Raw genomic sequence first — 121896 nt, forward strand, 5'->3', positions numbered from 1 at the left:
TCTACAGAATGAAAATTGACATTAAATAGGCACTTCTTTAATGGACAAAGTAGAAACATGCCTAATACTTGGATTTGCAGAAGTGACCACTTATTTTGCCTGAGTACTAAGTTCAAATGACAGTGTGCTGAAACTTACAGATTTTTTATTTGCTGTTAACTTTTGCAATGATAGAACAGAAGTGGGACAAAGTGGCTGGACAGCTGTATGAAACCTCCATTCTGAATTCAAATCTGAATTGAACCTCAACCAATACACGCAGATCTTGAGCACCCCTACATGCCTCCCTTAAAAATCTTCTCTGCTCTGAATACTGGATGAATGTCTCATTGTACATCCTGGCTGAACTGGGCTGAGACTTTCAGACCCACTTGGGAACTGGCAGAAGTAGAACTGGGCTCCCAAGGTTTAAAAGAAATATCAATCCTAATGAAGCAGCACAAAAAGCAAATATGTACCTCTGAAAGTACTCATGTCAGCACAGTTAAATATTGGAGGCTTGAGGAAACACCTTTTATACAGTTGCTGGTAGAAGAAATGCAGACAAGCCCTATATGGGCCCTGTATAACATTGTATTTATTTTTTACACTACCAGTTTTCATATCCTTGACCTGTGTAACTGTAGAGTAAGAAGAAAATAAAGAAGCAAACCACACAGAAATATGTGCCCCATGTTCCTCACTCAGGGATTAAACAGAACAAAGAATGTTTCATTTCAATTTTCAAGCAGGCTCTCCATGTTTCTGAAGAGTGCTGATGCCCTGTGATATCTGAGCAAGACAGCATTAGGACTGTACACACTGCATTCCTCCTTGCTTTATTAATAAAACAATAATGAACTCAGTGGTGCAGAAGCAACAGAACATGCTGCTATGAAGGAGACCTCAAAGCCCACTCAGCTGCTTCACTGGTGTATATTAAAATTAATGAGTTTCTGCTGCAGAAGGAAAGAGGTGTCCTTACGGGGGAATGAGATCTATGATCTTTATATTGTAGCACAACCACTGAGAAGCACAGAAATCTGCACAGCTCAGTCTCAAATAACAAATACCTTTTTACAGAGGAAGGTAAGGACAGGCTGAATAAACTTGCTATACATATTGAAAGAGGGGATAGGAGAGTTTTTCATTTGCATCTTAAGCACCTTCCCACTAGTAAAAACTGGATCCAGGCTCTCTCCCTCCCCCCACCCCCATTTTTATAGCTAAGTGAGAAAAATATTGGTGATATTGAATTCCAGCCAGCAGCTGAGGCTGCTAACTCAGCCATTATAACCACAGTATTTAATAGCTGTCAGTTCAAGAGCCCTGATATTTATACATGGGAACATATACCTGGAGGTCTATGTTCCAGCATACCTCATTATTATTTTTATTTATGGCATCCTTCACAGTGGTTTTGAGCTTTTAATGCTTTCCAGTTAACAAAGCAAAATTTTGAAGCAACTACTAGGTTGTTAAATAATACCATTTTTAAAATGTTGTTTCATTAAGACAGCTCAGTTTTATTCCGAATTATTCAGGGCTTCATTTGACTGCAAAGGGGAGTTAATAGCACACTGCTACAATAGCATCTCTGTGAAACTTACTTCCTGCTTAAGAGCTCCAATGAGAAACAGAAGTTGCTAGCATGTTTCATATCTGAAGCATGTCAAATATTTTGTGAGCTCAGTTCAAGCCACTTGCTTGGACTGCAGTTGTAATAGGAGAGTACTTTAACCAGAGATTATCTTAATTCTATAGAATAACTACCTAAAATCTTAAAGAGGATCATATTCTTATCACTTCCTTTTCTTAGGTATTTCTAGAGATACATTGACCTCAGATATATTAATGAGTGCTAGCTTCAAACACCGTTTAAAACAACAACTTCTGAAACACGATAAAATTTAGAAAACCAGGATCAACTGAAAACTTCTCTGAACTGTCCTGTAGGCATCAGGTACTCCCATTAAATGAGGATATTTGATCTCAGTCTATTCAGATTTGAATTTTAATGCACTTTCTATTCCAGAGTTCATTGCAATCTACAGAGAACTGCTACAGAGCAGGAAAAAAAAGAGGGAGGGAGAAGGTGGGAAGGTGGGAGGAGAATACAGACAACACACAGGATAGACAGGCCCAAACAAAACCACCAACCAACAAACAAAGAAACAGAAAACACCCACATCAAAATCAGACTTGAGGAAGCTTCAACAATTCAATTTCCTAACGTGTGGCTATGATTTCTATCTAAAATCTTTACTACATCACTTGTGTAGAGCTTAGTGTTTTCCACAGCATAACCTATATCTCAGTCTGCAAACTGCTTCTGTTCTAATTTAGTCAGCCCATCAACAGTATCATATAAAGGGCAGCATTTTGTTTGTCTCATTAAAATCCAGAAATTTGCTACACTGCCCTGCCACTAAGTCCCTGTCACTCCAGAAGCATTCCATTAGGGCTGCATTAGTTCATTACTGAAATATACATTTATTTTAGTCTCACTAGAATCAAGCTGCATCAAAAACATTCTACATGAAGAAACATGATATCTGAAGTTCAGCCTCTATCACTTCTTTTTTGGAGAAGGTTTTGGAAAGGCAAGAAAGAATATGGAAGGGAAAATCTGTCCCAGAAGACTCCAGAACCAGTTATTTATATGACATAAATGGAGGATGATCTATTTTGTCACTTGCAAATCTCCCTTTGTGTCTCTTTCCTCTCCCCTCCTGTTGTAGATGGGGCAAACCTGAAGTTGAGCTCCAGAAAGTACCTGGGGAATGCTCTGATTCTGGGGATAACTTGAACCCAACCACAGGTGATTCCAGCTTGTCCAGTTGAAGCAAAGCAGGACCTCAGCACTGAACAATCTGACATGCATACAGTAAAATCTCACGCTGGGCTCTGGCAAAGAATTGATTTCCTTCCTTCTTCCATCCTAACATAAGGAAGTGCAATTGGGTGTGTGGCCCCACAAAAGAGTGTTAAGAGACATTTCCACAAGTGCTTCCAATGCCAGAGTGTCAGAGACCACCTTTGCTGAAAGGAGCCATAAGCAGCCAGAGGCCATGTACACATCAGCAAGGACTGGGGTTCACTGGAAAGAGAGCTGGGCAATGACAGTTGGTGCTGATGACCTGACATGCTACCATGAATATTTCATTAGGGTTTATCTCAAAAGAGAACAAATCTGCTCTCACAAGGGATTGAATGAAGCCAGTGAGCACTGAAAATGCTCTTGGAAAACATTGTCCTTTCAGTTTAATCTGAAAGAGATCCAATGAAACACCCCAAGACTGCTCCATGGTATGAATCAAAGCACATTTGCCAGGGACAGCAGATTAGCTTCAGAAGCACATTCCTGATCTGAACTAAACTAAATCTAGATGCACTATAAATTCTTCTGCATGAGATCCTAACAGCACAATATACAGAGGGGAAAAAATTATTTTGTACTATGCTCAGACATGCATCCCTGAAAGTGGAATCAGGGTGCATCTTCCAACGTAAAGTGATGCTATGTAAAAGCCAAACAGATAGGCAGGTAATTTTTAAAAATAAAAGATAATGGAAGGAAGCAATTTAAGGTAATTTTACTCCCTTTAAGAGTAAAAATTGCTTTTACATTTGAATCAAATGAGAGCATCTATGCAGCATAAGCCACAGAGCTAAGCACCCAGCAGTCTCCTCTAGTGTCTTGGATGCTTCTCCAGTGGCATTTAGATGACAGAAGAAAAATCAGGATTTTTTACAGGCTTAAGACCTTTGGCACTCTCAGCTTTTTTTTTTCCTTTTTAATCTAATCACACAAAATTATTAAAGGTATTTTGACATGCCTCAATAGAAATAAAATTCTTTTTTTCCAGACAGAAATTAAATATAGTAACAAAACTCCAAAACAATCTATTCTCAGCACCCTGTGAGGGGCTAGAAGACAATAGCAAATGTGTATATTTATCTGGAAATGTTTACAGCACACTTGAAAATTTCTTTCTTAATTAAGGAATTTCAAAGTTACTAATGTCAATGGTGATCTGGTGCCAAATGAAACAATTTTTATCCCCTGCGGTTGCTCAGTTCTTAGGTAATATTTGCAAATCTGTAGAGACTTCAAGCCAAGCTGTGAACTTGAGTTTCAGTATCTCAGTCTTTTTACCCAATTTTAACGAAGTCTAAATACATACAGCTCTTGACTGATTTAGGTGGCACTACAAGAGAACTACATAGAAAAGCTGAGACTTCACACACTATTCTGCTGCCTCTCAGACCTGGCCTGTAAAACAAAAAATAATGAAACATAAATCATTAGCTGCCCTGAATGGTTCAGTTGTTTTCTGTTCTGGTTAAAATGAACAACAGTGAAAGTTATGATACCATAACAGAGGAGGAAAAGGTGCTCTTTTGCTTTGAAGTGGTTTTGGGTTAAAATTCAATAGTAGCAAGAGTCAAAAGAAAGAAAACAAGAAAGTATCATGTCATCTATAATGCTGTATGGCAGTTCTGGGAACAAAAATCACATCTTCAGACAAACAAAATTCCTGTAGTCCAGCAAATAATATTAATTTCAAGCTATAGACACTACTATATCAAGACAAAGGTCTGAGTGTAACATAAAAACAAAGTGGTCAGTGGTCCTTAATGTGAATGTGTGCATAGATTTGATTGTACAGCACTGACTGCATGATCCTGCCTTATTCACCCAATAGATGCAGTTAATACTTTAATAAATAAGATTTAAAAAATTATCTAACAGCGGTAAATTTTCTTACCAAAGTCTGGCAGGTCCATCTCCGCTTCAGTCTTTTCTCAGTATTTGTGTAAGTTCATTACCTTCTCATCCTGGTTTTAACACTATCATTCAGGCATTTTTTTAATTCAAAATTGAGCAAACCACTCAGAGTAGACCAGAATTAAACTTTTGTAACACTTGAACATGGCACAGTAAATCTTTATTAAAAATGCATATAGACGGGATGCATAAAAATTATATCATTATATCATTATTTAACTTTTCACCCCTTTTAAAATATGCTGATGGGCTTGTAGCAAATAAAAAAAAAAATCCATTTGTGTATTTTTAGAGATCATTTAAAAACAATTCCAGAGAGAAACACTCACAAATGAGATGCAGCGGCCGCCAGAGGGAGAGCTGGACGCGCCAGAGCTCGGGGAGCTCGGCAGCGGCTGCGGCATCACTGCCCGCACCGCTCACACACATACAGACACACAGACACACATACAGACACACTGCATCACTGCTCGCACCGCGCACACACGTACAGACACACAGACAGACACACTGCATCACTGCTCGCACCGCGCACACACACATACAGACACACAGACAGACACACTGCATCACTGCCCGCACCGCGCACACACACATACAGAGACACATACAGACACACAGACAGACACACTGCATCACTGCCCGCACCGCGCACACACACATACAGACACACAGACACACAGACAGACACACTGCATCACTGCTCGCACCGCGCACACACATACAGACACACAGACAGACACACCGCATCACTGCCCGCACCGCGCACACACGTACACACACAGACAGACATACAGACACACTGCATCACTGCCCGCACCGCGCACACACACATACAGACACACAGACACACAGACACACGTACAGACACACTGCATCCCTGCCCGCACCGTGCACACACATACAGACACACGTACAGACACACAGACAGACACACTGCATCCCTGCCCGCACCGCGCACACGCACGTACAGACACACAGACAGACACACTGCATCACTGCTCGCACCGCGCACACACATACAGACACACAGACAGACACACCGCATCACTGCCCGCACCGCGCACACACGTACACACACAGACAGACATACAGACACACTGCATCACTGCCCGCACCGCGCACACATATACAGACACACAGACAGACACACTGCATCCCTGCCCGCACCGCGCGCACGCACGTACAGACACACAGACAGACACACTGCATCCCTGCCCGCACCGCGCGCACGCACGTACAGACACACAGACACACACACATACAAACACACAGACACCCACACACACACACAGACACACACACAGACACACACACAGACATACAGACACACACACTGCTGACAGCCGGCGAGACCCCTGCGCACAGATCTCCTTCTAAAGGAAATGTCTCTACAATCACAGCATTTGGGTTCCTATGTAATCTAAAGATGCAAATTGCGACTAAAGGAGTTGATACTCAGTGCCATTAAAGATTAGTCTCTTAACCTCCTTTAAAATTATTTCCTTACTAGTATTTAAAGTATTTTTCTTATCTTTTCATGGAGAAAAAATAACTAGGGCAACACAGAGAGGAGAATAAAAGGATCTGTAGGAGTTCCCCCTGGCCAAGTGAAGAAAGAACACCTACAAAACCATATTTTCCACTCATTTTTTGTTTACCTACTCAAAGGATGGGAAGAAGTCGAGAAGGAAAGCTAGGAGGTGGTACCATGACAGAGTTCACCAGCCTTCAGTCTCTTGCTGGTAGAAGGCCAAACTGTGTGACTGGTGAGTCTCAGCAGTCAGTAGATCTGCCTATCAGCAAGGAGCAGACCCCACTTCGAGCTGGTAACCTCAGCCAGCAGGAGAACCTCTGGGAACTGGGGCACTCTGCTGCAGAACACAGCTGGGATCAGCCAAGTCGCACGGACTTGGTCACAGATTGCCACACAGCTGGTGTTCTGTGCTAACCAAAGCCTGTGCCAACCTACTTTTACTCATATTACAAAACATCCAACAATATCCCAGCTGGCCTTTGAATATTTCCGCAAAGCAAAGAGATCCCACACTGCCAAAATGGAAAGAATTAAAAAGACCACGCCTTTCTGTTACAGTTCAGAGATTTACCAGTCCCTGAAACCTCCACTGCAAAGAGGTATGGCCCCTCACATTTCTAACCTGATCACTATCTCCCTGCTTCCTTAGCTCTTTGGTCCTGACATCTGTTTAGGGAAGCAGCTTTTCCAGATTATTAAATTTGCCTTATATACAGCTTGAACAGTTCAAAATGAATATTCCTTTGGCTAAGTCTCCTGAAGATTTGATAGAGACATTCACTGGTATGGAAGTGTATGTTGAATCCTGCAAAGTCTGAGATATGGCTCAGAGGGCATCCTGCCAAAAATTCTTCCCACACAACTAAATGGATAAATCGAGGTGGTGTGAAAATTGACACAGGAAAATCCAACAGGTGCCATGAAATTATTGCTTTCAAAGCAATTTTGCATGAAACAAAGCATGTATTGATTACATATCCAATATAGCATTCTCATTGAATCTCTAAGAAAATTCCCTGATCACAGAAGCTCCATTTTAGAATGCATTTGCTGTGTTTTTTCCTGAGTACTGTCAAGAAACAATTTCATTTCAAACAGTTCATCATATGAAAGTTTATAATTTTTTTAAAAAAACAACCTTTAGCATCTGCCCAGCATTTTTATCTGTTCAGAAATTACAGTAAATCACAGCCTTTACCTCACCCGCTAATTTAGCTAGGATATGTCCAGAACAAAGGGCCACAATAAATGCCAAAGTGAGGGCTACACCCACTTATAAATCACACAGCCCCAAGTCTCTAAGTTGGCAGGTTAAAAATTTACTAGATTTTAACTGACACACAAGACAAGTAGGTCCCTTCAATGACAACAGATTTATCAGAGGAAAAGTCTTTAGCAAGTACTCCTTAGCCCACCATGGACTTTTTTAAAATATCTGTTTCCATCTGTTTATCTTAGTCCCCAGACTTCATCTGGAGAGATATGTGCATGAAGAAAGTACAATAACATAACATCAAAAGGATTTATAATCTCAGACTTTGCTGCTTCCAGTCCTCTACCTTGTTGTCAATTGCAAAGTGGTGGTGATAAATGTGACATCAAAATGCAGTCTCACACTTTGGTTTCTGAACATCAACAACAAAAAAGGTAAGGTCTCTATTTCTTGGAATCTATTTTCTTAAGAAAAGTGTCTATGGAAATCTGTTTTACATAGTATTTTCATCCTGCTCTTCATTCTGCTTTCCTTACTTACTAAAGAAAGTTCTAGTTTATACATCTACAGTTATGGTGTGGATCTGGAGTGTGAGTTGTTGTGCTTTCAGATGTAGGAGGAAAGGACAGAGAACTATTTGTATGAATGCACTATAACTTCAATGCATTTGTGCCAGCTCACAATGGAGAGTACCTATTTCAAAGGCAGAGCTACACAAATCTTAAAATATATGTGTGCCTGTGACTGCAGCTATTCTTGAGAGACACGGGGAAAATGGTGAGGGAGGATAGAAAGAGAAGATGGAGAAGAAAGATGGTGTTATTGAAATGTAGGTGGATTTAATCTAACTGTTCTAAACCTGCTTCTGTGACATGAAATAGTATTAGAGAGTGACTTTGAATACAGAAGAATACAGTGGTCACTGTGCTGATTTGGCCATCTGCATAGCAATAATTCCAATTTACATAAATACACAGATTCTGTGGTTTGGCCTTAATTTAAACCAGACATTTTTACTGTCAAAACTAGAATAATTTATTTAAATACGCGAGTCTGGTTAGCCAGCTCTCATTGTTTAAGCATTCTGTATGATCAGGAAAGACATCAAAAAGCACTCTGAGGAGAGCCATCACCAAGTAAAAAATATATTTATGTATAACAAATGTATCAACAAATACTACTTCTGCTTTGCTGTGTGCATATTCTTCAGACCTCAGAGCTATATCCAGCAATGGACTGCATCAAACACCCCCCACAATGAGTTTCCTGCTGGCTCATGTGATGATTCCATTATCAGAAGTCACATCTCATGAAGATTTTGTCTGACCTAACTTCTCAGTCCCTAACCTCCGTAAATTACAATTCCTGCTCAGCTTTTCTCACTCTCAAAATTGGTTATTTCACCTTTCAAATACTCTAGCAAGTTAACCTTCTCTTTAAGTTGCTGAAAAAAGGTAATTTTAATCTTCTCCTTCTTGCCTCTCTAAATGATATCCTCAGATTGAAACAAAAGGACAATCTCAATTTTCTCTGTTGTATTTTGCCCCTCCCCTCCCTAGCCCCCAACCTATCTATAGATGCCTGCACAGACAGTTTTTCTTTTGCATGGAGACATTTCCCCTGACCTTTACCTTTCTGTCACACCCTGCTTTAATAGTGACGTGCAGAATATTCACTTTAGATTTAAGTCTCAGAGAAGAAAACTGACCACAGTGATTTTTGCCTGCTTGTGGTAAATTATAGCCTTGGATATTCATTGTTTTGGATCTGTTTTGGTAAAGATATTTGTCTGTTTTAGGAAAAAAAGCAGATGAATTAGGAACTGGTTGAGAAATTACGAAGTTTCTCCCATACTTTCACTATAGCAGCTGATGTTCAGTATTTCATTTAAATTATGTGTAAAGTTACAAATCAAATTAAAGTGAATCTACATTCCCAGGTAATCTGCAAATTACTGTGCAGATTACCTGGGAATGTAGAATTTCAGTTCCACTGTCAATCAACTCACCATGCATATCACAAAAGAAATATTGATGCTTATGCCAGGCACCCAAACATACTATGTGAAAGGACTCAAAGATGAGAAAGGACAATCAAAGCTTATCAACGTGGAATGAATTCTAGGGCACTTTCCTGAACTCTGAAATCTACCCCATTTTTATGGTAAAGCTTGCACATGGAATTGGTGGAATGACATTTTCCACAAACTCCTAAAAAATATTGGTATGAAATTAGTTTAATCTCAGGATACCTATCTCAACAAAGAACTCCTCCACTAAGTTCCTGGGAGAGGTATTAAGCAGATGCAGGGTAATGTAGTGAAGACTTTAATTGACTATGGTTTAAAAATGTCACTTATCTTAAAATTACAATACATCCAACCTCAGGCACAGAGAATGCTGAAATCAAATTCTGGCAGCTTTAGTCCATATGATTTCCATAGCCCTTTTTTCATGAGGAAAGGACATATGAAGTTGTCTCAGTATTTGTGTGCTTCTGTTGGCTAAATATCATGGTAAATTCCTCTCAGAAATCCATGACCTAGACAAACACAAATGCTCTCCAGATTTTCAGCAGTACTATAGTGCCATTCTTTTTCTAGCTTGCATCAGAAAAATGTTTTTTAAAAAATTGCTGGTGGGACTGTGTCAGAAGTGACAGAACTTGGCTCTGCAGAGCAAAAGGTAGAGGGCCAACAGCAGCCCTGTGATTGCCAGGCACTGTCTGTGTCACCTTCAGCCTGGGACTTGTACAAATCAGTCCCAACCAGCTCTGCAACTGATAGCAAGGTTTGTGTGCACACAGAGCAACAGGAGCCTGGATGAGCTCACTAGTTTGAGCACTTGGAGGCAGGAAAGAAAAGGCATAATAGTCTTGCCATGAAAGTCTGAAGGTAAAAGGGATCAGGGGAGGGGAGGAAGGCTGGGTGTTGAGGGGAAGTCTGCACTGACTCAGAGTGGCAGCAGTAACAGCTTGTTCCACTGTGGTCTGCCAGTGCACACAATTTCCAGCAGAGCTACAGAGCTGGACTCAGCAGTGGTAATCATAGCTCAGCACCTTTCCAGCTGCTTCCAGGTGGTAATTTTTGTAACAAAACAGAGTAACTTCATGAAAGAAGCATTTGGATCAGAGTAAACTGGTACTCACTGAACATGAGCAAGACTTAGGAGAGATGCTTCTGTTAGTTTAAAGACACTTCACATTTTGAAATTCCAGTGGGATTTCACAATCTGCAATGGAAATACAGTGTCAGATTCTCCAGTATTATGCATTTCCATATATGCCAAAGGACAATGTAACTCTTAGCCAACACTACAAAGGAGTGGCTACAGGGTTTTTCCTACATGTTTTCTACATGTAGCACCAAACTTTCCCTTATTATAATTTTAGAAAGTATTCCTCTGCTTATGCTAAAGCCAACACACTTCTCCTATTCCTTTTACTTCCTGCACACCTTGAAGTACCTCTGTCCATACTGATTACTAAGGAGGTTCCAAGAGCCAGGTTTCCTGGAGGCTGATGGCAGGCAGTGAGGATGAAAGGAAGCTGCCAGTGAGCAGCACTTAGCTATTAGCCATTAGCTAGGGAGACTCCCACTCCAGCTGCTGCCTGAGAGAGATTTCAATGGAAAGATTACCCACATTTGATAAGGAATATTCCCAGTTTGGGAAGGACTCTTGCTTAGTAGGTGATAATAATATTAGTCTAATATTTAAAGTGTGCCAAGTAGTGCAAACAAATTAAAATATTTCATTATGGATTCACTGAAGTATAAATTAACTCAGTGGTGCTAGACTGATAGCTTAATTCTCAAATTCATATGTAATTTTTTACTTCGGATGAGCCAGGCATTGATTGAAATAGCCAGCACAGACCTGTGAACAAATAAAATTAGGAAAGAGGAGGTGAATTTTTGCCAGGTTTACTTTATAACACTGTGTTTACTTTCAGTCTACAATATAGTCTCTGAAATGAGCATACCAAAATAATTTTCAGGCAATTAACACATATAAGAAAGACTTTGGAGAGATCATTGACACAGCAAACACTTCACAGGCCTGCCAATGAATTCTCTAATCAAAACAAACAGATAGAAGATACTGGAACTTCTTTCTCAAAATGTCTGCTGGGGTCCAGACATCCAGTGATGGGTGACTTGTCACACACTATTCCTACAAAGCAGCCATTTCTAGCAATCACATAGTCTATATAAATATGCAAATAAACTTATAAGAAACAGGACTTTTTGCTGGTATTTTTACTTGTGCTTTTCTGGCAAATGCCACATAAAAGCTACAGAAAAGCATGGCACTCTCTGTAATATATATACATAAATGGAATTATCATTCAGTGAATAATCCATTTCCATTTCATAATCTGATTTTAAGGCAGGAAGATCACAATATCTTAATACTTAACAATGAAATCTGGTCTGTCTAAATCTTGTTACAGAAAGGTGGAGTATTTTTTACATGTTCATTTACTTATAGCTTCATTTGTGCAATTCTCTTTTTAAATGTGCAAAACTGCCTTGACTATGCAGTTATTCCATAGAGCCAGTGAATCTGAGAAATAACTCAAGATAGCAGCATCTCTACCCTCAACAAAATTCTGTGCAACTCTGGCTGCAAATTGCAGAAAAGGAACAAACACTAGTTGTGCTTTTTTGGGAGGCCTGAAAATGTTGCCTTGAGAACAAAAAAGGCCAGATTTGTAGGATCCTGAATCCCTGTCAGAAAAATTACACAAGACTTCTATTAAGTAAGTTACAGACATCTCTGTCACTGTGGTTGCAGCCATAATTCCTGACCCACTTCCAGTTACAGAACAGGATCAACCAACTAAAAGTACATCAGGACAAAGGCTCAGAGATCCTTGCACTTTAACAGCTGTACATGGAGGTGGACAAGTGTCCCTTGAGCCCAGTTCTAAAGTTTCTGCTGATGACTATAATGGAATTTGGGTGTGAATCCATTCACCTTCAATTCCACTATCTAGAATGTGATAAGACCAAGCCAACAATTCAAGCTGCAGTTGTGCTTGTACTTAAATGGCCACATTTTCTTTTTTAAAAGGCCATCCTGTAGGAATAAAAAGCTCAAAAGCAAAATAAAATCAAAACCTTTTGCATTTCATAATGAAATGTTTAAAGCACTCATCTTCCTTCACATTACCAAACATTTTTCCAGCTCACAGATATTTCAAAGATGTATTTGAGGTCTAGGAACAAATGTTTCTATATTTATGGTAAGACCTTTGTATGTAAAGATTATAGATGTTTTCCATTTTCAAATAGATGACTTTATAACTTGCTTCACTCAGAAGAAAGTTTCCATTAGTCTGGAAACAGCCAATGTTTCCACACAGGCAGTGCTAGCTGAGGAAACAGCAAACTGAAAAATACAGCAGATGTTACATGAGAGAGAATAAAGTAGGAAAATCAACAAACATTTGTCTCCAAGCCTGGGCTTGTCCATCAGTTAGTTTCACTGTGATGGCCTCCCAGAAGCAAGTACTTGAAGGCAAGTATTTGTCTGCTGCAGAAACTGGAATGCCAAGTATTTGCAACTTGCTCTAGGTTGCAAGAGACATGAGTCAGGGCTGTTGAAATCATTAAAACGTGATGCTTAAGTTGGGGTATTGGAGAAAACTACCATGGGGATTATCAGGTAGAGAAAAAACAATTGCCCAAGAAAAAAGCCATCACAAGGCAGCTAGTGGAAAAAAATCTGAGCATGGGTATTGCTCTTCCTAGTGGGATCACACAAATGTTTATGCAAACAACTTCCACTACTTTTTGTATCAGCTTAAGATATAGATAAAACAAGTCCCTACATTAAGAGTTAGGGGAAAGAAGAACAAATATTTTTCCCTGCTAGTAACCTTGACTGCAACCTAGGTGAAAGATTGCAAGGAGACAAAGCCTACCATGACTTTTTACACGTAGCAGAGAGGATGAGGTAAAGACACAGGAATCAAAAAGTAAAAGGAACCCTATGAAGTCTTCTGGGCATCAAGAGACTTTTAAATGCAATGGTACAAAACAAAACATTGTCACAGAAATGCCTTTTACCCTAGCTGATCCATCTCCTCATCTTCCCACACATAGGCAAGATTCGTAATTGTTTCATGAGATTTTTTTTCATGTTTCACTGAAAACTGAGAAAAGACAAAACCACATCTTTGCAAATGCAGCTTTTGAACTGGCAGCAGCATGACTCATCATGAAAAATGAAAAGCCTTGCTAAACACTGCAGCCGTTAGAGAAAGGTTCTGAAAAGGGGATTCTCCAGTGAGACTCAGCACAGTCTTCATACTTAGAAGCTTGGGACTCAGTACAGGTATAACTGCTCTGAACTTCAAAGGTACCCAAAGAATTAATTTGGCTGGCCCTGTTTGTTTTGGTGATGGCTGACTAGCCAAAAACAAAACCCAAAAGCTTCAGAAGATGCCAGGGTAATCTTATTTCCTTTCTCCCTCATGCAGCAAGGATAGAGCTCCCAGCTGACTACATAATACCCAGGATGATGTGTGTCTTGACTGTCATTTGTCAATGCTGCTGCTGCTGCTAGAAATCAAAGATTTATGTTCTCAAAAGAGCTTTTTGGCAGAAACTCCCAATTGCACTGCAGGGTAATTCAATATACTGAAGCACATCAATGCAATTTGCTTTGTGTATTTGCCCCTTGCCCAAATAGTCCTCTGTAGACTTAATACTTAGCTGTCAGGCAACAAGCATGAACTTGAATCTGTGCAGACAGATTTTGTAATTATATGTTTTGAACAGCAAATGCTTCATTTCTAGGTGCTCTGTACCTCCTCAGCTCTGCATTGAAGAGATTACCATGCCCTGGGATTGCTCAATTGAGTCCAAAAAGAGTCAGCAAATTCCTTACAATATGATGAGACTTTTTTCTGCTTAATCCTCATATTTCAAGGCATGGTTTTGCATAGTAAAACATAACTAAACTTTATCAACGTGTTACTCTATTTAAGAATTAGAATTCAGAGATGCTTAAACTAGTAATGGATGACTGCTGTTTTGTTATTTACATTGAGATCCATGCAAAACTGAGCATGAATGGAGAGAGTCCATTCCCTAAGTGGTATTTTTGCTTGAAGTTCAAGAACATTTTTTTCAAAAGAAACACTTTCTTTTCAAGATGTTCACAAAGCACATAGAAATGGCCTTCTTGAAGTAAGAATTGCATAAAGAGATTAATTCCTATCTACTCAGATCTTTCCAAGGGCTTCCAAGGTTCAATCCAGGTTATTACTCCCAGCATAACTCTAGAACAATTCTCAAAATAAAAGACAATGACAATGTTCCTTACAAAGCCAATGCTAGGGGAGTAAAGATTGTATTTGTATGTGTCTCTACAAAGATACTCACAAGGAACACTGTTTTGGAAAACTACCCCCAGGAGTCTATGAATGAGCCAAAAACTACCTTAAGCATGCCACTGAAAATTACTTTAAGCTTTCCAGGCAATTTTGAGTACTGCAAGAGTAATGCTCCTTTGGTTAATTACCTCAGTGCAGATGAGGTGCTAAACTCTTTGGCTGGCCCCTCCAACAGCCCAGGCTTGCAATGTCCCAGCAGATGCTATAAAGAAATTACATTGCACAGCCAGAACCTTCTTTAATAAATTTGATCTCTACAAATAATTAAACTACTCCCCCCTGGCCCAAACCCCAGGAGCAAGCTTTATGCTGTACCTCAGAGGACTAAAGCTCTTTGGAACATCATGCTGCTTGACAGTCCCCAAAGCTGCTCACAAACAGACCTGATTCTGTGCATTGTTGACAGAAAATTGAAGGTTTCACATGAGTTTAAGGGGACTTCGACTAGATGGAAACTGGTGAATAGACACCGAGGATCAGGCTCTATAAACTGAGGTTTCCTAAGTTTCAGGTTCCATATATTTAAGTCCTAGACACATTCAGTTGTTAATAACAATTTCTCCATGCTGCAGGCTGGAAGGATCACAATCAGCTCCTATGAAGTGTGTGCCAGTAGCCACACGGGTCACAGAGTAATGGTGTAAAGCACCTGCAGACACTTCCTTGCAACATGAGTTCAATCCAGTATAGAAAGCAAAGGGGGCTGCTGGTACCCTCAGAACCATCAGGACTTCAAGAGAGGAAAAACTCTCTCTTACATTAGATGCCATCTCAAGCAGTGTCTTCCTGCTCTCAATGAGTTTCATGTGGTCTGATGATTGTGTCACTATGTTGTTTCCACACAGCTTCTGTGTCATCCCATATTTACCTGTCAGAACACAACACAACCCTTTTTCATAGGCAGTGAAGATGCCAGGGTCTGACAGAACATGTTGAGGATCTCCCCACCCACCACAGACAGCCAAGCTCTACAAGCCCCAGCAGGTTCATCCCAGGAGGAGCACCAGTTTCTATATTTCCTTTTCTCAAAGTGCTTCCTTTGCTGCAGCTGAACAAGTAATATTGGATGTGCTGTTGGTTAACCTGTCCACGCTCTTAGTTCTCCTGCAAACAGTGGTGGATAGAAGTTTACTACTGTTTTTACTGATGCCACTCCAACTCCTGCTCTATGTCCCTCCTGTAACTCAATTTCTTTGTCAGAATGAGGTATCAGCTGAGCAAGCCCTGCCTCATTCCCAGTGTGGGAGCTGAACTGCTGATCAAAGAGTTTCAAGCTTTGTTATTATATACCTGATGAAGGCCAGACAAAAGGCCAAACTACAGATCCTGAAACTGCTTCTTCAGCAACTTACTTTGTCATGTATCAGTCAACTTTTTCCTAGTGTTCATCACAATCTCTCAACCTCATAATATCTTCCCTGGTTTTTGTGTTGTTGAGGTTCCAATTACAATTAGGTATCTTCCAGAAGTTCAAGTGTGATCTATTTGAATGTGTCCAGAGGTGTAAAGGTGTGATGTCATGTCAATGACTAACTTATAGAGTCATTGACATGAAATAGTATCTATAAGTTAGTCATTGACATGAAATAGTACCACAAATAAAATGAAACCAAATCAAAAGCAAGTAGCAGGCTTCCTGTATGCTTTGCTAATTTTTTCTTTTTCTGGTCTAAAATAGGCTGAAGTTAATTCTCCCCTCATCTTGCTCAATGTTAGTCCCACTACCTATGACCACTCACTAGAAGTATCAGCTTACACTCATATTTTGTGTTTGGGACCATGACACACTCTTCTCTACCTTCACATTAAATTTTGTAACCTCTCAGGCAGTGAAATGTTCTGCATCTATCACAAACTGGAAGGTATTGTTAGGAAAAAACACCAGGAACACCCTAAACTAGGCCATTGCCATGAATAAATAGAGACAGCTGAGTTAGAAAAGGGGTTATCTAGTTAGAGCTAAAGTCAAGGGAGTAGAAAGCTAAGTAATTCCAGCTACTTGAAGGTGAGCTTTGGTCACAGTAAACACTGAATCGTGTTATGCTATCTAAAGTACATTAAATGTTTTCTAACAGGACACTTTGCCTGGTATTGATAAGGTCTCTATCAGAAAAGGTAGCACATACAAGGCATCCCAGACTCAAAGCCAAGCCTTTTAGGAAGACCCCTTTCACTTTCTTAGTTTATAAACTCACCACTGGCATCACTGCCCAAATGTTTGCAAAACCCCCAGTATGACTGACTGGGAGTAAAAGACTGCACAGACTGCACTCTGTCAGTGGCCAAATCTCTGAGTGAAGGAGCAGTTAATTCATAGAGATAGACACATAAGAGGAACATTTATGGATTTTACATTCCTAGATACACATTTTAGTAATATACAGGCCTCATCACCAAACCCAGTGCTGTCATCTGTTAGTGCATGACATCAGTCGGGCTGCTCATTTAGAAAGGGCAGCAGATGAGATCACAGAGTCATTAAGGTTGGAAAATACCTCCAAGATCAGCTGAACTACAGCCCTCTGTGAAGACAGTCAGCCTGCTACACTCAGTGTCAGCATGCAATGAACTGACAAGTCAGCCAAGCCATACACAGAGACCTTTTTTGAGAGGGACTAAATCACATGACAGGACCTCCCGCTGGCAAATGGACAGGGCCAGGCTGCTTTTAGCAAGGGCAGCTACTCCTGAAAAAGAATGGTGATGGCATAAAATGATTAGCATAGGAGACTGTTCAAGGGCAAAGAACATTTGCTAATGATGACCACAGTGCATTAGCCTGCTGCTGGGTCCATGCCATCCAAAATAATTTGTTAAAAGGTAAAGTTCTGGAGACCAATAAGGCACAGAAGCCTATTGCAACTGAAACAAATTAGAACAGAGACATCCTTTGAAACAGGCAGCTTATACTTCATGGTGAGCATTCACTTATGAGTTCCAGGGTTTTCAACAAAAAATCAAGCAGATTATTCCATTCTCTTCAGTGCTGGGCAGGCCTAAATTTTGGTAGCACAGTTTTGGCAGTATTCCAGTGTTACTATGTCCGGTTGCAAGTGTTATTTTGCATGGAAATCTACAAATCAAAAGGCTGCTTAAAGTGATTTTTCTTCCAACATTTATTTTACCAAATGTCCAACCATCATTGTAGGTACACTCCAAATTCAAACATCATCTAAATGGCTGTGCAAGGAAGAGTCCATATTTAACAATGGCACTCTTCTCCGTGAGCTAGGAAAGTACCATCCTGCCCATCTGACAGATGGAAGCAGGAAATACACAGAGAAACAGGGCTGATTTTCCTGACTTACACAGATACATTCACAATTCTCCTTGGCTCATGAAAAGACAGCATCTTTTTACCCACATTTCTTGATTCATGACACCAAAAAGAATGGAAAATTCAGTTCCTATTTGAAAATCACTGGTTCTGGGTTATAAAAGGTTACTGATTAAAATGTACAAAGTTCCAAAAGGAAGGCTGCAAGCAAGTGGATCCAGCAGCAACTGCCACATGTCTTGTAAATACATTCTGTAACTGGCACAGTAGGACTAGAGATGATATTATAATACTGACAGCCAAAATAACCATCTACTCAGGACAAATAGCAAATTCTGAACTGTTAAAATTTTTAGCATTTCTAAAGGAAATGTGAAAATCAGAAGGAAATTGAAAAAAGATCAATAAGAAATCTTTTTAAGTTGCCCTTGATTAAGCTATTTTTGTATCATCTAACCAGTCACTTTCCTGAGTATTCTAAGAATGTTCTTAGGTTTTGTGATAAGTTTCATCACTTTGCTTTTGTCACTGCCCTGGAATTATTGTCCCTCTTAAAAATCTCTTCCCCCGTGCAGTAATTTCACCTTTCAACATCCAGTGACTGAATTTTGTAATCATTTTGCCTTTTACTGTCAAATTTCCGTCAGTAAGAAATGGTATTTTTCTGAAGAGCCAATTAACTTTCTATTTAATGAGTTATACATATTAAACATACTTTAACATAGAATATACTTTCTATTAAATTCTTTTATTATTCTTCTCATAACATTCCAGTCAGATTTCAGCATCCCTCTTGAAATATTTTCAGCAAAATTGGACAATCTATTCCCCACAACTGTTGCACTCATCCCTAATTCAGAGGAACTCTCAAAATCTTTAGAACATTAGCCATTCTAGCTACAGGTTTGCTATCAGAGTTAATATTCATCTCATGATTCAGTATGACTCCCAAACTCTCCTCAGTATCTTGAGGTGTCAGGGCATGCCTTAATCTGAGGAATTTCATCCTTCCTAAACACACAGCCCTGCTTTTGATAACATTCTTACATGTGTGAGCCTTAACAAAAGGAAATAAGATTCACTTTCTTACAGCTACAAAACACATATAGAGCAGTCTGTTATTTCTGTATTGCAGAGGACCAGCAAAGGTCCATTTTCCAAGTTCAGACATTATTGTCAGTGAAAAAATATGAAACACTGCTAAGGAAGAGCCTTCATGATGGCAGAATTGCAAAGGAAAACAGAAATCTTCAGCTAGTCCTACAAAAGGCTTTGTTATTGATATGAGCCTTGTGACCAGGCTTTGAAACAAAAAAGCCCAAAAGCCTTTTTTAGCAAATCTAGCTCTTGTCATTAAACAGATTGGAGGCAGAAGCCATCAGAGACTCTCTGTAAAAGTTCTGAAGTGCTGAAACTAACTCAGGCATACTACTAATTTAGCCTATCATTCCAGAATGCCTGACAGATCTGAAACTTTATTAATTCTCCCAAATACACATGAAAAGAGAGAGCACCTTATCCATAAATTATTGTAAACCTTTTTATCGCCCAGGAGGATCAAATTATTTTGAATGATTAAGTGACAGAATAATTAAATATTCAAAGTTGTACAAACCAAAGCATTAAACTAATCCCTATCCCACCCTTGTTTCTGAAATGGAGAGTATCTAGATAATAAACAGAAAATTAGAGAGAGTAGGCATTGTTCTCAGTAGGTAGGAGTGTTCCAGCAAATCAGGCAAAAGTCTGTGGGCTAACAAATCAAATATTCAGGAAAATAAGGAAATTAAAGTCAAAACTAGATTTAGAATATACAACTAAAATGATAATGTAGCAAAATTGATTGTAGGATCTAACTATTTTAGGATTCATTGACTGATGCAAATAGCATTAAAAAGGGCGGGGGAGGGGGGAATGGAACAGAAAAAGAATTCCAAGATGTTGTTTTAGCACAGGAAGGTTTGTGTTAGCTTCTAGCCTTTTATATAAAACGTTTTTGACAAGCTCTACTACAGGTAGCTTTTACCTCCAAGAATTAGAAAATCACAGGTGAAAAAGTACATTCAAGAATAAGTTGGAGAATTTAAAGTAATTTTCTGCAAGAGAAACAAGAAGAATCAAGAGTCTGGATGTTTTTCTGATTGAAATCTCTATGTAACCAGGACAGAATCCCACTTGCTTGAGTCATGCTCATGATCCTTCAAAGTCTGACCTATACACCACTTCTTGCATTATTCATGTTGTGTTCACAACTGGCATTTAAATTTCACGAACTCAAAGACAGTTCTATACTACAAGCATTATACACAACAAAACCAAAAGGACCAGTAGGTAGAAAACATTTTCAGAACATCTTATGAGCACTTTGAGCTGCTCTGTGGATTTCACAACTGCTTGTTAGGAGCAATTAAATGGGGAGATTCAAGCTGTGGTCAGATTTTTGCAGCCTATCAGTGCAGACGGTGCACAGTGGGAGCTGTCCCCTGGACCTTCTTCATCAAGTACTGACAGAGGTAGGCAGATTTGCTCAGGGTTTATGGGATTAATATAGGATAGGAGAAAGACTGAGGATTAGGATAATGTCTAGCTGAAGTAGGAGGAGGTGGAAGGGGTTGAGGCTCTCACAAGGTTTTTTTGGAAAGCAGACACTATCAGTTTGGAGAAAGTACAAGCCAGAGGTATTGAAGGACCAGCCAGGACTGAGGTATTGCAATAAGTTCTGCTGAATATATCGTAATAGTAAGGCAATTAAGAAAGGTTGCAGTCAAAGGAATAAGGATTTGGAGGAAGAGTTACTTTGAAGCCCCGAGTGGGAGCCACCAAAGAGACCCATTCCACTACCAGCGTTGCCAATTCTAATTGCTAATTTGCATATAGCAGCACACAGCTGCAGTGAGAGATCAGCTCTGAAAAACCCCATTAGGGCCAGTATAAGACACTCACACAGCTCTGAAATGGGGATTAAATTTCTAATTCAAAGCCCAAGAACAGGTTTCTTAATGTCTTGTAACTGCATCAGCAGTATGTCTGACAATAGAGCTAGATCCATTTGGCAGCAGGCTATTACAATAGTCAGTGAAATGAGAAATTACCTGACAAGCCCCTTTTCCAGATTAACACAATGCATCAAACCCTTTTCAAAGAGTCATTTCACCTACAGGCTATACACAACGGCATTTCCAAATTTTCAAAGATTTTGTTGAAATAGGTTATTAAAACAGTATTGAACTCCAGCCTTTGCAGACCATCAGTCTCCAAGTACATTTGGACAGTGAGAAATCTGTAAAGGCCATAATGGATCTCCAAACCAACTACAGGTCTTACTTGCCAGGCTGCAGAGAAATTTGCAGACACTCTTCAGAAATTATATCTAATGAAGCAGTGCCATCACATGCAGGCTAGCTTGGCTCTCCTTAAGTCACTTGGTAAAGAGCCCATTCACATCTTAAGAAGACATGACTAGAAAAGAACTTTTATAGTCCCCAAAATATTCTTTCATACAACCAGATTATGCTTTGGATTCATGAATGGTAATAAGACCTTTGATCTGATGAAAGTGTTTCAAAGGCCTATTCAGCCTCCAGGGGGGAAGAAAAGGAAAAAAAGAAAGCTTCCACACATTATGTTACATAGTTTGTAAAGGTAAATTTACATTTAACATCTTATTTTATCTAACAGTTTAGCACTTTCCCTTTCTTCCCACTTGTCCCTTCTCTTCCACTGCTCTTTCTTCCTCCTTTGCATTTTCCAGTAGCCACAGTTTCACCTTCTATCCTCTCTCTTTACCACATTTTGGCACTCATCAGGCTTCCCTGGGCAATGATCTGACTCATCAGCATAGCAATAACCACCTTCTAGCTTGGTTAGATCTCAGCCAGCTTAGTGAGCAGATTCAATGAGCAGACAGCCACGTTACCTGTGGGAATATGGCACACAGAGACAGAAGCAGGATGTCTTCCTTCAGCTCCACAGAGCCAGTATACCAGTTCAAACTACTTACAAAATTTCACCAGGACCAAATACCAAGCAAAGAGCAGAATATCACTAAGAGGATCCACTTCGAATTCAGGTGAAAATAAGGACAATAATATCTTTTTGATCAGAAAATGTAGCTATGAAATAGGTCTGAAATCCTGACAATCGAAACAAAACTTCCACGAAAAATAAGGAAACTGTATTATACCACATTTTTTGCTCCCAGTTAATAATCACCACTCTAAGGTAAAGGGTTAAATAAGTGTACAGTGCTGTGTAAAGCAGCAGGGAAACATTTGAATCTGCTGAAAAATAAGAGTTGGTGACATACTGTCACAGGCATCCGGATGACTCCTCAGGTTCAGCTGCTCGCGCTGCCCCGCCTGGCACTCGGCACAGCCGGCGGCAGCTGCCAGAGCCCCGTGTTATTGAGGTGACCTCCCTGGCACTGGGAACGAGCAGGGGACAGCTGACATGAACAGTCTGAGTGACTGACAAGCTGAGAGTTTTTCCTCAGTCGCTGCTTCCAAATAACAAACTCCTCAGCAAAAAACAGGTCTTTACTGAAGAAACTAGGCCTGTATTTGTAGCACTCATCGTCTGACATAAACAATCTTATCAACTCTGCTAACAATAAAGTTTTGCATAATCTTATCATGGTTTTTTTTCCATTAATACTTGGAAAGGCTTACGCAAAACAAATTGTATGTGGGATATTTTTTGCCCACCCACAGCGGAGGATACTTAATATCTGGAAGCACAGGAAGGATTGCCAGAGTCTGAAGTCATCGTGTTTTCACAGCAGTTTCAAGCTTCAGATAAATAGCTAAGCATACATGCTTCTCATACATGTCAACCACTGGACCACTCAGTGAGGTAAGCCTGAGGCCTGCAAGGTGGCTGAGTTCATCTCTCTACTGGCAGAAGTCACACTTCCTACATCTTCTCTTGCTGCTTGTCTCCTGATCAGAATTAGAGTTCTTCTTACTCCCTAATGTTACTCTCCCTGTCATCTCCTATTGAGCCTATTCAGTTCACTGAACATAGGGGATACTCATGGATTTGGGGATTTAGGTTTGTTTTCAAGTTTTCTTTTTAATTACTTTCCTGACAGATTAGCAAATATAATTGCTTCACAGATTAATCAAATGAAGGGAAGTGACAGGAAAATGCGGCTGGAAGTGTGGGAGGAGAAAGCAGTAACTCCTCTTTGCTCTGCTGGGAGCTATCAGATAAGGTTCATCCCATCTTGCAGAACATCTGAGCTCCAGTGCTACAGGCACAGACTCGTCAGGCAGCTTCTCCAAGGAGCAGCGTGAGAGCTCAGCCCATGCCTCAGGAGGAGGGAGCCAGCTGGCGTTCCCCACGGGCTGCTCAACGCCTTCACCACCTCCCTGGTGAAGTGCTGTCCCTGCCTCTTCTACACCACACCCTCCCCAACTCCAGCTGCAGAAAGAGCTTTTCTCATAAGGAATTCCTACTTCAGCTCATCTTCTAGAGCAAATTGTCTGCACTTTTAAGGCTTTCACCAGCAGCCCTCGGTACTGTGGCACGGGTACACCTGGCACTAAGTGTTCACAAAAATATGTCCGCAAGACCCTAATTTTGCTCTGCCATCTTACTGAAGTCTCTTAGATCCAAACATCTCAACTGTCCTCATTGTGCTCCCCTCATAAAATAAGAATCAGAAGCCTATGAGATGTAGATCCATATTATGGACAGCACAGAACAGGTTTTGTTACTTTTTTGTAGGATTTGGCCCTGGTTACGGGTTGGTTTGTTTTCACTCAATAAAACATAACCAAACTATGCAATAAAGATGATTCTTAGAGCCCTGCTAAAAATTCCCCACGCAGCTGGCTGGGTAGGATTTAAAGCTCTGCCCTATTCTTAGAAGTGCATATCTGCAGCAGTTGGAAAATGCTAGGTTGTGAGCAATGCGTTCCACAACGTGTGTAAGGCCCCATCCCGAGCAGTTCAGATTCTGTGGGTTTGTTTCAGTTTACATTTAAAAAACAAAACAAACAAAAAAACCCAAGAAAAACTCCCTAAACCACCACAAAACAAACACAGTCCTATCACTTACCTGGGCACCTGAAGACATTCTATTAAGAGTCTCATGCTTGATATCACCACAGTAATTGCACTTAACTGTTCACTGAAGGGGGATTTTTAGATGAGACACAACAGAGTGTTAAAGGTGCTTTGGAAAGCCTCCCACATCCAGAGGTTCATAAACTACAGGAGACTAAGAACAGACAAGTCTGGGAATATGAGAAACGCCACACAAAACATTGTTAACTGATTAAAAAATAATCAGTATACTTCAATAAAGTTCACTGTATAATTTCAGAAAATAGGGGCAGGATGGTCCATATTTAGCACAATAGCATTTTTAGCTGGGTTTAACTGTGTCTTACCAACATAAAATAGACCCCTACCACAGAAGGAACACCCAAGCCTGTGCTGCTTTCTAAAACCTCTCCATAGCATTGAAAGATGCCTGAGCAGCAGATGTACCATAAAATAAAAAATCAATGTGTTAAAGAAACCTGATGCTAATGACAAATAGCAGGGTTTTTATTTTGAGTTTAAAGAAGTAATATATTTATAGTTATGAATAGCAACAGGAAGGGAGTTGTACCAACTGAAACATAATACTCCAAGGCTTTTCCTCACAGAGATTTAGGGTGTGTATCTACTCAAACAAGTGAGGTAGAATTTAGCTTCATAAAACTGTATAAATCTGAGATATTTGGATATTGTTTTGTTTCAGTGAGAGAATCCAAGAAATTCATTATGTTAAAAGACCTGCCTAGTAGGGAATTATTTCTCCAAAATTTGCCTTCAAAGCAAAATTTAATTCCTCCTGAGAGCTGGCAGATGTTTTGTTACAAACTTTCTCTAAGATCCTAAAATTTATACATTTTTAAATAATTTCAAATGTATAATTTGATGGAGGGATGCAAGCCTTAATTAGATTTTCAAATATCTATTTCTTGTGGGTTTTTTTTCCACCTGTAAAATGTAAAACTGTGGTTCTAGCTGGAGAAGGGAGGGTCTCTCAATCAGTTGAGGCACCCCTGAAAAGAGACTTTGGGCCAATTGACAGGATGGCTGCAGTAAACATTTCCATTGAGAGACCTTCAATGAAAATGCTCTCCTCCCTATTCCTGCTGTCAGAGTCAAGGCTATATGTAGACAAATGCATAGGGGCAGTTCATTTGCTCACTGTAAGAATACAGAATTCCTTTTGGTACTGAGTCCAAAATACTGTTTTCATGTTTCAAACACATTTACCAAAGGCAGCTCATCCCAAAGCAAAATTAGTTAAGATGGACAAAATGTGAATTAATGACCTCAGTAACCACTCTTTCCAGAAAGTGTAGGCTGTTTTCAGCTGATAACAATCTAATCAACTCCATTCACTTCACTAATCAACTAATCAACTTCCACTCACTTTTTGAAAAAGTGAAAGCTTCTTTCTCCTTACCTTTAATACAATGTTTCTTCTCAGAGGAAATTGTTTGCTACCACAATAACCTGTGGTAGCAAACAATTGTACCTCACTGTACCTTAGGCTAGTTACGTGTTTCAAAAGAAATCCCAGTACAAGGAGCAAGTGTAGAACTGAGGCTGATATTGTATGTAGAGAGGAAAAGCCAGTACAGGGAAGCCAGTAACGTTCTGAAGACCATTCCAGGACTCAGACATTGCTCCAGAAATGAACAACAGCTGTGAAAGTGCTTCTATGCTCCTTCTAGATTTTGGTTCATGATATTGCATTCTTCTAAATTAGCACCCCCTTTTCTGTAAGACTTCTCACCTTGTGCTGCAAATGTGCATTATTAGTCCTAAATGAGGTACACGGTGCAAAAGGGAAATGAACAAAGAAATATGTGAAGCCAAAAAAGTCCAACCTGTATGACTCATTATATGATACACAAACATTTTCTGCATCACTCAATGAATCTATTCTACCAAAAGAAAAATAAACTTTTTCTTAAAGTTACAGTATAGGTAGATAGTTTCCTCTGGATATGTTCCTGGCAGTCAGGTTCTGTTCCAAGAATCCTGTGGGCTGAAAACACAGCTGTTCAGATTCACTGCTCCAACCTTTACTCCATGGATACTCCTACTGGTAAGGCAGGCTTACCAGGCAGACAAAATGACAGCTGGTCCATTTCTTCTCTTGCACATAAATCCCATTTAGAATAGGATTAAGATAACTGGAAAACAACCTATTGACTGAACAACAAATCCTGCCTACCAAGGGGATATATATGATTCAAATAATTTAAAATATTTAAAGTGGGTTTTGCATGCTTTCATAATAACAGTCACCTAAAAACAGAAGTAACATTCTAGGAACCTTCTTCAGGTTACCTCAACTTACTGTTTAGGGAAAGATATGTTAAATACTTTTCCAGTCTGTAACTATATAACATCCACAAGTAGGGTTTTTTAAAACAAATAATTTTCAAGCATAAATTTATGCTTGAGAATATTTTAGATCATAAAAATTCTAAGCAATGCAAGCCCATTGATTTTAATTTAATCTGGAAATATTGATCTAATTCCTCTACTCGTTGAGTGTAGATCCCATTTATTTCACAGTACAGATTCTGGCCCAAAACAGACATCCTTACTTCTAATGTAATCCATTGCTGCTTTAAATATTTTTTAACCATTCTGAAGTCCACCTACATACTTAAAATTTAAGATGAACTTCACGGAGGACAAAGGTAAAATAATTTGGTTTTTTTCAGTGTTTGGTAAGGTGGGCTATGCTAACTTATGAAAGCTTAAATTGAAAGACTGTCTCTCTATTACCTTCTACAGCAAAAAAATATTTATTTTCACAGTGTGATTGAATTTATTCGCTTCTCCATAAGCCAAACTTATTCAAACTCCCATGGAATCTGCCTCTTGATACACCTCAATATACTTGCCTTTGAACTTTGCATTCACTTTAATATTGTAATTTTTTAAATTTCAGATGCTGAACAAACAAAGCATATATTAATGTTTTAAAAATAGAAATTAACTCTTCACTGGAGATTAAAAATGGGGTCTTTGCAAGTTTGAACAAAACCTCAGGGTGGATCAGAGTATAAAGGAGACATTAATGAATCCTTAATCCCCAGTGCAGAGGGGGGAAATCTGCTCATGTATACAGAGGAGTGATGACATACTAGAAAGGAGGAAATTGAAATTAAATATTGGTTTCTATCAAATTATAAGGCTGCAATTTCAGCATGAAGTGTCCAATTCTGTAGCATCTTAGAGTTTGCTAATAATGAGCTTGATTTGCCACTAAGCTTCAGGTCACTGTACCAACATGTAAAATAAACCCTGTCACCAAATCCTGCTGAGTTGAGTCATGTCAGTGAATTAGCAGGAAAAACCCAAAACATGCTGACTGAGTCTTCTGCTGGTGTCCTTACAAAGACTTAAGTTATGTGATACAGAAGGTAAAAAAGGGATTCCAGATTCACATTACACCTTGATGCTGTTTGATTTGCTTAGAATTCTTTCCACAACTGGATTTTACTAAGGCAGTTCCACTTGTTCTGCAAGTTTCCTAGATTGATTTTGGATGGCTGACTCTCACTCAGGTAAATAGAAAGGTCAAAATGTGTACCATCCCTTAAGGCACAGAATGCTGTTTTCAGCAGAAATCTACAGCAAGTCAACTGAAAAAAAAATCCAGCCTGAGAGCCACCTGCATTTTAGATTCATCTCGGTAACACTGCAGTGATGATCCTGAAATCCTGACTTAGACAAAGCTTCCCCTGAGTCCCAGATAGCTGACCAGTAATTGCACAGATTAACACTTGCATTTAATGAAAGACCTGACTCCTTAAAGTTTATCTTACTTCAGGTTAGCAGTTCTAAAACTCTTCCAGCTATGAATACAGCTTTTCTAAAAATTTCATCTACAAAACTAAATTGAAACAGCCATCTCAAAAGAACTCCATGCCATCTAGAATGCTAATATTACAACAGGTTGAAACATACTGGTGAAATAAAAGAAATAATTTAAATAATAAACTTTCTCAGTTTAAATAAATTCAATAAGTTTAAAACATCTGTTTATCACCAGTAGCATAGAAAAAGAAAGGAAAGATAAATAGGAACATAATAAAAGTTTACTTTAACTGAGGTCCTGTAAGAGTCTGTTTTGGGCATTTAACAGTTAAAGAAGCAGTGGCACGCTAACCGAGCACATTAAAACAAAGAGTTGGCAGCTCCTGAAGGAAAAGAGCTTGTGCTCCACTGTTCCAACTTGTCAGTCAACTCATGCCAGCACTCTCCCTGTCTGCCTCTTCTCCACACCCTCATTACATGTGTCTGTCTGGACTGATCTGCTCATCTGTTCAGGGACTCTTCTGACAAGTCAAAAATTCTGCCTCTTTCTGCTCTGGAACTGGATCAAATCACCTCAGCTTTTATTTTTTTTTTGCAGCCCCACCAGGAGGTTTTTTGCTTATGGTCTCATTCTGTTTGCCTTCACTACTTGTCTGTTTTTGATTTATAGAATGGAGGAAGCCGAATTGCTGAAAGAAAGATTCCAGGCCATAACAGTAAGTGCCCATGGTTATAATTCACTATTAAAAAAAAAAAGGTTTAGAAGTAATATTCTGTGCAATGAGCTGCTGTGTGTTTGCTGAATAATGATTTAGCTCAGGACAGAAAAGACTTTGTCTGCTTGAAATTGTTACTTAATAATTTTAGTTTATAAGATATTGCTTTAAGACAGCTAAGTTGATTGTACTGACTTCATTATGGGTTGTATTGCTTGTATTGCACCTTAAAATTAAATTCAAAGCAGTGAAAGTATGTGTGCAAGTCACTACTGGACAGTCTAAAACACACATTACAGAATGTTTGCCTGAAGGTCAGAAGGCAGCTAGAGAATTCCAGAACAAATCAATTTTTACATTTCACAATGTGAGATTAGAGATTTTTCATTTGTACTGTGGAATTAAATACAAGTTCTGAATTATTAATCATCTGTCATAAGTATTGCTGTCTGAAAAGTAAAAAAGGACAAGCTTGGATTAAGCAAATTCCTCCTGTCAGTTTTCAGAGGACAGAGTCAGTGAAGTCTATGCTGGAGACATTAGAAAACATTTTCAGTTTCTCTTCTAAAAGGAAATCTGAGTGATGATTTCTAGTGTTTAAAAGGAACAACTAAACTATTTTTAAAGTAATAAAACCTGATGTTATAAAAATTGGCTGAAGCCAAATCCTCCTCTGATTTGATCTCAAACTAAACTTATTCAGTTACAAAAGACTTAAACTGAAACATTTGGCCCTCTGAGATGAAAAGAAACCTCCAGAAGGATCACTGACTCTCTTAGTTAATAATAAATAATGGAAACAAAGGTATTTGTCACACTCCTAATTGACAGATTAGTTGTGACTAATCTAGCAGAATAAATGGTGGGAAGAATTAAAGAATACCTTATTGGAATCAAAATAAATGTAAGAAGGCATAACTGGAAATCTATGGGAATCTAACAGGTTGGGTTTTAATTCAGTTGAGTTTTAATTTTGGCATTTGATAAGAGCCAACAGGACCATTTACTGTATTTACCTGAGACCTAACACAAGCCCACAATAAGGTAATTTGAAATGTTTTAGAGGGTTTAGAGTACATTTGTTTGTTTAACTGCAATGTTGCCTGAACCAGGGTAATAACCTGGACTTTGTCTCTAGTGCATGGGCTCAAAAGATAACAACAGCTTTGGCACTCCAGAGAAGTCCAGGCCTCACAATGTTTTATGCTCCCTGGGATCCAGGGGCAGGAATAGGGCAGCACTCTTGGCTGATGAGGACTCCTATGAACACACTGAGGCTGGCATCCTCCAGCTGCAGCTTTGCTTCCAAAGGAATACTGCAGCAGTTTTCTTGAAATAAACTGGGGCAGCCTCCAGTGTCTTGCATTAGAAGAAATAGGAAATAATTTTTGGGTTCTGCAATGACTTCATTTATTACCCTTGATGTGTAAAGGAACAATGTGCTCTCTGCTTTCATCAATCCAGAGCATTCAGTTGGAACACCTGGAGTGTTGTGACTGCAGAAACGAAGCAGCCTGAGTAAAATGAAGTTATCAGCCCTAACAACCTGCAGAAAGAGTTGTCCAGGGAAACAGCACCCTGCAGTTACAATAGCAAGCTCCTCCATGGCTCTGGGGAGGGGGGGTGTAGGCTCAAGTAAAGTACCTGGGAATTTCAAGTGCTTCCTTCCAGATGTTTGCTGTACAGGATCTAACAGGATAGCAAGGGGCACTCCAGCAGTCAACAACTGCCCCTGCACTGAAACTTACTGGTTTCTATCGTTAAATACCTGTCTCCTTGACAGCAACACAACCAGTAGGAGTTTTCAAAGCCTTTTGCAAATCTTTTCTCCCTATAGCAAACAAAAAGGAAAACATGATTGTTTTTGTTCATGATGTTGTTGTTATTAAATGTTTTGATGCTCCCATGGCTCTGAAAAGCAAACTTTTTCCTTTGTTATGTAGCTACCACCTGCTGCTGGTGTATCTAGAATATAAAAGCAAAAAATAAAATGCCTTCATTTTGTTAGAAAGACTTTCATACCTTAAGATATGAAAGCTTTAATACCTTTGATGCTTAATGGGTTTTAGTGTCCGGAAAATTACAAAAAAATAAAAATACCTTAGTTAAAACATTAGCTGCTCCATGGAATTTGACAGTATGTAGCATTTACCAGGGGACCAAGACCACCATCTTTGGCACCACTGTAGAACAATGACACAAACTAATGGACTTGGCAGACAAGACATTTCACAAGACACTGCTCTGTAGATGCCATTGCCTTTCTTTCAGACAGATCCAGTCTAGAACACAATTCATTTCTGTGCACATAAGTCAGGAAAGAGTCCCACATGTTTCAGGAGGAGTAAAAATTAACACCAAGCCTTACTTTGCATTGATGCACAACAGAAAGGAATGGCTGAAGATGCTCTGTCATAAAAAGCAAATCCTGCTCACATTAACAAGAGCATAGTAAGAGAGGACTTCTGGACTTCAAGGACTTCTGCCAGCAATCATCTGCAGGGGCAGAGCACGAGGCTTAATAGAATCATGGCTCCCTTAGCTATCCAGGAATAAACATTTATTCCATTAGATGTACAGTCAAAGCTTCATAAAGCAAGACATGATATGCAGACAAAGCATAGCAGAATGCATGGTAGAAAGTGTTCTAAAAAAATTTTAAATTTATTTTGGCACATAAGGCTCAAAAAGATTCCTCATATTTCTTAGCTTCTGGAATTAGACTAAACTATATAGGTATATAGACTAGAAATATAAAAGACAATCTATTTCAGCTGATTTAATCTGGATAACTGTATAACAAATTTTTAATACCTACTAGTGAAATTAAAGCATGCTAGTATGGAGGATACAGGAAGAAAACTTTTAGAGAAAAAACATTGGACATAAAAGAAATATGGACCTTTGAGAAAAAAAACAGGCAAAAGTCTCTTTACTGAATAGGTTCCTTATTAACAGTTAGTTTAAAATATACTAATTTATGCCTTTATACTCAGGTTTCTTTCTGCACAGTGGTTTATGTACAAATACTCATTTCAGACTGCCCACACTCTTATTACATCACCACTGGTACAGAAAGAATACTGAAATTGCCTTAAAATAGTTTTTAATTGTATAAAGCCAGTAAAAGTTCATTTTCTGGCTAAAAATCTTATCCAGCACTTTAGTAAAGACAAAAAGAATTTTCCTTAAGACTTGTAAAAATCTGTAAACACAAGCTCTTGTCACATTGCTCATCTAATGATGGATTATTTAAAGGCCATTTATACCATGAGATCAGGAATATTTCCTAAGTAAGAAAAAGTGTGAAGATCAGAGACAAGATACTCAGTCTTCAAAATCAGGTCTAGCTAGGAAAAATCCACCATAGCAGCTTTTGGATAAAGGCTCACACAAGGATCATTGCAGAAAAATTACACATTGTAGTGATCCTAAATCTGTAACTTTGGTAATTGCATTGAGGAGCATTGGCAAAACACAAAAGCACTGCAGAGATAAAAATAGCATGTACTTTGAGGAGAGAGCCCCACCTGTTCTGTTTGGAGTATTAAAAAGGCAGACTAACACCATCAAGGAAAAATTGTAGTAGGTTTATAAATAACTGCTATACTTTTCAAACTGTGAGAGATGAGTGTTGATGTTCACCTATGAAATCCCAGCGCAGCATCAGTAGTGCCTGGCCAGCCTGTACCCTGCCCTTGGTCCCCATAAAGCTTGGTGGCTTCTTCTACTTCCTATCCTATCCTTCAGAAAGCATCCTTAGAGCCTGTGGCCCCACTGCTAATTTCTCATTTCCAGTAACAGTGATGTGATTCAGCCAAGCACACCACGGCTCTTCCTGTTTCCAAATCCCAGATCCCAGGGAAATGGTGGAGAACAACTCCCAGCCTTACATCCAGCACTTCCTTACTGACTTTCTCCAGTCCTTACACACAGCTGGTTGCACAGGTGGGCTGACAGGGCAAGGCTCTTCCTCTGTTTATGAAGAAGTTAACTCCTTCCTGAACCATACTGGTCTGAAAACAGACCCTTTATTAAAAAGCTACCACTTTTTTAACAGAGTCAGGCTGTTCTAATTGAAAGGAAAGAAGGATTAGCCTCCAGTCATCAAACATTTCTGCACAGGACAACAGAAGATTCCATTTACTTCCCCAAAACGTATCAAGAAACAAGTACAAATGTTTCTTGATTGGCACATGGCAAGGAGCCATGCCCAGCAACAGAATTTTATAGCATTAAGGCTGACCAAGACAATAGCCTATTAATACACCTTATTAAATTACTTTCCTTTGGCATGATTTCCTTCCCCCTGGCTGCTAAAGACACAAGGTACTAAATCAGTATTTGGCCTCACACAGAAGAGCCACAAGGTTACTCCATGTGACAGTGCTATCCAAAAACAGGGGAGGCTCAAGCATTGCCAGTGTTCAGACATTGTTCACCCATTTCCTTTTTTCCCTAATCTGTAATAAAAAGGATTGAGGTGGCACTAGGATAGACCAGCACTACATGAGTTCTATCCTTCTAAAGATCAGCAGCCACAAAAACAGCCTGAGCAAAAGCAAAAATTTTCTTTTTAAATTGAGAAAACAACATATATGAAGTATATTACATACCTCTTTTCTCATCTTTACCATTATTTGACTAACAAAACAAATTTCTAAGTTTTTGTTTATTCCTGTTTGTTTCAGCTATTAGGCACAGAATACATAAACTCAGTGCTGGATTCACTGACAGCCTGTTTCATCTAGTGACCTATCACAGCTGCTCAGTGCAGACCATGCAGACACTTTCCTCTCCTAAATGATGCGTGGGCAGCCTTAGGAATTTTGGTCAGGATCCATTTTTAGTCTTACTCTGCATGTACAATTTTGCTCAACTGCACTTCCTTCCTGTTTTTGCCCCCTGCCTTTCCCAAGAGTAAATTTTTATTTTACATGATCCCTCCTCTGTGGTCATTAAGACATTTAAGTGTACTTTGGAGAAAGAGCAGTGGAAACCATACCTGTGTAGGATCAAGTTATTGCTGCAAAGAATTATGCACTGCCTAAGCACCACATAAGCTTTATAATAGGGCTTTATTTGCATGGATTGATTTCAGTCTACTGAACAACACTGACATAATAATTTTATTAACAAGTAATTTCTCTAAACAAAGTTTTATTGTTCTTAATTTGTAGGACAAAAGAAAACTGCAAGAAGAAATTACACAGAAACGTCTAAAAGTAGAAGAGGAAAAAATGAAACACCAACATTTAAAGGTAAGTAAGGTGCTAGAGTTATGTAACTAAAGATAGCCTCAAGTCATACAGCATGAATAAAGGTTAGGGATTTTGGAATGCAAATCTTTATGCATTTAAGTCGTGCTTTTACTGTCAAATTTTTACAGCTTTGTGGAGTCCTGCCAGGACTCCATTTGACTTTAATAAGCATCACTCTTTGAAAAAAATTACACTGGGGAGCTAATGTTACTTGATCACTTACATGGCATAAAATGAGATCATAACCAGGAAAAACTCAAAGAGGAAAATTAAGCCTCACATTTCAGACTGGGTGTGTTCACTCCCTAATCCCACAACAGCAACCCCACTTGGTACAGGGTGCAGCACAATGATGAGGTCTAATTGCATTTTTTCCTAGAATAAAAACACCATATTTATTTGGCTGTACTGTAGGCTTTTGTCAGCTTGTTTAATTATTTTTTAGTAAAATAATGCAGTTTCTTTGTATATTAAAAAAAAAAAAGTATAAATGCTACAAATATTGTTTCAAATATGGCCTGGTAAACTCAGGATTACAAAGACCAAAGGTATAAGAAACCTAAAGATCCATGTCTGTAGAGACCTGAAATTGCAGTGATTTCTACCCAACACCACTATTCTTAAAATGTTTATAGCAGTTTGGCAGTGCATGTCATTTAGAGAGATGAGGCAAAATCTATGCTTCTAGAAACATGCAAGACCTGGTATTTTACATACTCTTTTCATTATGTGAGCAGATAAACAGTCTCAAGAGATATATGGAATCTAACACCAGGAGCGTGGCGTGTCTCCTCCAGCAAATGTGAGAGAAGCATATTTAAAACAGACTTCTCTTCCAAACAGACACCAGATCCTGAGCTTCATCCACCCTCTTCTTTCGTGTCAAGCCAAAAAAATGAAAAGCCATGATAAACTAGTTCACTGGGCCAGGCAAGCCAACATGCCCAGGTTTTATTGGAAGCTAGTTACTCCAAGGACAGGCTTGGCCATTTGTGGAACATCTTGTCTAAAAAGGAGGGGAATAACTTTTCCAAGTCCTGTAACCCTTGAGTAGCAAACATGTGACTCCTCCATCATGGTACATGGCTACATCGAGTACTGAAAGTTTTATTTCAAGTTTCCATGTCTATAAATCCAGATGACTCTTTTGCCCTTCTTTATAGAGGGATAAACTGATCTGTTGTAGACAACCAGCTAATCCTCACTACTGCTATGTGCAGACAGAGCCCTAGGGCAGTTTCCTTACAGACTTAGTACATGTTTGTAGCTAAAATTAATAGGTCCAGTGGAGTTTTAAAAGTTAAGAAAGCAAAACCCTACCTTGAACTTATTCTGAAAAAATTTTACAGAGTTTTTAAAGAGGATAAAACACTCCTGGAAAAATACTACTGAAATGGTTTTACTTTGGAAGAGACCAGAGGATGTGATTTCTCTGCCTGCTGTAGGAGAAATCAAACAGAGATCATACAGAAAAGGTTTTAAATTAAATCAGTCCTATTGCATATACAAAGCAAAGCAAAGATCTGTTGAGGAAATTATTCACTTGGAAAAGAAGAATCAAGCATACATTTAAATATATGCTTTAAAGATATACTTACATACACACGTATGCTGTATAAATACATACATATCATTAGTTATTTGGAGCACACAAAATGTAGACTACTTTTTCCAGCTCAGGAATAAGACAGGCACCTAATATCAAACACATTAGTACATGAAGTGCTTTTGCTTTATACCCGAGAAGTTTTGTCCCTTAATGAACATTCTTGCTTCAGAGTAATTCAGGAGTCAAACAACAAAAGGAACCAGTGCATGAACTGCTTTAAAACAGATTTAGACTTCTCAAACATTCAAACACTGCAGTAAATTTTATTAAGGGGTAATTTCCCTAGTGATTCAGCCTGATTCCACACATTTATACACATACCAGTTGTGTGCATGGTGAAATCCAGTGCTCCACAATCTATTAACATAACTCACACCTGTCTCCCAGGAAACTATTGCAGGTTAGTAAATCTCACTGCCAGAGATGTTCTTGTTAGATGGATAGCACTATCCTGTTCCTCATTTTGTCCTTCCTATTTATAACCCTTAGCAACAGGTTTATCAAAAGATTGTTGGATTGGTTTGGTCTGTGGTTGTTGTTTGTTTTTTTTTTCTATTGGAGCTTTTCTGTGGTATGTGTTCTGTTTGTTGCCTAAAAAAGGAAGTTTTAGCTTCCCTTTTGCAAATAGGAAGCCCTGCTCTGGCTTCCCAATTACTTTGTTTGCTGCCCCCAAGTAAACTTCTTGTAAGAAGTACACATGGGACATCATGACAGATCTTAGTTATTTGGTGGAAGTGGAGAAGGAACATTTATTCCCTACATGTGCACTTCTCTCAAATGAAGTGGAGGGCATGCAAGCAAATACAGCTGTGAGGAAAGGGCTTCACAGAACTGCAAGGAGTATTGGAGGCTGCTAGTGTGGGTACAGAAGAAATTTTATCTAGTATTTCTAGATGCTCCAACAAGTAATCTTTTCTTCTACTTGGAGTCCCTCTCACTGAAGCAACAAGGGAAAGGACCAGACAGAATTGCTTGAAAAGTGCAATCAGTACTGATTTGCATGTACTTTCTAAGAGCTTTCACAGTTTAGTTTATTAATTTTCAGGCTTCTGACATGCCTGAACTCCATTAGTGCTACCTTGTAGGTGCTTGTCACACACCTCCTCCTTCCAGTAGTTAACAGTGTTGAACCACATTTTTGGGTTTTTTTGTGAAAAAATGTTAAAATTGTTTATGCGTTTCCCAAAACGTTGTAAGGTGAACTGCCATACTCCTGGGAGAGCAAGACCCACAAACTCAAAGCACCTTTGCTTTCCAGGGAAGGATGAATCTCTCAATGCTAGTCCAGCCTTGTTAAGGATGGTAGTGGAATTACACCTGAAGCACACACTGCAAATTATTCACAGAATCTGCAGGATGTTGTCATGGTGCTTTTGATGTGACCACGAACCACAAAACAAAGTGATTACTTTCCAGCACTCTGGCTCTTCCCAGGGTTTTATCACATCACAGAGGACAAGTATCCCTTTGCCTTAACACACAGAGCCTAATGCAAAATGAAAGTGCTTTCATGTCAGTGCTACAACACATGCACAACCTGGTTCTGAGCTAGAGACACTTTGCTATGGAAGGAAATGTTAGACAGGAGAAAACAACCTGTCAGGCCCAAAGCATCTGCTCCTGCACTGGCTCGTGCCACTGCCTGGATGGAGCAGACCTGAAACCGTCTTTCATTCAAAGGTTGTTTCCAAACTACACAATGTGTCATTCTTTCAAAAATGGCAAATTAAATGAAAAAAATTACATGGCATTTAGTTGGGAGTAGCAGCACACTGCTCTGGAAACATGCAAAAATAACACTATTGTGTTACACTTGTATTTAGGGAGGTTGCTCTCTTGGGCCCAACCCTATACAGACAGAAGCTTTTGTTGATTTTAATACATGATGTTGGTTTCTGAGGTCTACAGTGCCAGCCCCACTCTGAATCTTACGAGGAATTATAGCTCCATGTTTGGAGACATAAGTGCTAGACTAACACTGTTCCAGCCAAGATGAAAACCTCACTTTTCTAGAGGGCCTACTTATCATTAAAATCTAAACAGCTTGATAGAAAGGAAATTAATAACTATGTGCCCTCCAGCTTGAGAATATGGTATTTTGTGGTCAATAAGATCTGGTGGTTTTGCCAACACCATGCTACCTGCATCTACCAGATAATGTAAAAATATCCTATTAAAATCTGTTTTCATTTCATTAGAGCCTAAAAAACAACTACCAGGAAGTGCTGCAAAGTGATTCTACAGACAAAGTCAAGGCTCAGAACATCAGCCTTGACCTGTGTTTACTAAGATTTCCTAGGATCCAGTGTTGAGAGAGACAGAACACTGTCCTGCAGGCAAAGGCAACTGTAAACATTGCTCTTATATCCCACAAGTAAAAAAATTAAAAGCACCATAGTGTGCCCAGATTTCTCAGCAAGCCTGTTTTCAAGACACTTACTATGACATTATATGTCAAGTGGAAAATTACTTTTGACTGCAATAAGATCCCACATATATATTCCTCTGCCAGTTGGGCCTCAGTAATAACCTCATGGAAAGTACACAATAAATAGAAAAGTGCAGGAAGCAACAGTTGAAGTGACTCAACACAGGATGCAGGCAGGGATTCCAACAGCCCCTGCAAGCAGCACTGAGGTTAATGCAGCAGTGCTGGGCACACTGCCTCAAGCAGCAGTAGTCAAAATTCAGTGTAATCTGCATCCACATCCTGCAATTAACAAAACTGTATGGGGGGAGAAAACCAAAAACTTAATATGGAAATCAGACACCTCAAGGAATCTAAATTATAACTGGGACATTCATGGTTAATTAAAGACTTTATATGTGCGCCCCTTTTTTGGCTGTTCAAAGAATATTTCTAAAGAGTCCCAACTCCTCCCCCAAGGCAGCAACTGCATTTATATCCCTGAGTCAGACTGAAAGGAATAAAAAGAGAGCAAGAAAGTTGGCATGGTCTACAAGTTTCAGCCTGCAAATATGAACTTATTTCCAAGAATATGTTTTATTTTACCAGGACTATTTTTGAGAGCTCTGATGACTTTCAGGTACCACCTTTCCTAGTGCAAAGCAGCTGTAGGAAGCAAACAATGCATACAACGGTATTTTTCAGAATTTGAAAACACAGCTGAAAGAGATACACTTACCTGTGCACACACAATACACCAATTTGTAAGCCACCACAGACACTAACCAGGTCAGGACCTAAGTACCTAAGCTCTGGATTGCCCCTGCAACAGCAGCTCTAAATACACAGCAGCTCTGCTGAAACACTAACCAGGCACCAGCTGCCCATGCTCCACCTTTCTACTGCCTCTCCTACCCCACACATCTTCACCAGCTGAAATGTGAGTTCACTATCATAAGTACACAAGATTGAGATCCTTTAAACTTCCAGGGGTACCATTGCATCACTAACTCCCTAGAGATCTCTTACTCCTATACAATCTCATTTACAGAAACTTCTCATCTTCTATATCTCCTTCCAGAAGCTATGCAATGCCAGGACCCCAGAAATTTGGGCTATTAAAACTGCTGGGCTTCTGGCTGGAGCCTTTCACATGAGTCTGTTGTTTGTATGGCTGTACAACTGGTTGACACAGAAACCAGTGGATCCACTTACCCATATTAATCTGTTATGGATAGCAGCTGACATATTCTACATTTTTGCTGGATGAACTAGTAAAATGGGGCATTGTTCCTAAAGACTTTGCTTTAAAGTCAATCTCAAAACACAAAAAAATGAGTTTTTCTCTTCCAGTGGCACTCACTGTGGTCAGGTTGCCTTATGCTGGATAGATCACAATGCTCTGCATCACACCCGTGGCATCAAGACACATATAGCAAATGGTTAAATAGCCTAACTCTAGCATTCACTTACTTGTCTATTTTTCCCCATCAGAAAAAGGCCTTGCGAGAAAAATGGCTCTTGGATGGCTTTAGTTCCATGACTCCAAAGGAAGAAGAAGAAATGCAAAAGCAGAATCTGGAGGACCAACAACGGACTCATGAGCTGGAGCAAGACATTTTCAGGTAGGCAAGTACCCCTGCCCTTGTGTCTGGGTTAAAATGGTCCCATCTTACAAGTCCTACCTTATTTTGTAAAAGATGAAAATATCAATAAGTGTATAACTCGTGCAGAGTAAAGCAATTCTTGTCATGTTTTCCAGTCAGTCAGAATTAGAGAATAAAGAATGCAATTTTCCATACTGTAAATTGTAACAATCTGCACAAAAACTATATTGCACAGTATTTGTTTCTCTAATTCCAGATATCCTTTCCATGCTGTATTTGGTAGGTGTAAGAGCAAGCCCCATATGTTGTGATTAAGATAGCAATTGTTGAATCAGAACTTTAAAATAACAATAAATGTTGAAAGTTCTCCAGTTTCACTAGGCCCTGGCATTTTAATACCTGCCTTTCACCGTAAGAGCACTTCAGAACAGTACAGGCTCCCTAGCCCCACTAGTAACACTTATCCTCAGTTTTCTATGTATTTTGTACTCAGTTTAGTCCCAGAAACCTGCTATAGCAAAGGTCTTTTTTTACCTTTCAGTAGAGATGTTTCTACAAATCTCATCACCTAGTGCTTCTCTATCACACAGGGCTAGCATTTAACTGCAGAGACAGTCTCATGAAAGACTCTTATTTACCAGGGACATGGTTCCAGGTGCTTATTAGCTCCAGTTAGCCCTTCTGAAATACCACAGAGCTGGGTACACAGTCAGCTCCTTCCCTGGTCCCAGGCATACTGAGTGGTACTACCCCTTAACACCCACAGAAAAGATGAGATGTTCCTGTTCCTTTAGATTCTGAAAAGTTTCTTCATTCTTTTTCAAGGCTTCTTTCTCTATTTCAATTCAACAGCATTTTCCATTCTACTTTGCTTCCACTGCCCTCCTACACATACTCTTTTGGCAAAGCTGTCACCAAGATTAACTTTCTCTGGTGATCTCCCATCCTCTTCCTTCCTCACTCCATCTCTGACACAGACAATAACTCTCTTGGCTGACAGGTAGCAGTCTCGTGTCAGTTTGTCCTATAATTATGCTGACTTCTTGCTCAAAAGCATTTTCTCTACAGAACATCTTCATACACACCTCTGTAGGGCTCATTGTTGCAGTGGTAGGAGGCAGACAGCAAGCCCTGAAAGCATCCCAGGAGGCTGTCATTTTGAAGGCATGCAAGAGGGGCCCAGAAGGCACTGTGAGTGCCAGAAAAGAACAGCATCTAGGGCTAGAATGGGCTAAGGAGCAACAAGGAAATGGTGCTGACCAAGCATTTCCCCATCAGACCACTGGAAGTTCAGCCCTTTTCTAAGTAGTGAGAGGAAAGATTAGATTCAAAGTCCTGTTGACCATGAGCAAAGCCTAAGCTAAGAATTTAGGAAGGTTTATTCACATGTCTTTTGTATACATTAAATTTCCTACCACTCCCTAATAGCTGTTTAGCAAGGGCATCTAGAAAAACATCCATATTGCCTTCTAAATAGCATTACATCTTGTTTATGCACACCCAGGCCAGTTTCAAACCAGCCAGCAGTGATTCAGAAACCTAGGAACAAAGTCCACTAATAAATAAAAAATATGCATCATACAGTTCTTGCACAGTGTTTTTGCTACACCACAGTTACACCAAAGCTAACAAAAGCCTGCCTGACCTTTGACCTGCCCTGTAAATGAAACATTGCTAAACCGATTATGTAGACACATCATACAGCAGAAATAACAAAATGAGAGGTTCAGGAGAATTATTTCTTCTAAGCATCTGAATATTAAAACTCACTTGATTTGGAGATAGTTCACTCTGTTGATGATTCTGTGTGTGTTTTGTCTTCAATTTAAAAAATTATTAATAACTTTAAAGACTCTTTGATTACCCTTAGACAAGTATTTTTTTTCTTTCTGCTGCGAGGACAATTGCAATTGTTGGCAGATTATTTACAGTAGTGGTATGGGCCTTGCCATCACCTTCCTAAATGGCATCTCTGTTTTGAAACATTCTTTCCTTGAGTGTCAAATTGAGCTGGAGTATGTCTGCTACTCAGTTCAGATTTGATCATTTTTTAAATAAAAAATTCTTTTTATCAATGACATAGCAGTGAATAGCAAGCAGCCTGAGCCACCTTGGAGACAAATGGCTGAGAGCTTTCGTTACAGACAAAAAATTGCATTTACACCATCCGTCCCATTTACCCTCTGTACATGTTGGAAGCTTCAGTGAACCAAGTGAGCACATCCTTGGTCAGGGTACAAGCTGAATGAAGAATTAAGAGTCATGTTTTCTTACTTAATCTTCAGCTTATAACACTCATTCTTGATGGAATTAGTTGCTAAACAACATATTTAAAAATGCAAAACAACTAAGGTCTATTCAATTGCTTGTAATGTGATGCATTAAAGTAGACTCCAGGCTATACTACAGAGCTGCTTAAGCATTTGACTCACCTCAAACCTGTGAGAGCTTGCTAAACTGCCTTTTCCCCCCAGTCTAGAATTCTTCAGGGTGGTATCTTCCTATCTGCTTTTCATTCTCAAGCCATTTTTTTTTTTCCCGGGGTGGCAGTGATGCCAACTGCAGCAGATCAGCTGGTGGCCAGCAGCATCTAGGCAATCTCCATAGATTTTCTTCATTCAGCTGTTACTTTGGCAGAGAAACCTTTCAATTAGTGTCTTGATTTCTAAGGTTTCTTCTCTCATCCACTCCTCTATACTACTTATTTTCCCCTCTCAAATAATCAGTGCTACTTGAAAAGAGGACGAATATTCAAAGGATTGATTTAATACAATTGCTGTGCCATACTTCCATTTCTCACCTAAAGAATGCAGCACTGTAGAAAAGGTAGTTTTATATAAATGCTAGAATAGTTGCTAGACCCTTTCAAGACAAACTGTGATATAACTTCATAAAAACATGATTGACTTAGAAGTTTGTAAACATTTAAACACACCAGGAAGATCCTGGCCTAACTTTCCAACCACATGATGTTATAAGGGCTTCAATTTCTTTGAACTATAGAAATTGCATCTCTTAGAAGTTTTCTTTCCACAAATTCCAGAGTGCACACTCACAACACACTCTGAAAGTGAGCCATAAAATCTGGTTTTGCAAGTATAAGTGCAAAAGAGGTATTTAGAGTCTAGATGCACTTCCCATTACATAGGTATGAGAATTTCTCTCTAAACTCACTGAATATTGAATCAGGTCTCTTAATTACCATGTAAAGTGGGTGTTGGTATGGCTGAAAGAGCATATATAAACTGTAATTTGTTTCTTGATCACCCAGGTTAATACATGGTATTTATAATTTTCAATTTATTTGGGGCTGTGTTTTCTCTTTTCCCCCACCTCCCTTTTTTTCAAGTATCTCCAAGATTTTTCCTCCTCTTCTTGCACCTGTGCGTCTAGAAGTGTTTAGAGCCAAGACTAAAATAAATCCACAGTATAAGTGAATGATTTTTCAGCTCATTATGCTTCTGTGAGTTTTTAATGATTTTCAGATTATGCGAATATTGTGATCAACTCTCACCTAAAAATAAACATGTTAATAAAAATAAAACATCTCAATATATTAAACAAAAACTGTTTCATATGAAGTGCAAAAATATGGCACATGGTCATTACTTTATTTTATAGCTGTCCAAAAATATTCATCCCCCTAGTAAAATTTTTAAAATTTCAGCACTGTAATCAGTACCTTTGATCAGGGTTCTAAGGCCATCTTGCAGAGCTCGGGTCCAAAGTGTGAGCAGCTTTTAAATATTTTTTTTAAGCTTTCACTTTCATCCTGAAGGGCTTTTTTTTTCCCATATCTGTTCTGAGGTCTGTGATACCTTTGTATATCAAAAGAGAGACGTTGTCACCAACAGATAAAAGTCCACATGGCACCCTGTTAGTGTAGCTCTACGTATCTGAGTTTAAATGGGGCAAGAGCCATAATGGTAATCCAGATTCCTCAGCCACACATAAGGAAATCATTAATGCTCATCTGTCAAGCTGCATTCAGCTTTTCTAGACTCATTACTTTAAAGGGATGGCAGACTAATCATTCAGGGTGACGCTGTATAGTATTGTCAATCCTAGCACACAGTAAAGAAGTCAAAATACAAAAATCCAACACTTCTTTTCCTTGGGGTTACAGGCTAACACTTCTATAACCCTGCCTGTAACTTGGTCTCAGTTGTAACTATTCTGACTGCTCTCAGCAAAAGGTGGTATCAGTTGCAGCTGCTTTAGGTCTACAGTCATTGATTTTCAACATGGATTGAAATAAAAATAGAAGGCATATTTCACTCCAATAGAGAAGTTTTTGGAATTTCCCTTTTATTTTTTAAGTTAAAAGAAGTTTGTTTAAAAAGAACCATGGGACTAAAGTTATGCAGTATTAACCTACAGCAAAAGACATTTAGTTCAAGTCCCAATTCAGAGCTAAATCTGGAGTTGGATTCTAAATCTTCATGGAGAATTGACTTCCCAACTACTCAGCTAGTAAGGCAAATTCCATTTAAAACCCAACAAATATGCACTTATGAAGAAAAGAGTAGTCTTGATTAGAAAGAATAAAAAATAGGACACCCGCTAAGTCACGGCCTCACTCCGAGAAAAAACTGACCAAGATATTTCACTTTAGCAGGGTGCTTTCTCCCTCTCTGACACAGGGATTCAATTTTTTATCTTGGACTTTTCTGTCTAGAAGTGTTTGTCATACACTAAGAAAATAAAAACTCTGATCGGGAAAAAAGATACCTTAATCAGCTTTAATATGCAAGAAACCATACCACATAGACTTAAGAAGGGCAGGGAAGGGAGCTGCAACATACAAAACTACAGCAAGTGTCAATAGCCTAAAAAATTTTTTTACTTCTGAGCCTCAATATTCCTTTCACATAAAAATAAAGGCTTTTAAAATAAAATAGTTAACCCACCAGTCAAGTCCTAACTGGCAAAATAGTTCATGTTTAAATGTGGAAGGCTATGTTCATTGTTGGGTTTTTTTCTTTTTAAATGAAAATACTACCTCACACCTTTTTCCCAATGTGTGTGAAACCATAAGCTGATCTCATATGAGAGAAAAATTTGTCAAGGTAAGTAAAACCATCCCTATTAATGTCCATATTCCCAATGCATCACCTCCACAGTGTTGTTCTCGGCCTAGTATTAAATCAAATACAACTGTGATTGCAGACTGGAGAAGGAAATTGAGGCTCTGGAAAGACAAGAAATGGAAGTCTCAGCTAAGGAAGAAGCAATTTTAAAGAAACTGAAGTCTGTTGAGAAAACAACAGAAGACATAATAAAGGTTAGTGCTATATTATTCCAGAAATAGAATTTATTATTCCACCATCATATCCAGGGAAAAGGGAACTAGCTGGATCCCATGAGTGGTCATGAGCTTTTGTCTGAAGTGACAACAGTTCAAACACGAGAGGGGTCAAGATGTTACAATGCCTAAGTGCCCATATGTCTCCATTTGCTTATTTATGGGGTTGGGGGAGAAATTCCTGTCTTTACTCATCTACAGCACATCTCTAAAAACAGCACTGCCACTGACACCCAGCAGCTTTGCATCTCAGCCAGACACAGCCACACCAGGTACAGACCAGGTACCGAGGCTGGTCTATTCATGCTCCTCCAGGTGACGTGCCCAGCTAAACTGCATCATGCTCCCCACCAAGTCCCTGACAGAGACTATGATGCATCTTAATGCTATCAGCCATTAGTCCTTGTCAAAAGGTAATTTTAATATTTTTAAATCATATTAAACCATCTCAAAAAATACAGTGATGAAACCAAACTTCAGTTCTCCAGCTGCTCTTACATACACTCGCACATTCTCTGAAGCCACACAGGGAGATCAGTAAAACTGGAAAGCCAAAGTAGGACCTGTAAAAAACACCTTTCACGCCAAGCAGGTTGGGCCACAGTGGGAGGCTAGGTCACTGTTTAACACTTCATAATATTTTTGTCCTTCCCAGTGTGACTTGGAAATCAGTGGCAAAAGAGCACAGAAATTTCACTTTCTCACTTGCTGTGCTCCAACTGAGCACATTTCACTTTTAGCCCCTTCTCTCTATGAAGCTGTGCACACAAAAGGTTAAAACTATCAGGGAAACCAAAGCACTGTCTAGTTAACATCTTAAAAGTAACTATCACATTCATTGTTAATGGTTCTCTTTCCCACCTAGTCTGTGAAGACTGAAAAAGCTGGATTTGAAAAAGGTACGTTTAGTCAAAAGAATATTTTTAAAAGGTTCCTGTAGAAGTTAAAACATACTAATGTTTGTGGATCTGTGGATCTTCTTTACTTAGAGGCAGCAGACTACATATATGCCAGCATCCCTGACCTTCCCAAGTATTTCAGACCTTCTGCACTGAGAAGTACAGCACATGCTGACACGGATGATGAAGAAAAGAGAAAAGGTACTGCTTATTAGTAACTCCAGAAGGTGTCAATATGTACAAGAGCTTCCTATATATTGAATCTAATACACTGTAAGCAAAGAACAGACATTACAGATATGAGACATTGGTTCTCATTTAAGCTGTGTTACCAGTTAGGTCATCAAAACTGAGAGGTGAGACAGTGGTGTAAACTATGTGCCATTGAGAATAACTCTCCACCACTGACACTTCTTTCCAGGACTTCATTCTTCTGCCTGTCATAACTAAATACAGGCTCCCTTCATAATAATTCGTTTCTCATTTTCTGTCTGCACTTACAGCTGTTGGGTAGCCAGCAGTAGTCAGGCTATTTCTCAACTACTACAAAGCTTCCCAACCCTTCAGAGTGCCCAAAACTCTCTGGCATCGCAGCACATGGAGCTCCTCAGCTGCTATTGCCCAGGATATCACCAGGGGCCAAGGTTAAATCTGGATTTCTCAGTCTATCATGTAATGAAAACTGTCTCAACAGCTGATTCTTCCACACAGAATGAAAATACTTTTTTTCCACATGATAAAAGAGACATCCAAAATGAGACTCTAATATATGGGTTGTGTATGTGACAAATTCAGTTATTTAATAATTCATTCTGACAGTTGTTCTCTATCACTGTCAGAAGTCCTGTATTTCTTGCAGCTAGTGCATTACCAGTTTAAGCACCTGTTTCTTTCAACAGCATTGTTTGCCATGGAAATTAAAGTTGAAAAAGACATGAAGACTGGAGAAAACACAGTGTTATCAACAATACCTCTTCCCTCAAAGGAGTTTAAAGAGACAGGAATTAAAGTCTATGATGATGGCAGGAAGTCAGTCTATGCAGTGTCCTCAAATGGGACCACAACACAAAATGGGATGGATGAACTTGCTCCTGTTGAAGTGGAAGACCTGCTACGGCAGGCAACTGAAAAAAATTCTCAGTCTCCCACAGAGTACCATGAACCTGTCTTTGCAAACAAATTCTGCAGGCCAGTAACTCCTCAGAAAGACAAATTAGTCCCAGGACCAAAACCAGAAGGCACTGACAAAAGAGAAATGAATGGGTTTAGCAATCATCAGACAGGGTTCTCCTCCAAAACAGAGCCCTTTATGCAGCAAAATAAAGAGAATGGCCTTGATCTTCCAAAGGTAATACAACCAAAGTCTCCCTCTCCAGTCATTTCTCATACAGAGAAGAAAATGCACACTAATCCTGAGAACAGGATGATTCCTAATGAAGAAAGAAATGCCGCACATGAGGAATTAAAACCTTACCAGAATACAAGGGAAAAACATAGTGAGACAAGGTTTTTAAATCCCTGTCACGCTAATGCAGCATCCCCTGCACCTGAGGATGAGGAAGATGTTCGGTACAACATTGTCCAGGCTGTACCTTGTTACGTGGATGAATCTGAACCTGTGACGATGGTTTTCATGGGTTACCAGCGCGTTGACGACGACGACGCAGAAGCAAACCAGAAGCTGTCCCCGTACGATGGGGTTATCCGTGCAGAACTGGTTATCATTGATGACGAGGATGAAGATGACAGCAAATCTGAGAAACCAGCGTATCATCCCATAGGCCATTACAGTCAAGTTTATCAGCCACCAAACAGGAAAACCACAGAGGCCCAACAGACAAACCCTGTGAGCAGTTTGGGTGCAAGCCTGAACAAGGTACCCCACAAAAATTCCATCTCCCTGCAAGAACAAGAGGAACGCTTAAGCTCACCAACACACCATGCTCATCTTCACAGCCAGATATCTGGAGATGGTACAGAAGATCCCTCACTAACAGGTAACAGAAAAGGAAAATCATGTCATTGCTGCTCGCTCATGTAGCAAATTGATATTGCTCTTATCTGCTGCCAACTGTAATCACTTCTTATATTGTTTGGATTGTTTCAGACTAATACGCTACTAATAATATTTTCTTTTGCTCGTTTGTTAACAAATACCAATCTACATTTTGGATCTGTTGAATTATTTTGTCTACAGCAATGCACTAGTTACCACATCAAAATTTGGAAAATAATCTGTTACAGAAATTCCATTCCTATAACCTTGAAAGATTGAAAGTGGTTCTCTTTCAAGTTCCATTAATGCTACCAAAATTAGCAGAATTAGTTTTCATTTCTTGCAGGTAACTAACAGCATTGCTACTTAACAATTCCTCCTCCCTCACTGGCACGTTTTTCTGCCTGTCTGCATTCCAACTACTTCCTAGACCATCCAAGTTACTCCTTAAATAAGAAAGATGCTTAATAACCAGCTTTACTTTGTATTTTTAAGGAATCAACATTGCCAACATTGTCTTGATAGTGTTTATGCAAGTTCTAACATTTTTCCGTTAACCCGAGTTAGACATTTTTATAGCTTCTGAAAGATAATGAAACAGTTTTCTTCACTACACACTGTTCAGTAGTCCACAGAGTGATTTTTGAATAATTTTATATTCTATTAATACATATGGTATCTATTTCTTACTATCAATTTTTATAATAAAAGAGAGCAATAGCAGAATCTTCCAGAAACACAGAAAACTCTTCTTTATGATTATGTTGACTTTAACACATACAATTAGACTCCATTTAAGTATACTTACAGAGCAGCAGATTGCAGACTAGCCACATTCCACTTGAAGGAAAGAACACTCTGGTTGAATTACAGGAAGATCAGGAGTCCTGATGCCACATTCTCTCCTCCAGAGAAATTGCATCAAAAATGTAAGTTTAGACCCTGGCTAAAGCTGAATTGGCAGCCCAGGAATTCTTTACACTACATGTAAAGCCAGGAGAGAGAATGATCTTTGGATCATATAAGAACTTTCAAGTATTTTTGCATCAGTAGGCAGTGATTGGGAAGAGCTGTTCAGCAAGCATGGCTCTCAGCTTTTAAGAGTATCAACATCATGGAGTCAGGCACACAAAAGCCAGAAACATTCCAGCAGTGCTGCCCATCCTTTCTGATCAATAAGGCCACCACACTTTTCCATTACCTTTGCTTTCCTCAAGCAACCATCCTGCCATCTCTGTACTTCCCTGTGTTCTCCAGCACCAAGAGTTGCTGCCAGGAGCTTTTATATCAGCAACTAGAAGCAGAAGTAGTTAGTACAGGTAAGATAAACCACTACAGAAGCTGCTCCAGCCCATTACATTTTGGGGATGGTCCCTTAATTCCCCCATCACATAAGTATAGGATAATGGAGAAGGGACACTCATAACTATTCCACCAACAAGAAAATGGCCAATTGGGAAAAATGGATCCCAGCTAAATTAAAAACCATTTGGCAATTGCCTCAAAAATTCCCCCAGTCAGCACTGCCTCCAAGTGACTATCTTAATGCCTAGTAGAATTTGGAGCTAAGCCATCCTCTTCTTTAACCCTCCACTTATTTATTGCCACTCCCTGGGACATTTTTGATCAGTGGAAAAAGCCAGGAAGTGACTCAATCTTTCCCAAGCAGCCCTATAATCCTACTGAGACTTCTAAAGGGAAACAAAACCCGGAAAGCCTCTCAATCCAGAACAATGTAATTATACAGAGCTGTTTCTTAGAGAAATATACTGTTTTCAAAGCAGTCATTGATGCCCACCCTAGCAGGTTCACCCTAAACACCACTAGAGAAAAGAGTGGAGTCAATTATTTTTGGTAGCTCATCATTCATTACTAAAACAATGAACAGTAAAGTAGAAAAAGGAATCCTCTTGGAAAATAAAGCTTTGGGAAGCGCTTGCAGCATTTAAACATTAAACAAGCACTGGGGACTCTGAAAGACAATGGAAAACAAAGAAGCACAGGACAGACCAGCACGATGGTCCCTTATGTAACAATTCTTCTTTAGGAAAGAGATGAAACTCAGAACAAGTTACTGAATTAGTTAGCAATGGCCAAGGACAAGGAAGCAGAGGCATTGTTCCATGTGCCAATCTATATAGAGACAGATTAGATTAAATTAGAAGCTTTTCATTCCCACAATCCTCCAAAGATGTAGGACATACCTCTTTCCATATTGCAGCTATTTTCCTTCCCCCACAAGCTCCCTTCTTGAGTAGTATCTCAAAGTATGTGCCCTCAGAAAATCAAAGGGCAGATACAGAGAAAAGGATGACAACACCATAACTGGTACACCTGTATTGGCATTATTAGGGCTTATTTTCTTCTTCAAATTTCAGGTAAATTAATTCAAGTGCAAATGTTTTGAAGATGCAATACTCTTTAGGGAAATGAAAAGTCCTTGGGAGGGAACAAAGGCTAGACATAGTGAAATGAATAAGGAAATGGAAAACTAAAGCTGAATAAGCAGCAAAACATACTGACAGTGTGGAACAAGCTCTCACGGGACATGAAGGTCCAAGGCTTTTGGCAGCTAGCTACTCTAGATGAGCTTTTTTTTTTCCTACCATTGGAAGCTTTGCAACCTTCATAAAACACAACAGAGACAGCTCCATTTGTGTTGAAGAAAGTAAAATACAAAAATCCTCTTTAATGAAGATTCATGCACACCATCTGTTCCTGTAATGTATAGAACAAGACAAAAACAGACTATGAGCTAGAAGTGAGGCATCAAACTGACTGTTCTCAAACCATGACCAGAGTCTGAATCCTTCAGAATTCCTCAGCCTGTAAAAAGTACACAGTGTCTTTGTAAGAGCTAAGGTTAACATCAGCAGCACTACGATATAAAGTTACACTCAGATGCTTCTATGATTTGCATCAACTTCAGCATTCAAAACATAACTTGAGTTGGACACTTGCTGACATGTGTAAATCAAGTAAACAGCTGCTTTGACCCCTCGTGTCTCAGCACAGACATATGCAGGGTGCAGGAATGAGACACTATTTTTGGTAACTCTTCAAACTAGCAGGTCAGAGTAATGGAGATTATTCAGCAATGTGCTGGGGGAGGCTTTTACATCTCAAACAGCAGCATTATATTGCTGTTCTAAAAATAACCTTAGCATTAAATCATTGGCCTTTTGCTGTCCCTTTCCAACGTACTCCCATTATACCCAGTAACAGACAATAGTCATACTGATGTTTATACAGGTGCTGTTACTGCATCAGATGAAATCAGGAACATGAGTAACTCCCACTCTGACTCACAAGACCGGGAAGAGAGGAAAGTTTTCTCTGAGCATCATAGAAAAGAAAAATGTTTCCAAACAGTTACAGCTCCCACTGAGGAGTTTAGTTTAAACAAAGAGTTTGTTTAATTATTCATGTGTCCTTTTAATCTGTCAGCATTCAGTCAAGGGCAAAACGAACTCCGTGTAATGTGTTAGTGAAGGCAACAGAGATAAAATAGAAGGTAACTGTGCTAATTTTTAAATAGCAATTATGGAGTAATTTCTAAATATACTCACTTTATTGCAAAATTACCAGAACTAACACCTTCTACTGATTTCTTTCTATAACACTAAAACAATGCTTATTCTGCTGGATTAACCACCGGAGGTATGTGTATTCTTCATTTTTCTAAATAAGATTTTGCTTCAGAATTAGAAAGAAAGACTTAAAATGCAATGGCTTTGTTTATTTTTGCAGCTCTGAGGATGAGAATGGCAAAGCTGGGGAAAAAGGTCCTTTAACAGCTGTAATGACATGGAAGTAAAATTTACCACTCAAAGCAGATAAAGCTAAGAAGACTTCTACATACTTTTTCTGGATCATAATTCTTTTTTTGCTACTCTGTTTCATGGGCTATTTTGCCCTCTGCATAATGCAATGGACTTTAACAGACTTTCAGATTTGACCAACTGCCACATGCACACATATCACATCCCGGATTTTGTTAAAAGTAGTGGGAAGTTACCTAAGGCCATAAATGCAGTGTATATACAAGTATGAAGACATGTGCACACCTGTTCTCACAATCAGAAATATGCTGTTGCTGTATACACAGAGCAGATAAACACCTATCTCCATGGAACTTCATGGGACATTGTTTCACATAAAAGTGTGCCAATCTGATTTTGACTGAAAATTCTGCCCCAGCATTCTTTTTGTAAAAGCATGGGTTAATAAAAAGCAAAATGTGAGAGAGGAGCAGGAAGACATGTAAATATAAAACACACTTACCAATTATACTACCTTGGATGAAATGTAAAGCATTCCTTTTTAAGTGATAGCAGAACAAACAAAAAAATAATTAAGCCTGCATATTGAAATGCTATCCCCCTTCTAGACCTCCACAGTCCATTCACTCTTCTATGTTGCATATGACAGTGCAGCAATCCTCACACCCTGCTCTCTTCACCATCCCACAAACATGCTGCCCAGCCAAAACCTCACAGATCAATCCTGTGAACAATAAAATGATCAGCCTGACCTCCTGAGCATGGTTTCACCTCCCAGCCTGCTGAGAAAGCCCTGCTTTTCCAAGAAACTGGTTTCCAGGCAGTGCTATCCACCAAAAAATCAACCAAACAAAAAACAACCAAAACAAACAAAAAACCCCCAACAACAGAAAAAGACTCCAACTGCCATACTGTTTAGGTTTCAGTGGGCTGGGGAGCTAAAATGAGGCAAGCCTCCCACCAGAAATGCCGAGTTGCCAGTAGCTTGTCCTGCAGCTGAATACAAAGATCTTTACAGGAGCAGCCACTGCTGGGCATGGTTCTCCAGCAAGTTTCAAGGCTCGTACCAAAAACAGGCTAATTCTTTCCACATGGTATAGGAGGTAAAAGCCTAAAAGCAGGTTCAATCACACCTAGAGAAATCACATCCAAGTCAGATTTTCCAGTACAAAGTTCTAGGGAGAAAAAGTGCCTCATAGCACACTACACCATTATACTCAAATCAGTACAATAGCTGGAATTCACTAGGTCTTAGTCTCATTTGTAACACTAAACTGATAAAGCTCATGTTGTGTTATTCTGGTATAGCTGACTCTAATTATACCCCAGTAAAAAAAAAATAAAAAACAAACAAAAAAACCATAACAGAACTATGATTTCTTTGCTGGTATTCTTTTCAAAGCAGGAAACTGAAGTTACTACCTCATACTGAGGCACGATGGTAGTAATTGACTGATTTGTAGCCTCTAAACGTTTGGTGGCTCCCAGTCTGATGTGGGTAATGATCTCAAATTTTAAGACTTGTCAGAATGGTTACCTGGAGAGTGGAGTAGTAAATAAGAACAAATAAATTTTATTGTAGTACACTTCCTCTATGTCTATCCTCTTTGTTGTTGTTTTATAATGGGTTTTTTCCTTACACTTCTTCTGCTATTTGCTGGTTGTGAAAGCAGAAGGATACACCACTCTTAAGGATACACCAAAAAATGAGAGCAGGTGAGTGATAGGAAGTAGTCACAAACAATTTTTTTAACAGAAGCAGACAGCTATGGCCACTCATCATCTGCTCCCCCAACAACCTGTACTATTAAACTTAAATAATAAGGAAAAGGGAGCAACTATTATCACAATACTAGTCAAAGTAGTTTAAAGGAAAGACTAGAAAGTTTTGTGCTTCTGGAAAGTAGGAATGTTTATCATCTGATTGCTACAGCCACAGAGCTTTCCTGCATCCTGTATCAACAAGAACAGAAATACAAGGCGGCAAATTATCTTTTCAAATGTCAGTAGAGATGCCATGCAAAACTCTAATTCATCATTAAAGCCAATGATTTCTAAGGCCCCACGAGACAAAAGTCTCTCTGAAGCAAAGCTGAAGCTGCGGCCCTGCTTAAGTGCAGTGGGATGTGTGTCATAAATAGCTGGTTCAGAGTGACGCAGCTTAGTGGTTTACATTATGAGAAGTCACTTTTGCACAGCACAAGGAAGACCAGCAGAAGCTAGACAGTGGTTGAACTAGGTAGGAACTAAAACAGGTGGCTTCAAGCATGCTCTGAAGAATTTGTCCTGTGCCAGTTTTGCTGTGCCACTCAGGTATACGCAACAGTTTCCCCCTTAGAGAAGTCGGAATGAGATTTATGTGAGCAAAGAATTTCTCAGACCTACTGGCAGACCATCCCTGTTAACCACCCTTCCATTCACTTGGACTCTTCCTACTTCAGCCTGCACCAAAACCACTGAGGTATTAACTTCTGCATAGAAATGCAGAATACTGCAGTTTTTCCTTGGCAACTGCTGTTCATCTTCTGTTGTCTGGACAAGGATATACCCACATGACAAAAGAAAACCATCCATATCTGCTCAAACAAAAGCTTAATAACAGATAGCAAGCACACATTCCAGAATGTCGATCTGTATGAGATGGCTTGAAATGTGATGAGTTTTTGAAAATTTCTCCAATTAGTTCATTTAGGAACACTTCCTATTTTGGAAAACCTTTCCTGGTCAGCCTCTCAGGGACAGGTTACACCAAGCAAGCAAAGCAGAAGTGCTGTTATTTGAACAAGGGCGCCACGTAGTGTTAGGCACTAATGGAACACAAAGCAGGCAAGCTCTCCTCAGCCTTCCCTGGGTAAACGAATTCCATGGCCATTATTCCACAGAACTGGATGTCTCCCCATCTTGGGATTTTTGACAAAACAGAAAACAGTGTATCACTCAATGTAAGAAGGAGAAATTAAATACACCTTCCTGAGCTCGTGCTGCAGCCTGAAATATTAACTAACTAAAAACTACTTAAAGCAAAACAAAGTAGCTGTGAACTCCATTACATCTGCACCAAGCAATTTTTGTTCAAAGCACAGGCCAAGAACATGATTTGTAGCTAAGTCAAGAGCAGATAATGAGTATTTGGAGGCTGCATCTAATAATCAAGAAAAACTACTTGTGAGATAATTCACAAACTTCAACCTGTCATCTATTTTCCTGCCAATATCAAACCCTTCTGCAGATTTTTTGCAAAGGAGTACAAAAAAAAACTTTGGAAGATATTGGAATACAATGACATATTACTTCTTATTAGTTATGCAGGAAAAGGACAGAAGAGGCAGTGTAAACAGAAATTATGTAAAATAAGCAAGTTTTTCAATCAATTAAGTTACAATATTGTACATAAGAGATCCCATAAGAAACTAGACAATACTGCAAGCAGTGGGAAGAAAAAATTTATCCAGAACAACTGATAGTTTTGCCCATTTAAAAGTTGTATTCGATGTGGAACAAGGAAACTTTTTTTCTTGAGGAAAAGAAACTGCTTTAAAAAGGGAAACTATTTTAACATTCAATTTCAAAAGTAGTTTCTCCAGAAGGATTACATAGCTGTAATTTATAAAACAACATCTACAAACAAACAGACAATCCATTTTGCTCCTAGGCAAGACTTTTCCAGTTTTCTTTTGAGAGCATTTTCACATTACTAAAAGGGACAAGAACTTTTATTGAGATATTTACATTCATGTTTTAAAACCCATGTTCATTGTCACATGTAAATGAAACAACCCTCAGTACAGCTATTATAGAAAGAATCTGGCATTAACCTTAACTTAAAAAGCCGACAATCATGCCCAGGTTGAGTGATTTTTCTTCTATAAATTCACAGTAGATGAAAGAGTCCCACAAAACTTTAGCAGTAGATGAGCCTGAGATTCTCAGGCTTTTTGAGATCAGAGTTCTCTAAAAAAAACCTCACACCCACCCAGCTGACCCCGTGCTCCTTGTCCTTCAGCCTGGGTTGTGACTCATTTCTTCGTAGTCCGTCTTTGCCAGTCTGCACATGACTTTCCTAAGGGAGATAATTCAACCTGGACTCATTCACAGTCAGCTGCTGCTGACAAAGGGATTAATCCCAGTTCCATAAATGCCCTTATGACTAAATCAGATATCTGAGCAGCCAAAAAGATCACTGATGACAAACAAACATGCAGCTTCCTGAGTATTACCTGTCCATGCAACAGGCTGCACTTATGGACTTGGGAAGGTGGAGAAGAGACAGAACCAGACAGTTTTGGTCACCTGAACCACACCTACAAGTATTTTAGATCTGGCCACACTTGTAGAGATTTTGCTGTAAAAGTCTATACCAAGTCAGGCCCCACTCTTTTATCCAATCCTCCCAACATCTTAATTCCCAGCTAGCTTAGTATGCCTACCCGAAAAACATACCTTGAATTGTTTCAACTAAAAATCAATACTTTTCAGTAAGAAAAATGAAGATGTGTGGGAGCAAGCTGTTCAGAGCCACAAAATACAACTTCAAAGCATATTAAGGTTTCGTTTCCGAAATGCCGTTTCAAGAGTATCCTTCCATACTTAGGCAAACCATGAACCAAAAATGTGAAACAATATAGTCTCTTTTTAGTCTCTGTACCTAGTTCATCTATTTGGAGAAACCTTTTGTTGACTAAAAAATTGCCCTCCAATATTCTTTCAGAATAGTGTTGCTATAGAATTTTTATAGTTCTGTCTTCTAGATATGACAGCTCAAAGGACTCTCACTTAACATTAACAGAAGCTGCTTTTCCTGAAGTCAACCTAGCTCCCAATTTATGTTTTTCTCAATAGCACAAATACAACTACAACATTCCAGAGCAAGTATTTTCACTTCCATTAAAGCATCAGTTGGCATAAATCCATCTTATTTATGCAGTTAAGTAATTCAGAAGCCTCAAGCAACCAAATACAGTAAAACAGAAATCCATAAACAGAGCTAGGTTCTTCCTAGTTTGAGTTTTAGATAAGTTACTATAAGTTTTAATGCATTTATATTGCAAACATGTTTTCTATTTATGATTTAGAAGACAGAACAGTATTTTGAGTAAGGCAAATGGTGTTTTTACTAAAGTACTCAAGTTCTCTAAGAGCAGACAGTGCTTTTTACATTTTACTTTTACCTATTTAGTTCATTCATCAACCTGCATTTGTGACAACATTTCACTAAGTTTTGAGGTTCGTTTGGTTGGGGGTTTCTTTATGCAGAAAACTGTCAAGAGCAGGAAGCTGGCATATCATATATTAGAACACAGTAAAGGGGACAGATTAATCCAGACCAGTCATATCTTACCAGTTCCCCCAATAATATTCACAAGATGTTTAGGGAAATGACTACCCAAATCATATTTTCGTCACATCTTCTCAGTCTTCTTTTCACCTCAAGCTTCAATCAAGTCAACTAGTGTGTTTAAAAAAATAGAGATTTCATTCCTTACTCAGGCAAAGGTTCCCATTAAAAGTCCCATCAGAAGACAGCTTTTGTAGGACTGCAGGATTTCCCTCTAGATTTGAGTTCCAGATCTCCCTAACACTGAGCATGACATACATGTGCTGTTGCTCTTCTTCAATTACATCTTCAGGACCATGTGGAAAAAAAAGTTATAGTAAAAAGTATTCCTTGCAGATTTTTCAACTGCACAGTATTTTGTCACAAAATTCTCAAATACTTATTTCATACTTGGTTGATTGCTATCAGGAAGGCAACAAGGAATACTACATTTCCACAGACATAGATGGTTAACACAATCTGTTTAAACAGACGACCCTGCAAGACAAGGGGAAGAAAAGTCAGTGAACAGTTAGTCTTTTTGATGGTTTAAATGAAGAATCATCCCATTTCACAGTAGTTGGTTACCAAATTGCAACTCACCTCTGCTTCTGCAGATGTGAGTGACTGCAGTATCTGTACTCTGTCATCCTCTATCACTTCAACTGTTCATGGGAAGAAAAACAGAAGTCAAGTCTGCCCTTTAAGAGGAAGGGGGGGTTGATTTTTATACCGCAGAAGTGTTGATCCTGTGACTAAGTCTTGCATACCATCAAATCTGAAAAGGACTTGGGAGTTTCATTCGACATTTCAGGACCTGTTACTATCACAGTCACAGCACAAATGAAAAATTATACTGGTGCTGACCTACAAAACGTAAATTCTGAACACTGATGTCAAAAAACATTTTGTCTTTTGCTAGACTGAATAATCAAAACACTGAGTTTTGAACTAACACCTTTTCTTTTTATATTTTAAGATAACTGGATTTCATAAGAAGTATTTTCATTAGCCAACATGAGAGCACTCACTGTCCAAATATTTCAGGTTAATTTTCCCTATTTCTAGGAAGTAATTACTGCAGTTAAATTTAAATTCACATCTTTTATAATCACTCCTTCTCCACATGCCACCTTACACAGACTCTTAATTAATCACACTTCTTCAGCTCTGCAGCTGTTGCATCTCAGCCTTAGACCCAGGTCATTCACATGTGCAGTCACCCCCTCTCTGTGACACCAGCCAGTGAAGATAACAATTTCTAATGAAGTTACTACCCATCTCTTCCCTAGACATATTGGAGTCAGGATTTTATATTCCTTACCCAGTCAATGAAAATGGCAAGCATTCAAGCTTGCTCCTGTAATAACAGTAATTTTTTAACAATTAAATGAAGATTAAATCTGCATTAATTAATCTGGACTTAACATACCCACCTGGGATCAAAATTATGGCAAAAAGTAATAGAGTCTCAGAAAATATTTACATATTTCAGTCTGCACATTTTAGCCCTCTATGAACTGTGCTTTGAGAAATGAGAAGCTACTATTAAAAATGGCACAAACCCCACTCTTCTAGAACACTTTTGTCTTAAAAACTGGTTTTCTTCCATATTCATTTGTCTACAGAATATAGGACACTACTAAAGAGTTACTCCCTTTCAGCAGTTAGAGGCCAAAGAATACCTCCTGAAATTACATCCACACTGGTTTCATTCTGAGCAAGCAAGGAGCCAGCAGGAGCTTTGCTGGTGTGTACCTTTACGAACGAGACAGTAGCTGTGTATTTCCAGAAGAACATCAGTACCAACATGCCAAGCTACAAAGCCAATCATTGCATAGGTGTCCCATGGGTCAGGCAGGTCAAGTGCTGGCAGATCCATTCCCAAGAACATAGTCACAACTATTCAATAAAAACAAGATAAAAAACCCAATAAGAATGTTGTGCCAGTGTGCTTTAAAAATTCTATCAATGCTTTTAAAATAGATTTCCCATGAATTACCTAAAACTGCTTGAGGAATGATGTTAAAGGAGTTCACACAACTGAAGGTTGTTGACGGTTTTTTGTGGGGGGGATAGGAGGTTATTTTGGGCTTTTTTGGTAGTCACCAGTCACCACAATATTAGTGCTTAAGGCTGCTGTGGAAGCTTGCCTCTATTATTAGAATTAAACCCAGCTTCTGGATCTGTTAGTGAAATTCCTGACTCCCATTCAATAACATTGAACTCTGCTACTATAAGAACACTATTCTCATCTCTTCCAAGACAAAAAGAAATTATGAAGATAAGGACAGGCCCTCATTACAGAGGAATTTCAGATTTGCCAGTAATTCCTTTGGGTTTAAAGTCACTTTTTCTCTAAGTTGCAGCCAATGGCCCCTTAAAACTCACAAAAAAGATGGCCAAGAAAAAGTACCTTCCTGCCTGGACTGGATGTACATAGATGTTTTAAATGAACAACAGCCCAGACAAAGGGCAAAGCTTCTTTAAATCAGTTAAATGGGAGTTAGTTACTTCTACTCACCAGCTAATATTCTAGCTGTTGTACCAGTACTCCAGTGAAACCAGTTAAACAGCTGCCTTCTGTAAAACAATGAAACACATTTTATTGATTACACCATTGGGGGAAGGGGTCAGAAATCAAAGAACATCTTTTACTCTCAAACTGTAAAAACTTTCCATTGTAAAAAGAATGTTTAAAGAAACAGTCACATTTAATTCCTGTGGCAGTATTTTAATGAGTCAGTTGTACCTTGGTGCGTGACGAGATGGTCTGAAACCTGCCATCAGTGGTTGAAAGATTGTCAAAGCCATCACTGCACAGCCAAGATAAGGATGAAAACCTGCTTGCTAAACAGAGGACATTTTTTCTTAAATATCATATCTATATAAAGAGAGAGAAAAGACACCAGAAAGTTGCAAATTGTATTTGTTCTTGTATTAGTAAGTTACAATGGAGCAGCACTGGCAGAAGCAATGGGACACAAACAGCTCTGCAGCCAGATGGAGATCGTTTGCCTTGGTAGCAGGCACACTGGTATGTCCACTCAGGGCTTGTCCCACATTTTTGCTATATTGAGAAATTCTACCAGCTGAAGAGCAGACTAACATGACTATAGAAACCGTAGTCCAAGCTCTCCAACCTCAATCCTGTGTCTCCAGGATAGGCCTATTTTATAACTCATCCCAGCACTGGTCTTCTCTTTCACCCAAAACCATTTTATTCAGTTTCCCTAGCTCACACCTGTGATGACCATATTATTCCACCTTGAATTCAGATACTCTCTAGACTTTGCAACTTTTGATGTGACCTTGCATCAAACAGAATACAGGTGACAGCAACAGGTATACAACCTCTATCTAGCTACTGCTCCAGACTAAGCTTATCACTCACTATTATGTCTAAGTTCACAAAAACCCTCCTTCCCAGCAGATTTACCATGCTAATGTCAGCCATCACATCCTTACTCCCCTCCCAAGATCATATTGTTTAAGACCAAAACAGTACATAAAAAAACCTGTGAGCACAGAAGTTATTTAGGAGAAAGAAGAAGAAAGGAAAACACCAAAATTTTTCAGCTGTAGTTTAAAGGAGACAAAATTCCTCTTCTGGGTTGCCAGAATTTGAAATCAGCCTACTTAAGAACAGCTTTTACAGAAATTTGGTTAGAAATAGTCATAATAGCTGGCAGTGGACTTCCTCATTCTTTTAGTCCCACCTTTACCTTTCAGTTAACAAACAAGACAAAAAATACACACTTACTTGGCTCCAACCACCTCGGTATACAAAAGGCAACACAAAAGAAATGCTTGTAAGCATGACTGTGGTCAACATAAGCATTCGATGCACCTAGAAATGTTAAATTTGCTTTTAGAAACTCTACAATTAATACATCACTAAAAGACATTAAGCAGACCTACAGTTAAAAGATAACCTTAATCCCCCCTTTAGACTTAACATTTACTAGTAAAGTAGGTGAACTTCAGATTTTTAATTGTCCCACTTTATAAGATTATAGCATGTTTAATCTATTTCTTGGATCTAGTAGGTTTATAATTCTGCTTGCAATTGTGCTAGAAAATACAGCTGGAGATATGTGGAGATTTTGCCCACCTGAAACCACAACTCCTTTCCAAATAGGAATGAGTGATTCCAGACAGGTTTGAAGAATCGTGCAACAATAACCCCAATACTAACTGTGGTAATCCAAGCAACAAACATTAGTGCACCTGAAAAATAAGAAAAACAAACAAAAAACCAACCCAACAAGGTAAATGATAGCTAACTTAAGTGCACATGACTACAACTTCCAAGACTATGTAATTGTTTAGTCCATATGCACATGGTTAGAATTGACCAATAATTAAAAATACATCACCTGACTCAGGCTTTATAGCCTTTATCTTGCTAGAAAACAGAAACATCTATGCAAAAGATAATCAGACTTTTCCCACACAACAGAACAGAGCAGCTTTGGCTACTGCACATTTCACACATGCTAATTCACCAGTACGAACAAAGTGTGAGAAATCATTCTATCACCAACTCAGACATCAGAGAATGAAAGATGACACTGCTAAAATCTGTGTGACAAAGAATGAGTGGCAGTTCGATCATGGACCTGTACTGAAGTCCAGTAGTGTGGGAGAAAAAAATTCCCATTCCCTCAACTGGCAGTCTGGAGCCACTGAAGTTGTTTCTCATTTCAAATAGAACTAAACCGAAAATGCAACTACAACAACTTGAAATAGAGAGAAAGAGATAAACAAGTCCCAGTTTTAAATTTAAGGGGAAAGGCAATGGTGGGTTCATTTTCCTGGGCAAAAAGAATCTTCCAACACTGTTTTTGAAACAAAAAAAATCAGGAACTTCGCTCTGCCACCAGAGTATGAGATCTTGCTAGCCCACAGAATATACAATGCAAATGCCAGAAACACAAGAGGGAATAACCCTGCAATATAACTCTCCAGTCTCAGCAACTCTAGAACTGGGAGACAAAGCTAGAAACTGCAGCTTACCATGAGCCTTGATAAGCCGTGGGGCCCGGGAACCTCCAATATCCTGAGGAAGGCCTGTGACATTGTACGGTCCATTGGTGACCAGGGGCTGACGGCGATGTTTGTATATGAGTCCACCTGAGAAGTGACAAAGTGATTTATTTCTTGCTAATGAAAGCCACTGCACTTGTGTGCCCATTCCTCATTCAATAATTCAAGCCCTGTTGTGACCACTGCACATAATCATACAAGCTAACACACAATATGCTAAGAACCTTACATCATCTAAGCCATCCTGCACACCTAATGCGCAAAATACAACTCACCCAGCTACAGAAAATACAACGCATATATGAGCAATAACTTCCACAAGGAAACCCATGATCCAGAGAAGCAGTAAAGGTTATTGAATTAAAGGCCTCAAGCTTGGAAACCTTAGTTCAGACACCAATTCTCATCTAAGCCATTTCTCACAGAAGGGTTACTAACTCATCTGGAGCTGTTAAAAGAAAAGCAACCATATCTAAGTCAAGTTTACCTTCACTAGCTTCCCCATCTGCCAGAAAGATGTAGTAACTGGTATCCAGATTAAATCTCCCCTTATAAGCAGGAAGACGAATCCCCCTTCTGAAAGAACATTGAAGAACACCATCCGCAAGCCTCCACGACACATCTTCAAGGGCATTCTGTAAAATGGGAGATATTAATACCCAGTGTTTTCAGACTGGCTGAGTAATTGGCTTCAGAGTAACCCTGCAAAAGACACAAGTGTCACTGATATATAAAGTAAAAATGTAAATTATCCAGGGAAAGGGGATCCCCTCTGAATTGGCACACAAGAGGTATGTCAGTAAGTCAACATAGCAACTTAGGGTTTGAACTTATCACTAATTTTTACAGCCTATAACAATGTTTAACTCAGGATATACCAGCTGCAGCTGCAGTTCGAGCAAAGGGATAGACTAATAATAGGGACAAAGTTTCTAAAAAGACTAAGTTCCCATTATATGACTAGCTTTACAAATTAAATAAAGACTTCAAAAGTTAACACTTACTAGGAAGTAAGAGCCCAAGGAATCTCACCTTAGAGAATTATGGATCCACCTCAGTATTAACACCTGCTGTGCAAAACCAAAGTACAAAGCAGCAGCATGCCTTACTTCAAAGGTACACCTGTGGAAGTGTCTGAGTTGTTTTAAAACATACCTCCGCATCCAAGAGAGGATGGCTTCGCTCCTTCAGATGGGCAGTGCTCACGTGAATGCGGTGATCCACATTAACACACAGATAAGCATCATCACCACCCTGCAGAGTTGAAAAGAAAAATACCTATAGCCCAATAAAAAACCACCACTGGCAGTCTCCAAAATGTCTTTGATTTAATATAGGCAGCAAGACCAGAGAGATTATTCTAGTTATCAAGCTGTTATTCCCCATTTTCCGACCACATCAGTATTACTACTGAGGAACCACATTTTTAAGACTGTTTGTATAGGAGTAACATTCAAGGATCAAATGCAAATGGTTTTCTGAACAACTCAGTTTCAGAGAGGTAAAATTTTTTGGATAGATAGAGACTGATTTAACCAGGAATTTCAGACAGGCTGAATTCTACCGTAAGAGATATCTATAGGGAAATTCTACTGCAGTTACTCAGTCCTAAGCTAAAAGTGAATAGTCACCCATAAGAAACAACCTGTGCTTTAGCACTATGGGAGAGTCAGACTTTGTGTGATATCCGACAGTATTTCCATTTTCCATATGCATTTCGATTCAAACTTCACTAACATCACAAAAGCAACAATGGAAAATAAAACAAAACACTCACCATCCACTGGTCCTGGGAAAATGCAAATGCTAAATATCCTTCACTTGGACCACTCATTTCAATAAAAACTGAACTCCCCTCTTGTTGGAAGGATAGAAAAAAACATGAAGCACTCCCAGGATCACAATTTGTAGGGTTCCTAATGCAGAACTTCGTAATTCCACAACCTGATGCACTAAACTAAACAATTAAGCAAACAAACAAGTTGTGAGCAATGAGAGTTTCCATTCTCGTCCTCCTTTTTACCCATGGTGGAAAAAAGCATACAAGGAACAACATCATGTGTCTACACACCCATCTCTTAATCTATGTCTAAAACTACCCTAGGACTACTAAGTAAAATGATGAATTCCAAGATAAATTTGAGTTGAATTTTCCTTTAAAGACATTACAATCTAATAATTTTGAAAAGTCAGCAAGAACTTCAGAAAAAACAACTTCCTCTGGTCTAATATTTGAGAGGTAGCATCAGCTGTAAGATGAGAAAGAAAATACGGGTACTACAGCCTTATGCTTGCTTTTTAAAGTAGAAACTCCACTGATACACATTGAGAAAATACATTGACTATAAGCCACAGTTATCCTGGATCAAATAGCAATGCTTGCTCGATTCATTCAAGACTCTGCAACAAAAGGCAGTAACACAGATGAACTCAGAAAGGAAAGCTTCTCAGCCTGCAGTTGCTAAATAGGAAGTTATTAGTCAAGACCAGATTAAGTCTTTTCTCATCTCTTATGAGAAGTATGCATAATATTTTCTGATCATTATTTTCTAAATTTTCTGTTAATCTTCTCACCTGTGTGCAGCATGAGAACATTTGACCCTGCAAAGTTCAGGCAACTCACCTAAAGGTAGCTGTTATGTTCTTAGCCTTAGATATCAAAGTTACTCATCCATCATCTCTCCTTTTCTGTTAACAGGCTGTATCAATGTCATCTCATTAAATTCCATTCATCACAAGCATTAAAGATTGCCTGATTTAGCTTTAATCATTACTTACTGGCTTTGATATGTAGGAAGCTGGGTGTGAAGTTGACATAGGCTCTGATGTTGCATGCAAAGGTGGTGTTGGGGACAGCACATCAGGCTGAGAAACAATGGGACCTGGAATTTTTACCCAGAAAATCCTGTATTTCTTCACAACTGTGGCTCTTAAAAAACACAACACACACAGAGTCATTACTGTATATTTTTATAGTTGGCTGCTACTTTAAACCAAAAAGGAAAATAATCTATAGTTCACAGAAGTTATTTGTAAAACTCTCATCTCCATGGAGACCTCTACCATCTTAGGGATTGAAATAGTAAAGTATCTTAAATCTTAGAAAAAGAATTTTAAAACATAATATCACATGCTACAGTGAATATAAGAAACATTCATGCCTATGGCATAGATTAGAACTTCAGACAAGAGTTGCACTGCTTTTATCCTGTAGTTCAGAAAAAGCTAGTAGTGTAACAGGAGAGTATACATACCACTTAGTTAGGTACAGCAAAGAGAAAGATTCTTAAGTGTATATTGCAGGTATGAGAAGTGAGAAGGTAGCTAGAAAGACTAAAGAAACCAATCTTCAAATCCCCTTATACTCTCCCTGGGAGAAAAAAAGAAAAAAAAAAAAAAAAAAAGGAAAGCAAAGAAAAAAATCACCTTCAAGTTCTTCCTAAAAATGTGTCTGCATTAACACAGACTCTGCAGCAAGTACGGGATGTTGACTTTTCAGGTCACTGGACCCAAGGGCTTTTCAGCTGCTGGACAATATTTGACAGACAATGGTACAGGTTTACCTTGTCTGCATTTTAATAAATTAGAATCCATACTAGGTTTACTTACAGAAACTGTACATGTTTTGGAGCATCTTCAGGAGCAATCCAATAAACTTTTATGTCTTTCTTTTTTGCTTTACTTGTGTGACTGACAGCTGAATTCTGAAAGCACACATATATCAAGAATTACACAGTGGATACACATTTTGTAACTTAACACAGTCAGTAGAGGCTGCAGCTAAATCCCACAGAGACACTGCAGTTACACTGCACTACCCCAGTGCAACTGGCTTTTCCCCAGCCATGACTAGCTCAGGTGAGGTGCAGCACAGCAACTTACTCATACTAACAAACTTCAAGATGAAAAGGAAGGACTTTCAATCCGGAAGACTCCAGCAATGAGCTAGAGGTCCATGAAGCATTTATACAGAAACAGTGAGGTTTCCTTAGTAAGGAAACGCTTCACTTTTCAACAGCAAGAGGATGAAGAGACAGAACAAGCCCCTCAGTGCCCACTAAGTAATTGTACTGCACTGGACTCTACCTTGGTACGACCACATGTCAGCAGCTGAGAATGTCTCCGGTCAGCTAACACAAAAGAACCAACTGCAGGGCTATCCAGGTGTTCTGCATCCCGGGCTTGTATGAAAAATCCTTCAAAATCTGGTCCAGACAGATGAACTAAAGCAAGGAGAAGAATAAGGAAGTTTAACTCTACTCCAGAGGAAGAAGGACGTATTTCAACAATGACTACCAGACACTCATTTTACAAGTACTGAATAATGGTTAATGGATTACCTAAACAAGAGTCAACTGCTTAGATAAATCCTGTATAGAAAACTGAGGAAAGACATGCTATAATACAAAGCAACAATAAATTAAACTCTTCAGCTGCAACTGACACAATACCTTCTATGCTGTCCCCTGGTTTAAATTCAGTCCCATTCACTGTAATGGTATGCTCAGGTGACAGCTGAGGAGAGCTACCATGACAGGGTACCATGCTAGTACAGGCTTCTCTTACTCTTCCATTTGGATAGCCAACCACAGATGCATGGAGGCAAACAAACATCCAAACAGCAACAGCAAAACCAGGCAGCTCCATCTGTATAAAATAAAATTTAGAGGCAATTAAACACAACAAATATTTACATTATATGTAACCACTTCTCCTTAGAAATCAGTTGAATGGCAGAATACAAAACCATGTTCAAAAAAAGCATTCAAGAGGAGACACCACTCCCAGCTTCTGAATAACTTCTGCTTCTGATAACTGCCAGACTTTGTTAGAATGTTCAGATACCATAATTCAGGCCATCTACAGGCTGTCAATGGATTCCTCCATTCACTGGATGGATTATACCCCTCCATGCATTTTGACAGCACTTTTCTTTTAAAATGTCTTTTGCCAATCCCTCTCCTGTTCTCTCTCTCAAAAAAAAAAATCAAGTTCCTTAAACATCTGCATAGGAAAGACAGGTCTTAAAATTTGCTTCACACATATATAAAGGTCAACAGTACTGAGGAACTACACAGCTAATATCAAGCCCATTTTTATTAATCATAGCTTCAAATTTTGCATCATTACAGATTGCCTTTTATTTCCACAACCCGTGTCTATTTCTTCACATATGACAAATAATTCCCCAGTAACAAGTTCTTCTTTCTGCAGGGAAACTAAAGTTGCCAAAGGCCAGAAATAAATTTTACACATGCAAAAGTGAGAATTTGGTATAAAGATTTAGACAAAGAAATATGCATGTTTGTTGCAGACAAGCACAAGATTTCTCCTTTGAACTCTTCCTTTTGGATATTGGACCTCTAGACAATTAGTCAAACAACAGATTTGGCTTGTCACACTCTTGTCAAGGGAACAGCATTCATGAAAGACAAGGGACAGTAGGACCCCAGATCCTGAAACAATTATATGAACCCCTAACCTTAGCTTTCACCATACAATGTTTTGCCCCACCACAATACTGTTTTCATAAAAGCTGCAGCAATGGTTTTGCTGCTCCAGTAGCATGCAGGGCTTGCAGCTGTACTGTGGTTTACAGAACACCAAGGCCAACAAAAGATAGCATTTCCACATCCAAAAGGCAAGGGAACAGAGAGAAACTTTCTTTCAGTCCTAGGCACAAAGAAAGAAGTGAGTTATCTGCTCTGGGGGAACACAGACCAGGCAAGTTGGTCTGCCTTCTGGAAGGGCCACGCCCATTTTTGCAGCAAGTGATAAGATGTATCAGGTTTTGAAGTTCCCTGACAGCATGGATGGACCTGAAGATAAACACACAGAGCCATTTCAGACTGAACTCTTGATACCTAAAAAGCAGTCAAATGAAGACAAGGCATATCATTATCTTACACCATAGGAGTCATCAACATGAACTCTTCTGAAGTTCTCATACAGGGAAATCCACAATTTCCAAGGCAATGCTATATTAGTACTTCAACATAGGGGCTCCTCAGCAACTTAACACCACTAAACAGAAGAAAATCAGAGGTAACAGTGTGTTGAACAGTTAGGTTGCAAGAACTAGAAAATTCTAGTCTCTCTCAACACTCAACTCCTCCCAAACATTCAAGATAACATTATGATAATATCTTTATGTCTAGTTCAAGTATTTCCTTCTAGTTCAAAAACTTGTTCAAACTGTCAAAAGTTTACATCTAATTGATTTTCTATTCATAAGTTAAAGACAACTATAGAAAGCTAAAGACTAAGGTTCAGTACAATTACATGTACCAGAGAAAATTTCAAAACAAGAAGAGATAAGGCTGCATATCACAGAGACAGGAATAAGAGTAGCATTCTGCTTTAAACAGCAGAGGATGTGGTAGGGATGTAAAGGAAACAAAAAACATTCTTGTCAGATTCAATTGACTCAAAAACTGGCAGAAGAAAAAGACTAAGTAGAGATTAGAATTTAAAAAAAAAAATCAAAATCTGAAAAATATTTGGGTAAACAGAGAGCAGTAAGTTACTTCTTCCTGTGCTGAAAACAACTCCTACAGCACCTGCAGGTGGCCCTGGTAGCCTAATAGCTCATGAGCACAATGCTCACACTCCAACTCAGGATCTCTTCATAGAACTTATCTTCTTCGAGCTATTTAACTTCATTAGCTGCCTAGTGTGAATTCTAAAACTAACTTCAGAGAGGAGGAAGAGATGAGACAACAGTCAAGGCAACATGCTGCCAGCTCAAAGGTACAAAACTACCAGTGACAGAAACATCTCCTGAGCAGACAAGAAAGCAAACAAAAAAGAAAGAATCACCTGAAATTGAATAAGCTATATTAATATAAGGGCTTTATGACACATTCCTTTAGAAATAAACCCCTACAAAGGGAAAGAAGACAGTGCTGCTGTCCAAGAGTCACCCTCTCTCTCAATTCATAAAAAGAGCTCGGGTTGGCCTCTTAAAGTTAAAGGTGGTCATATCATGACAGCTGGACTGAGCACGGAAGAAAACATATTCATAATAATTCATTACTTTTAAACTATAAACACACAGAGCCCCCATGCACACAAAAAATACACACCTCAGCATTGTGTTCTTTCAAGGAAAGAGAATTTCAAGGGCATATGTGTTTCAAAATTCTTTTTTGTAACCCTTTGAGTGTAGGTACTTACTGTACAGCCAGTCCTTCTGTTACAGTGACGAAGCCTGAGTAAAACTGCCATTGGCTCTCTACTTGTATAAAACAATTTATATGACTTCGTAATATCTTCTATTTGCTTTGCATCTAACTGTATTAACCTTTACCGTACCCAGGAAGCTTGTCTGAAAAAAGAAACAGTACACACACAAAAAATATAAGGTTTGTGAGAGCATCTTTACTTCAGGCACATATTTTATACAGCTTTCCTACACTTCAGCTGAAATGCATGAAGCTGTAATGAAACACTGACACTGCAGCTTCCTTTGCTTTTTCAGACATTTCCCCAGACCTCAAAGAGGTTCATACAAAGTAATTACTTAATTATCTTCTGGTGCAGTTAAGGGCAGGCAGGCAGGGGGAACCTACAACCAACTTTTGATACCTTCTTCCTCCAAGTATTAGTTGACATAAATTTGCAGCATGATTTTAAAGCTCATTATACATTTACTCCCAATCAAAGAGACATTTCCTTTTAGAAGAAGAATAAGCAACGTTTGAAATATGGTAACTTTCTCTTTTTTCCATATATCTCACCAAGAATGAACAGGAGGCAAGGATTTTGCCCTGTTCATTTTTTTTGCTTTAATGATTTTACTTGGGCAGCTGTTCTGCATACAATCTTCATGGCCCCAACCTTAAAAACTTTTATATATATGAAGAGCCCGAAGTTGGAGACCGACCTAAAAAGACATAGTTTGTTATCCCAACAAGTAACTTAAACTACAGCATGAGCACATTTACTGTCACAGTTATCATAGAGCCGCCTCCTATGCACGTTAACAAAGAAACAAAATAAAAAACTAATATTCTCACAACAAGAAGCAAAAAAAAATACCAGAGGAACGTGGGTGGCATGGCTTTCAGATAAAATAAGCCATAGCTTACCTTGACTCATTAAGGCACACAGGTTTAAGAGTTGTCTCTAAAGCAATTCAGAAATCTTGCATGAAAGGCAGCATATACACGGTGCCCTAAAAACGCCACCAGATTTTACTTTGCTTCATACCCGCTGCAGATGTTCTATTAAGCAAATACACTTTCCAAAAAGCTTGCAGTACCCACTTTGAGCACTCACTGGCATCAGTTTAACCAAAGCACCACTACAAAGGCTAGAGCAGCTCCACTCCCCACACGCCCTTGCCCCAGGGAGCCTCACTCTCCTCTCCGACACCGCAGCAGCAGAAAAAAGGGAGGAGAGAGACGCAGACAACCTCTCATCAGCTCCAGCCTCCGCCGGGGCCGCGGCGCTTTCCTGCCTGCGGGGGCGGCCGCGGGGCGGAGCCGCGAAGGCTCCGTGTGCCCGCCCCAGGTGGGGCCCGCCGGGATCCCCCACAGCCGGGATCCCCCCACAGCTGGGATCCCCCCCACAGCTGGGATCCCCCCCACAGCCGGGATCCCCCCACAGCCGGGGCCCTGGAAGGTGTTAGGGCATCTCATTTCTTTACAGCCTCCTGCCGCCGGCGGTCTGGGTAGCTGTCCTTGGTTAACAGCTGGAGTTTTACTGAGAGATTGCCCTTGTCAAAGCTTACAGAACTCATTAGTGGTGCTATTCGTGGGCCGGAAGGTGGTCACATATACTGGTTTGCAAAATCAGGCCTTTCTTATCAAGAAAGCAAATAAATACTGGCTGTAACTGGGACTTTGCTGGCAGAAACTGCAATTGCTTACACAGGCTTCTCTGCCTTCTGTATTGTTTAAATCCAAGTTCTCAATTGCTCATGAAGTTACACAAAAAGACGATTACTTAGAAATTCAACAGGAATTTTGCCCTCCCACAGCATAGAAATATTGTGTTTGTGTTAAAAAACACATTTCCTGGAGAGCTATAGTGATTCAGTTGCTTACTACTAGTTCTGAGCAGTTCTAGAGATCTTAATACTATTAATTTAGTAATATTTTCTAAAAATTAATAACTATCTACTAAAATAGGACAGACTAGGAAATGCTCTGGGTAGTATTCACTCTTTTCTCAGTTTCCATAAAAGCAGCATTAACCTTTAGAGGTATATATCTGGATAGCTGGGTTCTGGCAGAGTCCGTGTGCCCCAGGCTCGTAGGCGAGCTCCGGGCCAGGTAGCTCAGTCCTTGAAGACTGAGCTCTCCGAATACACAAGCCTCAATAGCCTCAGGCAACCTCTAGCAAGCTCAAGTGATATCAGCTCTTAGTGATCTCAGCTCTTTTATAGTTTTCAGCTCTTAGCTTGCTAAATGTGCTTTGGCAGGCAGTGCCTTCCAGGCAAGCAGACCGCAAGAGAGAGAGAGATAGAGAAGGCAGCCCTGGGGTTCCACAGCAATGGTTTATTGGGAGGTCCGTGAAGGGTTCCGGCCACAGTTCTTCTAACCAGAATGGGCTAAAGTAGCCCCTTATAGAGGGCTAGAAAGGATCAGAAATTGTCCAATATCAAGGGTTAGGGAAAAGTTACCTATGGGGTCACAGAAAGGTAAGCTAGAGTCTGGAACACGGGAGAGAGGGGCTTCTGCCTTAGTCACTATGACTTGGCATTTTTTATCTTTAGGCCTCTGTTCTCCACGGGGCCCTTGCAAGCCCTGTGTCTGCTACAGAGGTACCCTGTGGTAACATATTAAAAAATATATTTAACATTAAAAACAGTAAGGGATTACTTTGCCTAATCAGAAAAATTATTTGATTGTTAATTGTGTTATCTTGCTCATGTGAGTTACTAGGAAGCTGAGATCTCACTCAGTGTTCAGTAACTGAAGAAACATAATGCATAAGCGATAGCTTGAAGTAAAAGTGAAATATGGCTATTTCCCCATAGCTGGGGGGAAAAAATATTCTGTGTACAACTACATTCATAAAGTTCCCATATATGAAAGAGTTTGATAAAATTGCAGGCCTAAGTACATACATGCTTTATTATGTGCCTGTGTGTTTTTACCCAATACAGATACATTATTAGTAAGACAAATAATACATAAATATATTTACAGTAAGAAAACTGGTGACCAGAGGGACCAGTATTCTTGCCAATATTAAGGTTCATAACTTTCACAGAGTATAGTGGAATTAATATACAAATATTTTAAGATATTATTTTAGGGTCTTGGCTCATTGACAGAATGGGGTATATATGTCTGAAACACTATAATATATATAAGTATATATGGAAGTAATTTCATTATTAAGACTCACGAGGAGAGATGAAAATGCAAGCTACAATTCTGTTGGAAATGGTAATCAGAGTTTAAGAAGAAAAAAATCATTTTTCTGTGAAAAGTAAAGAGAGTAAGGGAGGGAATACTGTTTTGCTTATCATTGTATAGCTTCTCTTATTTCAAAAGATGTTAGCTATTGCTAAAGAGCTGCAAAGCAAGAAAACCAAGATAACACTAAGAGAACCAGGGAGAAGAAAAACCAACTCTGTAACTACTGGGTACAAGTCCCCATACTACTGCACTGGCAATCCTCAATCTGTAAGGGTTCTTTTCAAACACACCAGTCTCCTTAAATAGTAAAATCAATAGTTCTGCAGCCTTAATGAAAATGTTTCTATGAAAGGGTAGTGCTTACTAATTTGTTAAGCGTCATATCCAGTATAAAGTAAACAGAATGCATTAGGGTATATGAACTATAAAAAGTCCACAGCTGCATCTTTGTAAAGTGTACTGCAACTGTTGTTAGTATGTTCATAACAGTTCTGTATTTATTTCAAAGCAGATGTTCTACCTTAAGCAAATGAGATAGAGACATAGAGGGTGGGGGTGGGTTTGAATCTTCTGCAAGCCTGGAGAGATAAAGCTGTGTAGCCTATTATTGGCCTATGTCAGAGGATGAGGACGTCAAGTGGCAAACGAATGAAACAACATCTAACATGAAAAGAAGCTGATGAGGATTTTTGCATGGTTTATTATAGGCACTTAAGGAAGTAAGTGAAAGCTTATAATTTTGAAAGCAACAGGAATTTCATAGAGGAGACTTCATTCCAAGTATATAAAAGAGAATTTCTCTTGCTTAAGAACCAAGAAAGCAATTAAGTAAATATATATAATTTTGGAAATTAACTATTGTGCAGTCCAAGGTTTATACTGATAGCTATTCTATTTTTTAAGCCCAAAGTTATATGGAAAACAATAAGCCATTGAAGAGAACCCATGCTACTATATAATTCCTTCTAATCAACTTTCCTCTAAGGTATTACACTAACTATTCAGTAAAACTGTGGCATTTTAGGTCAGACCTTGCTCAAGTTTCATATATGTGCACTGAGCTCTATGTTACTGGCAAGTTATCATCATAAAACATCACTGGAGTTCAAATCGAGTGATGTGCAAAAAGGCTGCATCCCTACCAGATTGTTTTGATGATAGATAACAGTATCAAAGAATTTTTTGTTACTATCAATACCTATTTTGAAATACTGAAATATGTTGGAAAAAGTGCATTGGAGTTGGCTAAATACCTGCTGGATACTAGGCTTTCTCTGAAGAGAACAGTCCTGGCACCAATATTTACTCACCTCTCTCTTGTGTAAACTACACATACAAAACCATGCATTTCAAGATTTTTCAAGCTTTCAGCATTATTGTCTTAGTTAAAGATTTATTAGGGAATTAATAGCAATATGTTTATCTTAGATATGAAGAATTCTTCCTACCAAATCACTTTGTATATGGTGGGTTTTTTCCTCCCAAAGAGAGGAGACTGTTGAGTCATTGAAACAATCCTGACCATCTAAAAGGAAATAAATTGTGATTAAGTCACAATGTAAGATGAGATTTTTTTCTCCATAATTAATAATTTAGTTTCCCTTAAGCTTTGGCACTGTTTCATACTTACCTGGTTTACCAACTTACTGTTAATTTTAAAAATTAGATTAAAGTATTCCCCTTATGTTCAGAAATGTCCTTCTACTGCATGCATTTTTTTGATTCTTTACTAATCACATTAATTTTAGAATTTTTTTGTGTCACACATAAAATTTAGACTTGAAACCGTATTTAAATGAAAATACTTGTTTACCTAGAGGTAAAAGGCATTTTACAGTTTTCAGTCAATGACTGTAACAAGCCACCTGGTGGCAGTAGCCAGTCAGTCAAATAAGACTGCACAGAAACCTGCTTTGGTTTTGCATTTTTATTCTGACACAGTAGCTGAAGTCCATGCCCCATAGCTTTCTACCAAAATATGGGTCCACTATGACTTAAATAGATTTTTTTAAAGTACTTCCTCGCTAATCTGACACTAAATATTTAAACTGGTTCCCTGATACCAATTTGAGGCAGGTCTGTGTGGGTGTTATGAGAAAAAGACACACAACCTGTCACTTTTCTAAGAGTCTTCACTTGTGCAGTGCCCAACACACATAAATTGATGAAGGACTTCAGTAAAATCATTTCATTCCATTCAAGTGATGTGGGTCAGTGCTTTGTGTAATGCACACTATCAAGTTTTATCTGATGAAAGTACTGCATTATTAACTTTATTAGGTTTCTGTATTTTCTGACTATTGCTGTGATGCTTTTATAAATTATTAATTTCATTATATCAGCAAGATGTGATATGTTTTTATTGTTCTGCTTTACAGGGAGCAAAGAGCTTGCTGGCAAAGGCATTGACCTGTAAGTGCTTCAGTGTAAGGCACTTTAGACCTGATTACAGAATTCATAATGTCAAGCTAAGATTACTTGAAATCTTGTACAACGTTCTCTCACACAATCAGTTTCTTTGGCAGCCAATCTCAATTTCTCCTTTGCCCTTCCCCCCTCAAGCTTTTTTTTCCTTTGCCCTTTCACTTGGATTAAGAACTAATTTTCCTACCCTTTTTCATCTCATCTCAGAATTCCTTTCTCAGACAACCCATTTCCATTTCTTCACCTTTTCTCAGCAGCTCCTAATTTGACTCCTTCATAGCTTTAAATGCATTCCTTGTTCAGACCCAGCATGTCTGTGGGTTTTGCAGTTGCTCTGGGTTCAAACACAAGCAGTCCTGCTGGAGGGATGATGCTCAGCACCATCAGTTGCAGCAACATTCCAGTTAGTACATGCCCAGTGCCCCTGTGGGAGAACCATGATGTTTGAGTACTCTCCATGGGAAGGGCTGCAGGGACTTTATCTCTTACTTTAGCAAGTCTCACCTAAAGGTTTGCAGAGACTTTCAAAAGCTAAATAAACAGGTCAGACTGTAATAGGGCTGGTAAAAAGCATATTCAATTCTGTGGGCTATGAGAAGAGTAAGGGAGAGAAGATTGTTTCATACCGGTTTTCAAGTCCCATAAGCAGCAATCGTCAATTGATAAGCAGAGAATATCAAGGAAGGTGTAAAGGGACCCAGTCCAGACAGGCTATGGAAAGCTGCCTCCTGCACAATCAGGTTAGTACATGGTCACTTTGGAAGACAGTACCTCCAAGGAAGTTCCAAACTTTCTCAGAAGCAAAATATCAAAGCTGTTCTATTGTACGAGACACTTTCCTCCAGCTGAAATGGAGACTCAGTGCTTCGTGCAGAGGTAGGATACTCATAAAAACTGACCAGCAGCAGCAGTTGGTCCCAAAATAATAGTAATTCCTAGGTTCTGAGTGTTCACATAGGAACCACTCCCCAGTAATGGGCAAACTACTACTCATCAGTAATCCTAAACTTAATTTCATGGATGACAAAAAGACCTGATGATATCAATGAGACAAACACTAAGGACTTTTATTTTCTGGCAGCATTTGGAGATGGTTGAACTGTAAATGTTTTTGTGGTCTGACTGCTGTATAGCAAAGGATTTGCCAGTCTGAATTCCAGCTTTGTAGCACTCTAGTGCAAACCTCTCTTATATCATCTTCCTTGTTCTTCCTGCTTGTGTTTAATATCTTTTAAAACAAATGCTTGTGGTACTCATACATTTGGTGAAATAGTTTCCTTCTGCAATGTATTACCCCATGTTAGCCTGTTCAAATTACCCTGGCTTGAATTCTGCCTGTGCTGAAAGATTACAGAGCAGGACTACAATTCCTAATATTAGCTTTCAGATAACTTAATGTAATTATTTATTTGCTTAAAAATCAGTGGTCAAATATATAGAACAGAAAAGAAAAATCAGTTGGTTACCATTTGAACTCAAAGACCTATCTAGGTAAAATTTAAGGATTATTATTTTAATGGACCAGGAAAATATACATGATATTCTCAGTATGGTTTGATATATTAGGAAGGAACATCATAAAGGGGATGGAGTGTGCAAGAGACACTCTGAATATTTATTTTTTGAGGAGGAAATAGATGTGCTTGATAAGACATTGCTACAGTTCATTTAGGAATAGATCCACTGAAGTCTTAAATCTCAGCATATCTCACTAGTATTGTATGGAACAATTCACAGGAAGACAGAAGTGGTTCAGCACAGTGGTATGATAAGTTCTCCTTCTACAACAAAAATTGGCCAGGTATATGTGAATCAATTTTAAACTTAACTAAGTTAAATGGTACAATAATATAATTCAGATAGTTTTGTTTGCCAAGTCACACATTTGCAGATTATTAATATCAAACTAATGTGATGCTGTTAGCTAAAGCACAGTCAAATGTATCTTAAGCACTTATGTGAAAAGCTATCTTTAATGACATTTTATATGGTCCTCTTTAAAGATATTTGCATTGAATTTTAAAATTTTCTATTAAAAATTAAACTCGATTAAAAATTAACTTTCCATGGATGTTAGAGCATTGATTGTTTGAGGCCACCCAGTAAAAGAATGGCCAAACTGGAATTGAAAACAAATCCAAAATGTTAATCTTTGAAAGGTCAAACACTTTGTTACATGAAAGGCCAGTAAGGACAAACTAAATAGGGTAATGTCCTAGCCTCTCCATCTCTTATGATTTCTGACTTAAACAGACATTTTTATTCCAGCTTCTCATTTATTCACTGCCCACCAGGCTATTGCAATCTGTTTAGCCATTTAGAAGAGATTTTAAAAAAAAACTATGGGTGATTACATCAATGTTCTCATGAATATTTTCACTCAATACTAGATTCTAATGTCCAAGAACATCCAAATTTCTGCTGAGCATGTAAATGTCTAAGAAAGCACTTGTTTTCAGTTACTGCATAGCAAAGATCTAACTCAGAAAAAACTGAAGTTTAAACAAACTGCAGAGATACACTTTTAAAGGAAAGGAACTTTCTTTCAAGTTTGCATTTCTGGTTGAGAAATCCCCATTAGAAAACAAAAGCTTGACAGAAGACTCAACACCTCTTAAGCTTCTTATTGTTGGAACAATAACACAGTGCTATTTCATGAATTTACAGGGCATGAGTGCAGAGCACTGAGAAAAAATGTGCTCACTTTAAATTTTATAAAGTCTCCTATTTCCTGTGTGCAGGCCAAAGGAATCTGCTTCTAGTTTTAGTTAGATGTTCAGCTAAGTTCAGTCTGTGCTAGTTGGCTTTTACTGTTGTTATGGGGAACTATTTTTCTGTTACTAAAAATAAAAAACTATGTAAGTACTCCAAGTTCCCACACTGTTTTCACCTTTTAGAAGTACTTAAGAGTACTTTTTACCCTTTGAAACAGGCATAAGCAATATGACATTAGCGAGATGTGACACCTAGTGATAAGCTCCCCAAAGTGTACTGACACCACTACTAGGATAAGTGATCTGTAACACTATGCTGCAAAACAGGAGGAAAGAAAGGAGGACCACTAGGAAGGTGTATGTAAAAGGACTGAAGAATTCCAGGATGAGTAGATTTGAAACTGCTGCAAAATTATTTCCTGATGATTAACATTGATACGGTATGTACTGTTATTTTGAAGCAACTATCGATCATTTCCTGCTGTGGTTTATCATAATCACACACAGAGAAACTGCAAACAAGATTAAATGGCACTGTGAAAATCACCCCTTAGATGCCAGTGTAGCAAATGCTCAGCTGGTGTTGGCTGTTGGCTGTGTTCTAGACAAAAATGCAATGCTCAAAGGTAGCACTTGTTTTGCTGGCTTCCATATAGAGAAAAACTGCTCAATTGAGCATTTAGCAGAGCTCAGTTGCTCTGCTAAATGAACACAGACCCAAAGTCTGTAAGGGATGGGCCAGCATAAGAGATGATAGTGATGGAGAAAGGATTAGAGAAATCTGCTCTGTTCCTGATTACACTTCATCAAAAGACCTGCAACATTCATTATCTTTGAAACAGTATTTTTTTAACATTGAATTGAAAGCAAATGAAATTATACTAAGTGATTATAAATATATAAATTCTACCAATTATTAAGTGATATCACAGTACCTAGGAAACTTTTTTGCTGTGTAGTGAATCAAGTCCTTTATTTACACTGTTGACATCTGGTTTAGCTACAGTCACAAATGATGTCAAAATAACTGGCTCAGGCTTGGTTTCATAATGATTCTTGTCCAAGACACTAAAAAAAAATTCTTTTTCATAAACCAGGTTCCATTTCAAAATCTGTCTCAATGCATAGTATAGAGGAAAGGTGCCAATGCAAACCTAGTAAGGGTAGGGTGAGTTTCTCTATGGAGTAAGGAAATCAAAAGAGCCACATTTTAAAACTCAGTAACAGGAGAGAAATTGCCTTCAATAATGCCCTTTTAGTTCCTATCTTGCTTTTCAAAGAGTATTCAATATGCACTTTAGGATAACTATTTACACAAAGGACTTGGCTACATAGGCATCATTTGCTCTCTCTCTCTCTTAGAGCTGCTCTCTATGTAAGCAGCTCATGAAATTTTAAATCCCAGCCCATTTTCAGTATGTGACAGGACAACAGCAAGCTGGGAAAAGACATTTGTGCAAGGCTCTGTGGCAGACCAACTGCAGTCACTTCAAGCTACTGAAGCTTGCAGAGGACCTCAGAAAAAAGATGGTCCACATCTCTTTCAGTTACCTCAGTTCGTTTTGTTCCTTCCATATGACTTCCACAACTGTTGAAGCTCTGTGCATTTCCCATTCCTATGGTGTCTCATCTTTTCTGGGACACACCCAATTCAGAGGAAACAGCCACCATGCCAGGAGAGCCAGGGTTCTGCTAGGTGCAGGTCACTCCTGTATATGAACACAGGCCAACAAGCTGAGTCAAGAATCAGGGGGCTGGAAAAGACAAGGACAATGGGAGAATTCTACTGGGCAGGAAACAGACATGTGAAATAACTCAGATTGTAAGTATCACATCTGAATCATATCTGAATGAGCCTTGATGAGGTGAATCTAAAGGGAACTGCACTCACAGGGGTGCTTTTCCTTTTTGCCCCATTCTGTCTAGGAAACCTAATATATGTCAAGGGCATACAAGTTGACATATTCACCTACACCAATGTGAAAACCTTTCTCAACAGTACCAAAAAACATTAACTGTAATGAGGAACAAACAGATTTCTTGATATTTTCATAGGGAGGAGCAAGTGAAAGAGAAAATAAAGGAGAAAAGCTACTAAATGATAAAAAAACTTCAGTTTGAAATGAGTGGAAGGGTTTTCATGAATATCAAGACCTTTGGACTTTCCCTAAATGCACTGTAATTGGATAAACACCCTGCAGTAAAATACACTTATAAGGGTATGCATGGGATGGCTGGAAGTAAATAGTTAAGCCTAAACTGTTTTGCAGACTCCTTCCAATTCCACAAAATATACCATCTTCGAGAAGAAAAAAAAAAAAAAAACAAAAAAACAAACTCAGTATGACACAGTGACTGTAAATTGAGAAGCACTTTTTTAAAAACATATTTCTAGGCAATAAAAATAGACTGACCTTCCGAAGCTGCAAGGCTGACCTTTACACTGGGGTGCAGTTAGTGACTTCGGTCGTGAGAGGCCTGGAGCAATTGTTCCAGGTGTTCTGCAATAGAAAGCAATGGTAAGGGCTGAATGGTGTCAGCACTTCGGATGACAGTATGCTGCAAAACAAGGCGGCGGGGGGTGTTGTTCTGGTGTTTGGGATTTTTTTTTAAATCATGCTACATCTTAGTCAAAGACAGATCTACGGAGTTTGTAGTCTTGTCCACACACTATATATAGCACTTAAACTCTGGCTGACATCATGTTTTTTCAGCACCGCAGCCTATCAGGATGGAGCCGGCCGCCCGGCGCTGGGTGCCGGCCCTGAGGCAGCGGGGCGGGAACGCTGAGGGAGCGGCGGAGCGGCGTTCCAGTCACCGCAAGGAGCGGCTGGGCCCAGAGGCATCAGCCGGGATACTCCAGACAACCTTTACAGCCACCTAGCCCTCAGCAGAGTGCCCGGTAAACCGCACAGAGCTCCGCACTCAGGTGGCCGGGCCCCGCAGGGACACCCCTAGTGCCTGGGCGCACCAGCCGAGCGTAAAGGCGCTGCTGGGGCTGCGGCTGTAGAGGCTGACAGCAGACAGGACCACCACACCGCGCTGTCCGACAGCCCTGCCGGGCTGCAGGGCCCAAGCTCGCAGGGAGATCAGCCCGCTCGCTGCCGCAACAGCCCGGGGCACGGGGGGACCCCCTGAGGTAGCCCTGAGGTATCTCTGGGAGAACTCTGGGGGAATCCTGGGGAAACCCTGAGAGAACCCTGGGGTACCCCTAAGGTATTCCTGAGGTATTGCCTTCAGGGCGCGCTTCGCAGGGCCGCCAGCGGAGGGGCGGGACCGGGGACGCAAGGGCGGGGTCGGTTCGGCGGGGCGGGGCCGAGAGCGGAAGAACGGGGCCGAGCAGGGCCGGGCAGGGCGGGGCCGGGACCGACGGGGCGGGACCGACGGGGCGGGACCGACGGGGCGGGACCAGGGCCGGAGGGGCGAGGCCAGGTGGGGCCTAGAGCGGAGGGGCGGGACCTGACGGGGAGAGAGCGAGGGCGGAGGGGCGGGCTAGCCCCGGCCCGGCCGCCTCGCAGCACCGTCGGGGCGGGTCCTGGGCTCTCGCGGGAGCTGCGCCGGCGCCGCCCGTCTCCGAGCGCGGCCGCCGCGGAACCAATAAACTTTGTTTAAAAAGATAAAAGGCAAGAAAAGGGCAGGAGAGAAGCGGTGCCGCCGCGGCTGAGGGCAAGTGCGTCACTGACCGCCGAACTAGCCCGGGGCGGTCCCTAAGGGCAGCTCCAGCCCCGGCTCCGCTCGGCCTCGGCAGCCGTCGCTCTCCGCGGGGAGCGGCGCCTCCGCCGCTCTGCGGGCCCGCTTGTGAGTATGGTGGAACGGCTGCGGTGGGCAGCGCTCCCCTCGGAGGGCGGCTGGGCGGCCGTGAGGGGCCTGGCGGGGCACTCCGGCAGCGCCGGGGCGGGCGCGAAGAGTGACAGGTGTCAGGCTTCCCCTTCCCGGGGGCACCCCTGTAGCTCTGGCTACGGGCCGGGCCGCGCTGTGGGACGGGAGCTGCTTCGGGGTGCTGCCGGCGGCGGTCCCCGGCCGGGGCAGGGCTGGGCTCTGCCTGACAGCTCTTCTCGTACCGCCTCCCCTCCGCCCTGCCCTGCAGTGCCGAGTCTCCGCGCTCCCCCGGGACCGGGGAACATGTAAGCGCGGCCGGCGGCGTGAGGCGCTCCTGAGCGCCGCATGCTGCCGGGGGTCTCCGCTGACCCGCAGGGTTTTGTCTGTTCCCTCACGGCAGGGCTCGCCTCTTTCTCCCCGCACTGAGAGTCCCGGCGCGGCGGGAGCGCCGGACGGGCGGCCGCAGCCATGCCGGGCGGTAAGGAGACGCGGCTGCTGCACCTCGGCGAGATGGAGAAGCTGGACAAGACCCTCTTCAGGCTGGAGCAGGGTAGGTCGGGGTGCCGGGGCCGGGTGAGAAGGAAATGACCGGGACCTCGTCATCGTCTTTGGATGGTAGTGGAAAGAAGAGCTCATCCTGAAGTGGAGGGGTTTTGGGGGTGTGTGGGGGGTGTTGTTGGTTTAGGTTTGGGGGTTGGTTTGTTTTGTTTTGATTTGTTTCCGTTGCAGAGCTCTATGGAGTCCACATACAATTTAATCTGACTCGTTAAACTCTAGAGAAATGAAAAGCAGATTGGTCAAGAGTTGTCACTCTTCATGGAACTGAAGCACAAAGCATTTTTTATACAGGCCTTTTCTTTCTCCTTTTATAGCCTGTACTAGAGTGACCTGAAAAAGTCCTCATAAGTCAAGGTCTCCAGTGTTTATCTTCTTATGCAGCACCCCATGTTTTAATATTACAGTTTTGAAATCTATCGGTAATACTTGCATTTTGCAAAGTCTGCAGGTTTGGGGTAGTGTTTCAGAATATAAGCTCTTTAGCACTCCTAAATCTTGTTATCAGATTTGTTATATTATCAGAGCTATCAGGCTGCGTACTTAAAAGAACTTGATGTTATTTCTTCCTGAGAGTGTTTTTAAGTCTATTTGTAAAAAAAAAGTCCAAAACTAAAAACCATCCACTAATTGGCCTGCTGTTATCCTGCTTAGCAAATTTAGACTATGAAACTAAAGCCCTTGTCTTTAAAAAACATTTTTAATGGTCCAACAGTTTTTAGTAAGAGTTTCTGTGGATTTTTTTACAGTGTGTTACTACTCTAGGAACATAAGAGGCGCAAGATTTTGATTCTTGAGAATAAAAATTATTTTCAACTGTATTGATTCTAAAATCTTCTGACCAGCCTAATGTAAGGAAATGTCAATAGTGAAGAAGTGCAGAGTTGATCCTAACTTCGATTTTTACTTAGCCATCAAGTTGTGTAAATTTTCTTGAAAGGAGGGAAGCAGAAGTGCATGGCTGTCAAGCATTCAAAGTGCCCCTGCTGGTAGCAGTCTCTGAGAGGGCATAGCTAATTTTGAGCACAGCATTTCTGATGTCAGTGTAACTCTTAGAGGAAATAAGATATCAGTGGCATATATCCCTGTGCTCTAATTTTAGTAATCCCTGTAACAAAATGTCAGGCCAGTACTGAAGAGAGTGTACTTAACCTTCCAAAAGTGGTTTTATACCTGTATTTATTACATTCAAATAAGCTTCATTTTACCTGACAAACATTCAGATCTGAATACAACTGCTTTGCTTGGTGGGTTTTGGTGCAGTGGTGATTTTGTTAATGAGAGAAACACAAAGCTGGATAACACTTAAAATGTGTTCAGGCACTGAACTCTGGTATTAGAGTCCCCACGATTCTATTAAATAAACAAGTTGTTTTTTTCAGCTTTAGATATTGTAACTTGGTGTCCAGAATTTTTTGCACTTTCTCATTCATTATCTGTGTACTAATAATTTCCCCCTTTTTTGCAAATACTCAGGTTTCTTTTACTCCCAGTTTTGTAGGCTGCTGGGGCTAGTAGGTGATTTACTGCACTTAGCTACGTGACTGGCATGTTCTGTGTAAGAGCTTACATCTGTTTCGTTCACTTGAATGAACCCTGTCCTTAGCCATTTGCAATGATGAGCCTCATACCTATTTTTTAACTTAGTTTTTTCTCACTATCACCAGTATCTTAAGCTTAAACTTAAGCCTCTTTCTTTGTCTGTGTGAGACCTGAAGCAAACATACAAGATTCCCTTTGGTTTGTTGAGCTCTCTGAAAGTTTAACAATTTGTATATTGTAGATCATGCATAAGTATACATAATTATTCATTAAAACATAAGGAATTTACCTGTTTAGTGAATAATGAAGGTATTTGAAATCTTTTCTGGTTTTAAATGTGTTCCTAATTCTTTTCAGATGTTTTCATCAGCCTACTGTAAAGACTTGGTAAACCTGAGTACCTAAAGACTATGTAATCCAAAATCTACATAAAATTGTGTGTAGTCTGATCATGGTGTTTTATTTTATTTTTAAAATTTTATGTAGCAAAGACAAAAAAATTGGAAAGAAGATGAATGGTATCATGTAAGTAAAGGAAAAAGGATATATGTAAAGTATGACAAGAGCAATGTTAAGGAAGGGAGAGATGATGCAGTTTTGAGTTCTGCAATATAAGGTTTGAACCTATTAAAGAATGTCCAAAGTAGAGCAGTGAGGATGGTGAAGGGCCTTGAGGGGAAACTCTCTGAGGCATGGCCGAGCTCACTGGGCCTGTTCAGCCTGGAGGAGAGGAGACTGAGGGGAGACCTCATTGCAGTCTGCAACTTCCTTGTGAGGGGCTGACACTGATCTCTGCTCTCTGGTGACCAGTGACAGGACCCAAGGGAATGGCATGGACCTGTGCCAGGGGAGGTTTTGGTTAGATGTTAGGAAAAGGTTCTTTACCCCCAAGGTGGTTGGGCACTGGGACAGGCTGCCTTGGGAAGTGGTGACAGCACCAAACCTGACAGAGTTCCAGAAGCATTTGGACAATGCTCTCAGGCACGTGGTGTGATTCCTGGGGAGTTCTGTGCAGTACCCAGAGTTGGACTTGGGTCCTTGTGAGTTGCCTTCCAGCTCAGGATGTTCTTTGATTCTAGGCTGTAGAAATTAATAATTGTGCTGAAATTCCTAGCATATATGATGGTGTTATTGATATAGTAACAAATCAGGAATTGTGATAAGAGACTAGAAATATTTAGTCCTCCTGATCAAGTGATTTTACCTTTTGTCTTTTTCTTTTTCTCTTGAGGTTTTGAGCTACAATTCCGATTGGGCCCGACTCTTCAGGGCAAGGCCGTTACTGTGTATACGAATTACCCAGCTTCTGGAGAAGTATTTGATCGCCACAAGTTCAGGACACTGTCGTGGCACAATCCCACAGGAAAAGAAGATGACTCTGACAAATACTGCAAGTTGGATCTCCAAATTTCTGGGTCATACCAGTACTATTTTAGTCTTGGGTAAGTGAAATTTGTATACCTGCAACTAAATGCAGTTTTCTCCCTTGGTCTACATCTTAATCTGAAGCCCCCCTTTTTTTTTTTCAATGCATTTTTCAAATTGCAGTCAATGGACCAATTAGAATCTACCAATGAAAGACAGTAACTGGTGGTTATATAGTACTTTCTGATGCAGAGATATTCTGGAAAATATGCAGAGCCAAGCTGATCAACTTTCTGTGAATGTTGGAGAAGCAGTATATTTTTGCAAGTTGTCAAATTCATCAACGTTCTGAGCATCTCAATGATTATTTTGTAGTTCATTGACTCTGAGGGTTGTTTTCTATCTAGCACAGAGGTTCTGGCGTTCTTTACTTAGATCCTTCACTTTGTCTTTTGTTTCAGTGGGACAACTGCAGAAGAGAATGCCACTGTCTGTAATAATTGTAGTCTGGTATTTTGTGTTTCTGGAAGATGGGTGGTTAAATTCTTCCAGGCTTAGGACATTTAGCTCAGGTACCTTGCTGAGAATGGGGCTCAAAATGTAGATTTACATGTAATAGATGGGCAGTCGTGCTTTCTGTGCTTCCATGTGCCAAAAGGAGGAATGAGTACTCCATCTCAGAAAATGGCAAAGGTATGTCACTTTTCATGAGTTATAGCAAAGGTATGTCACTTTTCATGAGTTTTAACCTCTGTATCCCATTTGTATTCTTTAAGTCCAGTAGAGAGATGATGCACAAGAGATGAACATTTCAGTGTTTACTATTTCCTTCATGTGTCATGCAGTCCTGTTCCCCCTCTCCCTCCAGCTACTGTGTTTCTGAAAACCTATGTTATTTGAATTCTCTTTCTGAAACAGACTGGTGCAACGGGTTTTAATTACACCAATGAAATTTATTTTTTCCTAGAAATGAAAAAAGTGGTGGCGGTTACATAGTTGTGGATCCCATTTTGCATGTTGGAGCGGATAATCATGTGCTGCCTTTGGACTGTGTTACACTCCAGACATACCTCGCTAAGTGTCTGGGGCCGTTTCATGAATGGGAAGATAGGCTTAAAGTGGCAAAAGAAGCAGGTAATGCTAACAGACATATGCAAGAATAGAAGTTTTTGTTTTATGATCAAAACCCACACAGAAGAGCTTCAGTGTAAACAATTAATAGATTCTTTGTCAATAATATATTTTCTACTATATTCAGTTTCATTAACAGATTAAGTCAGTGAATTGATAAAATATTGGCAGAGGTGCAAAAATTCAGGGATTTCCTAATATTGGAAACCACTTATTGTATTGTTTTCATGTCAGATAGACTTGGAACTTTGTAGAACTGACAGGGTGATTTTTAAAGCTTGTGTTACATAGAATTTCAAGGGAAAGATTCAGATTAATTTATATTGCTTATTTCAAACAGCAGCTCTGAGTACATAAGTGCAGCTTATTATGCTTCTTTCCATTTGCTTTGAGGTTTTTTTTCCTCATTAAATAAATGGGTTTTTATTTCATAGGTTACAACATGATTCATTTTACGCCACTACAGATGCTTGGACTATCTAGATCATGTTATTCATTGGCTGACCAGTTAGAAGTAAACCCTGAATTTTCAAACCATAATAAAAAGTGCACTTGGAGTGATATAGGAGCGCTTGTGGAGAAACTGAAAAATGAATGGAATATGCTTTGCATCACAGATGTAGTCTACAATCATACTGGTATGATTTTCATGTATTAATAACCAGATTGGTCCTATAATTATATTTTATTTCCTTTAACCCATTTTTAGTACCTGTTTTAAACAATGTAGTTGTGTCTGTCTTTGAGTCTCTCAAATCCAGTACAACTCCTTGCAATTATAACTGATACGTCTCTGTAACAGGTATAAAAGAACTTAGTATTGCTACTGAAAAAGTGAGGAGAGCCCTTCTTAAAGAGAATTAATAATTTGTGTATCTGTATTTATATAATATGCCTATCTTCATTATCTGTGGTGTGCAGTTCCCATATATTTGTATAGAGTCTGTATTACGAATTGTTTGAGCATAAACTGAGGACTTTCTTGTTAACAGGGTATTACACTTGTAGCTGCTTAAAAGTAACTGCTTTAATTTGGGTCTAACATGCAGACTAGAAACAGAGTTGGGACAAGAAGGTAGGATTAAATAAGGGGAAAAATGTTACAGCTCAGTCTGTGGGGGAAGAAGGAAGAGAGCTTTGTGTTTGGGGCAGGCTTTTTTTTAAGCATAGATAAGTACCAGTTTTGATATATTAACATTTCTTAATTGCTCGAGGGACAGTGCATTTTTTTCTCTTTGATCTGATGAAATCTAAAGTGTAGTGCTTAATAACTTGTAATTTTGTTGATTATTTGGATAATGAGTTTTCCTTGTTTATAATGCAATTGCTACTGCATACTGTAATCCTAAAGATCATAATTACCATTCTCATACCAGAGAAAACAGCAAGGGGTTATGTAGATTGATGTCTTTTGAGACTCGAAAATGCCTAAAAATAAATAATTTCTGAATTTCAAGCTTTATTTGCTTTAGTTCTTTGTTGTTGACTTTTGCCAAACATTCCTGTCCAGTCAGTCTGGAACAGAGTGCTTTCCCTGTCTGTTTGTTGAGAAGTTACTAATTATATTTGGCTCTGTGTCTGAGGGAATCAGGCTTTTGAGCAGCGATGCTTGAGATCTTCTCATTTTTAAACAGTGTATATTTGCATGCTACTAAGGAGAATGTTTTTTGATGGACAGAAAGATGTTACACGCCAGAATATATTTGAGAAGGAAAATGACGTGTTATTTGAATACATTTGTAGAAGGACTTTTTCAGGCTGCATTCAGAGTTAATGGGATGGATGACTCAACATTTGTACTATGGTGGAAGGATGTTCAGAAGTGTCTTCTAAGACACTCTAAGACACTTCTAAGACACTACTCTTCTAAGAGGATAGAAATATTCAGATGGTTGTGGTTCTTAGATCATTAAGCAAGGTATCCTTGATGACTTTGTCTGTCATGACTCTTCTATCTCTTGGTAGTTTCTGCTTTCTAGTGGAGACCATTGTGTAAAAATGGCATTGCTTCCCCTCTGCCCCTGTGGGAGCCAAGCAGCATCCACCTGCAGGATCAGGCATTAAGCTGAGGTGTTTGGTGTGAAGCCCACACTGTGGGCTCAGCAGGGATCAGTAGAAATCAGCTCTGGATGTCTCTGTGAGGCTCTAACAAAAGGCAGCACCTGTGGCTCAACTTGAAAAGTGAAGTAATGTGCTGATATAAAATGTCCCTGAGCCTTTGGCATCTATGCAGGAGTATCATGGATAAACTTGAAAAACCTTCTGTGGTAACTGGAGCTATTCAAATAAGAAATATGTTTACATTTACTTTTCACCAGGAGACAGAAGAGAGACGGTTGGAGTTTTTTTTCTTTTCTGAGCTTTCCATGGCTGTAATAAATCGTATAAAGTAGTAAAAATAAAGTGAAGTAAATTATGTATTACTTTTCTTTCACAAGAGGCAAATTGAAATATAGTGCTTGAGTAAATCTTACCTTCAAGTAAAGTTTGTGTTTAATTTATGTAAAAAACGAGTTAGTTAAGAAAATAATTTCAGATTTTCATGAGAAGAATATAATGAATTTTAGAAAGTTTTCGGTAATTCCTCATCTTGGTATTTCTATATGCCAATGCTTACTTTATTCTATACACATACTCTTTAGTATGGTATTTTTTCCTTAGCTGTAGCAAATGTAATAACCAGTGATGTTTTGGATAATTTTTCTTCTGCAGTTAGATTTCTCTTGCATTACATTGCGAATCACTGGAACTTTCCTTCTGATCAGGAAACATCCTTCTGCTCTGTACCAGAATTAATGGAAGGCCTGTTGTCTTTTTTTTTTAATGCTAACTCTTTAGGTTTAAATTATGTGTCATCTTTTTAGAATTATTTGCATTTACTTATGTAATTCCTTTATAGTAAATTATAGTTCTTGTTAGAAGAATAGAACAAGCTGGTTTTGCTTTTTGGACAATCAAGTTTTTTTCAGAAGTAGTAAAGGATAAAGAAAAAAAGAGTAGGAGGGAATAATCTGTTTGGTCTGGAATAGCCCTTGACAGCCTAAACTTGATATTGCTTTACATAACTTTAAAGCATGGTGGATTTAGTAGTAGGTTGTATTTGAACCACAAGAATTTTAATTTTCACAAATGGTTTGACCTTATAATGATGAAATTTTGCCGTGTCTTGAGATACAATGTAAAAGGGTGCTCAGAAGAGCTGTTCACACTATAGATGGAGGTAGTAATTCCCTTTTTCTCTTTGACATTTTTAACTTCTTTGAACTAAGTAAACTTGGGATTTTAATTTTTATTTGTTTTGCTGTAATTCTGGACACATTAGTGACTCTTCATGTTTTCAATATAATAATTTTTTATATGCTTTCCCATTTGTGAAGTACTACTTCTGTTTTTCTCAGCTTTTCTGAAAAACCTGTTTTTTGTTCTTCAGCATTCTGTGAGGTTTTCTTTTTATTTTCAGTTTGAAATATTCAGAAGAATATATGAAATTTATTTTCATTTAGACAGTATAGCAAAAGAGCTGCAAAAATAGAAAGAAATTAACTCTGGGATTTTTCTTCATCATTATACTTCCAAAATCAAAATTCTGTGCTATGTGTGTATTTACCTGTACTGCTACATGTGTGCTGTCCATATTAGAATACTACACCTGTGTTCTAGTGAAGGCTCCTTACCTTCTCTTAAGTTAATTTTTAATGTTCAGCATTTCTTCTGGTGCTTGTGGATGCTGCAGGGGAAGCTTGGCAGATAGACACAGAGTGTAGTGTTTGGCCTGAATGAGTGTTCCATTTGCATGCACCAGACAGTGCACTCATCTTGCTGCGTAAGACTCAGCAATGTTGCTTCCTACAACTCAGCTTCTTTCTATGGACACAAGTATCACAGCTAATCCTTTCTTAAATGCCCATTTAACTATATTTTGCAATAATTACTTTTTGGGTGTGTGCCCTCTTCCTGTCTGGCTGTGTGTGGCATCTTGACAGGATGAAGAATATTAAAAAATAAACAACTTTTATAATACAAGTTTGGGATGTATGTTTGGCTTTCAACACACAAGAATATCAGTATCTTACATTCAGTACTTGATGTATTTCTTGCACCAAAATTTAATTTTTTTGTGTGTGTTTTAGAATTGGTGGTACTATTACATATCTTTATATAACTAACAAAAAGTTTTTCTACAGTCTCTGCAGTTGTGTTTTTGACCAAAATAACCAGTAATAATGGTCAATCAGTAATAACATTTCTGCACAAGATAGGATTTTCTATTGACAGGGGAAACTTTACTTTAAATATGAATGAACTGTATGTGCTATAGTACCTCAGCTTCTTGGTGTTAGGATGTTTACAAAATACAACAAAGGGTTCAGCTTCTGTATTTACGTTTTTATTTGGTTTTCCCCCCCTCCCTTTCTTCACTAAGCTACTAACAGTGAATGGCTCAGGATGCATCCAGAATGTGGCTATAACCTTGTAAATTCTCCTCACCTGAAGCCAGCTTGGGTCCTGGACAGAGCTCTGTGGCACTTGACTGGTATGGTGGCTGATGGAAAGTGTATTGCCAAAGGGGTCCCTCCCTTGATTGAAAATGATCAGCACTTGAATGTAAGTGAGTGATAACTAAGTATAAGCTAATGAACTGCATAAATAGTTGAATAAACCTTTAATATTTCTAGGGTTGTGTAAATACACAAAAAATGGTGTATGCTTTGCAGATATATTTAGTGAAATAAGTCCTTATTCCCCCTTTCTTTTAACTTTTCTTAAATATATTAACAAACAACCTTAGTAACTAATGAATTTTTTATTTTTACAGTGTTTACGTAAAATAATTTATGAAGATATATATCCAAAACTGAAACTATGGGAATTTTTCCAAGTGGATGTTAACAAAGCTGTGCAGCAATTTAAAACGCTTCTAACTCAAGGTAAAGAAAGAAATGTTGCTGAAGCGTGTGAATTACATATTTATAGTTCAAGAGACTTAGGTAAGCTTAACAGTTTGACAGAAAATAAGATAATTCTGTTTTTTGCGATGTGAGACATCCACTGTGCTGATTTAGGCATACAAGAATGCTTTCAGGGCTAGGAAAATCTTTACAGACATTCAATACCTTCATCCACCGCATCTTGGTTATGCTAGAATTATAAAAGTTGTGTGTCTGTTAAATGTAATTCCTGTTTTTACTTTGAGTACTCATTTCTGTTTTGTTCTCAGGCAAAATGGGCACTAAATCTGATCCAAATCAACACCTTCAAATACTTCAGGACCCTGATTATAGACGGCTTGGCTGTACTGTAGATATGAACATAGCACTGGCAACATTTGTACCACACAGGTACCATATTACTGATTACAAGTTAAAATCTAAGTGACACTAAACTTACAAAGCCAAAAAAAGACATTCTTTTCAGACATGAGGAAAAATTCATTTTTGATTCCTTTTAGTAATCTATGCTGCATGTTTTTAAAATATTTTTCTCTCATTGTTCTCTGCTTTTAATGTCGTCCTGATAAGCAATGGACCAGCTGCAATAGAAGAATGTTGTAACTGGTTTCGCAAGAGGATTGAGGAACTAAATGCTGAGCAATACAGACAAACTAGTCACCATCAAGAACAGGTGTTGAAATTATTGTTTTAATGCTGAGTTGCTTAAAATTGCAAATAAATGCAGGCATTTCAATAATGCAGAATTCTATTACTTCCAGGCTGTCAATTGCCTTGTGGGGACTGTGGTTTATGAACGAATCGCTTGTAATGGTCCTAAGCTGGGACCTATCAGTAGAAAACATCCCTTGGTTACCAGGTATATTCATGTTTTCTTGTTTGTTTGGAAACCATTAGAATCTATCCAGGGAAAGCAAGTTGCAAGTTAAATTAAAGTATACATTTATATTTAGAAATAAATGTGTTTCTTTGACATGGACGAATGCCACTTAGCAAAATGACAGGGTTTTTTTTACAACAGCAATAACTATTTCAGAAACAAATGTGATCAGAAAGCTTGAGACAATACTCAGGGCACATCAAAACCTCACATAGTGCAAATTGCTGTTGTAGGTGGAAGAGGAGTGAGCTAGGAAAGTTTACACCTTTCATGCTTTATGCACTTGATGCCACTCATATCTAAAGAGCTACAGCTTTACTCTTACAGTACCAGCTGACACCAGGATAGTGGCAACATCTGTTCTTACTCCTTCAAAGCTTCCTTCAAAATAGAAAATTCTCCATCATTTATGCAAGTTGCTCTCTTTTTTTATCTGTATTGTGTACAAGCCACTTCAGCAGATACTTTAATTTCAAAGACAATGAATTGCAGCTTAGGTTACTATGTGTGTTTGATGCTTGTCTCTTTGATTTCTCCTTTAATTGCCTCTCTATTCCATAGGTATTTTACATATCCATTCAAAGAGCTGACTGTGGAGGAAGAAGAAACTATGATACATCAGCCAGATAAAGCTTGTTATTTCATGGCTCATAATGGCTGGGTTATGGGAGATGATCCTCTTAGAAACTTTGCGGAACCAGGTTTGTAAAAGAAATTGGAATTCTTACAAACCATTTAATACTCCAGCCAAAGCAATAAGGATTTTATTTAATCTGTCTTTTTTCCAGATGTATTCCTATGAAGCTGCAGAATAGCAGATACTAGGCTTATAGCACTTTAATTTCCCATTCAGCATACAGATGAACTGTAAGAACTGGAATTTGAGGTGCAGTTTTACAAGATTTGAGAGGGAAACTACCAGCTTTCTGCCACTGAAATGGGGATGTCCTGCCTCCCCACTTTTGTCATTGTCTTTGTTGCTTACTTTGTACTTTGTTCCAACACCAGTGCTTGTTGGCATTTCCATGAGACAATGACAGTGTGGCAGAAAAACTAATGCAATGAAAAGGTGAATAGTGTTTTACTGCATTAGTGAGCAAAAACTGGATCCTTGAAAAGTCCACTGAGTGGCAGTCAGGCAGTCAAGAGATGACCCAGTTAATCCAAATTAAGTATGCAGATTACTTCTGAAGGTAAAATAGGGCATGAAATCACCATGCACTAAAATATTGCATTCTAAACTCCTTTGGGGACAGTGTTGATATCCAATAAATGCAAAAAAAAAGGTTGTGTTCAAAGTAGCCATTCATTTGGTAAACTACATGAAACAAAGGCCAGTTTAATTGTAGTTAAAAACTGTCTGAAAGTTTGAATCTGCTTTACAAGCTAATCTGTTGGTACTTCAGATACTCCCAGTTAGCAAACATTTAATTTCTGCGCAAAGTAATCTACATCCCTTTCACTAAATTTTATTTACTTTTATTATCCTCAAGGATTGAGATCATACATGTTTCAAGAGTTTTTGTTTAGTTGTCTTCAGATTATTCCCTTTTCTTCTAGGCAGACTTTTGTATTTCTTTCCTCTCAGTCACTGGCTTTAGTTAGCATTCTTAATATCCGTTACTGAGGTTTCTCTTGTAACTCAGCTACAGGGTTGTGAGTGCTTTTTATTTGTGTTATGCGTTTGTTTTATGCCCCACATTATTTCAACTGAGAACACAGTGTGAAAACGTGGTTGACAAAGGCACCATAAAGGAATTGCAAAACCAATTCAGCCAGTTCTCTAAATGATCCTTTGAAAAAATCACAGTGTACATCCAAAGAAATACGGTTTTTCTCTCTGTCTAGCTGTGCTGCTGTTAGTGAAGAAGCCGGTTGGCTGTGTTATGTGAATGTTTTGGGAATTTGTGGTAATTTACAGTTGCTTTTTTTTTTACTTACTGGCTTTGGAAATTCATCACAGTCTGCTGTTAATAGTTTAACACAATGAGATTCTTTTTTAAATTTGACCAGTGTGAAAAACAAAACTACTAATTTTGTTTGTTTGTTTGATGCTTTTTTCTTTTTCTGAAGTACAGGTTTTTATACTACTTTGAAGAATTAAATGGAATTTTATTTCAATTTGAAGAATTGTTGCAGTATCACTATAGAAGCTAAATGTTCCCATGGAAGAGTGTGAAATTTTACATTAGTGTAGTGTATATAGATTTTTGAGTTGATATGGCTTTTGTTAGAATTTTTACTGTTCATTATAGTGTTTTTCTGTTCTTCAGCAATAGAAAATGCCACATTTTCATTTTGGTGCACATTCTATACTCTCTCTATATATATGTGTGTGTATAAAAATACATATATATATATATATATACACTAAAGTGAATTTATCTCCTTTACAGGTTCAAATGTGTACTTGAGAAGAGAGCTCATTTGTTGGGGAGACAGTGTGAAACTGCGTTATGGTAATAAACCTGAAGACTGCCCATATCTCTGGGCACATATGAAAAAATACACTGAAATCACTGCCAAGTATTTCCACGGTGTTCGTCTGGACAACTGTCACTCAACACCTATTCATGTAGCTGAGGTACGCAAAATGAAACATGCTTGTTAGAAGGCAGCTTCCTGTCTGGGAAACAGATCCTGCAGATCTCACAGCAGCTGTGCAGGACTTACGTGACAGAGTTTTAAGTGGGGGTGAATCTTCCTCATTGCACAAAATCAAGGTTTCTTGTCTGGTGATGTTCAGAAATGGTTTCAGCTACCTTAGACAGTAGAGTGGTGTAGTTATTGTATCTTTTACTTCTCTACTTCAGCTGAAATACTGTGAATGTTGATGGGCCTGGCTAGCTTTTCCTTCACTGAGCTGTGGACATAGTGCAATGACTACCAGTATCCAGTGTGTCAGTTTCAGCTGGAGTCGTTGCCAAGACTAGATTACAAGTCTGACTGGGTTTGGTTTTTGAGGTTTTTTTTGGCTATTTATATTTTGCTATTGCTAAATTCAGCAAGAAGTGCTTCACTTCACAGAATTGCAAAGCTGCTAATGAACTCCTGCAACAGGTTTTGTCTGGCAGGTGTATTGCTAAGACTAGTGCTTCTTGTTTCCCAGGGAGCTGACTATGTCCCAAAGTTGTACTTGCCTAGTTAATTAGCTTTAAATAGGTTTGGAGTAGTGCATCTTGTTAGTGCTTAGTCTTAACTTTGTAACAGAGCTTACCTAAACCTATGAAGAGCTCTCTAAACCAAGTTGATTTGCCCATACAACTTGGAAGTAGCTTCTAAATGCAGCCTTTTCAAAACTTCTGCCATTCTTCTGTTTAGTGTTACTATTTTTAGAATGGTGACTGCAAAGGCTTAAACTGAAGTGCTGCTCAGATTTCTTTGTTCAATAGGTATCTCTTTTATCCGACCTTTGCTCTTGTATTTTGAGCTAAGATTTTGTTTTAAAACTAAGTAGTAGTTAGCTTAAAGTCTATGGAAAATTTCCTAGAATTACTCAACCCACAAGTAATATCTGTAAAATATGGTTTTCTGAAACTTTCATGTTATCAATATTTTTTATGTGCTGCATATATTGAATGATGGTTTATGTTCTGTTAACATTCATGTTAATGTTTGTGTATACATAGCTGACAATGGATGTCTTGCATTAAAAATGTATTGTGATCTATAGGAGATGCTAGCAACAGCCAGATCAGTCAGACCTAATCTTTATGTGATAGCTGAACTCTTCACGGGCAGTGAGTACATTGACAATGTTTTTGTCAACCGCCTGGGAATTACCAGCCTGATTAGAGGTACAATAAGCAGTTGAAAATTATGTAGGATTGTCATGTATGGTTTGGAGTTTTAAATGTGAAACTAACATTGGTATGCTTTTTTTATTTTTCTTACATATTCATGTTCTTTGCTTATGCAATTACCTTTTCTTCATGTTTTGTTTAACTTCTCCTGTGTTGTATGCTAATTCTTGGTTTTGCTTATGTTCGTGTGTCCTCTTCTGTGTAACAACTTGTTTTGTTCCTTAATTTTGGCTTTCTGTTTATCTTTGCTGCATGGCATTTTCCTATTGTCCAATCCCTGCCTAGCTTTGAAACTTGTCCTTTTTTGTATCTACCTTTCCCCTTTCTGTGGCTTTTTTGGCTGTGCTTTTTGCAGTACATGCTGGACACAGCTAGAAAATTGCGAGCCGATTTGTATGTAGTGGCTGAACTGTTCACAGGAAATGAGGAGCTGGACAATATCTTTGTGAATAGGCTGGGCATTACCTCCTTAATAAGAGGTAGGCTTGCTGCGTGTGTGGTCTCTTTCCAATGAGAGATTATAGATGACATGCTTTTTTCAAGAAAAACTTTTCTACTGGATTATGTGCTTTAAATTTCATACTCCATGTAATCAGAAGTACAGGTTCTGTATTGTGACTTTTTTGATCATTGGCAGAAGATAAAGTACTAGCCAGAAAATAAGAGAAGACCTCCTTTGTTAGTTTACAGAAGGTTAAATATTTCATTCTTGATCTAGTGAAGGAAAAAGGAATTGTAGCACAGTTCTGCTATGTAAGTCCTGCATCATGTCTGATTTTTGTTGCATGAATTTTTTAAAGCCTGTGAGAAATAGTTTGATGTCTGCTTTTTTATCCTTTTTTTCCCATTAGCTTTCTCTTCCTTAATACATTACAGTAAATTGAATATTCCAAGGCTATGTTTCTGCAATGGAGACTATAGCTATATGTGTTTGATTTTTTTTTTTTAATGATTGAACACACCAAAATAACAACTTCTAAATGCCACATTAACATCTTTGTGTGTACTGTCATGTGTGGTAGTTATTGTTAAGCAAACACTTAGGTGTTCTGTTCTGTTCTGCAGAGGCCATGACTGCCTACAATAGCCATGAAGAGGGGAGGTTGGTCTATCGGTTTGGAGGTGAGCCTGTCGGATCTTTCGTTCAGCCACGTCTGAGGCCTTTGATGCCAGCTATTGCTCATGCACTGTTTATGGATATTACACATGATAATGAATGTCCAATTCAGGTGAGCGTGTAAACAACAACAAAAAAAATTACCTTTAATATTTTTGGGAGTGATATTTCCGAACTGTGGGAGGGCTTGATGCAATCTGGATATCCTGAACAATATTTAGAACAAATGCAGTTCAGCTCAAGCTTTCTTGCAGAGAAAAAATTTTTGTAACAATACCTTCTGACATTCAAGATTTTCTTTCATGGGAGAAGTATATAAAGTTACTAAATAAACTGGTTTGAGTCTTTCATCCAGCTGCTGTAAGCAGCTTATTAACCTGTTCTCCTGAGCTTGCTTACAGTCAGGAATGAGAGAAAGTGGTGGGCAGGGAGTGCTTATTTTGGTGATTTTTCTAAGTTCCTTTTCTTAGTTAATTTGTAGAAATTTTCTCCAATAATTGAAGAAATGATGACCATGGGATTAGCACTTCCTTTGTTAGATTGAGTGCATCTTCTGTAAGGTGAATTGGGAGGATTGAATTTTTTTGGTTTCACTATTCATTACCTGTATATTTTTTGATGTAGCACCGATCTGCATATGATGCTCTTCCTAGTGCAATGATTGTTTCCATGGCGTGCTGTGCTACAGGAAGTACCAAAGGCTATGATGAACTAGTACCACACCAGGTACGTGTCTCCAGTTCAACTCCTAAGCTACCTTTAAAAATACCTTTTATTCTCATCTTAGAACACATATTTAATGTTGTTTGTTTGAAATTCCAAGAAGTTTGCTGTCTGGCATTATTTCAGATTGTCCAGCTTCATATGAAATTTTAATTTATTATACAGTTCAGACCTGAAGGTGTGGTTATTTCCCAGAGTAGTTCATATTTGCTTAAATTTGTTTTTTTACAGATCTCTGTAGTATCTGAAGAGAGGTTTTATTCAAAATGGAGTTCAGCAGCACATTTGACCTCTGGTGAAGTTAATTTCCAAACAGGAATTCTAGCAGGAAGGCTGGCCATAAACAGGCTGCATCAGGAGCTGGGGGCTAAAGGCTTTAATCAGGCAAGAAGTGAGGGTAACACTGCGATTTCTTCATATGTGTGCTCTGAGTGGGCACAGTTGCAATGTTATGTCTTTTCTAGGTGTATGTAGATCAAGTTGATGAAGATATAGTTGCAGTGACAAGACACTGCCCTAACACACACCAGTCTGTTGTGGCTGTGTGTCGAACTGCATTCAGGGATCCTAAAACTTGTTTCTACAGTAAAGAAGTACCTGAAATGTGTATCCCAGGTAAACAGACTTCTTTCCAAAAGCTGTTGTCATGTACAATAATTTCAAGTTATTCATGCTTTTTAACTTCAAGTACATGCTCATGAAATTCATATGAGAACTTTGAATATATAACACTCCTTTTATATCTACTAACGTGTATGTCACAAAAGTGGTTAAAGAACCAATAACAGACTTGCAATGCTTAGGGTTTTCAGAAACATTCATATTGAGTATAATCCTGCTGCAAGTTCCCCGGGGGACAGGAGGGGGATCAGGTCTTGTTTGTGAACTAGTAATAGTTAATAGTGAGATGGTTAATTGTACAGAGTTGGGAGGCTTATTGTTTATTCTGTTATACTGGGAAAAAAGGTTAAAATTTTATCCTATTCGTTGATTCCATTGCTGTTCAGCTTTCAAATATATATAGCAGTTTTGTAGCTTGAAAATACATCTTGAAAAGAACTCTCTACTGAATAAGTTAATGTAAAGACAATATGTATGCAGTACATATATTAATACATAGTATATGTATGCAATACATAATTAATGATGTGGAGTATTTACTGTACTTAGAAGTAGCAAAGTATAATGACTTCTGTACATTACCTGGAAATGATTCTGAAGAGAAGCTTTCCAAACTGGCTTTGAAAATATACTTAGTTCTTTGAGCGCATCTGTGTGCTTGTTTTAAAATCAGTCACATTATATTTTAAGTCACAAGACTTGCATGTCTTATGTCTATGAATTACTTAAAGGATACAGAAAATTAGAATTTGTATATTAATAATAAACTAAAGATAAACCACCTGTAGCTGCAGTTTGGAGAGCAGTCTAGCACAGTCTCCTAAAAGACAATAGGCAAATTAAGAAGGCTGATGACCAGTAAAAGACATCTGATTTTATGATTAATTTATTATAAAATAACAAAAATTGCCATTTTAAATACAGTACAGCATATGAGTGTGTAATGAATATTTATAGGTATTTTAAATACTTGCCGTAAGTCTCTGTTCTGCTGTATGACAGAGAATTGTATATTGAATATTTGGCTTTTTCATTTTAACTTTTGTTTCATAATTTAAAATAATCACTTTTTTAATTTCAAATATCCTAAGAGCTGCAACATGGTTTAACTTTTTCTAGGAAAAATAGACGAAGTAGTACTTGAGGCAAGGACTATTGAGAGAAGTGCTAGTCCTTACAAAAAAGATCTACATTTTATAAATGGATTGCCTAATTTCACAATAGAACTCAGAGAGCATATCCAGGTAATTACCCTCCTTCACCCATGTTCTGGTATAATATTTTTTAATTTTTCATATTTTATATTAGAAAAAAAGACAGTGGATTTCAGTTGCAAATTTCTTTCCTTTTTTAAGATAAAAGACAGTAAAATCATAAAGCAAGCTGGAACTGCTATAAAAGGGCCAAATGAATTCGTTCAAGAAATAGAATTTGAAAGATTAACACCAGGAAGTGTAATAGTATTCAGGTATGTTATTATAGTTGCCATATGGCTGTGTGGGTTTGAAAAGTGTGCTAGGGGACTGGAGAATAGTTCTTCTAAGTGCTGTATTTCTACAAGATAGGCATTTTTATTTGCAGAGTTAGTCTGGACCCAAAGGCACAAGAGGCTGTGGGGATACTCCGCAATCATTTGATCCAGTTCAGCTCTCATTTTAGATCTGGAAGTCTTCCTGATGATCACTCAGCACCAATATTAAAAACACCATTTTCTTCGTAAGTATTCTTTAAGTTTCTGACTTAGATTTGAGAGAGCTACTAGGGAAGCATAGAATATTATGTACATCTACTGAGGGTTGTTGAGTTTTGGTGCTGGTGAGACAGATGGAGTTTGAATTGTCAGAGTGCAGTGAAAACTATGAGAGTTCTTCTTATATGTATAATACTAAGAGGAGCTAATACTGAACAGCTTCCCAGTTTGTGTAATTGCTGCCTAGAGTAGGCTTTTTAACGTGGTCTGTTTCTCAGTGTTTGGATGTGATTGTTTGGGTGTGATTTTGAACATAATGCTGTGTTTCTAAATAAACACTGAAACATCTGAGACCATCTTGAACACCTGAAAAATTAGGGTCCTAATTTCCAAGATGAAGTATTGAGAGAACTGTACATATTTTAGTGTTTTCATTTGAGTCTGAAATGAGAATTGTTTGTGAAATCCTTTCCCGCTTTCCTTACTGATGTTATTTTGTTATGATGTTATTATTTTTATTGTCTTTTCTTCTCCCCTGTTTTTTTCAGAATTGCATCTAAACTAACTTTGGCTGAACTAAATCAAGTGCTGTATAGATGTGAGGCAGAAGAACAGGAAGATGGTGGAGGCTGTTACAATATACCAAACTGGTCACCCCTAAAGTATGCAGGCCTCCAAGGTAATAGGTTCATCATTATTTTTTCTGTCAAGTAAAAAAAGTAAATGAGAACTGCTTAATCTAGATCACATCACACAATAATGCTGTTGTGTTGCTGCTGCCATTGTTTGGTAAAAAACGTAGTTTTTTTCTGCTTGACCTTGCTACTAATTGGTGTTGTACCCAGGAAATCCCATACTAGAACAAAACCCCTCTCTCTCAATGCTTTGAAACTTAACACTACAGCCCAGGATGTGTTTTAACACCAGTGCCTTGACTTTTAAAGTAAAAAGAAATATTCTTCCAGTGAAAAGTTGGATTAATCTAACCTGAGGTGTTAGTAGATTAGTGAGGAGTGTCTGTCATTTATCAAACATACAATTTTCATCATGCTAGTTATTTGCAATGATGTTAATAAGTTTCTAGGATTTATGCTGAGGAAACAAGAATTGGGTTGTAGTTTAACTTGTTATGCAGATGGAGAGAAGCAATCCAGTTAAAGCATCTCTTGTATGTATGTACATACATGTATGTACCTTTTGCTCCTGCATTGTAACTGCTGTTTGTGGTAATGGTGTGTCTTTTAATACAGAGTTGGGTTTGTATCTTCAGGGTTAATGTCAGTGATGGCAGACATTAGACCAAAGAATGATTTGGGTCATCCATTTTGTGATAATTTAAGATCTGGAGATTGGATGATTGATTATGTCAGTAATCGTCTGATTTCACGTGCTGGAGCCTGTGCAGAAGTGAGTAAAAATACTTATTTGGTAACTTCAGGGTTTTGAATTGCTAGTTAGTTTCATTTCCAATTACTGATTTTTTTTTTTTTTTCTAACTCAGACTGTCTATAACATATTTCCTGCCTAGGCAATTTCCTCTAGTAGATTAAACCATTAATATCTTTTTCTTCCCTCCCCTCGATCCTATTTAAGAATGGACTGCAAAGGGGAAATGAAAAATATATAGGGCATGAAGCTCTCCCTTCCTGTTTTGCTTCAACTCAAATAAAAAATGAAATTACTGATTTTTTTTTTTTTTTCCATTTAGGTTTTGGGGGGTTTTTTTGTTTGTTTTTAAGAAAGTACTTTCAAGAGAGTGCCTAAATAGTGCTGCATACATGAGTATGACAGTTACAGTCAGCCAAGCACTAAGACAGGAATTTCTGAGATTCAAGGTTGCTTTATAGCTGCATTACAGAGCAGTCCTTTCCTTTGTCATAGTTTATTTTCCTGCATGGAAACTGCTTTATTTATTTCACAAGACCTGGTTTTTGTAACTTACCTAAAAAATATAATAATAAAGGCTTTAACCTTCTTACTTCATTTTATTCCTGAAATCAAGTCTAGTAATACAAAGCAGAAGAAAGGATAAAACAGTCCAATGTAGTGCAGTGAATGCTAAGTTTGACCTGAAAAACAGAGCTTTCTAGAAAACAAGTTAGTATGATACTTGCCACATTTACTGCTCTTCAAAGACTATTGGTTTTTTTATGTGTATTTGAGTTCTTAATTTGTAATGTCTCATTTTGTTTCAAAGACTTAAGTCATGTGAAACTAAACTTTACAGTTTTGCTTTCCGTGTAGTCTCATCATGTGATGTTTTGACATGTCCATTCTTTATCTGCAAGGCTTAAATCTTTAGTGATGTACTAGAAAGTTGTCATAATGTTATTTAGCAGGACTAGAAGAAAATAAAAATACCTTCCGGATGTCAAATGGTTTGCAGTGATACAAAGACGTGAAGGTCTAGAATCCTGAGGCCAAGACACGCACCTGCAGTCATATTCACTAGTGGCTCTACATAATTTAGCTCTGATAGCTTTTTATTCCTGGTCTTAAGCTTCATCTCTTCAGTCCTGTCTTTGTAGCAATGCAAAACTTCTTTCCCATGCTTGCATTATAGTGATGCCTTTTGAATTGTGACTTTCCTTTGCTACTTAATTTTAATAACAACTTCATGATAGCTCATTTTTTTACTATAAGACTAGCAAAATAAAGTCTCCTTCTATAGTTCACATTTTGGCCCATTTAGTATGGATGCAATACATATTTTTCTCTACTACTCTTCAGGTAAAATACATTAAGAAAGTTTGGAGCAGTAGGGCACAGCATAACTGGGGTGTAATACATGTACAAAAACTGTAACACTATGGATCCTGAAAGCCCTGGCTTTTGAACTTTGAGGGACCAAGATCTAATTCTGTTGTATTTTACTAGGTTGGTAAATGGTTGAAGGCCATGTTTGTCTACCTAAAGAGAATTCCACGTTACCTCATCCCATGTTACTTTGATGCCATATTAGTGGGAGCATACACAACGCTTCTGGATGTGGCATGGCATCAGATGTCAAGGTATGCTTGGCCTTTTTATCAGAGCTACAAAGGCGTCTGGATACATCATAACCTTTTAAATTTTATCTGCTGGAGAATGTAATTTGAATATCTTCATAGTCCTCTAATGTAGAAGGGTACAATTGGTAGAGAATTATCAAACCCATTTTCTAACAGTGGTGGTTTGGAAGACAGAACATTCAGACATCTATCCAGGGTTTCAATTTATAACTACTGTTGGGATTGCACAGTAGGAGGAGGAAACCCTAAGCCAGCATCTTTTTTGCCAGGCTTTGGAAGCTTTTTTTTTTTTTTTGGCTATCATTTTAGTCCCAATGCAATGATTCCTTAAAGTTCAGGTAACTAAGAAAAGACCAGATTGTATTTGATGCTGATGCTTTCTTCAACACTTCTCCATTATTACTTCCCATTATCTGAGCACTCTGCTTTCTTTTTGAAATAACTGTTTAATCTTCAGAGTCTGCTTCTTTTTTTTTTTTTGCCAAGGGAAGGGAGACTCATTTCATGGAGGCTTCATTCTAGCTATGAATGTGCTGAACGAGTCAATACTGTTTGAAATGTTTTATAAAAACAGAGACATTAAAATGGGAATAGAATTTGGTATGGCTGTGAAATCATGGAACGTAGTATATTTTATGATAAAATGCTTGGAGATCAACTAGTCAGAAATGGAGATCAGCTATTTCAGGGAATGCCTTAACAGATTTTTTGATTTGCAGTTTTTGTATATATCTATGTAAAAATATGATCTTTGTCAAAACTAGTCAGTATTTTTAAACTTTTGTTCATAATAAAATATTTTTTACCATATTTTCAAAATCTTAGGGGTGTGTATAGGCATTAACTAAACCAAAACAATTTCTTTTTTTAACTGTTTTGTTGAAGTACATGTTATAAACACTTCCATGGCAATAATAAATTAAGATTTGACTCTTAACATTGGGGACCCATTTTAGGAAAACAAGTGATTTACAAATTAAATCTTAGATAAAAAGTCAGTTAATGCAATATGCTAGTATTAATTCATTGCTAGTTTTTTTAATTTCTTACATGTAGAGCTTGTCATAGCCTTCTGTAAATGAAAAAGGGTTCATTTTATAGACTGCTATTGTTGAATGCAAAGTTATTTTAATTTAATTCTGTTGAATTACAGCTTTGTTCAGAATGGATCAACATTTGTTAAACATCTTTCCTTGGGTTCAATCCAGTTATGTGGGATAGGAAAATACCCTTGTCTGCCAGATCTGTCTCCTTCCTTACATGATGTTCCCTATAGGCTAAATGAGATTACAAATCAGAAAGAACAATGTTGTGTTTCCTTGGCAGCTGGTAAGTGAGAACAACCTTTGAAAAAAAAAAAGTCTTCCAAACCAATTAAGTTGCTTTTTGTAACTATATTAAAATCTTCTGCATCATGTTTGAGAGCCATATGTCAGAAACTGTGTATAAAATTTGCTCACATTAAAAGTGTGGAAGTTTTCTCTAGCAGTACTCATGGGGGTTAGGAGGGAGAGCTTTATCTATAAATGCTTTAATGAGAGACTTTTCTTGCTATATTTGTTGTTACCATATACAGAGATTTTAAAAAATGTTGTTTTCCTTTCCAGAAGACTTACTTGAGATGAGTATACTTATCATAAGGGGTTTTAGTCTGTCTTTTATAAATGTGAATTTTAAAAGTGAATTGTAATGCAAAAACAAGAGTGAATTTATAGTTTGTGTTCTCAGAACCATTAGCTGACCAGAAGAACTGCTGATCTAAAACTGTCTCCAAAAGGAAAGAGCATAAAAGCAGTCAGCAAGTAGTATTTATACCTCCAAATGTTCTGCCAGCATCTGGCGGTCTTCCTATGGGCATTTGCCTATGTCCAAAGTATTATCTTCTGTGGCTTAGAATGAGTTTATTTTGGTTCTGAGTTGGCTCATTGCTTTTCTGAAGCCATGGAAACTTTTAAGCATCCACAGATGCAGTGGCATCTCTCTCAGTGGAGTGCTTTTCTTCTTTTTGCCATCACTTTTGTGTAGCTTTATTGCCTTTAGTTTCTGGATTTTAATAACATTCCATCTGTCTGCTTTAGTGTTACTTAGAAGCACAGAAGCACAGTGTTCCTTTAAACTGGTCATAAAGATGAATTAAACTGAAGGGTTTGATTTTAAGTATTCCTTTCACATACTCACTAGTAGTTGTGCCTGAGATTTTTAAATTATACACAGATTGTCATTCTCAAGTGCTGCTGCCATGTACTATAAATTTGCAGAGATGTGGAGGCCATATTTGAGAATTAGCAAATACTTTGTTAAAGTGGCCAAGCATGCACAAGAGACTTCTGGTTTGAAACTTTACCACGTGGAGTTTCTGTGTAATAGATCATAAAAAGAAATAAATGGCAGAAAAGACAAGTATGGATGTTACTGTTGCAATTATTATGCTTTATCAGTTAGAATCATTCCTAAAGCTACATGTTATAATGTCTGCAGTCAAATGTAGATCTCGAAGCTACTGGAAAAGAGAAACAGGATGTCTTTCACAGTGTCTGAGAACAGTCTTTTATTCCCTTTATGCTGCTGAGATGCCACAACTCTCATGCATAAACGCCTTCCAACAAAGTGTTCCAATCATAGTTCTGATTTTTTTTTTTTGGTTAGTTTTCTTTCTGTTGCTTTTCATTAACTTTTGGTTAAATTGCCAGGTGATTTAATAAAAATTAAAATGTCACTGTTAGTGGTATGAAAAATGCTTTTGTGTGATCTTGAAATTCTGGAAGACATTATTCTAGAATAGGGTGTATTTAATTTTATCAAGAACTCGGCCGAGGAGATTGTTTATTTGAAATCTCTTAATCTAGGAAAATTTTATAAATGAGGATTATTTTTTTTTTTACTTCTCGTTATTTTATACATGTGTGCTTGGAGATTTCTGCTATATCAATTAATTAGATGAATAATGGCATTTCTTTTCAGGTTTACCTCACTTTTCTTCTGGAATTTTTCGTTCATGGGGAAGGGATACTTTTATTGCACTAAGAGGGCTACTGTTAGTTACTGGGCGCTATCTAGAAGCAAGGTAAGACTGGCCTAGAAGGTTCTTGTTGGCTTTGTAGGCAGTTAGAAAAAAAGCAATGCTCTCAAATCCTGAGCTGATGCACAAGATGTTTGAAACAGCTGATGTGCAGTATAAAACTTTTATGGCACTAGACAGATTTGGGAGCTCCCTCTAAGTGGGATTAAAAATACTACTCAAATAGTCTTTTACCTTCTTAGCACTAATACAAAGCTGATGTTCTATAGAAATAAGGTAGTTTTAACTCCAGCAGTGCTACTGTTTATCCTGTTAAAAAAGTGATTGTTTCACTAGTACTTGCATCATTGTTGCTGAGTGATAACTTCAGAGTTGTTTATGTAAAAACTTGAAGTAGCAAAAGAGAATACTGTTCTGAACAGAAAGGCGCATGAATGCAGGTCTGTCATGATTTTTTTGTAACTGCTAGTAGTTGTCTGTTTATGCTAGATATCAACTAATTGTGCATTGCTGCAATCTTGTAGCTATAAATATTTAACCTGACAAATGAGCCATACATAAGGCAGATGAATTTGAAATTTTGTTTAATATTAATTTGAATGTAGTTTGGCACATAACAGAAACATAAAAATTAGTTGGTGTAAATCAGCATGTATTTATGCTGCTGTACATTTGGCCAACTGTTAGCTTTCTCATGCAGAGAGATCTGCAGTCAACTAGGATGTTTATTTTGCCTTTTAAAGCTAGTTGGAATCCATGTTTTCTGCAAGGTATGCGCAACGGTTCTCAAATGAAACTTCTCATAACCTCAGTTGCTGTCACCTCTCTGTATTTTAATAGGAATTTCCCATCTACTCCTGCCCTCCGTCCCCATTCCACCCCACCCATCAGAATGGATACCAGGGTAATCATATACAAGGTCAATAAAAACCTTCCCTGTGACCTCAGTGGGATTTGGATTTAGGATCTATATCACTACCTATTAAAAAGCAAATTATCTTTTCCATATGAATAGATGATGTGTGTTTTGTACAAACTGATTTAAATATATTCATGTTGAGAAATTTGTTAGGGAATGGGTGGTTTTTTATTGTAAAAGAAGTTCATGTTAAATTGAGTAATTTGTAGCTTTCAACAGCAGACTTTTGGAATCTGTCTCTAAAATGCTGTTTGTCTTCTTGCTATTATCGTAACCCTGTATGCTTTGTACTTGATACTTGGGCTAACAATGGCCTTGAAGGCAACTTAGTCAAGACTGTGATTTTCTTTTGTTCTAGAAACATCATTTTAGCATTTGGTGGGACTTTAAGACATGGTCTCATTCCTAATCTGCTCGGTGGCGGGACACATGCCAGATACAACTGTCGTGATGCTGTGTGGTGGTGGCTTCAGTGTATCCAGGACTACTGTAAAATTGTTCCCAATGGATTAGACATTCTCAGGTGTCCTGTTTCTAGGATGTACCCAAGAGATGACTCTCCTCCTCAGCCTGCAGGCACTGTGGTAAAAAATTCTTCTAATTGAACTATTTAATAAAACTATAATGTTTTAAGGAAAGGATGTAATTTTTTTCTAGCTACAAGAATCTGTTGCTATCTGTTTGTGGTGAAATTTGATTATAGCACAAGAATTCCACATTTTAGGCACTTCTTGCATCACCTGATTAGACCAAGTGCAAGGAGGAAAAAAAGTTTCATCAGCTTCTAAATCTTTTTGTTGCTTTTTGTCTTGAAAAAATGTTTATATGAAAACTAGTTTTTAATGGTATTGCCATTGCCAAGGATGCTACTTGAAAATGTTTGGTGGTGTGGGAGTTGTTTTGGAATATCATATAAACTAGAGGTTTAAGAAATGCTTTCTACTCATTTTTCATCTTGCTTTTCACATGTCATCCAAACATGTAATGAATCTAGGATCAGCCACTTTATGAAGTAATACAGGAAGCAATGCAACGACATATGGAAGGAATAAATTTCCGAGAAAGGAATGCTGGTCCTCAGATTGATCAAAAGATGAGAGATGAAGGTAACATACACAGAACACTTGCTGTGCAAAACAGAAGTTGACGAGTATATTTTGTATTTCCTTTTCCTCTTATTTCTTCTTTCTATTGAGCATAGTTTAAAATATATATTTATTGTGACTAAAACAGTATTACTATATATCTATGTGTAATATTTTTTAAGTGTGTAAATAATAGCTTATCGTTAGCAACTGGTCATATGTTATGGTGCACGTTACCTTTAAAATTTCACTTAAAGTACAGTTACCTTCAGAAACCTACCTCAGGTCTCTTGTTGCAAGGTCTTTTTGTTTATTAGGAAGTTTGGGTTGGGGGTGTGGGTAGTTGGGGTTTTGTTTGGCCTAAAAAATGAACTTAACAGCTGATATTCTTTCTTGCCAGGTTTTAATGTAACTGCCGGCATTGACCATGAAACTGGCTTTGTCTTTGGAGGGAACCGCTTCAATTGTGGCACTTGGATGGATAAAATGGGAGAGAGCGACAAGGCTCGCAACACAGGAATTCCAGCTACTCCAAGGTATGAAAGCTGGGCTTGAGGCAGGTTTCTATTAATCCTTTTTTTTAACTTAAATGCTTCTGCAGAACCTATGAGTTCTATTGACACATCTGAGAGGTTATCTCTCAAATGTTTCAAATGTTTCTACCTACTAAAATATTTATGGAATTTTTTTCTTTGTGCTGATTTGAATTCAAAAGCTGTGTTCTTGAGCAGCTGAAGCCCATGGCTTCTGTCACTGTTTTAGCTCCATGCCAAGATTTGACTTCTAAATTCAGGTAGTAAAATGCAATTTAGGAAATAGTATATACTTGCTGTACTAGCAGTACTTTTTTATTCAAACTTCTCATCTGAGTTATATATTGATAATTGTGTTGTTTGAATACTTCTAAGTTTGAATTCAAAAATATTTACAGCATCTACATTTTTAGAGTTGAGATTAAGCATTTTGACATAGGCTCTTTATTATGTACTAGCAAACTGGTGCAGGCATCCTTGCTTTAATTTAGTAGAGTATCAGTTTCAAATTAATTGCCACCCATGGGTAAGAATTGAGGAAAATGTTATCTTGCCAAGCAAGTTGAGCATTTTTTTATTGGGAACCAAAAGAGGTTGAGGTACTTTCCAAAAGAGGCTGAGTTGGTGATATGAGAGAGAAGATTCCATCAAGTAGACAGTAAAGCTGAGTATGATGCAGTATGAAATATGTGCATATACTGATTACATGAATATTACCTGAAAAACAAAGCAAGCCCAAGAAGTGCATTTAGTGCTAATTTTAATCCCTCACTTTTGAGTTGAGTAGTCTCTTATGGCAGAACTATTGCCTCAGTTACGGAAGAGTGTGTGCAGTTGAAAAGCTTTTTATTTAACACAGTTTTAACATCAGAGGACCACATTTGGGATTGATCCTTTTTTCATGTTCTTAATCACTGGTTTAAAATTATCTTCCATTTGTGCTGATTAAGCTGTGTATGATAATGCCACTTTAAATAAGGCTATTGGACAGAAAAAGATATTGCTACCCAGTTTACAATCAAGTTCATTCCCTGACTGAGAAATAGAGGGATAGTAGGAAAATAAGAAAAAAGAAATTGTCTAAATAAGAGACTTAGGAATTTAAATTTTTCTCATTGAACTTTAATAGCCTTCTTAAAATAAATAATGAGGGTTTTTTATCATTATTATTTTAGAGATGGTTCTGCTGTGGAAATGGTTGGCCTGTGCAAGTCGGCTGTTCACTGGTTGATGGATTTATCTGGGAAAAACATATTTCCATTTCGTGGAGTCACTGTAAAAAGACATGGTAAAAACAGGCGCATCTCATAATTGTATTTCTGGGTTATAAAAATAACTAAAACAATGAAATAGTGACCATATAACCTCAGAAGAAGGTTTAGGGGTAAAAGAGCAAAAACTTGAGAAAGTATCTTGTATGATCAAAGTAATTTTATTAGTGTAAAAATTTACAAGTTTATATTGTCTTCTCAATATTTCAAATAGTTTATTCTGTGGATTACAAAGAAATTTCAGAGCCTGAGTACCTTTTCTCAAAATGGGCATAAGTGATAAGGTTACTGTGTATTGTGATGTTTGAATCATTCATTACAAGAATGCAAAGTAAAATGATGCAGGACGCTTTCTTTTATCTTTCTGTCCCTCCCCCCATATTTGTAACACAGAAAAACCCTTGCTGGGAATATTTACATAAATATCATAGGAAGTCCCTTTATCTTTTGGAGGGAGTACTCTTTTAATCATGAAGTTACTTTAAGCTTATCCAGCCCAAGTGAATATGTATCCTGTGGGGACTCTGATGTTGCATTAGTTTCACTAGAAATTTCAGTGAGCTGTTGCTCCTGTGATCTGTATATTAAGTGTCAGGAATTCAAGCAGCATACTTCTGCTGTTGTCACTGTGTCTGATTGCAGAAAATTAAAACCGTGTATAACATCTTGCAGGAAAGGAGGAGATTATCACATATGATGAGTGGGACAGGAAAATTCAAGGACACTTTGAAAAGCTGTTCTTTGTCTCTGAGAATCCAGCAGATCCTAATGAAAAACACCCAGATCTTGTACACAAACGTGGAATTTATAAGGACAGCTATGGAGCTTCGAGTCCATGGTGTGATTACCAACTCAGGCCAAATTTTCCAATAGCAATGGTTGTGGTAAGTGTGGGTGAATGGGAGGAGGGCTTTGCACTTAAATGCAAGCTTAGTTCAGTTATAAAGAAAATTTTAAGGTCCGTCTGCATGGCATTCTATCAGGAACGTACATTGCTTGGAATAACTTTTTGAAAGCAGCTTTTTTCCCATGCTTTTAATATTCATCAATCTTGGTCTGTATCCTAAAAATATATCAAGACAGGACTCTCCAATTTGCTGTGTTCACTGTATTCAGAATCTTTCATGGCTAGGTCTGGGAGGCTGCTTTTCCCATCAAATTGGCTAAAAATGAAGGAGTCTTTATTTTCATTGGATTTGTTAAAAGCTTCAGTAATGATATTTGTCAAGGGTATATAAAATAAAATCAAAATCTAAAAAAGAAATGGATACCTTCTGTGTTCTTGCTTACTCTGACTTTCAGGTTCCAGAAGTTGATTCAGTAATGCAAAACTCAGGCTTTTTGTTGTCTTCTGCATTTGTATACACAGCCTTATGTATGTATATACACAGACATTATTCATTAAATCTTTATTATTTTATTAGGCCCCTGAGTTGTTTACACCTGAGAAAGCTTGGAAAGCTCTGCAGATAGCAGAGGAAAAGCTTCTTGGTCCATTAGGCATGAAAACCTTAGACCCAGAGTAAGTACACTAGAGATAAGACCAAGTGGTAATTCCTAAAGACAATAAACAGGACAGTAGGAATTATTTGATGTAGGGCAGGGGTGGTGGTGATGGTGTGAAATCTTCATTTATACCAATGAAATAAGGCTGCAGGAAGTACTTCCATAACAATTGTTTTGCTGTTCTAGAAGTCCGTGTAATTGATTTCTTTATGTAGGCAGTGGCTGGGTGGTTTTGGATGCCTCACAGTAAGCAAGTCAAATTTGGTATCATACCAAAGATGTTAAATTTGCATCTTGGGACATTTGATACAGTGTACAGCACTACAGTTTGAGTAAAAGTAAAAGGGTAGAATTATGACTCTTAAGTCCTTTCAAGATGTTGACCGTTTTCCTACGAATTAAAATTTTATTTGGAATTTTACTGTCATGTAAAGTACAGAACCTACTGGAGACCTCCCTAACTTAACCATCAATAAATGTAAATGACAAGTTATTGGTTAATTTCTGTATTCATTTTCTGTGTATCATTTTTAATTAAGATTTTGTTTGCATAATACTTTTTTTTTTCTTGCAGTGATATGGTGTACTGTGGAGTCTATGATAATGCTCTTGACAATGACAACTACAATGTAGCCAGAGGGTTTAATTATCACCAAGGACCTGTAAGAGCTACTTCCTTCAATTTTTGAGAAAGTGTAGTCATCTTTTCAAACCAACTGCTTTGATAATCATCTCTTTCATTCTTTGTTTAGGAATGGCTGTGGCCAATTGGATATTTTCTTCGTGCCAAACTGTATTTCTCTAGGCTGATTGGTCCAGAGATGTATGCAAAAACTGTAGTTATGATTAAGAATGTTCTTTCTCGCCACTATGTTCATCTTGAAAGGTAAGGTAACAAAAACCACAGATGCAAAATATTCGAAATACCAAGCTAGTGGTATCCACCATCCAAATGCATGTAAGAGTACAGATCTACTGTATAAACAGGATCTCTTTTCTAGAGAGGAAGTTGACTGCTATATGTGCAATTGCAGGTCTCAAGTCAGATTTCAAATACAGGTGAGATCTGGTGCCTTTCACAGATTGCAGCATTCCTAATACTTACCCTTGCAAAGACTGGGTGAAATAAGTCGTACACAAAAATTAGAATCTTATTTCATACAAGAAATCAGTTTCAGAAAAGAAGTGTCAATTAGCTGTTTTTTAAAAAAAATCAAAGTATTTAAAAACAAACTTTGTAAAACATGATAGTTAAAGGACAAGTAGTGACAGATTAAAACTCCAGCAGATAAAATGATGCAAAATATTGTTAGAATTGTTGTGTTCTAAATGAGAAAATTAGGATTCTGAGGCTGTCATACTAATAACCTTGATTTTCTAAGGAGACAGAGGAACTTGCCTTTTGAATTTTCCCTCAAACCAAAGCCACACACTGTTTTTCCTCTTTTACTGTCTATTTTAATTAATAAGGATTTGGGACAAGCTGTACTAAACAAAACACCTTGGCCTTGGTATCTCTTCCATATAATCTGTTCTGCAGCACATGAAACATGGATTTCTTTATGCCCGAAAGAGTAATTCAGGACTCATGACAAAAGAGTTTGTCTGACCACACAAGGAAGGAAAAAGGATTTGTGAAGAAAAATTTTGCCTTATATAGTGTCTTAACAGAATCTCTTGTTTGACAGTATCAGAAATAACTTGCAGTTTGGTAGCACTCTTGGCTTTTTCTGTCTTATTAAAGTAGTGTACTTTTTTTTTTAATACTCTGTTTGATACTTTGTTTCTTTACAGAATCATTAATGTAGCACTAGGGTTTATCTGTATTTTTGTAACTGTGCTTGGGGGGTGGCGGGGGGTGGGGGGGGGGGGGGGAAGTTTTTTCCTAAGGAGGAAAAGAACATTTATATAGTCATGCTGTCTTCCAGCCCTTGTCACTTTTTAGCACCATAATGAATTTAAAGTATAGTTTGGATACCGTTGTTATCTTCCAAATGCAAAACTACCAGAATGAGAAACAGGAGCAGCATACCAGTTGTGTAAGTTCAGTTATTATTAGTAGCAGAGAGTCTGCTTTGAAGAAGAGACACTTCACTACAGTTAACAACTGCAGATGAAAAAAATATTAGATCTCAATTATTAAAGGATATAGTATGCTTGTAGGAGGGCAGACCTTTAGTGAAGCTTTTCCGTTTCCTACTGAGTTTATCTTCCAAAAGGCTTTAAAATGAAATGTTCTCTTTTTTTTTTTTCAATCTGTAATCTAACAACAGTACTCATTTCTGTTTTCTTTTATCAGATCATCCTGGAAAGGACTTCCAGAACTAACCAATGAGAATGGGCAGTATTGTCCTTTTAGCTGTGAAACTCAGGCCTGGTCAATTGGTGTTATCCTTGAAATCCTTTATGACTTGTAAAAGTTTCTTTTGATTGATTTGGTGAAACTTCTGTGGTCTTACTATTGGGCATAAATGAACACTTGGCTTACACTGCAAGGGAAATTAACTGTTTTGCACAATCACTTGAGTTGTGTCCTGACTTTCAGAGATGCTGAATGCCAGCAGCTTCTGTGCCCTGTAACTGTGTGGGGCTTAGGTGTTTTGAAAATCAGGTCATGACAATAAAATAAAACTGCAGTGCACACTCGATGCAGCAACTTTTAGTAAGGAACAATTTTAAAAATATGCACAAACTTAATTTTAAGTAGCTTTGGTTTTTTAACCTTTTCAAAACAAAATCTTAATGTAACAAAGTAAGTTTTCTCCTTCCTGAGCTAAAAATAAGTAGCACAGCTCTTATGGTTTTTTTTCTTCGTCTCTTAAAGAGTAAATGGATGTTTTTACAAATGCATGCTTAAGGGGGAGTAGACTAACCTCTAGCTTTCTAAGTTTGGTATGCATTGTGCTCTAGCACCATGCATTAATGAAGGCATAATATGTTATCTCTCCATTGAACTGTATAATGGGGATGTTTCTGTATGTGTTCAATTGAACACTCCACTAAGCAACCACAGAAATAAAGTGTATGAATACTGTAATAAATCAACTTTTGAAGTTATATATAAAATTTTGGAAGCTTTACTTTAAGAGTTAACTCAAGCAATAATGAGGTAACATCCTATGTTAATCTGTCTTTAGATTTATTTAAATACCATGAGCCATATAGCAAACCTGTTTCTTCATTTATTTCTGGTTTTCACCATGGGTAATTCAAATGCACAGCCTGTGTGTTAGGGAAGGCTCAAGTGCTTGAGCTTATTAAATTAATTTATTGAAAGATATGGTCACCTGAGCCCTTCTTTCTTGGGAAAATCCTAGCTCTATTAATCAGGTAGAAATGCTTAACACAATGGAAAGACATAGTAGCCTGCTATCATAGAGGTGAATATGAGGCTTCTGGGCCTTGTGAAATTGCACCAATAACAATAAGCATGCTGTGTGGTGTCCTCTGGGAACAATCCAGTGAACATGATGCAAAATGTGTTTTTTCATATTTGGATGCCTGCATGTCCTCATTAAGTTCAGGGTTCAAAAACTGAGAGGACAGCAGTCGGTAATTCTCAAACTCTTCATACAATTTTTTCATCCTAGTGCAATAAACAAGCAGAGAGTGAGATTGACAACACTTCCCACATGACAAGGCAGAAAAGCAAAAGCACTATTTCTGAATGTTGGACAACATATGCTGAAAAAATAAATATGGGATGTAATTATAATGCACTAAAACACAGAACAATATTTTATCATGTCTGTATTTTAAAGTTTCTGTGTTCTGTCTAAAGTACAGTGCACATGCTGTCTTGTTCAGGGAGATGTATTTCAGGTTGATACTGTAAGGGCAAGTTAACCAGTTCAAGAGATGAATTGTAAGAAGTGGCTATACTCATATACTATTTGTTTGAAAGTTTAATAAGGATTTTAACTCCCTTGCTCAAGTGTTCAGTCCTTAGAAGTTAGGATAGGTAAAGTCTATATTATACCTTAACTTCTGAGCTGCAGTACATGGATTGGGAATTTATTTTCTCAACACAATGCATAAGAAATGTCATTTGGTCAAAAATGTTACTGAAATGTCAGCTACAGATTATTTTTTTAATGTGCAAGAGGCATAGAAAGTATTTTTCATACTGCACTGAACTTTCCAAAATTCTTGATAATTATATTGAGGTTTCTGTCCTACTGTTTCACTAGCTTTACTGTTTTCCTGGATACTTATTTCTTGTGTATTATTTCAAGGTATGTTTTATGGCTCCTGTGGCTTAGAAAGCAGGAACAAAATGGCAGAAAAGAATTTGTTCTTACTTCATGAAAACATTTTAAAATTGGAAGTGAAGCTTAAGAGCTATAACTGTTGAAGATTTCCACCAGGTGTAAAAATTATATTCATTGGCAACAACACTCTTTAAGTGTTGGGGAAAAAAAACATGAGAAATTTTTCATCAAAACCTTCCTATGCTATGTACAGATTGCTTTCCAGTTTTGCAACCTGCACTGCTGATAGAGACTGCATATTTGTCATTGCTAGGTTTTTTTCCTTATTTAATAGTAAAATTTTAAAGATAAATCACCGCTGTGTACACAAGAATACATATGTTATGAAACTTCTAAACATGCCCATTTATAATGTTGCTTCTGCACTGATTAGTTGAGCATAGTTTTAGTGACAAATATTTTAAATAGGGAAAAATATGTAATGGTTGACTTTGCTGTTAAGTAGCAACAAAAGTAAGATTTAAGGTTATTAACTTTCTTGGGGGATGGTGGTTTATTGGTTTGGAGGTTTTTCTTTTTTTTTTTTTTTTTCTCAAAAAGCTACTCAACACTTTGTCAAGCCAGACAGTTTAAAAATGAAGAAGGAAGAAGACAATCTTTAATATAAAATGAGCTGATCTCCATGTAGATCAAGTCATTATCCCCTAAAAACAGCTGACTTATATTGATTAATCCTTAGCTGTATCACTATCATTTGTATTTTTTACTCAAGGACTTGTAGTAATGCAAACTTAAAATTGGTAAAATAGAAATAAACCAAATAACTCAATAATAACTGTGCATCCATTGTGTTCCAGTTGGTGCTTCTTGATCTATGATATATTAAGAATTGGTTTTCCTCCGAATTGAAATAATTTTAACTGTTACCAATGTTCACACAGTTAATAGCTCTTGATTTATTCAAAGATGATTAACTTGAGAATTCAAGTAAACTAATGTATCATTCTCACATTGCATGTTGTAATGTAAAATGGAAACATGAGCTTTACATGTCTGTCTATCACAGCAACAACTGATTTTAGAAAATGTCATTATTCATTTCTGAAATGCACAAAATAAAATTCTTTAACTCAGAGTTAACTTTTTCTTGTGATTTGTTTTTTAAAAAAAGTCAAACTTTGCAGCTGATGTCACTTGTTCACTTCTTGCAGTTCTACACGCAAGGAAGAGATTGTTAATTCCTCGGGGTGAATGTTAAAATATGCTAACACTTATTACAAAACCAGCAGCTTATTAAGAAGAAAGCATAAATTTGAGGTTCTGATGTTGGTGTCAATGTCAGCTGTCCTAGCTGAGTCTGAGTTGGGTTTGGGTTAGCAGACCTTCTGCTGTGAATGTTTATATAATTTAAGTTACAGTATTGTGACTTCACTGAGACAACGGTCTTGATTAACTGATTTACAGATACTCAAGTGACACAGTGATTAACTTTTGGAGTAAAATTTCTATCACTATGGAGAAGGCATTTTCACTTTTCAGCTCTGCTTTGTAAAATCAAAATCTCATAGCGCAGGTGCCTAGTATACCGAATATGTTTTGCAGTGTCCCCATTTCATTCCATGCTTTATGAAAACAGGATTTTTTTCTAATTCTCTATTCAAGCATTTTCTTTGGGAAGTAGCTTATTATCCTATTATATACTTTTAATAAATAGTCTATTGAAAAATGGGTAAAGAAATGTAAAAATGACAAGTCACTGAGGTGTTGGGGGGCGTTAGTAAGGTCAGAGCTGCCACCTCAGCCCTCATGGCACCTCAGGTAGCTCAGTCGAGGAACAGATGGGTGAAATGTTACTGGTGGCTGGCAGGTTTCTCTTGAAAGCTGCTCTGGAGCTTGCAGAGGGCAAGTGAGGAAGCGCCTGCAGTCAGGACGCTGGAGCTGTTCCCGCGTTGCGGTGTGAGGTGAGGCAGGGCCCTGCTAGAGCCCGCCAGTCTCGCCACCGAGAGAGGAGAGGGCTTCCCCGCGCCGGGCGGCTGGGGCGAGGGCCCCGCGGGCCCCGGGCGCGCGGCCTCAGCCCGGCCGGGCCCCTCAGCGGCGGGACGGGCGGGACGGCGCCGCGGGGGCCTCAGGAGGGCTCTGCCCACACCGCCTGCTGCGGGCGGCTCAGCCGCGCTCTCCTCGGGAAAACTGGCGAAACCTGCCCCAGCTGACCGCTGGTTTTCCTTTTTTAGTGTACCTGGAAACAGTAACAAGGAAAGTGTACTTGCCTGTGAGCATCTGGGAGTTTGTGCAAACCTGGGAGCTTGTACATCTGTGGTTTAGTGTAGCTGCACAAGGGAAAGATCAGCTCTACTCGCATTCTGCCAGATTTGCCTCTGCATTTGGTAGTTCTCAGAGGTTACTGCCTAAATTAAAACAGAGGATTCCCAGTTCTGAATTTTGTATCAAAATGCAGATGACCAAGTGGACCAATGGCCACTTTTCATGGGGGATGTTGATTTCAGAGCACGAGCAGCTGAACAAGGCACGAGGTTGACTGTTAATTGTTTTAGCAATAGCTGTTTTTCACACGGTCAGATTCTGAAGTAGAATTAATGTGTGGTGGTACGAAAGTGAACCTGAGAATAATATCGAAAGGCTAGTCAGGTGGCAGTCTGAGCCATCTGTGCTGTTCCAGGCTCTTGTGCTTCTGTAAGCACTTGTCCAGTCCTGTTGGCTTGTGACACGTTTGTCTCACTGTGTACTACCTCCTTGAACCTGTTTCTTTCAGAAATCTTAATCTCTGCTGTGTGTCTGTTCTGTTTGTAACCTTTCAGCCGCCGGCAGCTGTTCACCCCGTGAATAATAATTTTAGCATATTACACAAGGTTCAGTACCACTGACTATATTTGACAAATAATAAACTTATTCACTACAATTCACATAAGCTTATGCTATCTGTGAGATCCATGGGCGCTTCCCCTCCCTTTGTGTGCCACAGCAATATCTCAGTACAACTTCAGATGGAGAGACTATGCTTCATATAGTGCCATTTTGCAATGAGAATGAAAACTGGCCATGAAAAAAGAGAATAGTGCTGCAGCCTGGCAAGGGTCTTAAGTTGGTTGATGTGAACTCCAGATACTAAAGGAGGTAAGTTTTTTTGGAGTTCTGTATTTCTGAATTTGGACTGGCAAATAAACTGGATCTTAGTTTTGTGTGGTGGTGAGAAACATAAGATGATATCTTCTAATCAGTTCTAAAGGAAGATACTTGCAGTCACATGACTTACAGACAAGTACAATTATTTCAAAGCATGATGCTCTAGAGTAGGATTAAATTATAATAGTGGGAGTCTTTTTAAGGTGATTTTTAGAGTCACAACCACATAATTTGAGAAAGCTGAAAGATTAATTCTTGCAAGTCTCAAGGAAATCTGTTCTTTTGTGGGATACATTCAGGGGCTGTTTTTAAAATTTCTTTGTAATTGGTCTTACGGCCATTGCCTATGAGGATGCTAGATGCAGCCTAGACCTGGAGAGGGGTACTTGTTTTAACAGTATGCAATGAGAAATGGGTTCCAAATGCAGGAGTAAGGCTCCCAGCTGCTTGTGTAACACTCTGAAGAGCAGCCAAATAATGAGGCAATAGTGTCTTAGGGCAGTCGTTGGAGGGCAATAGTAGGTTAAGTGTTGCCAAGATGTGTTGCAGTATTATACCTGAGGAGAGTTTGGGGTAGGATTTTGAGGTTAGTGTGTGAATTTTGTGGAAATGAATGACTGATTAAAGTGTCAGGGATGACATGTTAGAAGGGATCTTACTTGAGTATATGGTAATCCAGAGACTAGCAAGGTGGGCTGGAGGTGAACACCTCAGTAGAAAGCTGGGGGTGATGGGGTAAGAAGAGTGCATCTCTGTATTATAGATAGAAGTTAACATTTCCGAGCTGGCAGCAGAGGGTGGCGCCAGTTCACCCCTACGGCCCTGCTGGGCTGGGCCATTCAACTCCCCGCTCCCTTCAGGGCTCTGCATTCCTGGGCAGCTACACTCGCTGGGCTGGCCTTTAACAGCTCAAATCTCCATTCCTGCGAGTCAAAATCATAATAAAATCTAAACATTTTCAAAAGTTTAGAAAATGTTTCATTAATATATCCTCATGTGGGAGAAGTGGGAAAGGAACACATCTTTTGTATTCCTTCCAGCTTGATTTTTTAAAGGGATAACTGGAACTAATGAATATTGCAGTATTAAAAGATCCAGTAATCTATTTCTCTGCTTTATTGCAAAGTTCAAGAATCTATTTATCTCCTAAAAATGGGAAATGCTAGGCTATCAAACCAGGTCTATGTTAGGCATTTATTTATTATTTGCATCATAGTTCATTTAATGCTTCAGTAACTGCTGGCAAATTTTTTCTGTTTCCTTAAATGCTTTGTTTATGCATTAAAAAAAAATTAATATGAAAACTTAAAATAATTCTGCCTGGGCAATCTCTCACTCTAACTGTGGGTATTTTAACTTAAGTATGGATATTTTTTAGTGGCAGACATTGTGTGTTTAACGGGCTGCATTTTCTAGCAGTTATTCCACTTGTTGAAGCTGGATGGGAACACCCACATGTTCAAGATAATTTTGTAATTTGTAAAGCCTATAATCAGACCTACTGGGACAGCTGTTCAAGAGCTGGTTTTGTTTTCTTGTAATGGCTGTCTGGCTAGTACTGCTGGAGGTCTCCCTGCAGGCTTCTGGAGGGCCAGATTAATGCATTTGTAGCAGTTAGGTTACTGCAGAGCTTTTCCAAGGCCTCCAGGCACCATTTGGTTAAATGTAAGAACCAGATGCTGCTATCACCTGGATAAGAATAAATCTAGAGTAATTTAATTTCTATGCCTTGAATAATTGCAGGTTTATTTTTGCATAAGTTTGTCTTTAGACAGTTTATACACCTTTGCAAACAGCAGTTAAAAGCATAAATCAGATGTAACAATGCAATACACTTGTTTATTCCAGGGTAGGGAGTCTGTACTGTGCTGGGGTTCATGGTCACAGTAGGTTCCTTACAGCAGTTTCCCCGTCATGCAGAGGGGTGTTTTGCCTTTCTTGTAGGTACCTTTGCTGGAGTCTAACAGAACATACTCTAAATTCTACTGTAGCCTCAAAAATCTGGTAAAATTTCAGTCTTTGGATTTATCAAATTGCTGATAACATTCTCTTCAGGAATGTTAAAAGCAAATAAAACCTAGTTGAGGATAGTGGTAGCAGTAGACAGGTGTTCCTCTGATTATTTCCATTATGTTTGCAAATAAGACCTTACAAAAATTCCTTAAAAGCAGTAGGATTTGGAAATTTGTACCTGTGTTATTAGAAAGTGTTGTTTTGTCTGTGCTGGAGGATTGAGCAGAGAATGTTACAATATTTTGAAAGTCAATGTTTATCAGTTTAGTAGCTGAGATAAGAACCCTTCAATTAGGTAATTAAGCATTTCTTCCAAATTTCAGCAGATACTTTTTATTGGTTATGAAGTAATTGTTCTAAACTGAATATTGATGTTAAATGTCATCTTGTTTCCTATCTGTCTCCCTGATTTCATTTAACAGAAAAGGCTCCATGTAATTGTGGGGAGTGGGTGTTTCTGTGTCTTCTGCCATTCAAATTATAAAGCACTTCAACATTTCTTTAGAGAGAGAGCTGCAGTATAGCTCTTTCAAAAAAAATCTCTTTGAGTGTAGAACCCCAGTGTTTGAATTTTAACTTTGTTTGTCTGAAGAGCAACCTTACTGCTTGGCCATCAGTGAATCCTTCAGGAAGGTCAGAGATTGGGGGATGGTTGAGGATGGGTTATGACAGAAAGGGAGAAGGACTTCTAAGTTAACACCCGAGAGAGACAAGGAGGATGTTTCCTCACCTGTGGAGTTTTTCAAAAGGAGGAAGCAGGAAAGAGAGGAAGTTCTGATTTCTGGTGTGTCTGCTTGCTGTAGTACAGCAAAAGTGATGGAGAGGGGGAAGCTGCAGTTTACCTCAGTCTGGGTCTCCTGGCTCATCTGTATGACCCTGTGTTTCCGTGGAGCAGACAGCACAGCCACAGGGCTCTACTGCTGTTACACCAAAATGCAACACTGCACTGACCAGGAGTTCTGACCACTGAAGGGAAGAGCAGCTTGAGGAACTAGTTGTAACCACAGATGAATTTCCAAACTTATTTCGATTATCACATGGTTTTCACTTCTGAGCACTAGAAACTTTTTAAATATTGAAATCTCATAGGGAGGAGAACTCCTGTAGAGGCTGAAGAAATGTTTTTCACTTGGCTGAAGTGAAAAATTCGGATTATTTTGTCAGCTCTATTTCCACCTCTTCAGCCACTTTACTATGGTGTCTTAAGGCAGACTCAATTTCTCTGTCTTTCACCCTTCTTCAGCATAACTAAAACTCTACTGTGAATTTCACCCAGAAGTCATCAAAATCCCTGGAAACGTAAGTACTACATCAGACTCTAAGGTTTTATGTGCTTGAATGTAACATTTTAAAGTCTTTTGATGTCATATACAGAAGGTAACTCAGAATAACAATTGCTGTAATAGTATCTTTTGTCTCATAAATTTAATTCTCAGCGTACTCTATTTAATTTGTTATAATTATATACTCAATGTGCTGCTAATAAAT

The 121896-nt window shown here is 38.5% G+C and overlaps 3 protein-coding genes across 8 annotated transcripts; 2 read left to right on the plus strand and 1 right to left on the minus strand.

Moving 5' to 3' along the window:
• The first annotated feature begins 28442 nt into the window (after positions 1-28442).
• On the plus strand, positions 28443-53216 carry PALMD (palmdelphin). The gene is made up of 8 exons (XM_059854322.1): positions 28443-28764; positions 33945-34025; positions 39536-39666; positions 44818-44932; positions 45819-45852; positions 45943-46053; positions 46752-47849; positions 51599-53216. Exons 1-8 carry the CDS (start codon positions 28720-28722, stop codon positions 51640-51642), a joined length of 1659 nt encoding a protein of 552 aa, XP_059710305.1. The 5' UTR covers positions 28443-28719; the 3' UTR covers positions 51643-53216.
• Positions 53217-55205: 1989 nt separating this feature from the next.
• On the minus strand, positions 55206-80155 carry FRRS1 (ferric chelate reductase 1). Of its 3 annotated transcripts, XM_059854319.1 has the most exons (18): positions 79919-80155; positions 79056-79213; positions 69170-69320; positions 66445-66640; positions 66080-66216; positions 65603-65697; positions 64772-64922; positions 63771-63950; positions 63149-63247; positions 62481-62628; positions 61964-62080; positions 61059-61174; positions 60708-60794; positions 59697-59794; positions 59469-59527; positions 58703-58846; positions 57548-57609; positions 55206-57442 (listed from the first exon to the last, which is right to left on the minus strand). In XM_059854319.1, the coding sequence occupies exons 3-18, from the start codon at positions 69218-69220 to the stop codon at positions 57350-57352; spliced, it is 1833 nt and encodes a 610-aa protein (XP_059710302.1). In that variant the 5' UTR covers positions 69221-69320; positions 79056-79213; positions 79919-80155; the 3' UTR covers positions 55206-57349. The 3 variants fall into 3 exon arrangements, with proteins under 3 accessions (XP_059710302.1, XP_059710304.1, XP_059710303.1); XM_059854321.1 differs by lacking the exon at positions 79056-79213; XM_059854320.1 differs by lacking the exons at positions 79056-79213; positions 79919-80155 and adding an exon at positions 70084-70448.
• A 129-nt stretch (positions 80156-80284) lies between these two features.
• AGL (amylo-alpha-1, 6-glucosidase, 4-alpha-glucanotransferase) lies at positions 80285-116389 on the plus strand. 4 transcript variants are annotated; one of them, XM_059854318.1, is made up of 34 exons: positions 80285-80406; positions 81724-81873; positions 84652-84862; positions 85753-85919; positions 86351-86554; positions 90340-90521; positions 90733-90844; positions 91135-91255; positions 91436-91538; positions 91627-91724; positions 92307-92446; positions 94142-94329; positions 95904-96027; positions 96614-96777; positions 97290-97391; positions 97620-97772; positions 97853-98003; positions 99129-99253; positions 99365-99477; positions 99591-99725; positions 100248-100378; positions 100970-101106; positions 102577-102710; positions 103864-104039; positions 105672-105774; positions 107007-107232; positions 107643-107754; positions 108134-108269; positions 109442-109554; positions 110210-110421; positions 110962-111059; positions 111618-111705; positions 111796-111929; positions 113343-116389. In XM_059854318.1, exons 2-34 carry the CDS (start codon positions 81792-81794, stop codon positions 113458-113460), a joined length of 4593 nt encoding a protein of 1530 aa, XP_059710301.1. In that variant the 5' UTR covers positions 80285-80406; positions 81724-81791; the 3' UTR covers positions 113461-116389. The 4 variants fall into 4 exon arrangements, with proteins under 4 accessions (XP_059710301.1, XP_059710299.1, XP_059710297.1 ...); XM_059854316.1 differs by lacking the exons at positions 80285-80406; positions 95904-96027 and adding exons at positions 81041-81302; positions 95419-95542; XM_059854314.1 differs by lacking the exon at positions 80285-80406 and adding an exon at positions 81042-81302.
• The last annotated feature ends 5507 nt before the right edge of the window (positions 116390-121896 follow it).

Source organism: Haemorhous mexicanus, chromosome 9 (assembly GCF_027477595.1).
Source record: "Haemorhous mexicanus isolate bHaeMex1 chromosome 9, bHaeMex1.pri, whole genome shotgun sequence".
In the NCBI taxonomy this organism is placed as follows: domain Eukaryota; kingdom Metazoa; phylum Chordata; class Aves; order Passeriformes; family Fringillidae; genus Haemorhous; species Haemorhous mexicanus.

Bases quoted from the DNA above. Each gene is read 5' to 3' on its own strand.
- PALMD (XM_059854322.1), top strand. From the start codon at position 28,720: ATGGAGGAAGCCGAATTGCTGAAAGAAAGATTCCAGGCCATAACA. The intron at 39,667-44,817 runs GTAGGCAAGTAC...CTGTGATTGCAG, and splicing joins CTGGAGCAAGACATTTTCAG to ACTGGAGAAGGAAATTGAGG. The intron at 47,850-51,598 runs GTAACAGAAAAG...TTATTTTTGCAG, and splicing joins AGAAGATCCCTCACTAACAG to CTCTGAGGATGAGAATGGCA.
- FRRS1 (XM_059854321.1), bottom strand. From the start codon at position 69,220: ATGGCAGTTTTACTCAGGCTTCGTCACTGTAACAGAAGGACTGGCTGT. The intron at 62,081-62,480 runs GTAAACTTGACT...GTCACTTCTCAG, and splicing joins AGATGGGGAAGCTAGTGAAG to GTGGACTCATATACAAACAT. The intron at 61,175-61,963 runs GTAAGCTGCAGT...CTTATTTTTCAG, and splicing joins ACGGCTTATCAAGGCTCATG to GTGCACTAATGTTTGTTGCT.
- AGL (XM_059854318.1), top strand. From the start codon at position 81,792: ATGCCGGGCGGTAAGGAGACGCGGCTGCTGCACCTCGGCGAGATGGAG. The intron at 100,379-100,969 runs GTAATAGGTTCA...TTGTATCTTCAG, and splicing joins AAAGTATGCAGGCCTCCAAG to GGTTAATGTCAGTGATGGCA. The intron at 111,060-111,617 runs GTAAGTACACTA...TTTTTCTTGCAG, and splicing joins ATGAAAACCTTAGACCCAGA to TGATATGGTGTACTGTGGAG.